The 144,179-nt window shown below is 38.8% G+C and overlaps 3 protein-coding genes across 3 annotated transcripts; 2 read left to right on the forward strand and 1 right to left on the reverse strand.

Moving 5' to 3' along the window:
• The first annotated feature begins 275 nt into the window (after positions 1 to 275).
• Positions 276 to 8,895, forward strand: LOC120870291 (prolactin). Its single transcript, XM_040249909.1, has 5 exons — positions 276 to 451; positions 3,179 to 3,360; positions 5,607 to 5,714; positions 7,744 to 7,923; positions 8,557 to 8,895. The coding sequence occupies exons 1-5, from the start codon at positions 424 to 426 to the stop codon at positions 8,746 to 8,748; spliced, it is 690 nt and encodes a 229-aa protein (XP_040105843.1). The 5' UTR covers positions 276 to 423; the 3' UTR covers positions 8,749 to 8,895.
• Positions 8,896 to 51,495: 42,600 nt separating this feature from the next.
• Positions 51,496 to 55,639, reverse strand: LOC120870251 (chorionic somatomammotropin hormone-like). The gene is made up of 4 exons (XM_040249880.1): positions 55,391 to 55,639; positions 54,709 to 54,816; positions 52,494 to 52,673; positions 51,496 to 51,881 (listed from the first exon to the last, which is right to left on the reverse strand). The coding sequence occupies exons 1-4, from the start codon at positions 55,637 to 55,639 to the stop codon at positions 51,687 to 51,689; spliced, it is 732 nt and encodes a 243-aa protein (XP_040105814.1). The 3' UTR covers positions 51,496 to 51,686.
• Positions 55,640 to 60,343: 4,704 nt separating this feature from the next.
• LOC120870252 (chorionic somatomammotropin hormone 1-like) lies at positions 60,344 to 116,678 on the forward strand. The gene is made up of 8 exons (XM_040249881.1): positions 60,344 to 60,361; positions 78,210 to 78,359; positions 83,499 to 83,585; positions 105,318 to 105,380; positions 106,976 to 107,159; positions 111,941 to 112,044; positions 114,070 to 114,249; positions 116,517 to 116,678. The coding sequence occupies exons 1-8, from the start codon at positions 60,344 to 60,346 to the stop codon at positions 116,676 to 116,678; spliced, it is 948 nt and encodes a 315-aa protein (XP_040105815.1).
• Positions 116,679 to 144,179: the final 27,501 nt, after the last annotated feature.

The following is a 144,179-nucleotide window of genomic DNA, read 5'->3' on the forward strand; positions in this document are numbered from 1 at the left end:
ATGCATGAGACACCTAAATGAAAGATAATGCTATATTCAAGAAACTGCAGAGAAATAAAGGTAAATGTTACAATAAATGACTGCTATAATTTTATAGTTCCTCTAACTCAAACTAGTCTCCAGATCTCACCATCATTATCTCTCTCATTTCCTTTCAGTCTAATTAATCAAAATCCTTCCTACATGTTCATTTCTGGTCAGCATGTCTTCCTGAATATGAATAAGAAATAGAATACCATTCAATGTTTGAAATTATGGGGGTAATCTCAATGATGGAAATAAATGACTGGCAAAAGGGAAGGGAATGCCTGATTAAATATATTCATGAAGATATCAAAGCCTTATAAAGCCAACATCTGGGGAAGAGAAAGCTATAGGACGAGAGCTTCCTGGTGAAGTGTGTTTCTTGAAATCATCACCACCATGGACAGCAAAGGTTCACCGCAGAAAGGTATGTACAGCAGCTTGTGGAGTTGTTGGGTTTTTTCGATGTTCCAATGGGGGTATTAATTTGAAATTTGAGGACATATTCGCTTAGGTTTCAGGATTACAGAGTTTAGAAGAACTAACTAATCCTGCTCTAGAAGTCAATTGTATAGGAGCACAATAGGACAGTGGTTCTTGAATGGAGGAATGTCTTCCAGAGACTTTGGTTAATGTCTGGAGATGGTTTTGGTTGTCTTAATATGGGGCAGGGGTGCTACTGGTACCCAGGGGGCAGAGATCAGAGATGTTGCTGAACATACTACAATGCACAAGTTAGCCCCCAGAACAAGTACTTATCCAGCTCAGGGTGCCAATCATGTCAAAGTTGACAAACCTTAGACCAGAATAAGACCAAAAGTGTCTTTGAGTCCAATTTATCACAACTCCAGAAGGTAGAAACAAACATTTTCTAGCTACCAGGATTCGTATGCGGTGTGGCTAAGATGCATCAGTCTGATGAAACTTTTAACTCTGAAGCTATAATACAGTCAGTGACAGCAGCGTTGTCTCCTACAATACTTTGTTGACTGGGTTTAATCCAAATGATATCTTAGAAGAAAACACAGGCTAGTAACAATAATCGCCTTTACTTTCTTGGTTGACATTTGCTAGAAAAATAAATTGCAGATAACAAATGAGAACTTACTGTATAGCATGAACAAATCTACGCAGTGCTCTCTGGTGACCTAAATGGGAACGAAATCCAAAAAAGAGGGTATATATTTATACGTATAGCTAATTCACTTTGCTATACAGCAGAAACTAGCATAATATTCTAAAGCAATTATATCCTGATAAAAATTAATTTAACAAAAGAAATTGTAAGACAAAGAAATTAATTACAAAATTTATTTTATGAAACAACAAAAACATTTCTTTTTTATTTCATCTTAGGCTGTGGAAAAAATCCTTCAGATGATAAAGGTTCAGATAAATGTAGTCAGAGTTAAAGAATATCTATCCAGTTATGAATTTCCTAGAACCAATATTCTAATTTCTCTATCTGTAAAGTACTTTTTATTTATACTTGTAGATAAAACATTTAATCAGCTGTGTTACATGACTGTAAAGTACCTAAAATAATCTCTTTGGAAATATATCTTTGAAAAATTAAAAGACTGTTACATGAATTATCTCACAATATTGATATTTTTATTTTGCAACTAAAAGGTTGTTCATTCTATACTACATTCTATACTAAATAGTCTTTTAGGTATTTTCAGGTGTTGAGGGTTAGGTGTTTTTTCACCCTAAATCTTTAGCCCTTGCCTCGTTTTGTCTTGGACACTTCCAATTACATTTATTCAAGATTCCAGAGGAAAGGAGTTTTTTGGTAAACACATTTCTATATTCTTTATTTTATTTGGAGCAATTTGAACTTAAACATGATTTAAATCATTGTCTTTTTCCTTTTGAAAGTGTAAGTTATTGATATGTTAGTGGTTCATATCAGTCCATCTGCTGAGATAGTAAATTGGTGACTACATTGTCTCTGCTAATTGTAAAGGACTTTAAAAATGAATGTTTTATAGACAGAGCAGAATGAGTGGATAAAATCATCTTTCTAGGGTCACTGCTGTCATGCAAAAACAAAATGTTTTTCTCTACTGGTAATGGCAATGATCGCTGTAAGCACAGGGTCATCACAGCTACTGATGTCCCTGTTACACACATGCAAACCAAGAGCCCAGCTGCCTGTGTGTTGTGACATGAGGAAGTGAAAAGGTGACAGTGTGGTCCCCAGTCACCTCCATCTGCTAATTATGCGGCTTGGGGGAAAATCACTTGCCCTAAGTCATTGTTTATTAATAAAATCTGATGATAATAATAGAGATCATTGGAAAGAGCCCTGATGCTGCGAAAGATTGAAGGCAATATAAGAAGTGGGCGGGAGAGGATGAGATGGTTAAATAGCATCACTGACTGAACAGACATGAATCTGAGCAAACTCCAGGATATAATGAATGAAGGGGAGCCTAGAGTGCTGCAGTCTATGGGGTGACAAAGAGACTGGGACTTAGCTATGCACAACAACAATAAGGCCAAGGCTATCTCAGAGGATTATCACGAAACACAAATTTTACACATTTTTAAAAGCTTTTAGCAAAGTATCAAGGAAATGGATGGGGTTATTAAGTTGAGCTAGCAGATCCAAGATGCAGTATCCTTTTTCTCTGAGAATTCTCTTTGTATTCAATAATAGGGCTCAGGCAGTCGTGTGTTTTTTCTTACCCACTGTGATGGTAAACCATATAGATCAACTGTGCTGTTTTTGCCATTTCAGTGTCTAAAATGCAAGCATTAGTCAGTGTACAGTGAAAAAATTACAAACTCCTACAAGCTGTTGAGAATCTGCAGAGAATCCCGAGACATTAAACTATTGTAGGAGAATGACTTAAACACTCTGACTCACATTAATTTAAATTCCAAATGTTTGCAGAACAGAGGAGCACTTCTGGGAGCAATACAAAAATGCAAGGAGTAACCTACTTCTGCAACTATGTATCTGTACAAATATCATCATCCATCTAAATTTACACAGTGGAAGGTGTTGCTTCCCCACCCCAGCTGCTATAGCACAAAATTCTGCTCAGGGCAACAGGGAGAGATGAGGCCTCCCTGGACAGGATGGCTTTTGCTAACCTTGGGCTAATATGTCATCTCAGAGCGGCTCTTGTTTTTATTTATGCAGGGTCCCGCCTGCTCCTGCTGCTGGTGGTGTCAAATCTACTCTTGTGTCAGGGTGTGGTCTCCACCCCCGTCTGTCCCAATGGGCCTGGCAACTGCCAGGTGTCCCTTCGAGACCTGTTTGACCGGGCAATCATGCTGTCCCACTACATCCATAACCTCTCCTCGGAAATGTTCAACGAATTTGTAAGTACTGTATTTCTTGCTTATTTCCAGAAGGAACCTTTGCGTAAGTGACTGATACTATCCTTTAAACAAGAAGGCTGCATCAGCCAAACTTCAAAGAATACACTTTCTAGGTCAAATAAGATATTAGCTCATAAGATGTGGTAACTGAAGAAAAGATGTTTCATGAAATCTCAATGATTCTTGAAGAGTGACATACCTGTTTCAATTTGCTTTTATTTGTTAAGTTTCCAAAATAAATTTAAAGCACCTGTATTTGTCAGCTTGCTATTCTCATAGCAGAATACCATAGACTCAGTGGAATAAACAACAGAACTTTATTTCCTCGCACTTCTGGGGCCTGGAAGTCCCGGATCAGGGTACCAGCAAGGTCAGTTTCTGCTAAGGGCTCTGCCTACCCAGGTCCGCTTCTCCCTGTGTCCTTGCAGGGTTGGGGGCGGGGAAGAGAAACAGAGGAAAGGCAGAGAGACAACAGAGAAAACTCTCTGGTGTTTCTCTTCATAAAGACTCTAAACGTATTGGATCAGTCTTCCACCCTACGAGCTCATTTGACTTTAATTAATCTTCATAATCTTCTGGGCTTCCCTTGTGGCTCAGCTGGTAAAGAATCTGCCTGCAATGTGGGAGACCTTTGTTCGATCCCTGGGTTGGGAAGATGCCCTGGAGTAAGGGAAAGGTTACCCACTCCAGTATTCTGGTCTGGAGAATTCCATGGACTGTATAGTCCATGAACTCGCAAAGAGTGGGACACAAATGAACGATTTTCACTTTCATTGTCAATCTTCATAAGGGCTTCCTAGGTGGCGCTCGTGGGGGAGAACCCTCCTGCCAATGCAGGAGACATAAAAGACGCAGGTGCGATCCCTGGGTCAGGAAGATGCCCTGGAGGAGGACATGACAACCCACTCCAGTATTCTTGCCTGGAGAATCTCCGTGGACAGAGGAGCCTAGAGGGCTATAGTCCACAGGGTTGCAAACAGTGGTACACAACCGAAGCGACGTAGCTTGCACACAGTCTTCATAAAGGCCCTTTTCCAAACACAGTACTTTGGAGATTTTTGCTTCAACACATGAATTTGGGGGAGACACATTCAGTTCATAACAGTACCCAACATAAAGCACTCTTAGGTGGGGCTGGGAAAAAGAAGCATCTAGATTTTCTGGTCCTTCAGTGTCCCTCTGGGCATTCTTCACCCAGCACACAGTACATAGCCAATAAATGGGAACTGCACTTCGGTGAACTGGGTGGATGGGACATATTAGACAGAGCTGAATTCCTGTAATGAAAACAAATAATGATAGCTTTTTAAATGCTACAAATTACTATTCTAAGATATGCAATATATGGGTTTATGACTACAATAGAATGCTTGGTTTATAATTGGAAACAAAATTATTCTCTTTCTGATGAAATTACTTTGAAAGTTGTATACTCTTTTATGTCACTCAAGGAGCCCACAGTAGAGCAGAGAACTGATAAAAAATGGTGCTCAATGTTTCTATTACATTCATATAGTTCTTTTTATTCACTAGTTTCCCTTTCATCTTCCATTTTTGACTGTCATCTTTTTTTCCAGATCTTTGAAGTAATCTCTTTAAATGTTCACAACTTTTGCTAAAGATTAGGTTTTCTTTATCAACGTGTTAGCTAGTTATTTCTACTCTCCTTCTCAGTCCATTGTTTACTATTTTCAAAAATTTTATGCCATGTTTTTCTGACTTACCATTTTCTCATCATCAACGACCCTGTATTCTGCATCTGTGAAGCATACTAAGCTATAGGTTTGTGGATTCAGATTAGTCAAACAAAAGTTATAATTATATATCTTCTTTTAAGGGAGTATATTGGTTCCAACCCAAAGTAAACAAGAGATTAAATGTCTATATAGGTATCATACATATGCACTATATTTGGTTCAAGTACTAAAAAAAGATGATACTTAATAAAGCAGTTACTATTTCATATTTGAGTTATTTTTAGTGTTTGCTATCCAAATAGTAACTATGAGAAGGATGAAATGAAACAAGGGGAAAAAAAGAAGGAAAGAGGTTGGAATTTAGATGACAAGCAACTGTTTTCAGAGAAAATGGAAAGAAAAAAGTAGGAAAAAGAATTACTTTCAATTTTTATGTGACCCTCATTAAAAAAATTATTCATCTATCAAACGTGTTAATATTCTGCTAAAGGTTCATTTATTGAATGCCCAAACAACCCTAACGAATTGAATTTGCTTGATTGCTTCCAGGATAAACGGTATGCCCAGGGCAAAGGGTTCATTACCATGGCCCTCAACAGCTGCCATACCTCCTCCCTTCCTACCCCTGAAGACAAAGAACAAGCCCAACAGACCCACGTGAGTCTTTTATCTGGGTTTTCACCAGAACAAGTGAGACGGTGCACTGATGTTACCTGGCTTCAGGTTATTAGAGGTAATGGTAACTGGACATGCAGAGAAAGGTGAAGAAACAGTAAATAATCAAAGAGAAATTGCATTATGCAGTTGATGAAATATGAGTAAAATAAAGGGATGACTATAAAGATCTGTAACAGCAAAATAATAACAGATCTATAAATTGTCCATGCAGACAACATAAGTTCAACCAATGCACTAGATCCAAGGTTGCAGCCATTATACTGTATGAAAACATGAAATAAATGGAATGTCCATATGGATTTAAAAAATTCATGATTATGTAAGAAACACAACCCCAGTTTTGAGTATTCCCTGATACTAGTGACTCCTACATGGGAGTCACTCCTACACTGCACCACTTGAGCCACCAATTCTGCCTTTCAAGGCTCACCTGATTCTTCTACTTCTCCGACACTTACTTCATTCTTGATTGACTCCTCTATTACCTCTTGTTTATAATTATGTCTCCCCCCAAAACGGGTCCTAAAAAATATTATGTTTTGCTTCTCATGGCTGTGATGATTGCCTTTGTTCTGATGACCACACCATCTACTGATAAGCCTCAATCATGTATCTCAGATCCAAATTCTTATCATTATAATCACTCCTTTCTGATTCCCTGAGCTAACCACAGTGCTAACATTATTTAAAATATTTCGACATGCATCTCCCCTAAAGTACAATCTGTTTTCTTGCTACAGCTTTGTTAGTGATACCAGGATTTTTTCCATCTGCTAATCTCCTTAATAACGAGGATGATAAAATGAAGGAAGAAGGTCAAGAAGGAAAAGGAGGAGGACTTTTAAAATGAGTTTAAAATAAATTTAAAATTTATTGAGAGCTATTACCTTGCCATACAATTTACAAAGTGCTTTGTTTTCATTACTATGTTTAATCTTCACGAAAATTCCTGCAGCACAATGACCATTATTACACTTCCTGTAATATGGAAACCGAGACTCAGAAAAATAGTGGAATTTGCACCAGTCACACAGGTAGTAAGCAGTGATTCTGGGTTTATTCCAACTCAGAGCTCTCAGTCTTCATCTTTAAGCTACAACGCCCCCAGGAAAACTATGCTGCCACTCACCCTAGAGTCTGAATTTCATTTCAGCTCCCTTACTCTCACATCCCATCATGTTTCTATTACAATGCCTGTTTGATTCTTCTCTGCTGTTCATTTCCTGTACCATTAAAGTAGTTCATGGCCATCAAGAAATCAAGCCTTTTAATTAGAGATGCTCAGCCCCTGGGAGTTTCATGTCCAGTCCTGGTAGTAGTGACTACCAGTAGGGGGCAAAACCCTCCATTGTGAATCCCACTGATGCTGTTAATAAAGACAACACTGCCATTTTCTGCCTAGACACATGTCAACAAAATAGACTGCTCTGATATCAGCTTGGGGGCTGTTGGGATGGATTGAGGAAAGTGTGGCTAGGAATGTCACATCTTCTTTATTGCCTCTTTGTTCTAATATTATAAAAGGAACTACCAATCAAAAACTAAAAATACATTAATGAATACTTCAATTCATTCATATGAATGAATCACTGGGTGAAAATGAGGTGGGCACAGGTGGATTCCGTCTTTCCTGGGTCAGGTACTCCAGGCACATACTGAGTTCCAACAAAATACTTATATTTCTCTCCCCAGACAAGCAAAGCATTCAAATGCAAAAGAACTCACTGAGTGGATGGTAGAATTTCAGAGGGAAAAATAAAATTCTTTATGTTATAAATTAGAACTCATCAGAAACATTGGTTACTAAAATAAGCCAGATTTTTAAGTATTTCAGCAAAGTATAAACCGATAGCTTACATTTTATAATTTTGCAAATTTCAAAAAATTTTCAATACATATAGGAAAAACCTGGAGTTTTTTAGGTCAGTCACTCTGAGCAAAGATCATCTGTTACCAAATCCACTGAATTATGCTTATTTTAATGAGATTGTTTCCTGTGGTTGTTTAGCATGAGGTCCTTATGAGCTTGATTCTTGGGTTGCTGCGCTCCTGGAATGACCCTCTGTATCACCTAGTCACAGAGGTGCGGGGTATAAAAGGAGTCCCAGATGCTATCCTATCGAAGGCCATAGAGATTGAGGAAGAAAACAAACGACTTCTGGAAGGCATAGAGATGATATTTGGCCAGGTGAGCAGCCTCATGAAATCTTCCTTGCTATTCTCATGAATGAGAGAGGTGATTTCTTCAATGAGGAATGAGTTTTGAACTATCTCACTGTACAAGAACACAATTCAGACCTTCTTTTTCTAGACTGGTATTATACAAAGCAAGAATCTGTTCATTCATAGTGATAGATTCTATTGTAAGTGAAGTAGAATTCCACAGCAATTTTTGACAGGTATAGTCTTTCTTGAATTGCACAGTTACACCAAAATCTTGCCTCTTCCTGGGTACAGATGGCTGAAATATTTTCAAGGATAAGAGAACTAGAGAATACAATTTGCAAGATAAATGTTTTCTTCAAAATATCCCAAGATATCCTCTACTGAAATTCAGCTTGTATTCTTTCTCTGTTCTCCTCAAACCATAGGGTGAGAGTGAGAAGAAAGAAAAGAGCAAGTCAAAACCAAGCTAATACTTGAGTTCTGCTTTTAGTTTTTATTAATAAATTACTAACAGATATCTGATACACTAACTCCAAAATCCAAGTGTAGAGTCTTTCATGTATCTTCCCCAATTATTAATTTGATAATTAGAAAGAACAAAGATGAGCAAATACTACTAAAACTCATAATAACTCATTATCTTTTGGATGCTTAGGTTATTCCTGGAGCCAAAGAGACTGAGCCCTACCCTGTGTGGTCAGGACTCCCATCCCTGCAAACTAAGGATGAAGATGCACGTCATTCTGCTTTTTATAACTTGCTCCACTGCCTGCGCAGGGATTCAAGCAAGATTGACACTTACCTTAAGCTCCTGAATTGCAGAATCATCTACAACAACAACTGCTAAGCCCACATTCATCCTATCCATTTCTGAGATGGTTCTTAATGATCCATTCCCTGGCAAACTTCTCTGAGCTTTATAGCTTTTTAATGCATGCTTGGCTCTAATGGGTTTCATCTTAAATAAAAACAGACTTTAGAAATGTCAAAATCTTGTCAATGTTTCTTATTTCATTTAATAGACAATCAAATGAAAATCCTTCCTTATGATCAAGAGAAAGAAGTTCTGATTAAAATTTGTCACAAGTAGCAGAAACTGACATTACAAAGACCATTAACAACTTTAGAATCACAGCAAATTATTCTGGGTCAAGTTATTAGAATTAAAGAATTGGATAATCATTCATTGTGTTGGTCATGCTACCAAGATGACTGAATTCTCAGGATTTTTTTACGAAAGTCAGCCAACTTTCGCAGAATTATAACAGACAATGTAAATGCTATGAAACTAGTGTGCTCAAAGAGCATGAGGTTTACTGAACTGTCTAAAGATTGTTATAATGCTGTCTTAGTCCTTTTGGGCTGCTATAACAAAATATCACAGACTTAAAAACATTTAAAAACAATGGAAATGGATTTCCACTGCATGGTCAGGTGGGGCCCTCTTCTGATCACACACTTCTTACTGTATCCTCACATCAGGGAAGGGCTAGAGAACTCCATGTGTCTCTTATACATAAAAGCAGTCATCTCATCCAGGAGGCTCCATCCTTCATCACCTCCATAACTTCATCACCACCCAAAGGCCCCACCTATGAAACACCATCACCATAGGGGTCAGGATTTCAATCTATGAAATTTCTGGGGGACACGAAGGTTAGGACCAGAGCAGATACAAAAGTGAACTGGCTCCATCCTCCTCCAGTGCACTATCCACACTCCACTGCATCCTCATTTCCTGCATCATCTTGCAGCCATTCCATACATTCTATCACTCCAGGTTTAACAAGTCCAGCTCAGTTAAGTGTCAACTCCATCTTGTATTCAGCCTATTTAATGTTGCTCTCTCCCCTACTGAGGCCCTGGGGGACCTACCAGGGAAAGCAGATATGTCCATTACTGCAAGGTTCCTTCTCTCCCTCTCTAGATCTTTATTCTTTGGGCCATGTTGGAAGTAGGCAAGGGGTGATAAAATGGGAAAGTTCTGACATTTCTGATTTATGTGGTGCTGATGTAGCCTTCTCATGGTTAAGAGAGACTGATCTTCAATTCCCCCTGACTGACAAACATCTGTCTTGTGGGGCACCCTTGTGATTTTCCAGGACACTCATAAGTTGTGGATACTCAGCAGCATAGTTTCTTTTTTAACCCGGGGAAATGTTTTAGCACCCACAACTCCCCACTTGCAGTTTTCTCCACAGCCTCTCTGTTTCCCTCACTCTGCAAACACCATCTGGAGAAAATTAATTGGCTTAAGTTCAGCTGCCTACTAGCTGACTCACCAGAAACCCATGTATCATCAACACTCCAAACAACTGAATGGCAAAAATACTGGTGTGCATCTGATCCCCTCTTGGGGTCTCTGGACACACAGAGACAGAGTAGATCAGGAAGTTGGATTCATAAACAAACTGGGAAGTGAAATATCATTCTCTTCTTTTAAACTATCTTTGTCAATTATCAAACATCCCCTATTAGGTCCCTGAATTACGAAACCCTCCAAATAGACTAAGCCTCTATAGAGACTGGAGAGAAGTGACTGGATTAGGGTTGCTCAGCTTGTTCAACTGCTTCCAGATAACCTGCAGTGAGGGCTGAGCTCTCCTGAAGAAGGCAATGATGTTGCTGGGCTGGTTTTGTAGCATAATTTGGGCTTTAGCAAGAATTCCTAGACAACAGACAATGGGAAATATTCCATCCAACATCCTGGTAGAAATGAAATAAAAAGGTAGATGGGAAGGTGGATAAAGATGAAAGAAAGAAGAGAAAAGATAGAATATTAGTGAAAACTTGTGAAGGATAAAATGTTATTAAAACACTATTTGGTAAACTCTCAAATACATATGGGCTTCCCAGGTGGCACTAGCAGTAAAGAACCTGCCTGCCAGTGCAAGAGACATGAGAGACATGGGTTCAGTTACTGGGTTGGAAAGATCCCCTGGAGAAAGGCATAGAAACCCACCCCAGTATTATTGCCTGGTTAATTCCATAGGACAGAGGAGACTGGCAGGCTATATAGTCCATAGGTTCGCAAAGTGTTGGACACAATGCAGACATAAGATTTCAATTTTACACTCTAAGAGCAAATGTCATCTCATTTTTGTTCTCATTCAGTCACTAAGTCATGTCCTACTCTTTGTGATCCCCGATACTGCAGCACATCAGAATCCTCTGTCCTCCGCTATTTCCCAGACTTTGCTCAAATTCATGTCCATTCAGTCATGTCCATGAGATGGTTAGATAGCATTAAGCATCTCATCCTCTGCCACTCTCTTCTTCTTTTGCCTTCAATCTTTCCAAGCATCAGTGCCCTTTTCAATGAATTGGCTCTTTGTATCAGGTGGACAAATTATTGGACTTTCAGCATCAGTCTTTCCAATGAAAATTCAAGGTTGACTTCCTTTAGGATTGACTGGTTTGAACTCCTTGCAGACAACAAGACTCTTGGGAGTCCTCTCCAGTCCTACAATTCACAAGCATCAATTCTTTGGTGCTCAGCTTTCTTTGTGATCCAACTCTCACACCATACTTGACTACTGGAAAAATCATAGCTTTGACTATACAGCGTCTCATATTCTCCTTTTCCTTCTATTTCCTCTTCTCTTTTTCTGAAATTTTCCTCTGTTTAGGAATATTCTTTTGTTGCTACTTACTGAGTGTGATGATTCTACAAGTGAACAAAACTTGTCAACTCTTCAGCTCAGAATTCAAGGCAATTTTCTTCTGTTATACAAAGACACCTTTCACATGTGCAAGAACACTTTCCAGCAAAACCAACCTCTTCCCTCATAGACAGAGTTATTTTTGCCTGTTTTGCTCATGCCTTTAGCTATGATGACCCCAGCCCTACAGAACAAGACAGAATATTCTGCCCCAAAACAATCTGTCTGTCTCTCCGTTGGCTCCAGAATGCATGCAAAAAGTCATTTATTCTAGGATTTTCACCTTTTCTTTTAAAAGGCAGAAGACTATGAAAAAACCTGTATACACTCTCTAAGTTATTTATCGCCTAAAACATCTAATTCAATTGTGTTACCTGCTTAACTTTCTTTCCTTCAATGCCTATATATTTCCAAATAAGGATGTTGTTGTTCAATCACTCAGTCGTGTCCCACTCTTTGTGACTCCATGGACTGAAGCACGCCAGGCTTCCCTGTCCTTCACCATCTCCCAGAACTTGCTCAAACTCATGTCCATTGAGTCAGTGATGCCATTCAACTATTTTGTTCTTTGTTGTTGGATGATATTTATTAGAGGGGAATTTGGCAATAAGGGGGCAATGCAATAGTAGGAAATATATACTCACCACTAGCTCACACACATCATCTCCCATTTGTCTCTTATAAATTTTATTCTAAGCATAATTTAGGACTTTAGATCAACAGAGATGCTGACATTGCAAGGCCTCTCCCTGCTTAACCATGACATATAAACTGAATACTGTCGATTCCAGACAATTTTGAACAGAGTCATATGTGTTCTGTAGAATCAGCAAGGGCTAGATGAAAAGAGAATATTTGGGAAGGATGTAGGTTTAAAAAATATTCTATTTTCCATAAATTGGTTCTCAAATTGTGGAACAACAGAAAATCACATAAACATGCAAATTGCTATATTATATGGAAGAGCAAGGCAAGACTAATAGGTGAAACAAGGTGCTAGAGTGGATTGAAGTACAGCTAGGAGCTATCTGGATATGAGAACAGGATTTTTTTGAGTAACAAACAGTGATAACTTTATGATGGAGTTTTTTTTTTTTCCCTTTTTTAAATTAACTAATTAATTTATTTTTTATTTTACTTTACAATTCTGTATTGGTTTTTGCCATACATTGACATGAATCCACCACAGGTGTACATGCGTTCCCAAACATGAACCCCCCTCCCACCCACCTCCCCACAACATCTCTCTGGGTCATCCCCGTGTACCAGCCCCAAGCATGCCGTATCCTGCATCGGACATAAAATGGCGATTTGATTCTTAAATGATAGTATACATGTTTCAATGCTATTCTCCCAAATCATCTCACCCTCTCCCTCTGAGTCCAAAAGTCCACTATAAGCATCTGTGTCTTTTTTTGCTGTCCTGCATACAGGGTTATCATTTCCATCTTTCTAAATTCCATATATATGTGTTAGTATACTGTATTGGTGTTTTTCTTTCTGGCTTACTTCACTCTGTATAATCGGCTCCAGTTTCATCCATCTCATCAGAACTGATTCAAATGTATTCTTTTTAACGGTTGAGTAATACTCCATTGTGTATATGTACCACTGCTTTCTTATCCATTCATCTGCTGATGGACATCTAGGTTGTTTCCATGTCCTGGCTATTATAAACAGTGCTGCAATGAATATTGGGGTACATGTGTCTCTTTCAATTCTGGTTTCCTCAGTGTGTATGCCCAGCAGTGGGATTGCTGGGTCATAAGGCAGTTCTATTTGCAATTTTTTAAGGAATCTCCACACTGTTCTCCATAGTGGCTGTACTAGTTTGCATTCCCACCAACAGGGTAGGAGGGTTCCCTTTTCTCCACACCCTCTCCAGCATTTATTGCTTGCAGATTTTTGGATCGCAGACATTCTGACTGGTGTGAAGTGGTACCTCATTGTGGTTTTGATTTGCATTTCTCTAATAATGAGTCATGTTGAGCATCTTTTCATGTGTTTGTTAGCCATCTGTATGTCTTCTTTGGAGAAATGTCTATTTAGTTCTTTGGCCCATTTTTTGATTGGGTCGTTTATTTTTCTGGAATTGATCTGCAGGAGTTGCTTGTATATTTTTGAGATTAGTTGTTTGTCACTTGTTTCATTTGCTATTATTTTCTCCCATTCGGAAGGCTGTCTTTTCACTTTGCTTATAGTTTCTTTTGTTGTGCAGAAGCTTTTAATTTTAATGAGATCCCATTTGTTTATTTTTCCTTTTATTTCCAGAATTCTGGGAGGTGGATCACAGAGGATCCTGCTGTGGTTTATGTAGGAGAGTGTTTTGCCTATGTTCTCCTCTAGGAGTTTTATAGTTTCTGGTCTTACATTTAGATCTTTAATCCATTTTGAGTTTATCTTTGTGTGCGGTGTTAGAAAGTGATCTAGTTTCATTCTTTTACAAGTGGTTGACCAGTTTTCCCAGCATCACTTGTTAAAGAGATTGTCTTTACTCCATTGTATATTCTTGCCTCCTTTGTCAAAGATAAGGTGTCCGTATGTGTGTGGATTTATCTCTGGGCTCTCTATTTTGTTCCATTGATCTATATTTCTGTCTTTGTGCCAATATCATACTGTCTTGATGACTGTGGCTTTGTAGTAGACCCTGAAGTCAGGCAAGTTGATTCCTCCAGTTCCATTCTTCTTTCTCAAAATTGCTTAGGCTATTCGAGGTTTTTTGTATTTCCATACAAATCTTGAAATTATTTGTTCTAGTTCTGTGAAAAATATCGCTGGTAGCTTGATAGGGATTGCATTGAATTTGTAAATTGCTTTGGGTAATATACTCATTTTCACTATATTGATTCTTCCGATCCATGAAGATGGTATATTTGTCCATCTGTTAGTGTCCTCTTTGATTTCTTTCATCAGTGTTTTATAGTTTTCTGTATATAGGTCTTTAGTTTCTTTAGGTAGATATATTCCTAAGTATTTTATTCTTTTTGTTGCAATGGTGAATGAAATTGTTTCCTTAATTTCTTTTTCTACTTTCTCATTATTAGTGTATAGGAATGCAAGGGATTTCTGTGTGTTGATTTTATATCCTGAAACTTTACTATATTCATTAATTAGCTCTAGCAATTTTCTGGTAGAGTCTTTAGGGTTTTCTATGTGGAGGATCATGTCATCTGCAAACAGTGAGAGTTTTACTTCTTCTTTTCCAATTTGGATTCCTTTTATTTCTTTTTCTGCTCTGATTGCTGTGGCTAAAACTTCCAGAACTATGTTGAATAGTAGTGGTGAAAGTGGGCACCCTTGTCTTGTTCCTGACTTTAGGGGAAATGCTTTCAATTTTTCACCATTGAGGATAATGTTTGCTGTGGGTTTGTCATATATAGCTTTTATTATATTGAGGTATGTTCTTTCTATTCCTGCTTTCTGGAGAGTTTTTATCATAAATGGATGTTGAATTTTGTCAAAGGCCTTCTCTGCATCTATTGAGATAATGATATGGCTTTTATTTTTCAATTTGTTAATGTGGTGAATTACATTGATTGATTTGCGGATGTTGAAGAATCCTTGCATCCCTGGGATAAAGCCCACTTGGTCATGGTGTACGATCTTTTTAATGTGTTGTTGGATTCTGATTGCTAGAATTTTGTTGAGGATTTTTGCATCTATGTTCATCAGTGATATTGGCCTGTAGTTTTCCTTTTTTGTAGTATCTTTGTCAGGTTTTGGTATTAGGGTGATGGTGGCCTCATAGAATGAGTTTGGAAGTTTACCTTCCTCTGCAATTTTCTGGAAGAGTTTGAGTAGGATAGGTGTTAATTCTTCTCTAAATTTTTGGTAGAATTCAGCTGTGAAACAGTCTGGACCTGGGCTTTTGTTTTCTGGAAGATTTCTGATTTCAGTTTCAATTTCTGTGCTTGTGATGGGTCTGTTAAGATTGCTGATAGTAGTCTCTTATGATCCTTTGTATTTCTGTGTTGTCTGTCGTGATCTCTCCATTTTCGTTTCTAATTTTATTGATTTGATTTTTCTCTCTTTGCTTCTTGATGAGTCTGGCTAATGGTTTGTCAATTTTATTTATCCTTTCAAAGAACAAGCTTTTGGGTTTGTTGATTTTTGCTATGGTCTATTTGTTTCTTTTGCATTTATTTCTGCCCTAATTTTTAAGATTTCTTTCCTTCTGCTAACTCTGTGGTTCTCCAATTCTTCCTTTTCTAGTTGCTTTAGGTGTAGAGTTAGGTTATTTATTTGACTTTTTTTTTCTTGTTTCTTGAGGTATGCCTGTATTGCTATGAACTTTCCTCTTAGCACTGCTTTTATAGTGTCCCACAGGTTTTGGGTTGTTGTGTTTTCATTTTCATTAGTTTCTATGCATATTTTGATTTCTTTTTTGATTTCTTCTGTGATTTGTTGGTTATTCAGAAGTGTGTCATTCAGCCTGCATATGTTGGAATTTTAAATAGTTTTTCTCCTGTAATTGAGATCTAATATTAATGCATTATGGTCAGAAAAGGTGCTTGGAATGATTTTGATTTTTTTGAATTTATCAAGGTTATATTTATGGCCCAGGATGTGATCTATCCTGGAGAAGGTTCCATGAGCACTTGAGAAAAAGGTGAAATTCTTTGTTTTGGGGTGAAATGTCCTATAGATATCAATTAGGTCTAACTGGTCTAATGTATCATTTAAAGTTTGCGTCTCTTTGTTAATTTTCTGCTTAGTTGATCTGTCCATAAGTTTGAGTGGGGTATTAAAGTCTCCCACTATTATTGTGTTGTTGTTAATTTCCCCTTTCATACTTGTTAGCATTTGTCCTACATATTGCGGTGCTCCTATATTGGGTGCATATATATTTATAATTGTTATATCTTCTTCTTGGATTGATCCTTTGATCATTATGTAGTGGCCTTCTTTGTCTCTTTTCACAGCCTTTGTTTTAAAGTCTATTTTATCGGATATGAGTATTGCCACTCCTGCTTTCTTTTAGTCTCTATTTGTGTGGAATATCTTTTTCCAACCCTTCACTTTCAGTCTGTATGTGTCCCTTGTTTTGAGGTGGGTCTCTTGTAAGCAGCATATAGAGGGGTCTTGTTTCTGTATCCATTCAGCCAGTCTTTGCCTTTTGGTTGGGGCATTCAATCCATTTACATTTAAGGTAATTATTGATAAGGATGATCCCATTACCATTTACTTTATTATTTTGGGTTCTGGTTTATACTCCCTTTTTGTGTTTCCTGTCTAGAGAATATCCTTTAGAATTTGTTGGAGAGCTGGTTTGGTGGTGCTGAATTCTCTCAGCTTTTGCTTGTCTGTAAAGCTTTTGATTTATCCTTCATATTTGAATGAGATCCTTGCTGGGTACAGTAATCTTGGCTGTAGGTTATTTTCTTTCATCACTTTAAGTATGTCTTGCCATTCCCTTCTGGCCTGAAGAGTTTCTATTGAGAGATCAGCTGTTATCCTTATGGGAATCCCCTTGTGTGTTATTTGTTGTTTTTCCCTTGTTGCTTTTAATAGTTGTTCTTTGTGTTTGATCTTTGTTAATTTGATTAATATGTGTCTTGGGGTGCTTTGCCTTGGGTTTATCCTATTTGGAACTCTCTGGGTTTCTTGGACTTGGGTGATTGTTTCCTTCCCCATTTTAGGGAAGTTTTCAACTATTATCTCCTCAAGGATTTTCTCATGGTCTTTCTTTTTGTCTTCTTCTTCTGGGACTCCTATAATTCGAATGTTGGAGTGTTTCATATTGTCCTGGAGGTCTCTGAGATTGTCCTCATTTCTTTTAATTCGTTTTTCTTTTTTCCTCTGTGATTCATTTATTTCTACCATTCTATCTTCTATTTCACTAATCCTATCTTCTGCCTCGTTATTCTACTATTTGTTGCCTCCAGAGTGTTTCTGATCTCATTTATTGCATTATTCATTGTATATTGACTCTTTTTTATTCTTCTAGGTCCTTGTTAAACCTTTCTTGCATCTTCTCAATCCTTGTCTCTAGGCTATTTATCTGTGATTCCATTTTGCTTTCAAGATTTTGGATCATTTTCACTATCAATATTCAGAATTCTTTCTCAGGTAGATTCCCTATCTTTTCCTCTTTTGTTTGGTTTGGTGGGCATTTTTCCTGTTCCTTTACCTGCTGAGTATTCCTCTGTCTCTTCATATTGGTTATATTGCTGCATTTGGAATGGCCTTTTTATATTCTGGTAATTTGTGTGCTTCTTCACTGTGGGTGGGGTTGTATCAGTGGCTTGTCAAGGTTTCCTGGTTAGGGAGGCTTGTGTTGGAGGTCTGGTGGGTGGAGCTGGGTTTCTTCTCTCTGGAATGCAGTGGAGTGACCAGTAATGGGTTATGAGATGTCAAAAGTTTTGGAGTAACTTTGAGCTGCCTGTATATTGAAGCTCAGGGGTGTGTTCCTGTGTTGCTGGAGAATTTGCGTGGTATGTCTTGCTCTGGAACTTGTTGGCCCTTGGGGGGAGCTTGGTTTCAGTGTAGGTATGGAGGCATTTGATGAGCTCCTATTGCTTAATGTTCCCTGAATTCAGGAGTTCTCTGATGTTCTCAGGCTTTGGACTTAAGCCTCCTGCTTCTGGTTTTCGGTTTTATTTTTACAGTGGTCCCTAGACTTCTCCATCTATACAGCACCAATGATAAAACATCTAGGTTAAAGATGAAAAGTTTCTCCACATTGAGGGACACCCAGAGAGGTTCATGAGATCAAAAGAGGAGAGAGCAAGCTAGTCAATAGTCACTTCCTTATGTGCACTCCATAGTCTGGACTTCTCAGAGGTATTCACGGAGTTATACAGGGAAGAGGAGAGGGAGGAAGTAGACAGAGGTGGCCAGGAGGGTAAGAGAGAGGAATGAAAAGGAAAGAGACAAATCCAGCCAGTAATCAGTTCCTTAGGTGTTCTCCACCGTCTGGAACACACAGAGATTCACAGAGTTGGATATAGAAGACATGGGGGGAAAAGAGACAGAGGCCACCTGGTGGAGAAAAAGGAGAGTCCAAAGGAGGAGAGAGTGGTCAAGCCAGTAATCTCTCTGTCAGGTAAAATTGGGTAGTGAAGTTTGGGTTTTGAAATGTACAAAATTGACAACAACAACCAAAAAGCAAAGATTAAAAATCTAGAGTAGAGGTTGGATTTTCAAAAATACAATATTAAAGAGAAGAAGCATAAGGAAAAAATAAAAAAAAGAAAAAAAAGAAAAAAAACCCACAAGAATTATTAAAAAACACCACCAACAACCACACAAAGACTATATATGGTGTTTGCCTTAAAAAAGTAGAGTCTTTTTTTTTTTGAAAAGTAATATTAGGTTATAGAAATAAATATTAGAGGAGAAATAGAAGACTTAACTATTAAAAAAAAGTTAGAAAAAAAGAGAAAAAAAATAAGGAATTATTGTAAAAATAGTAAAGATATATCTGGCCCTTCTCTGATGTTGTGGGCCATGTGGGGTCACTTCCAAGGCGGTTCCCTCTGTTTAACTTCTTCTGTTTGCTGGTCTCTTCAGTATCTGAAGTCTGTCCTGACACAGGGGGGTGGTGGTGGACACTTTTTTTTTTTTTTTAGGCTCACTAGTTCAGTCGCACTGTGGGGAGGGGGGGGGATGCTGCAAACAAATAGCACTGTCGTGGGCACACAGTGTCTCAGCCCCGCTGGACCTGTCCCTTCTCATGGCGCACAAACCGCTCTGGCTCTACGGTGCTCAGCCGGGAACCGTCTGAGGCTGGCCCTAGGCTGCGTGCACCTCCCGGGTCTAAGCTGCTCAGGTTCAGTGCTCAGGTAGCCCTCAGAGGCACAGCTTCGGTTGGGACTGCGTTTTGTGCCCTTCCAAGGTCTGAGTAGCTCAGGAGTTAGGCGAGCGCGGTCGCTGCGACTTGTCGCCTTTTCTGTCTCTGCTGCTTAGTTTTCTGGGTGTACTGCTGGCGCTCCTTGTGAGGTGGATGGTGACTGTCCAGCACCCCCAGAAGTCTTAGCAAAGAAGCCTGCCTGAAGTTTGGTAGGTAAAGTCTCTCCGGGGTTGCAATTGCCCCTTTCCAGCCCTTATGGCTCTGGCTGCCTGTCCCCGGCGGGGGATGGTCTGCAGCTGGCTATTTCCATTTCATCCTTTGTTCTGTGCGCAGTGCTGGCGGTGTCTTATGTACGAGCTTTTCGTGTGGTAGCTATCCCCCAGTCTGGTTTGCTAGCCCAAGTTAGATCTCTCTGGTTATGTGTGGGGCTTTCCTGCCCGATTCTTACAAAGCACTGCAGCCTGCGCCTCCCGCCCTGCCCTGCCCCCTGCCCTGCCCCCACTTGCTAGTGGCGGATGCAGGCGTCTGCGCTGCTTTTCCGCTGGGGGAGTTACTGTTGGGCTTGTAATCTGTTGGTTTTAATTATTTATTTATTTTTCCTTCCTGTTATGTTGCCCTCTGTGTTTCCAAGGCTTGCCACAGACTCCGCAGGGAGAGTGTTTCCTGGTGTTTGGAAACCTCTCTTCTTAGAATTCCCTTACGGAGCTCCCTCCCCACCTCCTTTGTCTCTTTTCTCGTCTTTTATATTTTTTCCTACCTGTTTTTGAAGACAATGATCTGCTTTTCTGGTTGCCTGATGTCCTCTGCCTGCATTCAGAGGTTGTTTTGTGGAGTTTGCTCAGCGTTGAAAATCTATGATGGAGTTTTGAAAGGCTGATGGGATATTGATATGCAAAAATAGGAAGACAACACATCTGTCAACTCACTTAGGATCATCTTATGAAGTAAATATTTCATACATCCTGGACCAAGGGAATTGAGATCTTAATGCATATAGCATTTTAAGTTACCAGTGAATAATCAAGCTTAACCAAAACACAATAAATGTTTACTTATTTAACAGATATGTAATGTTTCTCATGATTATTTTCCCAGAATGTGCTATATAGATTACTGTAGGAGTAGTATGGAGAAAATCTTATAAGGATAGTTTATACACTGTGGAGGATCACTTATGACAATTTGGGAAATTTGTGTTTATTCTAAAACACAATAAGAAACCAGGACATTTTAATGCAAGAGAACAGCATGTCCAGAATTAGAAAAGAGAAATCTTAATCTGTATTGAGAAGTTGTGGATGTTGGGGCTTATAGAGAAAAAGAAACAGTCCAGAAACAGCTTGGAATATTATGACACTAAAAGAAAATCAAAGATGGCTATGCCAAGCAAAAAAAAGCAAAGAATATGAAAGATACAGGAAAAGAAATAGGCCTTGACCATACAGGTGGAACAAGGTAGACATAAGAGTCAAAAAGGCATCAAAAAACATGGGACTAGATGAGTAACTAAACGATTGAAAAGTCAGAGAAAAAGAAAGAGATAAATTAAGGTTTTGTCCACAAGCATCATTTTCTTGTATTTCTTTGACTTTGTATCAGAAAACATTAAAAAAAAAAAGTTAAGTTACTGCAGCAAATCACAGAGATAAGTACACTCAAGAGCCTCTGCTAGACTTTATCAAATACCAGAACCAAAGCATCACTACTCAGTGATTACAAGCAGTCAATCTCTGGTCACTTTCAACACTTAAATAAGTCATACATTGTATAGTATAGAGGATGAATGGAAATAAAGTAAAAACGATCCATTCCTTTACAGAGCCAGCCTGAGCCAACTCCTAGACAAAACATAAGTAATGCTTTCCTTAAACATGTGTCCACTTCCTCCAAGAGTTTCTCATTCCTTTTGCCCAAATCCATCCTTGTTTACTATCCTTGCATTTTCTTACTCTCAGCAGAAATGCATGTACACCTGTGGTGGATTCATGTCAATCTATGCCAAAACCAATACAGAATTGTAAAGTAAAAATTAAAAATAAATAAATAAAATAAAATAAAATAAAATAAAATGAAAAAAAAAAAGATGAAGGCATACTACTAAAAGATGGAGTCTAAGCTATGGTAGCATGATAGAGGAGTGTTTCAGCCCACAGAACTTCATTAATGAAAGTGAACTTTTGTAGCCAGTGGTGTTCAAAATAGAATATCAGCAACAATACAAATGACACAGTGATGGAAGAGCACCACAGACCAGTTCTAAGCAACAAAAGCTGATTTTAATGGGAAAATATCAATGACTTCACCACCACCCCCCTTCCCCTGCCACACACACACACTCATAGTTCTACCTTTGTCTCAGAGAAAGATTCCTGGAAGAAGAAGGATAGGAGCTCAAACTCCTTCCAGGAAGCCAACTGGGGAGGCTGAGCCATGGAATTTCAATTTGGGTCTAGCATCCTTTTTATGAGGATATTGTGTCTCCCACCCCTCAAATGGGTGGCCTTGGAAACAGCAGTTACAATTGTGATTTTGACCCTGTATGCAGGACAGCAAAAAAAGACACAGATGTGTATAATGGACTTTTGGACTCAGTGGGAGAGGGAGAGGGTGAGATGACTTGGGAGAATGGTATTGAAACATGTATAATATCATGTAAGAATCGAATTGCCAGTCTATGTCCGATGCAGGATATGGCACGCTTGGGGCTGGTATGCGGGGATGACCCAGAGAGATGTTGTGGGGAGGGGGTGGGAGGGGGGTTCAGGTTTGGGAACGCATGTACACCTGTGGTGGATTCATGTCAATGTATGGCAAAACCAATACAGAATTGTAAAGTAAAATAAAAAATAAATAAATTAAAAAAAATAAATACAGATGTTCTTCTATTTACTGCCTTTAAATTTTATAAATAGGTAATTGTGAGATTTCATATGTAAAACTGCCTTATTCCGAGGATTACTTTACACTGATTAGAAAATAAATGACCCTTAATCAAATTTGGCCAAAACGTTGTCAGCACTTCATTGTAATGACATTCTGCAAATACTCCAAAGCTGTGTTCTTAAACAAGAAAGGCACCACATTCACATCAATATAATGAGTTGAAAAGTGAAAAATTTTAATCAACCAGTTGTACCATTCTTACTAAAAAACCAAAACTAGACTGGATGTGGGGGGTATTTGCTTTGGTTTTATGCTGGTTTATCCTATTGGATTGACAATCACTTGACCATCTAGTTTTACTTTGTGTTGACCATTGTTGATCCAACCAGTCCATTCTGAAGGAGATCAACCCTGGGATTTCTTTGGAAGGAATGATGCTAAAGCTGAAACTCCAGTACTTTGGCCACCTCATGTGAAGAGTTGACTCATTGGAAAAGACTCTGATGCTGGGAGGGATTGGGGGCAGGAGAAGAAGGGGACGACAGAGGATGAGATGGCTGGATGGCATCACTGACTCGATGGACACGAGTCTGAGTGAACTCCGGGTGTTGGTGACAGACAGGGAGGCCTGGCGTGCTGCGATTCATGGGGTCTCAAAGAGTCAGACACGACTGAGCGACTGAACTGAACTGATGTTACTTAATGAGCTTCCCTGGGGGCTCAGGCAGTAAAAGAATCTGCCTGCAATAAAAGAGATCCTGGTTCAATTCTTGGGTCAGGTAGACCCACTGGAAAAGGGAATGGTTACCCATTCCATTATTCTTGCCTGGAGAATCCCATGGACAGAGCCTGGTAGGCTGTAGCCCATGTGGTCACAGTTGGATGCTCCTGAGCAACTAAACGCACATGCTATTTAATATATCATAGTCCCTCAAATTTGTGGATTATATGAGGAAACTTTTCAAATTTTTAATTTAGAGGATGAAGTGGGCTCCCTGTTTCCAGAATTGGAAACCTCCAGCACCAGCAATTACAGCTAGATAAGGTAGGATATAAAATAAACAAACAAAAAAGGACTGACTCATAGCATGAGTGTGTGTTCAGCTTTCTTTTTATTTGCATTTATAATTAATACTTGAGTAAAGTGCTTTGATAGTATTCATGGAGGAGTAAGGTAGGGCAGGATGGGAAGAAAATAGGTCTTGGATAGGTCAAGGAAAAAGGCTCTGGGGCAGGGAGAGTGGGAGGGTTTCATTTTTAGTTGAAATAATTTGCCTTTGTTTCCAATTCCATGGACTCCTTTAGCCATCAGTTCAGTTCAGTTCATTCGCTCAGTCGTGTCGGACTATTTGCGACCCCATGAACCAGAGCACGCCAGGCCTCCCTGTCCATCACCAACTCCTGGAGTTCACTCAGACTCAGGTCCATTGAGTCAGTGATGCCATCCAGCCATGTCATCCTCTGTCGTCCCCTTTTCCTCCTGCCCCAATCCCTCCCAGCATCAGAGTCTTTTCCAATGAGTCAACTCATTGCATGAGGTGGCCAAAGTACTGGAGTTACACTGTTCTCCATAGTGGCTGTACTAGTTTGCATTCCCACCAACAGTGTAAAAGGGTTCCCTTTTCTCCACACCCTCTCCAGCATTTATTGCTTCTACACTTTTGGATTGCAGCCATTCTGAATGGCATGAAATGGTACCTCATTGTGGTTTTGATTTGCATTTCTCTGATAATGAGTAATGCTGAGCATCTTTTCATGTGTTTGTTAGCCATTTGTATGTGTTCTTTGGACACTGTTGGTGGGAATGCAAACTAGTACAGCTACTATGGAGAACAGTGTGGAGATTCCTTAAAAAATTGCAAATAGAACTGCTTTATGACCCAGCAATCCCACTGCTGGGCATACACACCAAGGAAATGAGAATTGAAAGAGACACGTGTACCCCAATGTTCATCGCAGCAGTGTTTATAATAGCCAGGACATGGAAGCAACCTAGATGTCCATCAGCAGACAAATGGATAAGAAAGCTGTGGTACATACACACAATGGAGTATTCAGTTCAGTTCAGTTCAGTCGCTCAGTCATGTCCGACTCTTTGCGACCCCATGAATCGCAGTACATCAGGCCTTGCTGTCCAAAACCAACTCCTGGAGTTCACTCAGACTCATGTCCATTGAATCAGTGATACCATCCAGCCATCTCATCCCCTGATGTCCCTTTCTCCTCCTGCTCCCAATCCCTCCCAGCATCAGAGGCTTTTCCAATGAGTCAACTCTTCGCATGAGGTGGCCAAAGTATTGGAGTTTCAGCTTTAGCATCATTTCTTCCAAAGAACACCCAGGACCGATCTCCTTTAGAATGGACTGGTTGGATCTCCTTGCAGTCCAAGGGACTCTCAAGAGTCTTCTCCAACACCACAGTTCAAAAGCATCAGTTCTTTGGTGTTCAGCTTTCTTCACAGTCCAACTCTCACATCATACATGACCACTGGAAAAACCATAGCCTTGACTAGATGGACCTGGAAAAGGTCAGTTTTCATTCCAATCCCAAAGAAAGGCAATGCCAAAGAATGCTCAAACTACTGCAAATTGCGTTCATCTCACACGCTAGTAAAGTAACGTTTAAAATTCTCCAAGCCAGGCTTCAGCAATACGTGAACCGTGAACTTCCAGATGTTCAAGCTGGTTTTAGAAAAGGCAGAGGAACCAGAGATCAAATTGCCAACATCCGCTGGATCATAGAAAAAGCAAGAGAGTTCCAGAAAAACATCTATTTCTGCTTTATTGACTATGCCAATGCCTTTGACTGTGTGGATCACAAGAAACTGTGGAAAATTCTGAAAGAGAAGGGAATACCAGACCACCTGACCTGCCTCTTGAGAAACCTATATGCAGGTCAGGAAGCAACAGTTAGAACTGGACATGGAACAACAGACTGGTTCCAAATAGGAAAAGGAGTACGCCAAGGTTGTATATTGTCACTCTGCTTCTTTAACTTGTATACAGAGTACATCATGAGAAACCCTGGGCTGGAAGAAGCACAAGCTGGAATCAAGATTCCTGGGAGAAATATCAATGGAGTATTACTCAGCCATTGAAAAGAATACATTTGAACCAGTTCTAATGAGGTGGATGAAACTGGAGCCGATTATACACAGTGAAGTAAGCCATAAAGAAAAACACCAATACAGTATACTAATGCATATATATGGAATTTAGAAAGACGGTAATGATAACCCTGTATGCAAGACAGCAAAAGAGACACAGATGTATAGAACAGTCTGTTGGACTGTGTGGGAGAGGGAGAGGGTGGGATGATTTGGGAGAATGGCATTGAAACATTTATAATATCATGTATGAAACGAATCACCAGTCCAGGTTCGATGCAGGATACAGGATGCTTGGGGCTGGTGCACTGGGATGACCCAGAGGGATGGTACGGGGAGGGACGTGGGAGGGTGTTTCAGGATTGGGAACACGTGTACACCTGTGGTGGACTCATGTTGATGTATGGCAAAACCAATACAATATTGTAAAGTAATTAGCCTCCAATTAAAATAAATAAATTTAAATTAAAGAAAAACACACAAAGTACTGGAGTTTCAGCTTTAGCAGCATTCCTTCCAAAGAACACCCTGGGCTGATCTCCTTTAGAATGGACTGGTTGGATGTCCTTGCAGTCCAAGGGACTCTCAAGAGTCTTCTCCAACACTACAGTTCAAAAGCATCAATTCTTCGGTGCTCACCTTTAACCATAACATAGCATAAATAGAAGATGTGAACTTAAATAATAAATTAATTAAAGAAGGCAGGATGGTTTTGTTTATGCAAATGCCTTGAACAAAGCATGTGTTCCTGTTTAATACTGGATAAGCTCCAATTGATGTCTAGATCCTTGTCAGAATGTTTATTTTTCTTTGGAGGTTTTTTTTTTTTTTTCCAGTGGGTCATTCCGAAGCCATGGCTACAGGTCTGTACTTCAAAGTTACTGTCAGCTTCACTGGAAAACCATTGTGTTACATTTCCCCCAGCCCCATTGGAATGAAGTCTTAGTTTTTTAAAATCACATGGGGCTTGAAAATGATCAATCTTGATACCAAAACAACAGAAAAAACTTGATGAAGAGTTGAAGGAAATTCATCAAAGCAACAACAAAGACAATAAATACTGAAAATATTGGATATTCTGCATTGTATAAGACTTTGGGTGTCATTTAAAGAAACAACAGCAAAAATAACATTTTTTTGCAAGGCAGTTGTGAATGACTGATATGAGTGTGCAAAACCACTGCAAAAGAAGTTTGGAAAATAAAGAATGATATTTTATATTACCTTGTTTATTTTATTCAACTCCATAGGCCTGTAGAAGGTAAAATACATATACCATGAGTTACAAATATGTCAAGACAAAAAATGAATAAACCTGAATGACTGTATCTTACATTTTTATTAGAAAATTTAACCTATAATAAAAGACACATATCATAATGCCACAGATTGCAGAGCAACTCTAAAAGTAGAAAAAAAGAGAGCCTGTAGAAGACAGCAATTTAACTGAAAAAATAAAAGAATTTGTAAAAGTAAACCAAAATAAAGCCTCTGAAATCACTGTAAAGAGATTTGATTTCTCTTTTCAATTTTTAAAACCTATAGACCAATTTTGTCTTTTAGCCTGCACCATACCCCATTGGCTCCCTGGTGGCTCAGAGGTTAAAGCGTCTGCCTGCAATACAGGAGACCTGGGTTTGATCCCTGGGTCTGGAAGATCCCCTGGAGATGGAAATGGCAACCCACTCCAGTATTCTTGCCTGGAGAATCCCATGGACAGAGGAGCCTGGTGGGCTACAGTCCACAGGGTTGCAAAGAGTTGGATGCAACTGAGCGACTTCACTTTCACTTTCATAGACCAATTTTAGTCATCATATGTAAAACTCCCACTCCTTCCCAGGATTTCCTAAGGATTGCTGAAATTGAACCACGAACATATGGGTTTTGGTCCTGTGTCTTCCCGCTTCTGATGATAGGTTTATAAACTAGTATTTGCCGAGCTTTCCAGGTGAATCAGTGGTAAAGAATCCACCTGCTAAGTAGGAGATGCAAGTTCGATCCCTGGGTTGAGAAGATCCCCTGGAGAAAGAAATGGCAACCCACTGCAGTATTCTTGCCTGAAAAATCCCAAGGACAATGGAGCCTGGTGGGCTACAGGCTATGAAGTTGCAAAAAGCTGGACACGACTTAGTGCCTTGACAGCAGCAGTTTAATAAACACCCTAAAACTCAGTACCATAAAACAACAATCACTGGTGTACAATTATATGGGCTATCTCGTGGTTCTATCCCCTCGAGTGGCTTGCTGGAACTGGCTGATATAGGACCACCTTATCACATGTCTTAGGACTTATCTGGGCCTCTAGGAGGCCAGCCCAAGTCTCATCACCTTCAGGCAGATGGATTTCTAGCAGGAAGAAAGGGTAAGCACAATGCACAACCTTTAGCAAGGATCTGTTTGCATCACATTTGCTGCTGTTTGAGGGGCCAAAGCAATCATATGAGTAAGCTCAGTCAGAGTACACAGGCATGCATAGGGAATAAAGCAAGGAGATGTGATTTAAATTTCTCAAATAATATTTGGGGAATTAAATGAGAAAATATATATGGAAGCTTTGAAAAATGCAGGGAACTCCATAATTGTAGAATATTATCATATCGCTAGAGAAATGGCTCTTGTTCTGGATAGCTTTTTCCCTCTAAGTGTAATTATAATTATTATTGTTATTACTATTTTAGTTTTTATATATGTCCCAACAAATTAAGAACAGATTGACACCGGGAATTCCCTAGTGCTCCAGGAATTAGGACTCCACTTTATCACAGTGGAGGGCCCAGGTTCAATCCCTGGTTGGGAAACTAAGATCCTGCAAGCTTCATGGCATGACCAAATGCACACAAACATACAAGTATATGGACCCCAATAGAAAACATTAAAATTTTTCATATATTTTAAAAGCAAAATCACTACTTTTTAAACAAAAATTTTAATGTTTCAGCCAGGTATCTAGGAAGTATTTATTAATTTAGCAGAAAAAATTCTGACATCTTACTTATTCTTTATGGAATTAAGACTTTTACATATTTTGCCTAAATAGCTGGACAATCTAACAAAGCTGATTTTTATATAGTATCTGGATGTTCCATCTACCTAACACTAAAGATTTTGAGTCTGTACTGATTAAATTCTTTTATTTCATTTTTTTAAAAGATAGTACAGCTGCCTGTTTTGTTAATAACTTTGATTATTCTAGATTATGCCTTGAGATATGTCTTTTGCTAAGAATAGTGACTTTTTCCCTACCACACCCAATGTATCTCTTCTTTACTAAATTTACTCCAGCAAAATAAGTTCTAATTTTTAATTTCTTAATATCCTCTGTCCCCAGGAAGTGTAAGCTTTATAGAAAAATTGATACCCTGTCTTAATATGAGGTGTCTACACATGGCTACTATTCATAAAGAGGCAACAGACTGACTGTTCCCAACTACTACCCAGCACTTTATCCAATGCATAGCTTTAAATGTCTTTTTGTTCTCTTTTTTTCCTGTTTCAGCTTTAACCACCTTATTTTTTTTCCATTTTATTCCCCTATTGTGTCATTAGCTGCAAGGTTTCCTAGCAAATAGATTCATTGTAAATTTGAGTCATATTCCATGAGAAAAAATACTTAGAGGTACAAATCAGAATTCTTAAAAGAAACATGGTAATTGGTGTTAAAAAAAAAAAAAAAACAGTTAAAAACTCTTGGGATATGGTTATCCTAAGGCTATATAGTTCTTTAACCACAATATTTACCTTGATGGAAAGTTTTAGTTAAATATTTGGTAGGCCTCACCTGTGGGTATAAAGTTTAATATTTATGAAATACAAACACTCTTACATTGCTGCTAAGTCGCTTCAGTGGTGTCCGACTCTGTGTGACCCCACAGACAGCAGCCAACCATGCTTCACCTTCCCTGAGATTCTCCAGGCAAGAACACTGGAGTGGGTTGCCATTTCCTTCTCCAATGCATGAAAGTGAAAAGTGAAAGTAGTGTCGTTCAGTCGTGTCTGACCCTCAGCGACCCCATCGACTGCAGCCTAACAGACTCCTCCATCCGTGGGATTTTCCAGGCAAAAGTACTGGAGTGGGGTGCCATTGCCTTCTCCAACTCTTACATTACACATATAGAATAACTTCAATACATATGAGTTATAATAAAGGCTAATCCCAGGACAATTAAAAGGCCCAATGTAATCACAATCCTTTCATTTGTTGATGGGGAAAGGTTGAAGGCAGGAGGAGAAGGGGTCGACAGAGAAGGAGATGGTTGAATGGCATCATCAACTCAATGGAAATGAGTTTGAGCAAACTGGTGGAGATGGTGAAGGACAAGGAAGCCTGGTGTGCTGCAGTCCATGGGGTTGGAAAGAGTTGGACACAGCTTAATGACTGAAAAACAACAGCTAGTTCATTGTTGTCATTTAGTCACTAAGTCCTGTCCGATGGTTTTGGGACCCCATGGACTGTAGCTCACTGGGTTCCTCTGTCCATGGCATTTCCCAAGCAAGAATACTGGAGTGGGTTGCCTTTTCCTTCTCCAGGGGATCTTCCCCACTCAGGGTCAAACCCATGTCCCCTGCATTGGCAGGCAGATTCTTTACTACTGGGCACCAGGGAAGCCCACCAGTATCTAATAAACTATGCTTACAATTTTTTTTTGAATCAGTGTAAATTTATAAATGCCAGCAACAGTGAAATTTGGAGAGAAAAAAAAAATATATCTAACACAACTTTTGACTTGCGAATAGTTCCTGTATTTCCCTTCTTTGAAAACAAGTAATACTACTAATCAAAATTCACTTATAACCATGTCATAAACTGAGTAGTGGCAATCTTCTGGTTTAAAGTTTTGATCCTACATGAGAAAATTAGATGCACAAATTATATTGTCAGAGCAATGGTCTGGCATTGCTGGATGTCAGATTTTTTTTAAAAAAATCTAATTTCAGTTGATTCTAATCCAAATGTCCAGTTTCATCTTCCATGCCCACCCAACTCTAAGCAATCTATCTATGAGCCATAAGGAACTTGAGCTCCATCCTCAGACCTGGCACATGACCTCTGACCTGGACACGGCAGTAGAAAGCCCCACTCAGGCCTTCTCCCCTAGACGAAGAGGATGTTTCCTCTCAGGATCTTTGCTTCCATTTTTCTATACCTAAATCAATGAAGCACTGGAATTTTCTGCCTACTAAGCCAGACATTCTCTCCCAAGGCCATATAAGGAGGCTTGTCTCTGGGATATGGTAATGGAGGGTTCACTCCTAAGCTCATGTGTCAGTGTGTCTGCCCAGAGGTCCACTCATAGTCGTGACACAACTACAGGAAGCAAGTGAAGATGTGTAAGTCGCAAGCTAGGGCTCCGTTGCTGCTTTTGCCTGTCCCTCTAAAAGATAGGAAAGAGCTGATGGAAGTCATCATCTTTCCCTAAACCAGTGCTCTTTTAGGTTTAAATGTCTTTCTTTGTATCAGTTCTTCTACACCCCGGAGTCCTGTCCCCCTCCACTCCTGGAGAGCTCCTCCAGATTCAATTTCACTTCCTTTTTGAAAATTTTCATGACTTTTCTGGGCAAATCAGCTCTTCTGTCCTTTTGGTTACTATACTAGGTTTTACTTATACTTATCATAGAAATTAATACAACTGACTAATTATTTATTCACATATTTATCTCCTCATGAAAAATGGGACCAGGAAGACTTAAATTCAAACACTAACCATTCATAAATATTTAATAAAAGTTTGTTGAATAAAATGTGTAAAATATATTATTTATTTATAAATTGATTATCAAGATCATTGCTCATGCCAAAATTCTTTAGGCTACAGCTCAGGATAATGTTAAATTTTTATGAATATAAAGGAATAAAATAATAAACTCAAAATCAGTTCAAATATTTTCCAAATGTGAATAATTTTAAGAATTTCATCTATAAAGACAAATTCTTAAGATAATGCAATCCTTGAAAAAAACTGACAGTTGTACTTGACATTCAAAGGTAACTTTTGAAAAGCAATTGTGTTTATCTTTTTAACCTCTGGCTGCTATTACTTTGGGTGACTTATTTTCTTCTTATGGCTTTGCTGTACACATATGTATTTCCCCTAATTTTATAATATATTGATGATATTTAGCAATAGTTTTAATCTAGGTTCAATGTAATACGGACACTGTCCACTTAAACTTGACATTTGTCTCTGTGTTGCATATATTTTATTTAAGTCGGTATTATTTAAGCTATTAGGAAAATACAGGTATTGGTTCCTCAAGAGGTTTGTGGAAGTACCCCCAATTAAATAAAAGACAGAACAACAACACAAAGGTAACTTTTTGCTATTGATCACAACTGGGACTTCCCTAGTAGTTCAGCTGGTAAAGAATATGCCTGCAATGCAGAAGACCCCGGTACAATTCCTAGGTTGACAAGATATGTTAGACAGGGATAGGCTACCCATTCTAGTATTCCTGGGCCTACCTCATGGCTCATGGCTCAGTGGAGAAGGCAATGGCACCCCACTCCAGTACTCTTGCCCGGAAAATCCCATGGAGGGAGGAGCCTAGTAGGCTGCAGTCTACGGGGTTGCTAGAGTCTGACATGACCAAGCGACTTCACTTTCACTTTTCACTTTCATTCATTGGAAGGAAATGGCAACCCACTCCAGTATTCTTGCCTGGAGAATCCCAGGGATAGGGGAGTCTGGTGGGCTGCTGTCTATGGGGTCACACAGAGTCAGACATGACTGAAGTGACTTAGCAGCAGCAGCATGGCTCAGCTGGTAAAGAATCCGAATGCAATGCAGGAGGCCTGGGTTGGATCCCTGGGTTGGGAAGATCTCCTGGAGAAGGGAACAGCTACCCACTCCAGTATTCTTGCCTGGAGAATACAGACCATGGGGTCAAAAAGAGTCAGAGATGACTGAGCAGCTTTCACATTCATTTTTCACAACTGGGACAATGGGCAGAGGGTTTATCAGTAAAATCTGGGGAGTTTTATTCTGTTTTCCAGGTCAAATGCCTGTCTCATGAATATTACAACCTAGACTCTCTTCCTTTTCTCTCTTCTTGTCAGTAAAATTTCTCAAGTCATCGTGTTATTCAGGGCTATTTGGGCATAGATTCTTAGGTCAATTAATATAGCTGCAATAGGAACATAAAAAACATAGAAATTCATACAATCAAAGTCTCTCTCTCCTTTTTTATTCAAGGTGTATTTTTTAATATAATTGGCATATAGCATCATACAAGTTTTAGATGTACAACACAATGATTTGGTATCTGTATATATTGTAAATAGCAGCTTCCCTGGTGGCTCAGATGGAAAATAATCATCACAGTAAATCTAGGTAACATCCATCATCACACTTCGTTGCGATTTCTTTCTTGTGGTGAGAACTTTTAAGATCTAGTCTCTGCAACTTTCAAGTGTGCAATACACTATTATTTACTATAGTCACCACCACACTTTGTGTTATATCCCCATGGTTTATATATACCTGTAAATGTGTACCTTTTAACCCATTTCACCAATGTTGGCTGCCCACCCAAACCCCACGTCTGGAAACCAACAATCTGTTCTCCGTATTTATGTTTTGTTCATCATGGTTATTGTTTGATTCCACATTTAAGTGTGATCATACAGCATTTGTCTTTCTCTGACTTATTTCATATAGCATAGTGTGCTCAAGATTCATTTATGTTATTGCAAATAGTAAGATTTCTTTATGGTAAGTCCATAACCAATACATAAAATGTACCTTCATAATCCTCATGGATAAACTTGGGGTACCTCCACACCCTGCACACCCTTATAGTGAATAAATAGTTGATAGTGGTATGTGTGTGTTAGTTGATAGGTCATGTGTGACTCCTTGTGACTCCATGGACTGTAGCCCATTAGGCTCCCCCATCCATGGAATTTTCCAGGCAAGAATATAGAAGTCGGTTGCTATTTCCTACTCCAGGGGAATCTTCCTGACCCAGGGAATGAACCCGGGTCTCTTGCATTGCAGGTGGATGCTTTACTATCTGAGCTACTAGGTATAATTGATGTAATTTACTTTTTACTCTTCTTCACTGTCAGTTTGATTAACCACAATTCTGCTTCAGTCCCACCTGGGACCCAAGGTCTAGCACAATAGCAAGCATCATTTGCACCTGGCCTGAGGGAAGGGGCATGAAACAGTTGCTGTACTTTGGTAAAGACTATTACTATAATTGACTCAATGGACATGAGTTTGGGTAGACTCTGGGAGTTGGTGATGAACAGGGAGGCCTTGTGTGTTGCAGTTCATGGGGTCGCAAACAGTCAGACACGACTGAGTGACTGAGCTGAACTGAACTGATTACTATAATGATAAAAGTGGAGCAAAGCAAACAAAATTTTCACTAGTGCAGTATACCAGTTTTTAAATCAAAAGAGAAATGCAATGAATAAATTTTGTGGATTTTGATGCATCACAATTGTTTACTATTTCTTTTCTTGGCAATTTCAGTTGTGACAAAAATACCTTAAGAAATAAGTAGTATATGTATACAAAAATACAAAAAAAAAAAAAAAAGAAAATCTAAGATGCTTTTCAAAATGGAAAGAGAAAAAAGAAAACAGATGAGACTTTTGTCAGATTTTAATCGACAAAGCAAAGAACATTACATTCTCTCTCTTTAGTCACAAAGTCGTGTTCGATTCTTGCGACTCCGTGCACTGTAGCCTTCCAGGATCCTCTGTCCATGGGATTCTCCAGGCAAGAATACTGGAGTGGGTTGCTATTTCCTTCTCCAGGGGATCTTCTCGACCCTAGAATTGAACCAGGCTATCCTGCATTGCAGGCAGATTTTTTTTACCAACTGAGGTATGAGGGAAGCCCATAGCACATTAATAAAACTTCATTAAATCATTAAATATTTAAAATGAACTTTGCACTCTAGCTTATTGAATGGTTCCTTTTTATGTATTTGAAGCCCTAGTATGAAATATATACATAAAGAAATTCTAATGTAAAACCAAACTATTTAATGTATTCCTCTCAATCGAAAATTTCATTTACCTTTCCAAAATTTAAATCACCTCAGAATATTATATCTCAGTTTATATTTCTTTTCTTAATATAAATTTATTTATTTTAATTGGAGGTTAATTACTTTGCAATATTGTATTGGTTTTGCCATATATCAACATGAGTCCACCACTGGTGTACACATGTTCCCCATCCTCAACCCTTCTCCCACCTCCCATACCATCCCTCCGGGTCATCCCAGTTCACCAGCCCCAAGCATCCTGTATCCTGCATCGAACCTGGACTGGTGACTCGTTTCATATATGATATTGTGTATGTTTCAATGCCATTCTCCCAAATCATCCCATCCTTTTCCTCTCCCACAGAGTCCAACAGACTGTTCTATACATCTGGGTCTCTTCTGCTGTCTCACATACAGAGTTATCATTACCATCTTTCTAAATTCCATACATATGCATTAGTATACTGTACTGGTGTTTTTCTTTCTGCTTCACTTCACTCTGTATAATAGGCTCCAGTTTCATCCACCTTGTTAGAACTGAGGGAACCTTCTTACACTGTTGGTGGGAATGCATACTAGTACAGCCACTATGGAGAACAGTGTGGAGATTCCTTAAAAAACTGGAAATAGAACTGACTTATGACCCAGCAATCGCACTACTAGGCATACACACCGAGGAAGCCAGAATTGAAAGAGACACATATACCCCAATGTTCATCGCAGCACTGTTTTTAATAGCCAGGACATGGAGTATTACTCAGTTTATATTTCACTCACATCAGGAAACACATAATAAAACACTGTTACAAATACCCATCACCTACAAAGTGGTTGAGCCTTTAAATATAACTCATTCATTTCACATGTTTCATTTCATTTCACATGTTTCATTTCATTTCACGAATAATGTATGATAATATTGTGCAGTTTACAATGAATGTCAAATTTCTGGCAGCTGAGATAATGAATATTTACCAACTCCATTTTTTACATCACTCACGACCAACTATGTAGACATATATAAGTTGTGTCAGAGTGGAAATAGACACTGAAAAAACTTGCAAACAGAGGAAGCCAAAATAAACAAACAAGAGGGAACAACTCTGGAAGTGACAGGTGCAACAGATTAAAGCCCTGTAGTTAACATTGACTAAGCATTGGAAGGGGCCTTAAATCTTGAGCATAAGTACATACTGGAACGAGGAACTATCTGAAACTGAACTGACCCCACACTGCCCACTACAGCTCCAGAGAAATTCCTGAATATATTTTTACTATTATAGTTTTAGTTTAAAAAAACATTCAAGCTTTTTATTACTCCTTTAATTTTCACTTTTATAACCTACTATAACCTTGCAAGAAAAGACCCTATTTTTTAAAAAAATTTCATACATACATATTTTTTCATTTTTGTGGTTGATTTTGTTTTGTACCTTTAATATTGTATTTTTGAGAGTCTAACTTCTACTTTAGATTATTAATCTTTACTTTTTGGTAATATCATCTTGTACCATTAAAAATCTAATCTTCAGTATCCATTTTCACTTAGGGGTGTGATTACTGACTTGATTGCTCTCTCCCCTTTTGAGTCTCCCTTTTTTCCCCCAGGTCACCTCTATCTCCTCCCTCCCCCTTTTCCTCTCTACTTAACTCTGTGAATCTCTCTGAGTGTTCCGAGCTGTGGAGAACACTTAAGGAACTGATTACTGGATAGATTGGTCTCTCCCCTTTTGACTGCCCCTCATCTCGTCCTGGTCACCTCTAACTCCTTCCTCCCTCTTCTCATCTCCATGTAACTCCATGAACCTCTCTGGGTTTTCCAGACTGTGGAGAGCACATAGGGAATTGATACTGGCTAGATTTCTCTCTCCCCTTTTGACTCCCCCTCTTCTCCTCCTGGTCACCTCTATCTCCCTCCTCCCTCTTTCTTCTCTACATAACTCTGTGAACCTCTCTGACTGTACCTCACTGTGGAGAATCTTTTCACCATTAACCTAGATGTTTTATCATCTGTATGGATGGAGAAGTCTTGAGGCTACTGTAAGGATAAGACTGAAAGCTAGAGGCAGGAAGCTTAAATCCAAAACTTGAGAACACTAGAAAACTCCTGATTCCAGGGAACATTATTTGAAAAGAGCTCATTCAATAGTCTCCAAACCTACACTTAAACCAAGCTCCACCCAAAAGCCAACAAGTTGCAGAGCAAGACACACCACATTAATTCTCCGGCAATGCAGGAACACAACCCTGAGCATTAAAATACAGGTTGCCCAAAGTCATGCCACATCCATAGACACCCCAGAACTCACTACTAGACAATTCACTTCACTCCAGAGAGAAAAGATCTAGCTCCACCCACCAGAACACAGATGCAAGCTTCCCTACCAGGAAACCTTGATAAGCCACTAGTCCAACCCCACCCACAGGGAGCAACCTCCACAATAAAGAGGAACTACAAACTTCCAGCCTACAGAAAGGCCACCTCAAACAAAGCAATCTAAACATAATGAAAAGGCAGAGAAATATTTAGCAGGTAAGTTCAGTTCAGTTCAGTCGCTCAGTCATGTCCGACTCTTTGCAACCCCATGTATCGCAGTACGTCAGGCCTCTCTGTTCATCACCATCTCCCGGAGTTCACTCAGACTCATGACCACTGAGTCCGTGATGCCATCCAGCCATCTCATCCTCGGTTGTCCCTTTCTCCTTCTGCCTCCAATCCCTCCCAGCATCAGAATCTTTTCCAATGAGTCAACTCTTCGCATGAGGTGGCCAAAGTACTGGAGTTTCAGCTTTAGCATCATTCCTTCCAAAGAAATCCCAGGGTTGATCTCCTTCAGAATGGACTGATTGGATCTCCTTGCAGTCCAAGGGACTCTCAAGAGTCTTCTCCAACACCACAGTTCAAAAGCATCAATTCTTCAGCGCTCAGCCTTCTTCACAGTCCAACTCTCACATCCATACATGACCACTGGAAAAACCATAGCCTTGACTAGATGGACATTAGTCGGCAAAGTAATGTCTCTTCTTTTGAATATACTATCTAAATTGGTCATAACTTTTCTTCCAAGGGTAAGCATCTTTTAATTTCATGGCTGCAATCACCATCTGCAGTGATTTGGGAGCCCAGAAAAATAAAGTCTGACACTGTTTCCACTGTTTCCCCATCTATTTCCCATGAAGTGATGGGACCGGATGCCATGACCTTTGTTTTCTGAATGTTGAGCTTTAAGCCAACTTTTTCGCTCTCCTCTTTCACTTTCATCAAGAGGCTTGTTAGTTCCTCTTCACTTTCTGCCATATCAGGTGGTGTCATCTGCATATCTGAGGTTATTGATATTTCTCCTGGCAATCTTGATTCCAGCTTGTGTTTCTTCCAGTCCAGCGTTTCTCATGATGTACTCTGCATAGAAGTTAAATAAGCAGCATGACAATATACAGCCTTGACGTCCTCCTTTTCCTATTTGGAACCAGTCTGTTGTTCCATATCCAGTTCTAACTGTTGCTTCCTGACCTGCATACAGATTCCTCAAGAGGCAGGTTAGGTGGTCTGGTATTCCCATCTCTTTCAGAATTTTCCACAGTTTCTTGTAATCCACAGAGTCAAAGGCATTGGCATAGTCAATAAAGCATAAATAGATGTTTTTCTGGAACTCTCTGGCTTTTTCCATGATCCAGCGGATGTTGGCAATTTGATCTCTGGTTCCTCTGCCTTTTCTAAAACCAGCTTGAATATCAGGGAGTTCACGGTTTCGTATTGCTGAAGCCTGGCTTGGAGAATTTTGAGCATTATTTTACTAGCATGTGAGATGAGTGCAATTGTGCAGTAGTTTGAGCATTCTTTTGCATTGCCTTTCTTTGGAATTGGAATGAAAACTGACAGGAACATGATAAATGCCCATGAAACCAAACAAAAGAGGAGGAGATAGGAAGTCTACCTGAAAAAGAGTTCAGAATAATGATAGTAAAGCTGATCCAAAATCCTGAATACAAACTGGAGTTATAGATAAATAGACTAGAGAAAACAATTGAAAATATGCAAGAAATGTTTAACAAGGACCTAGAAGATATGTCAATCAATAATGAATAATGCAATAAATGAGATCAAAAGCACTCTGGAGGGAACCAGAGGCAGAAGATAGGATAAGTGAGGTGGAAGATAGAATGGTGGAAATAAATGAAGAAGAGAGGAAAAAAGGAAAAAGAATTTAAAGAACTGAGGACAACCTCAGAGACATCTGGGACAATGTTAAAGGTCCCAACATTCGAATCATAGAAGTCCCAGAAGAAACAGACAAAAAGAAAGGGTATGAGAAAATACTTGAGGAGATAATAGTTGAAAACTTCCCACAAATGGGGAAGAAAATAGCCACCCAAGTCCAAGAAACCCAGAGAGTCCCAAACAGATTAAACCCAAGGTGAAACACCCCAAGATACATAATAATCAAACTAATGAAGATCAAGCACAAAGATAAATATTAAAAGCAGCAAGGGAAAAGCAACAAATAACACAAAAAGGAATTCCCATAAGGATACAGCTGATTTTTCAATAAAAACTCTTCAGGCCAGAATGGAATGGCATTACATACTTAACGTGATGAAAGAGGAAAACCTACAACTCAGATTATTATACCTAGCAAGGATCTCATTCAAATATGAAGGAAAAATCAAAAGCTTTACAGACAAGCAAAAGCTGAGAGAATTCAGCAACACCAAACCATCTCTTCAACAAATGCTAAAAATCTTCTCTAGCCAGGAAACACAGAAAAGGGTTATAAACTTAAACCCAAAACAACAAAGTAAATGACAATGGGGTCATACTTATCAATAATTACCTTCAATGTAAATGAGTTGGATGCCCCAACCAAAAGACAAAGACTAGCTGCTGCTGTTGTTGTTGCTAAGTCGCCTCAATCATGTCCGACTCTGTGCGACCCCATAGAAGGCAGCCCACCAGGCTCTGCCGTCCCTGGGATTCTCCAGGCAAGAATACTGGAGTGGGTTGCCATTTCCTTCTCCAACGCATGAAAGTTAAAAGTGAAAGTGAAGTCACTCAGTCGTGTCCAACTCTTCAGGACCCCATGAACTGCAGCCCACCAGGCTCCTCTGTCCATGGGATTTTCCAGGCAAGAATACTGGAGTGGGTTGACATTGCCTACTCCACAAAGACTGACTGAATGGATACAAAAACAAGACCCCCTATATATGCTGTCGACAAGAGATCCACCTCAAAACAAGGGACACATACATACTGAAAGTGAAGGGCTGGAAAAAGATATTTCATGCAAATGGAGACCAAAAGAAAGAAGGACTTGCAATACTCATATCAGATAAAATAGACTTTGAAATAAAGGCTGTGAAAAGAGACAAAGAAGCACAGTACATAATGATCAAAGGATCAACCCAAGAAGAAGATATAACCATTATAAATAGATATGCACCCAACATAGGAGCACCGCAATATGTAAGGGAAATGCTAACAAGTATGAAAGGGGAAATTAACAGCAACACAATACTAGTGGGAGACTTGAATACCCCACTCACACCTATGGATAGATCAGCCAAACACAAAATTAGCAAGGAAACAAACTTTAAATGGTACAATGGACCAGTCAGACCTAACTGATATAGGACATTTCACCCCAAAACAATGAATTTCACCATTTTTTCAAGTGCACACAGAACATTCTCCAGGAGAGATGACATCCAGTGCCATAAATCTAGCCTTGGTAAATTAAAAAAAAAAAAAAAAAGAAATCATTTCAAGCATCTTTTCTGATCATGTAAGTTTGGATGTCAAATACAGGAAAAATTATAAAATACATGGAGGCTAAACAACATGCTTCTGAATAACCAACGAATCACAGAAGAAATAAAGAAAGATAAATGAAAATGTGCATAGAAACAAAGGAAAGTGAAAACACAACAACTGACAACCCCAAACCTATGGGATTCAGTAAAGCAGTGCTAAGGGGAAGGTTCATAGCTTTACAAGGTTACCTCAAGAAACAAGAGAAAAATCAAATAAATGACTTAACTTTATACCTAAAGCAACTAGAAAAAGAAGAAATTAAGAAGCCCAGGTTTAGTAGAAAGAAAGAAATCATAAAAATTAGGGCAGAAATAAGTGCAAAAGAAACAAAGGAGACTATAGCAAGAATAAAAAGTAAAAGCTGGTTTCTTTGAAAAGATAAATAAAATAGACAAACCATTAGCCAGTCTCATCAAGAAAAAAAAGAGAGAAGAATCATATTGACAAAATTAGAAATGACAATGGAAAAATCATGACAACACAGAAATACAAAGTATCCTAAGAGACTACTGTCAACAACTATATGACAATAAAATGGACAACTTGGAAGAAATTGAAGAATTCTTAGAAAAGTATAACCTTTCAAAACTGAACCAGGAAGACATAGAAAATCTTAACAGGCCCGTCACAGGTACAGAAATCAAAACTGTAATAAAAAATCTTCCAACAAACAAAAGCTCAGACCAGATGGCTTCACAGGTGAATTCTACCAAAATTTTAGAGAAAAGCTAAACCTATCCTACTCAATCTCTTCCAGAAAATTGCAGAGGAAGGTAAACTGCCAAACTCATTCTATGAGGCCACCATCACCCTAACACCAAAAGCAGACAAAGATGCCACAGAAAAAGAAAACTACAGGCCAATATCACTGATGAACATAGATTCAAAAGTCCTTAACAAAATTCTAGCAAACAGAATCCAACAACATATCAAAAAGATCATACAATATGACCAAGTGTTCTTTATCCCAGGGATGCAAGCATTCTTCAATATTCACAAATCAGTCAATATGATACAACACATTAACAAATTGAAAGATAAAAATCATATGATTATTTCAATAGATGCAGAGAAAGCCTTTGACAAAATTCAACATCCATTTATGATAAAAAAAAAAACCCTCCAGAAGCAGGCATAGAAGAAACATACCTCAACATAATAAAGCTATACATGACAAACCCACAGCAAACACTATCCTCAATGGTGAAAAATTGAAAGCATTTCCCCTAAAGTCAGCAACAAGACAACGGTGTCCACTCTCACTACTACTATTTAAATAGTTTTGCTAATTTTAGCCACAGCAATCAGAAAAGAAAAAGAAATAAAAGGAATCCAGATCGGAAAAAAAAAAAAGAAGTAAACCTTTCACTGTTTGCAGATGACATGATCCTCTACATAGAAAATCCTAAAGACACCAGCAGAAAATTACTAGAGCCAATCAATGAATATAGTAAAGTTGCAGGATATAAAATTAACATGCAGAAATCCCTTCAATCCTATACACTAACAATGAGAAAACAGAAAGAGAAGGAAACTACTCCATTCACCATTGCAATGTAAAGAATAAAATATTTAAGGAATAAATCTACCAAAAGAGACAAAAGACCTGTATATAGAAAAGTATAAAACACTGATGAAAGAGATCAATGACACAAATAAATAGAGAAATAAATGTTCATGGATTGGAAGAATCAATATAGTGAAAATGACTATACTACCCAAAGCAATCTATAGATTCAATGCAATCCCTATCAAAGTGTCAACAGTAATTTTCATAGAATTAGAACAAATAATTCCACAATTTGTATGGAAATACAACAAACCTTAAATAGCCAAAGAAATCTTGAGAGAGAAGAATGGAAGGAGTAATCAACCTGCGTGACTTCACACTATACTACAAAGCTACAGACATAAGACAGTATACTGGCACAAAGACAGAAATATTGATCAATGGAACAAAATAGAAAGCCCAGATATAAATCCATGCACCTATGGACATCTTATCTTTGACAAAGGAGGCAAGAATATACAGTGGAGAAAAGACAATCTGTTTAACAAGTGGTGCTGGGAAAACTGGTCAATCACTTGCAAAAGAATGAAAGTAGAACACTTTCTAACACTATACACAAAAATAAACTCAAATGGATTAAAGATCTAAATGTAAGAACAGAAACTATAAAACTCCTAGTGGAAAACAGAGGCAAAACACTCTCTGAAGTAAATCATGACAGGATCCTCTATGAGCCACCTCCCAGAAAATGGAAATAAAAGCAAAAATAAACAAATGGGACCCATTTCTATTTATTTTTACTTCACTGTAATTCAATTTATATTTTGTGTATATTTTTTAAATGTCATAATATATTAGAATAGCATTACATATATAATATTTTTACATTATATAGTTTAAGGCACTGACAGTGTGTTGAAAACTGGAAAATAATTTGGAGATTAGTTCTTCAGGAAACAGAAAGTATCAAAATTTGCTGCATAAAATATTACTTAATTTGGGGGAGTTTGCCAAAAACTATTTATGAAACAGAATGATCTCTGTTTCCAAGGTAAACCATTGAATATCACGGTAATCCAAGTCTATGCCCCAACCAGCAACACTGAAGAAGCTGAAGATGAATGGTTCTATGAAGACATACAAGAACTTTTAGAACTAACACCCCCAAAAGATGTCCTTTCCATTATAGGGGACTGGAATGCAAAAGTAGGAAATCAAGAAACACCTAGAGTAACAGGCAAATTTGGCCTTGGAATATGGAATGAAGCAGGGCAAAGGCTAATAGAGTTTTGCCAAGAAAATGCACTCGTCATAGCAAACACCCTCTTCCAACAACACAAGAGAAGACTCTACACATGGACATCACCAGATGGTCAACACCAAAATCAGATTGATTATATTCTTTGCAGCCAAAGATGGAGAAGCTCTATACAGGCAACAAAAACAAGACCAGAAGCTTAATGTGGCTCAGGTCATGAACTCCTTATTGCCAAATTCAGACTTAAATTGAAGAAAATAGGGAAAATCACTAGACCATTCAGGTAGGACTTAAATCAAGTTCCTTATGATTATACAGTGCAAGTGAGAAATAGATTTAATGGACTAGATCTGATAGATAGAGTGCCTGATGAACTATGGAATGAGGTTCATTCCACTGTACAGGAGACAGGGATCAAGACCATCCCCATGGAAAAGAAATGCAAAAAAGCAAAATGGCTGTCTGGGGAGAACTTACAAATAGCTGTGAAAAGAAGAGAAGTGAAAAGCAAAGGAGGAAAGGAAAGATATAAACATCTGAATGCAGAGTTCGAAAAAATAGAAGAGACCAGAAAGCCTTCCTCAGCAATCAATGCAGAGAAATAGAGGAAAACAACAGAATGGGAAAGACTAGAGAGCTCTTCAAGAAAATTAGAGATACCAAGGGAACATTTCATGCAAAGATGGGCTCAATAAAGGACAAAAATATTATGTGCCTAATTGAAGCATAAGCTTTAAGAAGAGGGGGCAAGAATACACAGAAGAACTGTACAAAAAAAAATCTTCATGACCAAGATAATCGCGATTGTGTGATCACTCACCTAGAGCCAGACATCCTGGAATGTGAAGTCAAGTGGGCCTTAGAAAGCATCAGTACGAACAAAGATAGTGGAGGTGATGGAATTCCAGTTGAGCTGATTCAAATCCTGAAAGATGATGCTGTGAAAGTATTGCACTCAATATACCAGCAAATTTGGAAAACTCAGCAGTGGCCACAGGACTGGAAAAAGTCAGTTTTCACTCCAATCCCAAAGAAAGGCAATGGCAAAGAATGCTCAAACTACCGAACAATTGCACTCATCTCACACGCTAGTAAAGTAATGCTCAAAATTCTCCAAGCCAGGCTTCAGCAATACGTGAACCATGAACTTCCAGATGTTCAAGCTGATTTTAGAGAAGGAAGAGGAACCAGAGATCAAATTGCCAACATCCACTGGATCATCAAGAAAGCAAGAGAGTTCCAGAAAAATAAACATTTATTTCTGCTTTATTGCCTATGCCAAAGCCTTTGACTGTGTGGATCACAATGAACTGTAGAAAATTCTTCAAGAGATGGGAATACCAAACCACCTGACCAGCCTCTTGAGAAACCTATATGCAGGTCAGGAAGCAACAGTTAGAACTGAACATGGAACAACAGACTGATTCCAAATAGGAAAAGGAGGACGTCAAGGCTGTATATTGTCACCCTGCTTCTTTAACTTTTATGCAGAGTACATCATGAGAAACGCTGGGCTGCAAGAAGCACATGCTGGAATCAAGATTGCCAGGAGAAATATCAATAACCTCAGATATGCAGATGACACCACCCTTATGGCAGAAAGTGAAGAGGAACTACAAAGCCTCTTGATGAAAGTGAAAGAGGAGAGTGAAAAACTTGGCTTAAAGCTCAGCATTCAGAAAACAAAGATCATGGCATCTGGTCCCATCACTTCATAGTAAATAGATGGGGAAACAGTGGAAACAGCGTCAGACTTTATTTTTCTGGGCTCCAAAATCACTGCAGATGGTGATTGCAGCCATAAAATTAAAAGATGCTTACTCCTTTGAAGGAAATTTATGACCAACCTAGACAGCATATTGAAAATCAGAGACATTCCTTTTCCAACAAAGGTCCATCTTGTCAAGGTTATGATTTTCCCAGTGGTCATGTATGGATGTGAGATTTGGATTGTGAAGAAGGCTGAGCATGGAAGAATTGATGCTTTTGAACTATGGTGTTGGAGAAGACTCTTGAGAGTCCCTTGGACTGCAAGGATATCCAACCAGTCCATTCTAAAGGAGATCAGTCCTGGGTGTTCTTTGGAAGGAATGATGCTAAAGCTGAAACTCCAGTACTTTGGCTACCTCATGTGAAGAGTTGACACATTGGAAAAGGCTCTGATGCTGGGAGGGATTAGTGGTAGAAGCAAAGGGGATGACAGAGGATGAGATGGCTGAATGGCATCACTGACTCAATGGAAATGGGATTGGGTGGACTCCGGGAGATGGTGATGGACAGGGAGGCCTGGCATGCTGGTTTCATGGGGTCACAAAGAATGGGACACGACTGAACAACTGAATTGAACTGAACTGAATTTATGAAATCAGTTCAACTGAAGAGAGGCAGAATGTTCAGAATATTCATGTTTGCATGAGTTTGCATAGAGCCTCAGAGATGGAAACATTTTTGAAGTTGGGCAGAAGACCAGGAGACCTGACTGGACAGGGGAAAACTTGAATCTTGAATGTATGAAAGCATGTTTGCCACCCTCAGGTTCTAATTTTTTTTTTTAATCACCTCCCTTTCTTCACCTTTATTCCCTAAGCCCCATCCTTTACTTTGGTATTTCTTTTCCGATAGTACAGATCACCTGTTAACATACCATATAATATACTTGGATTCATGTTTATTGCAGATTATCTGTCTTTTCCGAGCTAAATATATGGTCTATGAGGACAAGGGTCTGCCAGCTTTGTTTACTGATGTAAACTAAGCACCTATAAGAGTTTCTGAGTCAAGGAGGAATTAAGTCAATGATCAATTGGTTAAATGACCAATAGCAGAGCACTGGGAAGGCCTATAGGTTTCAGAATTTTGTGGTTTTGAATAGCTATTGAAAATAAGCTGTTCTGCAATTACTGTCACAGGCTAAGACACTTTTCTGTTTCCTTTATCAGCATAAACATAGACTACATTTGAAGATAAGGTTTTAGACCCAACATGCTAGCTGAAATGTACATTTGAAAAAAAATTAGAGTAGTTGATTCGTTTTCTTTATCCAATATATAATTATATCCCTTTTCAAAAACGTTTCCTTACATAGGTGTGTGTACATATATGTTTATATATATAAATAAAATTCAATCTAGGCAAAGCTATGGTTTTCCAATAGTCATGTATGGATGTGAGAGTTGGACTATAAAGAAAGCTGAGCACTGAGGAGTTGATGCTTTCGATCTCTGTGTTGGAGAGACTCTAGAGAGTCTGTTGGACTGCAAAGAGATCAAACCAGTCAATCCTAAAGGAAGTAAGTCCTGAATTTTCATCAGAAGGACCGATACTGAATATTCATTGGAAGGACTGATGCTGAAGGTGGAAGCTCCATAACTTTGGCAACTTGATGCAAAGAACTGACTCACTGGAAAAGACCCTGGTGCTAGAAAAGTATGAAGACAGGAGGAGAAGAGGATGGCAGAGGATGAGATGCTGGATAGCATCACCAACTTGATGGACATGAATTTGAGTAAGCTCCTGGAGTTGATGATGGACAGGGAAGCCTGCTGTGCTTCAGTCGATGAAATCGAAACAGAACTGACTGAAATGAACTGAACTGAACCTGTGCCTAAGTGTTATGTATAAAACGTAATGACTATATGATCATTATGCATATGTAACATTGACATATAATGCTATTTTAGTTTCAGGTATAATTATACATATATAATATTGACCTATTTTGGTTTCAGGTGTACAACTTAATTATTTGATATGTGTATATATTGCAATATATACATCCTTGTGGCTCAGATGGTAAAGAGTCCAGTTGCAATGCAGGAGACCCTTGTTCAATCCCTGGATCAGGAAGATCCCCTGGAGAAGGAAATGGCAACCTATTCCAGTATTCTTGCCTGGAGAATTTCAAGGACAGAGGAGCCTGGTGGGCTACAGTCAAGGTGTAGCAAAAAGTGGGACATGACTGAGTGAGTTTCACTTACACTTATATATTGAAAAATGATCACTGCAATAAGTCTGGTGAACATCCATCACTAGAAATAGTTACAATTTTCTTCTTATGATGAGAGCTTTTATAATCTCTTAGCACAAATAGGCCATAAGTATATTCCCTTTTTGACTTAGTGCAGTTAAATGAGACAAGTGGCTCTGAGTCTTAGAATCAAAGAATCATGTTGAAACAGTTGAGCTGAATAAAACTTCTTAGTGCCAATTCATACAGAAATTTCTTGAAAAATCCACCCCTGATTAGGCCCACCTGGCTCCCATCACACATGGTTTCGTGTGCAGGTAGAGATCGGTGTTTAAGGCTTGTGCTATCTTTTCAACTTGTCCATGCATTTCTTTCTCAACATCTTTCATTGCCTCATCTGTCTCCTGTCTTCACTATCCAAATAAGTTATAATTATAACACAGGAAGTCTAAGTAGCTAGAGTCACAATTATATCCCTGCGGGCATTTTGGAAAGAGGCTGTGAAGGAGTCTTTCTAGTATGAGAGTTTTCCTTTCAGGGGATTAGAAATCTTTTCCGTTTGAAGAGTTCATCAATACGAATATTATCCCAGGAGTGAACACTTTTTAATTATTTGATTAGTGATTAGCTGACCATATTCTAAGAGTAAGGGAGTGAAGGAATAGTAAACAAGGGAGGGTTCAGGCAAAAGGAATGAGAAACTCTTGGAGGAAGTAGACACATTATTAAGGAGAGCATAACCTCCATTTTGTTTACATTTAAGGTTTTGTCTAGGCTGGCTCTGTAAAGGTATGGGTTGTTCCCATTTTATTTCCATTCATCCTCTATGCTTTACAATGTTTATCTTATTTAAGTGTTGAAAGTGATTAGTGACTTGCTGTTTGTTATCACTGGGTAGTTGTGCTTTGGTTCAGGTATTTGATAGGGTCTAGCAGAGGCTCTTGAAGAAAGCAACCCATCTCAGTACTCTTGCATGGAAAATCCCATGGGCAGAGGAGCCTGGTGGGCTGCAGTTCACGGGGTCACTAAGAGTCAGACATGACTGAGCGACTTCACTTTCACTTTTCACTTTCATGCATTCGAGAAGGAAATGGCAACCACTCCAGTGTTCTTGCCTGGAAAATCTCAAGGATGGGGGAGCCTGGTGGGCTGCCATCTATGGGGTCGCACAGAGTCGGACACGACTGAAGCAACTTAGCAGCAGCAGCAGCAGCAGAGGCTCTTAAAGTACGTATTTCTATGATTTGCTGCAGAAACTTAACTTTTTAAAAATTATTATTTCTGGTACTAAATCGAAGAAATACAGGAAAATAGAGTTCAGATGCTTTTGGATAAAACCTTCATTTATCTCCTCCCTTCTCTCTGACTTTTCAGTCATCTATTTACTCAACTAGTCCCATATTCTTGGATGACTTTTTTTGACTCTTATGTCTGCCTCATTCCTTGCATGTGGTCAAGGTCTACTTCATTTCCTGTATCTCTCACATCCTTTGCTTCTTTTCACTTGGCAGAGCCCTCTTTGATTTCACTTGGCAGAGCCCTCTTTGATTAGTGTCATAATATTTCCAGCTCTTTTGGGTTTGCTTCTTTTTTTCTATCAACCCCAACAGCCACAACTCCTCAATCCAGGTTAAGGTTTCTCTTTTCTAATTTTGGACATACTGTTCTCTTGCACTAAAATTTCCTCATTTCCTGTTGCTTTGTAGAATAAACACAAACTCTCCAAATTGACACAAACGATTCTCCATTCTAATCCTACAATAATATATACAACATATCACTGGAGCATAATCATGAGAGATACAGCATGTCTGTTAAAAAATGAGCATTTCTTGTTTTTTTTTTTTTGTCAGACTTGATTATTCACTGATACCTTATAATGCTATATGTATTAATATCTCAGTTGCCTTGATCTAGGATGTCAGAGATCCTTACGTCATAAGATGATCCTAAATGAATTGACAGATATACTGTCTTCCTATTTTTGCACATCAATATCTCATCAACCATTAGCCATCCATTTGCATCACTCCTATTACATACTCAGATGGCTCTTAGCTTTACTTCAATCAACTGTAGCACTTTGTTGGCATCACCTCTTATCCTTACTTTACTCTACTATTTAAAATAGTAATTTGTGTGTTTATATCACCCTCTCTTCTCCACCACTAGAGAGACTACTTCTGGAAAATAGATATTTTTTTAAACCTCAGTTTAAGTCCTCACTGTATCCAGGATGTGATTTACTAATCTATAAGGTAAGTGAACTTCAAAGGTACTTCATTTGTTTGTTTCCATTCGGTAACCACTGCTACTATTCTTGATACCAGGGCCATTTCTTCACATGTAATCTTACATGGAAATATGTAAAAGAGGGAAAAATCAATGCATTCTGGATGGCAAGGGACTGATTGTTAAATCCTGTCAAAATATCCCTTCTTTGGCTTTTCCTGACTGACTCTATAGAATATCTATGGCTCTCTTCAATATTGTCTGAAATCTACAGTATTCAGTTTATATGTTACAGTCAAGCAAGGAGAGAGCTTTCAATGTCACCACCACTGTTGTTGATCTAAAATCCTAAATTTATGCTTGAAATAAATTTATAAGAGACAAATACATGAAGATGTGTGTGGTCTATTGGTGAGTGTATGTTTTCTCCAATTGCATTGTCCCTCTTATTGCCAAATTTCCCCTCTAATAAATACCATCCTCTCTGCTGGAAATATCTAGACACTGAAGGAAAGACAGTTAAGCAAGTAACACAATAGAATTAGATGTTTTTGGCAGTAAATGACTTAGAAAGTACATTCAGGATTTTTCATGGTCTTTTGCCTTTTGAAAGAAGAAAGTGAAAATACACGAAAGCTGACACTTTATATGCATGAAGGAGCCAAAGGAGGGATTGATAGGTTGGTTTGTGGCAGAGTATTCTGTCATGTTCTGAAAGGTTTTGGTCATCCCAGATAGAGGCAGGGGCAGGACTCAGGCAAGAATAACCTTGGCTATGAGGTTGGTTTTGCTGGACAGTGTTCCTGTATGTGGGTGAAAGTTGTCTTTGCATAACAGAAGAAAAGTTGCCTGGATTCTGCCCTGAAGAGTTGCCAGGCTTTGTTCATCTCTAGAACTATGGCAATTAGTAGCAACAAAAGAATACTCCTAATATAAAGGACAATTTCAGAAAAAGAGAGGTAAGAAGATAAAATGGAAATAAAAGGGAATATGAGATATTTGCTTTTAGGACATTAAAAAAAAGCATATATATTTGGGTCCTTCAAAATAAAGTGTTCTAACGTCAATTTCATCCTTCACTACCCAAGTCCTTAATTCACTTTCCCTTTGCTGCTTTTCCTTCCTTCTGTCTTTCTCTTCCTTCTTTCTTATTCATCCCCCTTTCCCTTCTACCCCTTTCCCCCCCATTTTCTGTTTACTAGGAATTACTGTTAAAGCCCTAAGATGCTAAACCATCCCAGCAACATCACTGAATCTTAGAGGAGCCAGTCAAGAGATTGGCCTTCATACCAGGTTGTTTGGAGGCAACTGAATAAGCAGAGCAACCCTAATCCAATCACATTGCTTTAGTCTCAGTAGAGGCTCAGTCTGTTTGGATGATTTTATAATTTTGGGGACCTATTAGGGCATATGTGTAAGGCCAAATAATTAATGACAAGGATAGTTACTCTAAAAGTAAGAGAGAATGGGATCTCACTTCTCAGATAAATGTGTTTATGAATCCAGCTTTCTTATCTACTTGGTTTCTATGTGATCAATTGGACAATTGTCCAGACTCCCTAGGTGGAGGACAATTAACATTTAACTAACTAAGCTAGACTTGTTAAATCCAGAGTGATAGAATGTATGGAATTTTTGCAAGATGATGCAGGAAATGAGGATGCAGTGGAGTGTGAGTGAAGACAGCCACTGGAGGAGGATGAGCCGGTTCACCTTCGTGTCTGCTCTGGTCTTAACCTTTGTGTCCCCCAGAAATTTCATAGGTTGAAATCCTGACTCCCATGGTGATGGTGTTTCATAGGTGGAGCCTTTGGGAGGTGATGAAGTTATAGAGGTGATGAAGGATGGAGCCTCCTGGATGAGACAACTGCTTTTATATATAAGAGACACATGGAGTTTCTCTAGCCCTTTCCCTGATGTGAGGATATAGTAAGAAGTGTGAGACGGAAAGAGGGCCTTATCTGATCACACTGTGAAAATCCATTTCTATTGTTTATAATTCTATGATATTTTGTTACAGCAGCCCAGAAGGACTAAGATAGCATCCTAACAATTTTTAGGCAGTTCAGTAAACCTCATGCTATTTAGGTAGCCACGTGCAAAGCACTTATATTGTCTGTTGTAATACTGTGACAATATAAGAATAGGCTGACAGTTTGTGGCTTGCTTTCATAAAGAATTCCCAGAATTCAGTCTTCTTGGTAGCATGACCAGCACAATGAGTAATTATCTAATTCTTTGATTCTTATAACTTGACCCAGAATAGTTTTGTGTGATTCTTTAGTAAGCTCTTGAATGGTCTTAGTCATGTCAGTTCAAGCTATTTGTGACCAATTTTAATAGGAAATTCTTACACTCAGAGGTAGGGATGGATTTTCTTTTGATTTTTTATTAAATGAGATAAAGACATTGACAAATTTGCTTCTTAGATTTTGACATCTCTACAAAATCTGTGCTTATTTTGTTTCAGATAAGACCCAAATATGCATTAAATAGCTATAAAACTCAAAGAAGCTTTTGATGGGATGGATCATCACTAACCATCTCAGGACTGGCTGGGTTAATTCTATACTTGGCATGAGGCCAATCGGCACTTGAGTATCTGGAGGTAGGTGCTAATTTTATTTGAATCCCTTTGTAGGCAGTAGAACATTCTATAAAAAGCAGTTTGGCGCACACTCTCATCCTGCGCCTTCAGGGAGGACTGTTCTGACCACACTGGATAGGCCGCGTTCTTCTTCTCCTCCTCTCCAGGATGAACCTAAGCACCCAAAAGATAATGAATTTTATGAGTTTTATTAGTATTTGCTCTTCTTTGTTCCTTCTTATTATCAAATTAAGATTGGGGAAGACTTATGAAACTCTCTAGACATGGATTTGGAGCCAGTGTATGGAAAATCTATTAGCAATCTAAAATCAAGAAGCAGAACTCAAGTATGAGTTTGGTTTTGACTTTATCTTTCCTTCTTTTCCACTCTCATCCTTTGCTTTGAAGAGGACAAAGAAAGAATATGAGCAGACGTTCAGTAGCAGATCGCCTGGGTTGCTTTCTTACAAATTCCATGCTCCAGTTCTCTTACCCATGAAAATATGTCAACCACATGTGCCCAGCAAGAGGCTAGCTTTTGGTGGAATTGTGTGTCATGCAAGGAATGCTGCACCTGTCAAAAATTGTAGCTGAATTCTAATTCACTTACAACAGAATCTAGCATTATGAATGATTAGGCTCTTGCTTTATATAACAGCAATTAGAATATAGAAGGCCTGAATCTTGTCCTTACAAAGTGAGATGTTTCAAAACTCATTCCTCAATTCAGAGGTCATCTTTTTTCTTTCATAAGGAAAGCAAAGAAGGCTTTAGGAGATGGCTCACCCTTGCTTGTATCACTTCCACACCTTCTAGAAGTACTTTGGTCTTTTCTTTAATCTCTTCAGCCCCTGCCAAGATAGCAGGTGAGGCTCCTTTCAAGTTCGGCAGCTCTGTGGTTGCATGATGCAGAGGTTCATCCCACGAGTGGAGCAAATTGATAAGCAAGCTAAACAGGACTTTGTCCTAAACAACCACAGGAAACAATCTCATTAAAATAAACAAAATTCAGTGGGCTTGGTAACATGTGATTTTTGCTCAGAGAGGCTGAGCATATAAAAACAAACCCTTTATTATTCCTCTGTGTATACAAAAAAATTTAAAGATGTTAAGGATATAAAATTATAAAATGTATATTATTAGTTTATGCTTTGCTGAAATTCTTTAAAAAAACTGTCACTCAAATCATCCTTTTGATGAATTTTAATTTAGAACATGAAATATTTTCTTTTGCCCTCTGAAATTAGACCATATGCTCAGTGAGTTCTTTTATATTTGAATGCTTTGCTTGTCCAGGGAGAGAAATCTAAATATTTTGTTGGAACTCAATATGTACCTAGAGTACCTGACCCAGGAACTGTGGATCCTACCCATGCCCACATCATGTTCACCCAATGATTCATTTTTATTAATGTATCAAATCATTCATTAATGTATTCATTTTCTGATTGGTAGTTTTATGATATTTGAACAAAGAGATAATGAAGAAGACATGAAATTCTTAAACACATTTTCCTCAATCCATACCAACACCAGTCCCATTTGCTATCAGAGCAGTCTTTCTATGGACATGTGTAGGGGCAGAAAATGGCACAGTATTATCTTTAGTAACAGCATCAGTGGGATTCACAATGGAGGGTCCCCTCCACTCAGTCCACTACTACAAGGATTGGACGTGAAACTCCCAGGGGCTGAATATCTCTAATTAAAAGTCTTGATTTCTTTATGGGCATGAAATACTTTAGTGATATAGGAAATGAAGAGCAGAGAAGAGACAAGTAGACATTGCAATAGAAATATAATGGGAGACTAAGGAGCTGTAGTTAAATACAGAGTCTAGGGTGAGAGCAGCATAGTTTTCAAGGGGGCTTTGTAGCTTAAAGATGAAGAGTGAGAGCTCAGAGTTGGATGAAACCTAGACTCACTGCTTATTACCTGTGTGATGGGTGCAAATCCCTTAACTTTTCTGAGCCTTGGTTTCTTCATCTCAGGAAGTGTAATAACAGTCACTGTGCTACAGGATTTTTTTGTGAGGATTTAGCATAGTAATGAACACAGAGCACTTTATAAATTGTATGGAAGTGTAACAGCCCTCAGTAAATTTTAAATTTATTTTAAATTCATTAAAAACATCCTTCTTCTCCTTGACCTTCTTCCTTCATTTTATCATCTCCATTATTAAGATGCTGAGCAGATGGGAAGAATGTTGATATTATTAACAAAGTTTTATAAGAGAAGAGATTGTATTTAAGAGAAGACGTATGTGAAAATATTTTAAATAATGTTAGGATTGTGGTTAACGTGGGAATCAGAAAGGAATAATTAAAATGAAAAAAAGTTTGAGTTGGGATAAATGATTGAGGCTTGATTTGTAGGCTGTGTTTTCATCAGAACAGAGACAATTGTTGCAACCATAAGAAGCAAAACATGATATTTTATAGGACATTTGGGGAGGAGACTCATAATTAAGAATAAAAGTGACCGAGGAATCATTGAGAATGATAATGAAGTAGGTTTCAGAGAAGCAGAAGAATCAGGAGAGCCTTGAAAGTCAGAGGTAATGTCTCAAATGGTGCAGTGTAGGAGTGACTCGTATGTAGGCATCACTGGTCACAGGGAATACTCAAAACTGTGGTTGTTATTTCTTATATATCCATGAATTCGGCCAATCTTATATTTTACGCATAGAATTTTCATTCAACCCATGCTTTCATACAGTATAACAGCTGCAATCCTGGGCCTAATGCATTGGTTAAACTAAGGTTATCTGCATGGGAATTGATAGATCTGTTTTTTTTTTTTTTTTGCTACTAAGATCTTTAGTCATCACTTGAATCTATTCATACATTATCAACTGCATAATGTAATCTCTCTCTGATTGCTTAGTATTCCTCCACATTTCTCTGCATGTGCAGTTACTATTACTCTAATAATCTAAAGCCTAGTAACACAAGTGCACTGTCTCAGATGCTCTAGTGAAAAACTCAGATAAAATCCTCACCTCTGTATTTAAAGCTTTTGCTTTGTTATCAGGGGTGGCGAGGGATGCAGTGTGGCAGTTGCTGACCATCTTGGAAGTGGAGCTTATGCCCTGGCCATACTGTTGATCCTGGGAGTGATCAAGCACATTAAATTCCTTATGGTTATTTTGGCACTCAATAAATGAATTCATTACCAGAATATTAACACAGCTGATAGATGTATAATTTTTTTAATGAGGGTTACATAACAATTGAACGTCATTCTTTTTCCTATATTTTCCCATTATTGCTATAAACAATTGTTTTTCACCTAATTTTTCTAAACTTGAAACTCTTCCCTTCTTTGCTCTTCCCAGGTTTAATTTCATCCTTTCCAGTTAATATTAGGACAGGAAATGCTAAAATTACTACAAATAGAAACATGAGCACAATTTTTTATCAGTGTCTGCTCTACAGTGGGCTACAAAACCAATACAATATTGTAAAGTAATTAACCTCCAATTAAAATAAATAAATTTATATAAAAAAGAGAATAATTGGTTCCAATTCTAAACCAATCCTTCTATTGTACTTCTAAACCTATTCATTGCCAATCTTAGAACAATGTTTGAAATGATGCAGCCTTTTTGTTTAAAGGATAAAATAGCCCACTCACTTTCACCAAGGCTTCTTATGGAAATAAGCAAGAAGTACAGTACTTACAAATTTTTCGAACATTTCCCTGGCGATCCTAGAGTTGTAGTTAGCCACCACTGTTGCTCTGTCAAACAGGCTTTGAAGGGGAATCCGGCACGGGCCAGGTTGGTTTCTACAGTATGGTGGCTTGTTCTCCTGACCCTGGCACAAGATTAGATTTGACACCACCAGCAGCAGGAGCAGGTGGGATCCTGCATAAATAAGAACATGAACCACTCTGAGATGATGTATTAGCCTGAGGTTAGCAAAAGCCATCCTGTCCAGGGAAGCCTAATCTCTCCCTGTTGCCCTGAGCAGAATTTGATCCAATGAACCAACTCACTGGAAAAGACCCTGATGGTAGGGAAGATTGAGGGCAGGAGGAGATTGGGGCAACAGAGAATGAGATGGTTGGATGGCATTACCAACATAATGGACAAGAGTTTGAGCAAACTCCAGGAGATAGTGAAGTACAGGGAAGCCTGGCATACTGCAGTCCATGGGCTTGCAGAGAGTTGGACATGACTTAGGGACAGAAAAAGAAGAACATTAGAATTTTTAAGGTTTTTTCTTCTCTTAGTCGTATAATGCCATGGTATCTAAGAATAAAATGGTTATTTAAAATTAAGTGATGAAAGTAAAAGAAGTGACTCTCAAAAAGCAGAATTAAGTTGGAGAATTGTGGGACTATATCTCTGAACATCTAAGCTTATTGGGACAAGCAAGGAGAATAATAGTTCATATAACACAGGTATATTTGTGTACGGATATTTCTGTGTGTATATGCATGTGTTATGCATAAAGACAAATATGCATCTAATTCCTACATGGAACTTTGTGCTTTTTCAAAATTAAACTATATAGGAGACAATAAGTATAACTGTGGTTGTTCCAATAGTCATGTATGGATGTGAGAAATGGACCATAAAGAAAGCTGAGTACCAAAGAATTGATGCATTTGAACTGTGGTGTTGGAGAAGACTTTTGAAGAGTTCCTTGGACTGCAAGGAGATCAAACCTGTCAATCCTAAAGGAAATCAGTCCTGAATATTCATTGGAAGGACTGTTGCTGAAGCTGAAGCTCCAATACTGTGGCCACTTGATGCAAAGAACTGAGTCATTGGAAAAGACCCTGATGCTGGACAGATTGAAGGCAGGTAGAGAAGGGGACAACAGAGGATGAGATGGCTGGATGGTCTCACCGAATCAATAGACATGAGTTTGAGCAAGCTTTAGGAGTTGGTGATGGACAGGGAAGCCTGGCACGCTGCAGTTTATGCGGTTGCAAAGAGTTAGACACAACTGAGAGACTGAACTGAACTGAACTGAAGAATAGCAGAATATCATAAATCTGAATGTAATTGATCATTTATTGGAAGACAGCTAACTATATGGATTTTTTTCTGTCAAAATATAATTTGGTGATCATATAACAGATCTAAATATCCAGTATATGACTGGAGAGGATCTCAGTGTGTTATGCACACTGTAAACTGAAGGAATCAATTATCAGTGGATAACTATGCATTAACCTTGTAGTTTAATGAGCAAAATAAACTGATAAACACTTTTGTCCTTTTCTCAGTGTTCAGTTCACTTCAGTTCAGTTGCTCAGTCATGTCTGACTCTTTGCGACCCCATGAACTGCAGCATGCCAGGCATCCCTGTCCATTACCAACTCCCAGGGGTGCACCCAAACTCATATCCATTGAGTTGGTGATGCCATCCAACCATCTCATTCTCTGTCATCCCCTTCTCCTCCTGCCCTCAATCTCTCCCAGCATCAGGATCTTTAAGTGAATCAGCATCAGGTGGCCAAAGTATTGCAGTTTCAGCTTCAACATCAGTCCTTCCAGTGAACACCCAGGATGGGTCTCCTTCATGATGGACTGCTTGGATCTCCTTGCAGTCCAAGGGACTCTCAAGAGTCTTCTCTGACATCACAGTTCAAAAAGCATAAATTCTTTGGCGCTCAGCTTTCTTTATAGTCCAACTCTCACATCCATACATGACCACTGGAAAAACCATAACCTTGACTAGACAGAACTTTGTTAGCAAAGTAATGTCTCTGCTTTTTAATATGCTGTCATAACTTTCCTTCCAAGGAGTCAACGTCTTTTAATTTCATGGCTGCACTCACTATCTGCAGTGATTTTGGAGCCCCCCCCCCCCAAATAAAGTCAGCCACTGTTTCCCAGCAAGCTATACTCTCTGCCTATAACCATTTTAGGTGATATTGTGCCCAACCATTGAAATTGAGGCTCTTCCCAGAAATGCATAGATATGAGCCCTGCTCCAGAGTTTGTGTTCTTGATGCTGGTGTCTTCTGTTCTCTGGTCCACTAAGTTCCAGGTTTTCTCTCCTGAGCATCATCTGGTTCTCCTGTTTACACAAGTATTTGTACTTTGGTTTTCCTATCAGTTCTCTTGTTCTTTTAATCAGACTACCCAACCTCTTGATGGTTCATTTTTCAGACCCTTTTCTTCTTTGTTTTTCCTGATGCTTGTTAATGTATTTGCTGTCATATATTCCTGAAATTCAGTATCTACAGCTGTCCTACCATATCCTCTTGCTGTCTAAATTTTGGCTTTTAGCATCACCATATTTTTCTGAACTTCATTTTCCTTTTGGTCCAGTTTCTGGTATTCAAATTAATCTGGATTTTCACATCTGGCTGTTCTTGGTGCCTCAAACAACTATGAGACATTAGCTTTCTCTCTATGCAATACTGCCCTTTATTTTGATACCATTGCAGACTTTCTATAATTTCACTTCCTGCCTCATATTTTGTCTTTTTCTAGCTGCTGTAACTTCAGTACTATGTGTCTTTACATTGGTATTAATACTTAAAATAAATTCTTAACCTGATGTAGCAGATAATTAATAGGAATACAATCAAAATAGTAATAATAAATCCCCCCAAATTAATATCCATAATGCTCCCACTTTTAAAAGATATTCTACTCAAATATTATTGAGATCCCCTAACTCATGTTTCATTACTAACTGGTTCAATTTTGAGATAGAATATAGAGAACAATGGAGTGGTAAACACTGACAATTAATTACCTTGCCCTTTATATCATTCAGTTCAGTTCAGTTCAGTCACTCAGTCGTGTCCAACTCTTTGTGACCCCCACCAATTGCAGCACGCCAGGCCTCCCTGTCCATCACCAACTCCCAGAGTTCACCCAAACTCATGTCCATCGAGTCAGTGGTGCCATTCAGCCATCTCATCCTCTGTCATCCCCTTCTCCTCCTGCCCCCAATCCCTCCTAGCATCAGAGTCTTTTCCAATGAGTCAACACTTCACGTGAGGTAGTCAAAGTACTGGAGTTTCAGCTTTAGCATCAGTCCTTCCAAACAACACCCAGAACTGATCTCCTTTAGAATGGACTGGTTGGATCTCCTTGCAGTCCAAGGGACTCTCAAGAGTCTTCTCCAACACCACAGTTCGAAAGCATCAATTCTTTGGCGCTCAGCTTCACAGTCCAACTCTCACATCCATACGTGACCACTGGAAAACGATAGCCTTGACTAGACGGACCTTTGTTGGCAAAGTAATGTCTCTGCTTTTCAATATGCTATTTAGGTTGGTCATAACTTTCCTTCCAAGAAGTAAGTGTCTTTTAATTTCATGGCTAAAGTCACCATCTGCAGTGATTTTGGAGCCCCCCAAAATAAAATCTGACACTGTTTCCACTATTTCCCCATCTATTTCCCATGAAGTGATGGGACCGGATGCCATGATCTTAGTTTTCTGAATGTTGAGCTTTAAGCCAACTTTTTCACTCTCCTCTTTCACTTTCATCAAGAGGCTTTTGAGTTACCTTTCACTTTCTGCCATAAGGGTGGTGTCATCTCCATATCTGAGGTTATTGATATTTCTCCCAGCAATCTTGATTCCAGCCTGTGCTTCTGATTAGTAACTGTGTAAATGTTGGTCTTTGTACAGTAGCACAAAAACTAGCACATATTAGAGCTATTCCTAGCACATATTAGAGCTCCTTGTGGGTGATTGCTTTTGATGAAGGATGTGAACTGAGAACTATAATTGCCAAAAAGATGAGTGGACATGAAAGGAAGCAATGCAAGGAAGACATAGGCTTTTGTTGTTCTGGTAGGAAAATCTTGCTGTGTCTCTCATCTACATTCTAATCTCCAGATTTAACCAAACCCTTATTCTTCCTTTGATTTTTTAAAAACTTGGGTTATTTACGTTTGTTTGCTCTTTGGTTGTATGAATCTGATATATTTTTGGATATTAAGACCTTATCAAATATGTGATTTGCAAATATTTCCTTTCATTCTATAGGTTGCCATTTGATTTGTTGATGGGTTCCTTTGCTGTTCAGAAGCCTCTAAGTTTGATGTGGTCTCAATTGTTTATTTTTGCAGTTGCTACCTTTGCTTTTTGTGTGAAACAAAAAAAAAATATTGCAAAGACATATGTCAAGGAGATTCTCTCAAATGTTTTCTTCTAGGAGTTTTATGGTTTAAGGTCTTATGTTAAATTTTAAATCCATTTTTGGTACAATTTAATTTTTTTGCATACAACTATCCTGTTTTCCCATTACCACTTATTGAAACCATCCTTTCCCATTGGATATACTTGGTTACTTTGTCATATATTAATTGACAATACATGGATGTGTGCTTCTTTCAGGATTCTCTGTACTGGCCTGTTGACCTGTGTATATGTTTTTATGCAAATGCCATTCTGTTTTGATTACTTTATATATTTATACTTTTCTTTATTTCTCTTTCAGATAGTTTGCTGTTGGTGTATGGATAGGCAACTGAGTTTTGTATATTGGAATACAGTAAACAAAATATATGCTACAGCTTTATGGAATAGACATTTTTCCCCCAAATAAGACATACAGATGGCCAAGAGGTATATGACAAGATGCTCAACATCATAATTACCAGGAAAATGCAAATCAAAAGCACAAGCGATATCACCCCATACCTGTTAGAATGGCCATTAGCAAAAAGGTAAGAAAATAACATGTGTTGATGAGGGTATGGAAAAATAGTAGGTCTTGTGCACTGTTGCTGGGAGTGTGAATTGGTGCAACTCCCATGGAAAGCAACTGTACAGATTCCTCAAGCAATGTAAAAGAGTAATGTTATATGATATATTAATCCTACTTCTGGCTTACCTCAAAGCTCAAAGCTTACCTCAAAGACCCAGGTTTGATTCCTGGGTTGGTAAGGTTCCCTGGAGAAGGAAGTGGCAACCCACTCCAGTATTCTTGCCTGGAGAATCCCATGGACAGAGGAGCCTGGCAGGCTACAGTCCATGATGTCACAAGAATTAGACACAACTTAATGACTAAAATGAAACCACAATCCTACTTCTGGATATATATTCAAAGGAAATGAAATCATTATCTTAAAGAGATATTTGTACTCCCATGTCCATTAAGCATTATTCACAGTAGCCAAGATAGAGGAACAATCTCAATATTGTCAACAGGTGAACAGATTAAAATAATATGATATGATATATATGTGTGTGTGTATGAATATTATTTAGCCATTTAAAAAAGGGAGAAATTATACCATTTGTGGCAAATGGATAAAACTGAAGAGCCTGATGCTAAGTAAAATAAGTCAGAGAAAGAGAAATACCATATGATCTCAATTATTTGGAATCTAAAAAATATTGGAACTCAGAAACAGAACAGGATAGTGATTGCCAAGAGTTGGAGGGTGCAGAAAATAAGGAGAGATTTCTAAAAGGTTACACATTCTCATTTAATAAGGTCTGAGGCTCTAATGTAGAGCGTGGTGACTATAAGGGATAAGATTGTGCTGTATAATTGAAATTGCCTAAGATAATGGAGCTTATATATATTCTTTAGAAAAAAATAAACAGTAAACCTGTGAGGTGATGGCTTTGTTACTGAACTCAATAGAAAAGGAAAATATTTTCTAAAACATATATACATTGGGGTCAACAAGATGGTGGAGGAGTAGGTGGACATGGAGTACATCTTTCTCCATGGATGCATCTAGAATTCATGTACAGAGTTTTCCTGGAAGCTCAGTGGTAAATAATCAGCCTGCCAATGTAGGAAGCACGAGTTCAATTCTTGATCTGGAGATCTCCCATGTCACAGAGCAACAGTCCCATGCACCACAATTATTGAGCCTGTGCTTTAGAGCCTAGGAACTGCAAGTACTGAGCCCACATATCACAACTACTGAAGCCTGTGTACTTAACAGCCCATTCTCTGTAACAAGAAAAGCCACCACAATGAGAAGCCCCGTATGCTGCACCTAGAGACTGTCCCCCACTCTCTGCACCTAGAGAAAAGTCTAGGAAAACATGAGCTGCATTAATTTGTGTTGCAGGATGGGAGAGTCGAGGGATACTGGGGAAATGAGAAATTAACACATTTTCAATAGGTTTCCCATATTTTTCTTCATTTGCTTCTTCTTGCCCCCCTTCTCTACAGGATGGTGTTAAAAAAAGAAATTAATGCACATTTAAGTACCTCTAGAGATGTATCAGGAGTTCCTGACCACTGGAAAGGAAATCATAGATTCATGCAAAACTCACTGGGATGAAGGGAAGAAGGAGGAGGGAAAGCAAGCAGAACCAATTTGCACCACAGGGTCAGGGAGCTGAAGCAGGGGAGAGTTCTCAGCATTCAGGGCAATTGGTTGCGCAGAAGGGAGGCATTTGAGGCCTTTGGAGAGTGAAGTAGCTGATCTGTGACAGTCCAGATGGAGTGGAACCACACAGATAATCCATGCCATAGCCTTATATACCTCGAACAAGGTTGCAAATCCATTGGTGCTCACGGTGGCTGGATGCTGGAGCCATGGCGATCGGAGAGAAATCCTAGGATGAGGACAGCTGCTGATGGAGAGATGGCCCAACAAGACAGATTGGAGATCTGCAGTGGGGAATGCCTAAGGAGGCAAACTTGGCAACCATAGAAATAGGCTGCTACTGATTACTCACACCCTGGGGGTGGAGCTATCTCTGCTTCTCTTTTACCGTATTCTTCTCTTATCAATGCTGGTGCCTGCATATGAGCAATAGGGAAAGATCACAGTGATGATGGCCTTCAAGTGACCAGTGCGCTGAGCAATAGAAAATTGCAGTATATCTATACACCCTATGCGGGCATGCTAAGTTGTTTCAGGCGTATTCAACTCTTTGAGAGCCTATGGACTGTAGCAACGAGGCTCCTCTGTCCAGGAGGATTTGCCAGATAACAATACTGGAATGGGTTGCCATGCCCTCCTCCAGGGGGTCTTCCCTACTCAGGGATCAAACTGGTGTTTCTTACCTCTCCTGCACTGACAGGTGGGTTCTTTACCACCAGTACCACCTGGGAAGCTGATATATAGGCTACCCTACCTATCCTATTCTCTTACTATCTAAATTTTGACTTGTAGTGTTAAAATTTAATATCTAAATATATGTGTGTTAACGTTTATTACAGAAAGATCACACTCTTCCTCAGTGGTAGTGGTGGTCTATGTCTATGGTTAAAGAACTAGGACAGGCTTCCTCTGCCCTGGGATGGATTTCCTGTACCCTCCCCTTCAGGGAGGTCAGTGGGTGGCCAACTCCATCTATGTATACCTTGTGTGTGGGTTTGCTGCAATTCTGCAGCATCCTCACAAAGAATTTTGTCTTAGCCACTGGAGATGCAAACTGTGTAGTGTCTCAAGACTTCACTCAGTCCCAGTGGGTTTTATCAGGAAGGTGCAATCCTTAAGAATAAAAACATACTGCCTAGAAAAGAATACAAACTCATAGTCTTTATCATCTTCATAAATTAAGTGATAAATCTCACCAAACTCATTGAGATATATTCTCAAGTAAATTTTGTATTGGCTGCAAAGTTGTAAAGCTGGAGCATTCATAATCTGGAGGAGTCCACACAGGCTCTTTCCACATCAAGACAATATCTTGTCACATTCTTTTCCAGTTGCATTGATGGGCCACAGTGTTTGCACACAATGAAAGAGCTCAAAAATAAGGGATTTAACCCAGAAAAAAAAATTCAACTCTCTTGCTTGTGAGAAGCAAGAAATTTCTTTTCACTCTGAAAATACCTTTTTTTTTTTAGTTTCTACTGTACTGTGCACTAGGCAGTATAATGTTATATGCACTGCCACATTTATATTTTTATAAATGTATGTCACAACCATACATGGCAGGGATAAATATCATTATTTTGGAGGTAGAGAACTTTCTTTTTTGCTTTCCATACACTTCTTACATATTAGATTTTGATGTAAATTTTAATCATTATTTTTTCTAAATCTTTTAGTGAGCTGTCCTTTTCTTTCCAGACCTTCCATCACAAACTGCTCTGTCCATCTCCTGGAAGAGCCCCAGTCCCCTAATATCCCTGGGATCCCCTTTAGTTCTGTCTAATACTGGCTCTGTTCTTCAGCCAGACTTTGCTTTAAAAATGCAATTATAGTTGTGTTTCTGCTCCTGAAACACTTGGATGACTGACTCTTGTCTTTAGAAGAAAGTCTACTTTCTTTCTTACTCTTCTTGGGTCTCTCCTAGATCTTGCCCTTGTCTGGGCTTCAGCTTCACTCCTAGCCTGTCTTCTCTCTTCTCTCTCCAGTCCAGCTACACCAGACCTTACCTGTTCCCTGAAAACACCATCATCCTCCACCGCCTTCCCTCTCTTGTTTTCCTTTGCATAGAATGCTTCTTCCTATCATTTCCTCAGCTTCCTCCCATGTATCTTTTAGATTTTTAGCTTCTGCATCAGTTCCTTGGACAGTGATTCCTAACTGTCAGACTAGGAGCCAAGTTCCAAGTTACCCTTCTCTGTGCTTTCACAATGTCAATCCTTCCTGTTTCAACATTTCTTCCAGATTGCTGTTTCATGTTCAAATATCTATATTTTCTGCTAGAATATAAACTTACTGAAATCAGTGGCCTCGCCTGTCCTGTTTATCTAAGTATGTTCATCCTGTAACGAAGAATCTTGTGCTGATGAATCATTCAGTAAACAGTTGTCAAATACAAAAAGAATTAAAAAAAAACACAGAAAATCAGAGAGGTTGAATCTCCTGCCCTGAGTCATGCAAGTTATACCTCTGGCCACACCTGGATTAGAACCCATGTGTGTTCATCAAGAGAGTTCAGCTTTCCCTCCATTTTACTGCTACCTTGGGGAAGGGCTGGTATGACTCAAAAGGTTCATTCTTGCTTTTTCCTCTTTTCTGCCCCAGGAATAGTATTTTGGATTCAGTTTTAGATAATAGAAGGTTCCAAATTCCTTTTGATAATAGAACATATACTTTAAAGTAGTAGTTTGAAAATTATAGGTGACTGCTTAGTGATATATCTGCATGTTTTGAAAATTTATATAATCTAGAACGTTCTTGTGAAATCTATCATAAACTAATTCAATTTTGATCTTGAATTTAGTGCTAAAATGTAAAGTTATCTTTTTATCATCTTCTAATCTTCCTTAAGTTTTCCCCGAGAGGTGTCTTTTAAATCATATTACTTGGGGATTACGTATGCAATGCCAAAAGTATAGAGATAAGTTGCTGCCATATAGCTGTATCTGTTTTTGTCAATAAGGGGAGAAATTCATTTGTTGGCAAGCTTTTCGCATGTGGAAGGTGAATCTAGTTTCTGATTGTCAGTGATTATTTAATCTATGAAGTTTAATAATTTCCAGTCCAAACAGTGGTGAGTATTGGAAATGCAAACCTTGGCTCTGGTTTTGTTTAGGTTATTTCTGTTGATATTTGTAAACACCTTTTGAGTTGTTAGCAATTTACAAAGATTACAGATTGCCTGAAACCAAAGATGATGAGGGATGTACACACATCCCTTCATTTCTCCTTCTAGACTTTTTCAGGCATCTCTAATGAAATGAGAGTTTATTGAAGACACAGAAACAAAGATCTATGATTGGCTTATTGTGGGTGAGTAGGTATTTAAGTTTGCTTTAAAATTTCAGGAGTCATTGAGTTTTGGTATGTGTTGCCTGGTGCTTACCTGCTTCTATTTGGTGCCAGTTTTACTCTGGACAGAGATTTGGGGACTGCAAGACCTTTTGGAATTCCATGAACCTCGCTTTCTTATTGGTGAAAGTTTGAAAAACAGCAGCTGTGGAGATCTTCTTTCCAACACAACTGGAATATTAGTGGAATTTATTTTTCTTGTTACCTGCATCCACTTTGTAACTCTGCATGGACACTTTATGATTTCCAAATTAATTTAGGCACCCACAATGTACAGTGTGTGGTGTTTATTGTGTAAGGGTAGCAGTGACAATCTTTGAAGTTTGTTGTTTGATAGTGAGTATTCAGCCCTGGGCCACTTCTCTTCGCTTATTAAACTGACCAGTTACAATTGCATTTGCAAACATAAGTGAGTTCAGAGGTTTCTTCAATCTCTCACTAACTCTTAAGAAAGAATTTTTTTTTAGATACTGACTGTATAACTAGACATTTGAGAAATACTACAATGTTTTAAATGAATTATGAATCCAGAAGAAGATTTTCTGTTGAAGTTCACCTGAAAGATGAACTTGATTTTGACTATCAGCAATGGAATATTAAACCTTTGAGGTACTCAATGAGATTCTCTAAGACAGAATAACTGTGTAAGACTTTTTTTCTTTCATTAATTTATATCTTTTGCAATTTTAGTACTAGGAGGAATATTCTTCAGGGGGGAAAAGCCACTGGAAGTGACAATTTCACTATGCAATCAAGAATTCACTTATTTTCAATTAAATACAAATGCTGCATGCAATGCTGTTTATAGCGACTTGGCATGTTTCATAATTCAGTTCTTAAAATGTATAACTATTAAAAAAAACAGGGAAATTTCTAAACTGTGAATGCCAGTTGTCTGGAACAAATACCCACTGTGTTTCTACTGCATCAGGTTTGTTAATATTCTTAATTTGTTCAGTGGACAAATGATGTTACTCATAAGAATTATTGGATGTGTGCACCCTGTAATAGACAACATTGTTTGAGCCAAATCTGCCCTTTGAGGAAATCTGACAGTAGAGACAGAACAAAGGGTGTGTGTGAGTTGATCAAGAAAAGGATAATCGGAGCTATGAAGTTATTCATTGATCGTCGTTTATGACAGCCACTTAACCAGTTTTTCTCAGTATACTTTCCTGTAGATATGGAAATGAAAATTTTTCATGCTACCACATATGGGGCAACTCTATACTGTTTCCTACTTGAAACAGAAGATCCACAATTCTTGAGCAGGAGTGGCAAGAAAACTCACCACTAGATTCTTGATTATTATTTAGGCTTTAATTATGTAGCATATTTTCTGCCATCACTGTATAAGTGCCTCACGTGATGCAAATTTCTTTTGAAGGCAGATTCTTATCAAGAAATCATTCATTTCTACATAAACACTTTTAGATGACAGATCAGTGCTTCTGATGGTACCACAAGCAGTACTTTTACCAAATCCTAACAGTTAGCTTATATTTCATTATAAATGGGAAAGTGCCTTGAAGTTTCCCAAACCATTCCATGTCATGATAATTGATAAAAAGCAACATCAATTTGGGATAACTGAGAACAGCCTTTGGATGGCTAAACACTGAGAAAATACTGTGACTGGGATCATCTTATATTAAAGACATTTTTGTCTATATCACTCATGCTATAACACAGGAGGTAATTTATAATGTTTAAGTATATGCTGCAAACACCTTTTTGGATAGAACATTGCAATATTTAGTCCATGGGATACAAATAAGTGAAACACATATTCTACCCTAAAAGGCCCTGTAGTCTTCTTGGGAAAACACCACATATAATGAAAACAAAAGCAAAAACAAAAACAACCCTTCATAGAATGTATTCTTAACAATCAGATGATTTTAGATTTGAAAGAGACTTTATGATCTTTGTTTATAACTTTATTGATTTGTTTTTGTCTGTGCTATGTCTTCGTTGCTGCTTGGGCTTCTCTCTAGTTGTGGTGAGTAGGGGCTACTCTTGGTTGCAGAGTGCAGGCTTCTCATGAAAGTGGTTTCTCTTGTTGTGGAGCAGGTTCTAGGCTCATGGGCTTCAGTAGTTGCAGTTGCAGGGCTCTAGAACAATGGCTCAACAGTTGTGGCACAAGGGCTTATAGTTGCTCCTTGCCACATAGGATCTTCCCAGACCAGGGATCAAACCTGTGTCTCCTGCATCAGCGGCAGATTCTTTACCACTGAGCCACAAGGGAGCTCTGTGATCTTTCAAATCAAGGTCCTCTGCAATGTCTTTCATGGAACACTGGCACATATGAACTTTTACACAAATTATTCCCACTTAGTTAACTCCTGTAGGAATGTCTTTTTCTCCTCTAAAACATAAATATCGGTGCCAACGCCTGGCTGAATAGTGACCCCAGGGCTGGGGGCCCTCTGCAACTGGCCCCTTGCAGCTCCCTCCAAGTGAGTTAACATTCAGCAGAGACTGTTTTGTTGGTCTTCCTACCTGTTTGTCCATGGTGCTTGCTATTATAATTATGTAATGTAATGATCCTAATGACATGTGGATAATAACAATCTGCTTGCATTGTAGAAGACCCCAGTTTGATACCTGGGTCAGGAAGATCCACTGGAGAAGGGATAGGCTCCCTTCACTCCAGTGTTATTGGGCTTCCCTTATGGCTCGGGTGGTAAAGAATCTGTCTGCAATGTGGGAGATCTGGGTGTGATTACTGGGTTGGGAAGATCCCCTGGGGAAGGGAAAGGCTACCCACTCTAATATTCTGGCCTGGAGAATTCCATGGACTGTATAGTCCATGGGGTCACAAACAGTCAGGCACGACTGAGCTGGTGATGTTGTTGGAGATGCACAGGGAAGTTGGTGATGGACAAGGAAGACTGTCATGCTGCAGTTCATGGGGTTGCAAAGAGTCAAACATGATTGAGTGACTGAACTGAAATGAATGACATGTGAGTGTGATGGGAACAATTTCAATAAAAACAAAAAATGAAAAATATTGATAAGACCCTTGAGTTTAAAAACATTACTATAACACTGATGAAAGAAATCAAAGAGGACACTAATAGATGGAGAAATATACCATGTTCATGGATCAGAAGAATCAATATAGTGAAAATGAGTATACTACCCAAAGCAATCTACAAATTCAATGCAATCCCTATCAAGCTACCGGCGATATTTTTCACAGAACTAGAACAAATAATTTCAAGATTTGTATGGAAATACAAAAAACTTCAAATAGCCAAAGCAATCTTGAGAAAGAAGAATGGAACTGGAGGAATCAACCTGCCTGACTTCAGGCTCTACTACAAAGCCACAGTCATCAAGACAGTATGGTACTGGCACAAAGACAGAAATATAGATCAATGGAACAAAATAGAAAGCCCAGAGATAAATCCACACACATACGGACACCTTATCTTTGACAAAGGAGGCAAGAATATACAATGGAGTAAAGACAATCTCTTTAACAAGTGGTGCTGGGAAAACTGGTCAACCACTTGTAAAAGAATGAAACTAGATCACTTTCTAACACCATACACAAAAATAAACTCAAAGTGGATTAAAGATCTAAATGTAAGACCAGAAACTATAAAACTCCTAGAGGAGAACATAGGCAAAACACTCTCCGACATAAATCACAGCAGGATCCTCTATGATTCACCCCCCAGAATTCTGGAAATAATAGTAAAAATAAACAAATGGGATCTCATTAAAATTAAAAGCTTCTGCACAACAAAGGAAAATATAAGCAAGGTGAAAAGACAGCCTTCTGAATGGGAGAAAATAATAGCAAATGAAGCAAGCGACAAACAACTAATCTCAAAAATATACAAGCAACTTATGCAGCTCAATTCCAGAAAAATAAATGACCCAATCAAAAAATGGGCCAAAGAACTAAATAGACATTTCTCCAAAGAAGACATATGGATGGCTAACAAACACATGAAAAGATGCTCAACATCACTCATTATTAGAGAAATGCAAATCAAAACCACAATGAGGTACCACTTCACACCAGTCAGAATGTCTGCGATCCAAAAGTCTGCAAGCAATAAATGCTGGAGAGGGTGTGGAGAAAAGGGAACCCTCCTACACTGTTGGTGGGAATGCAAACTAGTACAGCCACTATGGAGAACAGTGTGGAGATTCCTTAAAAAATTGCAAATAGAACTGCCTTATGACCCAACAATCCCACGGCTGGGCATACACACAGAGGAAACCAGAATTGAAAGAGACACATGTACCCCAATGTTTATCGCAGCACTGTTTATAATAGCCAGGACATGGAAGCAATCTAGATGTCCATCCACAGATGAATGGATAAGAAAGCTGTGGTACATATACACAATGGAATATTACTCAGCCATTAAAAGGAATACATTTGAATCAGTTCTAATGAGGTGGATGAAACTGGAGCCTATTATACAGAGTGAAGTAAGCCAGAAAGAAAAAACACCAATACAGTATACTAACACATATATATGGAATTTAGAAAGATGGCAATGATGACCCTGTATGCGAGACAGCAGAAGAGACACAGATGTGTAGAGTGGACTTTTGGACTCTGAGGGAGAGGGAGAGGGTGGGATGATTTGGGAGAATGGCATTGAAACATGTATACTATCATGTAAGAAACGAATTGCCAGTCTATGTCCGATGCAGGATACAGGATGCTTGGGGCTGGTGCATGGGGATGACCCAGAGAGATGTTATGGGGAAGGAGGTGGGAGGGGGGTTCATGTTTGGGAATGCATGTACACCCGTGGTGGATTCATGTCAATGTATGGCAAAACCAATACAGTACTGTAAAGTAAAATAAAGTAAAAATAAAAATTTAAATTAAAAAAATAAATGAAAAATAAAAACATTACTATCCAATTAGGAATGATTTATGACATGTAAACAGAAAAAAAATTAAAGCTTAGCATCTGTACTCATTTTTTCCCCAGTGTTTATGTACTATTTTATTTTACAAAATTGAATGTAGTAATTATAGATGATGTGTGATAATTTTGACTTTTGAACAAAAAGAGGAGCGGGTTGGAAACTACTAAATGGGTCTAACCAAAAGAGGCCATGGCCACATAGAATTGACACATCAGAAAATAAATATTATCTAAAGGACTTTTTCATTTAACAACAACAACAAAAAACTACTGGTGCAATCCTTTGGTTAAGGAGGATTCTACTGCTAACCATAGCACCCTCTGGGATAATCAGAATGTTTTTTCGCATAGTTCAGCATCTGATAACTTCTGCAGCAAACTATTATGCTCTGAGACATTTCTTCTCTCAAAAGATTCTGTTGCTTTCTCTGCAAGCGAACCCAAGAGTATCAAGATTAAGAAAAGGCAGGTTTAAAACAAGCTGTTGGGTGCTCTGTTTCTTCAGTCATGTTTGACTCCTCGACCCGATGGACTGTAACCCACCAGGCTTCTATGTTCATGGGATTTCCCAAGCACGAATACTGGTGTGGGTTGCCATTTCCTTCTCCAGGGGATCTTACCAACTTAGGGACTGAAGCTGTGTCTCCTTCATTGGCAGGCAGATTCTTTACCAACTAGCCCCCTGGGAAATCCAGTTTTAGTGTAGTACATGCCAACAAATGAGTGAGCGCTGTCTTCCATTCTTGTTTGGCCACGTTTAAGCAACCCAAAAGTATATTTACAAGATGTGGTCTTCCTATAGGTATATTCAAATCCATATGGTAATATTCTGAATATTACATTCATATCAAAGAAAGTAATTATGTATCGAATTTTGTTTTTCTTACAGAGGCAAATTCCTATACCTCACTGTAAGAAATGTTTTTCTAAGGGAAATTGAAGACTTAGATATGTCTATTTTTAAAATTAATTTACTTATATTAATTGGAGGCTAATTGCTTTACAATACTGTAGTGGTTTTTGCCATGCATTGAAATGAATCAGCCATGGATGTACATGTGTCCCCAACCCTGAAACCCCCTCCCAACTCCCTCCCCATCACATCCCTCAGGGTTGTCCCAGTGCACTGGCTTTGAGTGTCCTGTTTCATGCACCGAATTTGGACTGGTGATCTATTTCACACATGGTAATATACGTGTTTCAATGCTATTCTCTTAAATCATTCCACCCTCGCCTTCTCCTACAGAGTCCAAAAGTCTGTTCTTACTATCTGTGTCTTTTTTGCTTTCTGATTTATAGGGTCATCATTACCATCTTTCCAAATGCCATATATATGCGTTAGTATACTGTATTAGTGTTTTTCTTTCTGACTTATACTTCACTCTGTATAGTATGCTCCAGTTTCATCCATCACATTAGAACTGATTCAAATATTTTATTTTTAATAGCTGAGTAATATTACATTGTGCATATGTACCACAGCTTTCTTATCCATTCATTTCCCAATGGATATCTAGGTTGCTTCCATGTCCTAGCTATTGTAAACAGTGGTGTGATGAACATTGGGATACACTTGTCTCTTTCAATTCTGGTTTCCTCACTGTGTACGCCCAGCAGTGGGATTGCTGGGTTGTCAGTTCAGTTCAGTTGCTCAGTCCTGTCTGACTCTTTGTGACCCCATGGACTGCAGCATGCCAGGCCTCCCTGTCCATCACCAACTCCCAGAGAGTACTCAAACTCATGTCCATTGAGTCAGATGCCATCCAACCATCACATCCTCTGTTGGGTTATATGGCATTTCTATTTCCAGTTTTTAAAGGGATTTCCATACTATTCTCCTTAGTGGCTGTACTAGTTTGCATTCCCACCAACAGTGTAAGAGGGTTGTCTTTTCTCTGCACCCTTTCCAACATTTATTGTTTGTAGGCTTTTTGATAGCAGCCATTCTAACCAGCATGAGATGGTACCTCATTGTGGTTTTGGTTTGCATTTCTCTGATAATAAGTGATGTTGAGCATCTTTTCATGTGTTTGTTAGCCATCTGTATGTCTTTTTGGAGAAATGTCTGTTTAGTTCTTTGGCCCATTTTTTGATTGGGTCGTTTATTTTTCTGGTATTGAGCTGCATGAACTGCTTGTGTGTTTTTGAGATTAATTCTTTGTCAGTTGCTTCATTTGCTATTATTTTCTCCCGTTCTGAAGGCTTTCCTTTCACCTTGCTTATAGTTTCCTTTGCTGTGCAAAAGTTTTAAAGATTAATTAGGTCCCATTTGTTTATTTTTGCTTTTATATCCAATACTCTGGGATATAAGTCATCAAGGATCCTGCTGTGATTTACGTAGGGGAGTGTTTTGCCTATGTTTTCTTCTAGGAGTTTTATAGTTTCTGGTCTTACATTTAGATCTTTAATCTATTTCTAGTTTATCTTTGTGTATGTTGTTAGAAAGTGTTCTAGTTTCATTCTTTTACAGGTGGTTGACCGGTTTTCCCAGCACCATTTGTAAAGAGATTGTCTTTTCTCTATTGTATATTCTTGCTCCCTTTGTCAAAGATAGGTGTCCATAGGTGTGTGGATTTAACTCTGGGCTTTCCATTTTGTTCCATTGATCTATATTTCTATCTTTGTGCCAGTACCATACTGTCTTGAAGACTGTATCTTTGTAGTATAATCTGAAGTCAGGCAGGTTGATCCTCCCACTCCATTCTTCTTTCTCAAGATTGCTTTGGCTATTTGAGGTTTGTTGTGTTTCCATACAAATTGTGAAATTATTTGTTCTAGTTCTATGAAAATCACTGTTGATACCTTGATAGGGATTGCATTGAATCTATAGATTGCTTTGGGTAGTATACTCATCTTCACTATATTGATGCTTCTGATCCATAAATATGGTCTATTTCTCCATTTATTTGTGTCATCTTTGATTTCTTTCATCAGTGTTCTATAGCTCTATATATAGGTCTTGGTTTCTTTAGGTAGATTTATTCCTAAGTATTTTACTCTTTTTATTGCAATGGTGAATGGAATTGTTTCCTTAATTTCTTTTTCTGTTTTCTCATTGTTAGTGTATAGGATTGCAAGATATTTATGTGTTAATTTTATACCTGTAAATTTACTATATTCATTGATTAGCTCTAGTAGTTTTCTGGTGGTGTCTTTAGGATTTTCTATGTAGAGGATCATGTCATCTGCAAACTGTGAGAGTTTTACTTCTTTTCCAGTCTAGATTCTTTTTATTTCTTTTTCTTCTCTGATTGCTGTGGCTAAAACTAACAAAACTATGTTGAATAGTATTGGTGAAAGTGGACACCCTTATCTTGTTGCTGACTTTAGGGGAAATGCTTTCAATTTTTCACCATTGAGGATAATATTTGCTGTTTGTTTATCATATATGGCTTTTATTATGTTGAGGTATGTTCCTTCTATGCCTGCTTTCTGGAGGGATTTTATCATAAATGGATGTTGAATTTTGTCAAAGGCTTTCTCTGCATCTATTAAGATAATCATATGGTTTTTATCTTTCAATTTGTTAGTGTGGTGTATCATATTGATTGATTTGCAAATATTGAATCCTTGCATCCCTGGGATAAGGCCCACTTGTTCATGATGTATAATCATTTTGATATGTTGTTGGATTCTGTTTGCTAGAATTTTGTTGAGGATTTTTGCATCTATGTTCATCAGTGATATTGGCCTGTAGTTTTTTTTTTTTTCCTGTGGCACCTTTGTCTGCTTTTGGTATTAAGGTGATGGTGACCTCATAGAATGAGTTTGGCGGTTTACCTTCCTCTGCAATTTTCTGGAAGAGTTCGAGTAGGATTGGTGTTAGCTCTTCTCTAAATTTTTGGTAGAATTCACCTGTGGAGCCGTCTGGTCCTGGGCTTTTCTTTGTTGGAAGATTTTTTATGACAGTTTCAATTTCTGCACTTGTGATGAGTCTGTTAAGATTTTCTGTTTATTCCTGGTTCAGTTTTGAAAGGTTATACTTTTCAAAAAATTCATCCATTTCTTCCAAGTTGGCCATTATATTATCATATAGTTACTGATAGTAGTCTCTTATGATCCTTTGTATTTCTGTGTTGTCTGTTGTGATTTCTCCATTTTCATTTCTAGTTTTGTTGATTTGATCCTTCTCCCGTTTTTTTTTTTTTTTTTTTCCCCTAGGTGAGTCTGGCTAGTGGTTGTCTATTTTGTTTATCTTCTCAAAGAACCAGCTTTTAGTTTTGTCTATTTTTGCTATAGACTCCTTTGTTTCTTTTTCATTTATTTCTGCCCTAATTTTTATGATTTCTTTCCTTTTATTAGCTTTGGGGTTCTTCATTTCTTCTTTTTCTAGTTACTTTAGGTATAAAGTTAGGTCATTTATTTTATTTTTCTCTTGTTTCTTGTGGTAAGCTTGTATTGCTATGAAGCTTCCCCTTAGCACTGCTTTTACTTAATTCCATATAGGTTTTGGGTTGTATGTTTTCATTTTCATTTGTTTCTATGTATATTTTGATTTCTTCTGTGATTTGCTGGTTATTCAGAAGCATGTTTTTTAGCCTCCATGTGTTTGTATTTTAATAGATTTTCTTTTCCCCCATGGCAACCCACTCCAGTATTCTTACCTGGAAAATCCCATGGATGGAGAAGCCTGGTAGGCAACAGTCCAGGGGGTTGCAAAGAGTTGGGGAAAACTGAGTGACTTCACTTTCATTTTTTAATGATATCTAATCTTACTGCAATGTGATCAGAAAAGATGCTTGAAATGATTTCAATTTTTTTGAATTTATGAAGGCTATATTTATGGCTCAGGATGTGATCTATCCTGGAGAATGTTCCATGTGCACTTGAGAAATTGATGAAATTTATTGTTTTGGGGTGAAATGTCCTATTGGTATCAATTAGGTCTAGCTGGTCTATTGTATCATTTAAAGTTTGTGTTTCCTTGCTAATTTTGTGTTTGGTTGATCTATCCATAGATGTGAGTGGGGTATTAAAGTCTCCCACTAGTATTGTGTTGCTGTTAATTTCCCCTTTCATACTTGTTAGCATTTCCCTACGTATTGCAGTGCTATGTTGGGTGCATATCTATTTATAATGGTTATACCTTCTTTTTGGGTTGATCCTTTGATCATTATGTACCGTGCTTCTTTGTCTCTTTTCATGGCCTTTATTTGAAAGTCTATTTTATCTGATATGAGTATTGTTAGTTCTTCTTTCTTTTAGTCTCCATTTGCATGAAATATCTTTTTCCAGCCCTTCACTTTCAGTCTGTATGTGTCCCTTGTTTTGAGGTGGATCTCTTGTCAACAGCATATATAGGGGTCTTGTTTTTGTATCCATTCAGTCAGTCTTTGTCTTTTGGTTGGAGTATTCAATCCATTTACATTTAAGGTAATTATTGATAAGTATGATCCTGTTGTCATTTACTTTGTTGTTTTGGGTTCAAGTTTATACACCCTTTCTGTGTTTCCTGTCTAGAGAAGATCCTTTAGCATTTGTTGAAGAGCTGGTTTGGTGTTGCTGAATTCTCTCAGCTTTTGCTTGTCTGTAAAGCTTTTGATTTCTCCTTTGTATTTGAATGAGATCCTTGCTGGGTATAGTAATCTGGATTGTAGGTTTTCCTCTTTCATCACTTTAAGTATGCAATGCCATTCAGTTCTGGCCTGAAGAGTTTCTATTGAAAGATCAGCTGTTATCCTTATGGGGATTCCTTTTTGTGTTATTTGTTGCTTTTCCCTTGTTGCTTTCAATATTTTCTTTCTGTGTTTGATTTTCATTAGTTTGATTACTATGTATCTTGGGGTGTTTCACCTTGGGTTTAATCTGTTTGGGACTCTCTGGGTTTCTTGGACTTGGGTGGCTATTTCCTTTCCCATTTTAGGGAAGTTTTCAACTATTATCTCCTCAGGTATTTTCTCATGCCCTTTCTTTTTTGTCTATTTCTTCTGGGATTCTTATGATCCAAATGTTGGGACATTTAACATTGTCCCAGATGTCTCTGAGGTTGTCCTCAGTTCTTTAAATTTTTTTTCCTTTTTTCCTCTCTTCTTCATTTATTTCCACCTTTCTATCTTTCACCTCACTTATCCTATCTTCTGCCTCCATCATTCTACTGTTGGTTCCCTCCAGAGTCCTTTTGATCTCATTTATTGCATTATTCATTATTGATTGACTCTTTTTTATTTCTTCTAGGTCCTTGTTAAACATTTCTTGCATATTCTCAATTGTTTTCTCTAGTCTATTTATCTATAACTCCAGTTTGTTTTTAGGATTTTGGATCAACTTTACTATCATTTTTCTGAATTCTTTTTCAGGTAGACTTCCTGTCTCTTCCTCTTTTGTTTGGTTTGGTGGGCATTTATCATGTTCCTTTACCTGCTAAATATTCCTCTGCTTTTTCATTTTGTTTAGATCACTGTGTTTGGGGTGGCCTTTCTGTAGGCTGGAAGTTTGTAGTTCCTCTTTATTGTGGAGGTTGCTCCCTTTGGGTGGGGTTAGACTAGTAGCTTTCAGGTTTCCTGGTTAAAGAAGCTTGCATCTGTGTTCTGGTTGGTAGAGCTGGATCTCTCCTCTCTGGAGTGCAATGAAGTGCCCAGTAGTGGGTTTTGGGATGTCTATGGGTGTGGCATGACTTTGGGCAGCCTATATTTTAATGCTCAGGGCTGTGTTCCTGCATTTCTGGAGAATTAATGTGGCGTGTCTTGCTCTGCAACTTGTTGGGTTTTGGGTGGAGCTTGGTTTTAGTGTAGGTTTGGAGACTTTTGGATGAGCTCTTTTCAAATAGTGTTTCCTGAAACAGGATTTTTCTTGTGTTCTCAAGTTTTGGATTTAAGCCTCCTGCCTCTGGCTTTCAATCTTATTCTTACAGTAGCCTCAAGACTTCTCCAACCATACAGCACAGATGATAAAACATATAGGTTAATGGTGAAAAGATTCTCCACAGTAAGGGACACCCAGAGAGGTTCACAGATATACACAAAGAAGAGAAGAGGGAGGGGGGAGATAGAGGTGACCAGGAGGAGAAGAGGGGGAGTCAAAAAGGGAGAGACCAATCTAGCCAGTAATCAGTTCCCTACGTGTTCTCCACAGCCCAGAACTTGCAGAGAAATTCACAGAGTCAAGTAGAGAAGAAAAGGGGGAGGGAGGAGATAGAGTTGCCCTGAGAGAGAAAAAGGAGAGTCAAAAGGGAGAGAGCAATCAAGTTAGTAATTACACACCTACATGAAAATGGATACTGAAGATTAGATTCTTAAAGGTACAAGATTTATAACAAAACCAAAAAGCAAAGATTAAAATTCTAGAGTAGATGTTAGACTCTAAAAAATACAATATTAATAATACAAAGCAAAACGAATCACAAAAATTATAAAAATATTATATATGAAATTTGCTTTAAAAATAAGGTCTTTTTTGGCAAGGCAATAGTAGGTTATAAAAATGAAAATTAAAAGAGTAATAAAGTGTTTAAAAATCAAAAAAATAAAAAATGATAATAGTAAAAATATATCTAGGAATATCTCTGGAGATATTGTGGGCAGTGTGGGGTCAGTTCAGTTTGAGATTGTTCTTTGTCCCAGCTTGTACTTCTTCTCAAGGTCTATAGGCCCCTTCCAATGCTTAGTCAATGTTAACTACAGGGTTTTAATCTGTTGTACCTGTCGCTTCCAGAACATTTCCCTCTTCTTTCTTTATTTTGGCTTCCTTTGTTTGCAAGTCTCTTCTGTGTCTAATTTTTCCCCTGACTCAAGCAGGCAAAGGTGATCATTTATTTTGGCTTACTTGTTCAGTTGTATTGTAGGGAGGGAGGAACACTGCAAACAAATATAACTTGTTTGTGTGGAGAGTGTTCGCAGTGTGTGGACCACACTGGGTTTGCCCCAGCTCATAGTGGCATGTGCTTTCTCTGTCTACACTGCTCAGGCTCCAGGTTCCTCTTCAAGGGTACTGTCTAAAGTGGGCCCTGTGTTTTTTGCCCTTCCTAGGTCCTAGCAGCTCAGGTGACCTGGTGCTTGGCGAGCACACTGTCCCAGGTGCGCTGTGTGTTTTCATCACCTCCCCGGTCCCAGTTGCTTGGTGTCCTGAGTGTGCAGCTAGAGTTGTGTCCTGGGTGTGCCGCTGGAGCACCATCTCAGGTGTGCCGTGTGTCTCTGCTGGGGAACTGATCTCAGGCTACAGCCATCCTGGAAGATGTCAGCCATCCAGGATCCCAGGGAGATGTGGTTAGCAAATGGGAGCCTGCTCACGGTTTGGTGGAGGATGCTGTTCCTGGGGCTGAGGTTGCTCCTTGCCTTCCAGCTCTGGCTGTCACATACCTGCCTCTCTGCCTCAGGTGGCAGGGTTGGGGTGGGGTGGGGGAGGAGGGGCCGGTCCACAGCAAGCTGGCTTTACTCTGGTATTCACTCAATCCTTTGTTCTGTGAGCCAGCCAGGCTATGACTTAGGTTAGAGCCTTTCGCAGGAAAAAGTTCTCTTTTTTTTCTCTCTGGCTATTCCACAATTTGGTTTGCTATCTCATGTTAGCTCCTTCAGATTGTCCTCAGGGCATTCAGGCCCAGTGCTTACCCTAACCATGCAAGCTGCACCTCCCTGTCCTGCCTCCTCTTGCTGGTAGCAGACATGAGCATCGGGGCAACTTCTCTGCTGGGAGTTGCTATTAGGTGTGTATTCTGTGTGTGTGTGTGTTTCTCCCAGTTATGTTGCCCTCTGAGATTCCAAAACTCCCCACAGACCCGCTAGTGAGAGGGTTTCCTGTTGTTTGGAAACTTCTCCTCTTTCACTACTCCCTCCCCAGGTTGGGTCTCCATCCCTAATTCTTTTGTCTCTCTTTTTTTTTTTTTTTTTTTTATATTTTGTCCTACCTCCTTTTGAAGAGAATCGGTTGCCTTTCTGGGTGCCTGATATTCTGCCAATGTTCAAAAGTTGTTTTGTGGAAGTTGCTCAGCATTCAGATGATCTTTTGATGAATTTGTGGGAGAGAAAGTGGTCTCCGCATCCTACTCCTCTGCCATCTTGGGGCTGTCCCCCCGAATTAACTTAAAAGCTTTTGCACAACAAAGGAAACTATAAGGAAGGTAAAAGGACAGCTTTCAGAACGGGAGAAAGTAATAGCAAACAAAGCAACTGACAGAGAATTAATCTCAAAAACATACAAGCAGCTCATGCGGCTCAATATCAGAAAAATAAATGACACAATCACAAAATGGGCCAAAGAACTAAATAGACATTTCTACAAAGAAGACATACAGATGGCTAACAAACACATAAAAAGAAGCTTAACATCACTCATTATCAGAGAAATGCAAATCAAAACCATAATGAGGTACCATCTCATGCTGGTCAGAATGGCTGCTATCAAAAAGTCTACAAACAATAAATGCTGGAGAGAGTGCAGAGAAAAGGGAACTGTCTTACACTATTCGTGGGAATGCCAACTAGTCCAGCCACTATGGAGAACAGTGTGGAGATTCCTTAAAAAACTGGAAACAGAACTGCCGTACAACCCAGTAATCCCACTGCTGGTCATACACACCAAGGAAACCAGAAGTGAAAAAAACACGTTACCCCAATGGTCATTGCAGCATTGTTTACAATAGCTAGGACATGAAAGCAACCTAGATGTCCATTGGGAGATTAATGGATAAGAAAGCTGTGGTACATATACACAATGGAATATTACTCAACTGTTAAAAAAACTCATTTGAATCAGTTCTGATGAGGTGGATGAAACTGGAGCATGTTATACAGAATGAGGTAATTCAGGAAAAAAACACCAATATAGTATATTAATGCATATATATGGAATTTAGAAAGATGGTAATGATGACACTATATGAGAGAGAGAAAAAGAGACACAGATAGAAAAAACAGACTTTTGAACTCTGTGGGAGAAGGTGAGGGTGGGATGATTTGAGAGAATAGCATTGAAACATGTATATTACCATATGTGAAATAGATCACCAGTTCAAGTTTGATGCATGAAACAGGGCACTCAAAGCCAGTGCACTGGGACAATCCTGAGGGATGGGATGAGGAGGGAGTTGGGAGGGGGTTTCAGGGTGGGGGATACCTGTACATCCATGGCTGATTCATGTCAAGGTATGGCAAAAAAAAAATTACAATATTGTAAAGTAATTAGCCTCCAATTAAAATAAATAAATAAATTTTAAAAATAAATAGAAGTAGAAAGGCTAATATTTTCTTCCCCAGGGGATAAGGACACTTATTTTTATGGCCGCTGGATGAATGGATTCTGAATGTACACACATAATTATCCCACAGTTATTTAACTATCATAATAAAGAAATTTCTTTTACATATAACTTCAATCAAAGCTCTCAGAATACCACAAAGGGCCAAGAATAAAATTATATGTGAATAAATTTTCATATGCATATATAAAATTTTGTAAGCTCAGTTAAGTAATCATCATTAGTTCTTTTACTGTTCTATCAATTCATCTACTGCTACATAATCCAAACTCTACAATAGATTTCTTTTTTACAAAGGTTTAAATCTCAACTCATAATAAAAGCAGAACAATGGCCTAGAAGAATAAATATAATGTTGTGTGGATATCATTATACATATCCACTTGCAAGGAAAATTAATGAAAAAATACAGAAGACTTACAATTTGCTGAAAGAGAAAGTGTACTCAGTCAGAGCTGAATATACATGTCACCTAGAATAAATACTTTCTCAGCTTCCCATGACTTCTAAAGAAAGGGACTCCATGACTTTCATCTCCAGCCTGCTGTGGACTCCTTTCCACTTTCCTCCTCAACTTTCCTCCACGAAATCTCTTTCCTAGGTTATAAAACACACCTTGGGCTTCTGGTTCAGACAAGATGGTCTTGATCTCTTTGTGCCGACTCCTCTGTTTGTTCTGGAAATAAGAAGAGACCACTAAAGGAGGCCATTTATAGTTGGCAAGAGGAAAGTGAACTAGTTTAGGGCCTGAAGACTGGAAGAGCCTCTTGATGAAAATGAAAGAGGAGAGTGAAAAAGTTGGCTTAAAACTCAACATTCAGAAAACTAAGATAATGGCATCTGGTGACATCACTTCATGGTAAATAGATGGGGAAACAGTGGAAAGAGTGACAGATTTTATTTTATTGGGCTCCAAAATCACTGCAGATGCTGACTGCAGCCCTGAAATTAAAAGACACTTGTTCCTTGGAAGAAAAAGTTATGACCAACCTAGACAGTATATTAAGAAGCAGAGGCATTACTTTGCCAACAAAAGTCAGTCTTTTTCCAGTAGTCATGTATGGACATGAGAGTTGGAGTATAAAGAAAGTTGAGTGCCGAAGAATTGATGCTTTTGAACTGTGGTGTTAGAGAAGACTCTTGAGAGTTCCTTGGACTACATGGAGATCCAACCAGTCCATCCTAAAGGTAATCAGTCCTGAATATTCATTGGAAGGACTGATGCTGAAGCTGAAACTCCAATACTTTGGCTACCAGATGCGAAGAACTGACTCATTGGAAAAGACCCTGATGCTGGGAAAGATTGAAGGCAGGAGGAGAAGGGGATGACAGAGGATGAGATGTTTGGATGGCATCATGGACTCAACGGACATGAGTTTGAGTAAACTCCAGGAGTTGGTGATGGACAGGGAGGCCTGGAGGGCTGCAGTTCATGGGGCCACAAAGAGTTGGACATGACTAAACAACTGAATTGAACTGAACTGAACTGGAAGAGCCAGACAGCAGCACCTAACAGAAGAAGGCAACACAGATCCAACACTTCTGATCTCCAACCTACCATCAGAAGGCAACCTGAGTCAGGCCATTCCTCCCCAGGAATAAATGTGAAGGAATACCGGTGGTCATTTAGTTCCTAAGTCATGTCTGACTTTTTGTGACACCATGTACTGTAGCCCACCAGCTTCCTCTGTCCATGGGATTCTCCAGGCAAGAATACTGGAGTGGGTTCTCATGCCCTCCTCCAGGGAATCTTCCCCACTCAGGGATCAAAGCCTCATCTCTTACACTTCCTCATTGACAGGCGGGTTGTTAACCACTAGCACCATTTGGGAAGCTTGACTTAAGCAACAACATATCATTAATCACCTAGCCTACAAATAGTCTAAATATACTGATCAAAAGAGTTGTCAAAGTGAATTAAACAAACAAACAAACATGAAACACTATATGTTCTTTCAAAGAAACTCAATGTGCTGTGTGCTGTGCTTAGCTGTTCAGCCATGTCTGACTCTTTGCAACCTCATAGACTGTAGCCTGCCAGACTCCTGTATCCAAGTAGATTCTCCAGGTAAGTATATTGAAGTGGATTGCCATGCCCTCCGGAGGCTCTTCCCAATACAGGGATCAAACCCAGGTCTTCACATTGCAGGTGGGTTCTTTATGGTCTGAGACACCAGGGAAGCCCAAGAAACTCATTAATGGCAAGGATATGCAGAAAATAAAAGGGTAAAAAATATGTATATGATAAAGTAGACTTTAGAGCAAAGAAAATTTCTGAAGACAAAGGAATACAAGCGTATTATATAAGGATAAAAGAATCAATCCAGCAGGAATACATAGAAATCCTAAATATGTATACACCAATAAACACAGACTTAAAATATTTGAAGCAAAAATAGATAATCTGAATAGTTCTATAACATTTAAAGACATTGGAAATGTAATATAAAACTTTTGAAAAAGAAATCAGTCCATGATAGTTTGACCAGAGAATTCTAACAAATATTTTAAAAATTAAGATCAATTTGACATAATCTCTTCAAGAAAATGAAAGAGTAGGAAACCATTTCCAACTAATTTGATGGGGTCAGTAATGCCCTATACCCAAATCAGACAAAGGCAGTACAAAAAAGGGAAATTTCAGACTAACATCTCTCATAAATTTGGAATTAAAATCTTTACTCTCACACATACAAATGAGCCAAATGAATCCAACAATGTATGACAACATCTCTTGATAGTTTCTGGTCCCTTTGTGAGTCTGGTCATATTACCTATCTCTTCAATGGGTTTATGTGAATCAAGGGTACAGTTAGTTAGGGTCCCAGTAATAATATCATACCAGAAATACAGTGACAAATGCTCTAACTAGGTAAAATCAGAAACTAACTTCTCCCACTAAAGATAATCATACCCAGTCATTCTAAAAGTCTAGCAAAAATTACTACAACTAGATTAAGATAAAGAAAGCATTTCTACCAAGAAGTGGTGGGTGTGTTTGATATTCTTTATATGCCCCTCAGGAACCCTGTTGATCATTTTCTATTATTTTATGAACCTTTAGAGGCTGAGAAGACCAGACTTTATCCCTTTAGCTCTCCTGGCCTCTGACTTCTACTTGAGTTTGGCCGGTGGTGAACAAAGGAGATTGGTGAGTCAGTGGAGAAAGAGACTAGTGGATTGATTGTTTCCAGACTCCTTTCCTGCTGGGAGGTGACCAAGTTTCTCCACTGAAGGCCAGATCTCTGGTCAGAGACCCTCAAGTTTATCTGCAGGTATGTACAAGTCTCTCTAGAGACTGCAATATCCATTTTCTTTCTTTGCCCTGTGGGCCTGAAAGTGTTCATGTATCCTGTTCTTGCCTGTCTCAAAGAGTTTTGCTATTCCTTTTAAGCTGTTCTTAACCATGATACAACTTCCAAATCCTTAAAGTTTATTATCTGTTAGTCGCTCAGGCATGTCTGACTTTTATGACCCCCATGGACTGTAGCCTGCTAGGCTACTCTGTCCAAAGGATTTTTCAGAGAAAGTTTACTGGAGCAGATAGCCATTCCCTTCTGTAGGGATCTTTCCTGACCCAGGCGTGCAACCAAGGTCTCCCACATTGCAGGGAAACTCTTTATTGTCTGAGCCACCAGGGAAGCCAGTTCTCCTTATTTTCCTTACTTGTGTAAATCATCTTTATTTCTGACAATGATAGGGGTGGCTTTAGATCTGCTAGTTAAAGATGATCCCTCAAAGATCTATCACTAAACCGCTTACAATAGGAGGGGGACATCATTCTTCCTGACTCCAAAATCATAAGCACAAGAACATGTCACAGGTCATGTAAAAATAAGTGCTGAGAAATCAATGATTTAAGAATGAATTTGGTAGAAGTGCACAAACTTTAAGCTGTAAGATGATGAATAAGGTCTGAGGATCTAGTGTGTAACCTGGTGACTATGGTTTGTAAAGTGTTATTGACATTTGTGGGGCTTCCCAGGTGATGTTAGTGCTAAAGACCCCTCCTGCCAGTGCAGGATGCATAAGAGACATGCATTGAACCCCTGGGTCAGGAAGACTCCTGGAGGAAGGTGTGGCAACCCACTCTAGTATTCTTTCCTGGAGAATCCCCATGGACAGAGGAGCCTGGCAGGCTATATAGTCCATGGGGTCACAAAGAATTGGACATGACTGAAGTCACTTAACACATATGTAAGAGAGTAAAACTTAAAAGTCCTCACCAAAAAGATCTTGAAAGATAAATATGTGAGGTGATATTAATAGATATGTTAATTAAATCAGTGAGGGAATCCATTAATCATGTATACCTATTTAGATTGTTATGTATATTTTAAATATCTTGCCATTTTATCTGGAAATTATATTTTTTAAAAAGTGAAAAAAAGAGAAAAATTTCAATGCTTTAAAATACAATTTTGTAGATATTTCAGCCATTACTCTTGGCTTGTAAAACGATTTTTTTTTTTTTTAAATTCCAGACAATAACCAGTGGGATTCACTGGATATTCAGAAAAGGAAGAAACTTTGGAAATTATCTAGACAATCTTCCCATATTAAGAATATATAAGTAAATCCAAGATTGATTAAGTCACTTATCTAAACTTATAAAACTTGATGCAAAAGTAGCAATAGAAACCACATTTCCTAAGTTTAAGTGAATCTTAACCGAATTACCTGGCAAATGGAAATATCTCCTATGCTCTGCAAAACTTGATTCTTATCTCTTTCACAGATCTGATCATATTCCACCTTGTATTCACTGTCCAGTTTGCATAAGTTTTACCAAGTAAATTAAATTCTTTGAAGGTTCAATCCTGGCATGTCTGTTCTTTCACTCTATATTCTCACATATGGCTAAAGTTCTTTATCAATGCCATTTCTTCTCCCTGGAAGACCCTCTCTCTTTTACCTCATGACTTCCCTGACATCTTTCAGATCTCAGTAAAAACCACTTCCCTAAAGCAGCCATTCCTGACTCTGAGACAGCTCAGGTCTCCTTGTTATGTGGACATATGGCATTCTGTGCTTTTCCCTCTCGACACGTGTCCCAATTGTGGTGCAACATTTAACTTTGAAGTTTAACTCTTTCTGTTTTTCTATTAAAATTTAAGTCCTAATTCACAAAGTCCACATGTGTGCTCTTCCCTGCTGTCCATTCTTTGCATCCAGCAGGTCTTGCTTGGGTGTTCATTCAATGAAGCACTTTTATTCGTGCAGAGTAAAATTCCAATGAATTATTGATGCGGCTCTCACAGCATACAGTGAACTAAAACCACTGAGGTCTTTCCCCCCCCATCCAAACCCTTATATCCTGATTATTTGGACATAGTTATAGAACTAGAAGTGTGGGGGTTTCCCTTGTGGCTCAGCTGGTAAAAAATCCGCCTGCAATGTGGGAGGCCTGGGTTTGACCACTGGGTTGGGAAGATTCCCTGGAGAGGGGAAAGGCTACCCACTCCAGTATTCTGGCCTGGAGAATTCCATGGACTGTATAGTCCATGGGGTCACAAAGAGTTGGACATGACTGAACGACTTTCACTTTCACAGAACTGTGGATGCATTTGTTTTTAATCGTCACCTTATTAGATAGAAACCACTCGATTTGCAGTCTATTATTCCATATACACTAGCCCTCGCAATTTCATGTCCTAAGATAATGTGATAATCAAGTCACTGACAAAAGGCTGAATAGGACAGAACTAGAGACAGTGCTCTGAACCTACCACTTGTCTACTTTTTACCATAGGATTCTTATAATTCATCACAGGAGTTCAGTTTCTTAGCTGTACTCTCTGATAGTGACAGATAAAAATACTCTAAGGGTAGTCTACAGATCAAATATTCTTACATGGTACACCAACACCTACTCTCTCTTCGAAGGTACAAAAGAAATTCACCTCCTTGATGAATTGTTGCCTACTTTTCTTAGACGAAAGTACCATCTTCCTCCTTATGGCTTCCTAATTTCACTCTCACCATTTTTATCTCATTGACCACAGTCTGACTTATATTACAGTTAATTATCTGAACAACACCAATTCCCATTCCTTTAATTCAGTTCCCTTGGGGCTACAAAGGCTATGCCAATTGCCCTGAAGTTATTATTTATTGAGTATCAACCATGCCAGAAAATGGTATTTTTCACGGACCAGCTTATTTGTTCTTTTTGAGGTAAATATTATAATTAAAAGCAAATACCCAGCCTCTGGTATTTTGGATAAAATGACAACTGAACAAAATCTTAACTGCTATTCCAGATAAAAGTTCGCTTTTTTTTTTTGTTTGTTTGTTTTAATATTTCCTTTCAAATAGAGCTTGAGCTTGCATTCTTGATAGCTTTCAGTTGAATAGAAATGGGACTGATATGTTAACTGGAACAAAACAAAACAAAACAAAACACTGTTGCAGGAAACAAAAGTAGACAAACCACACATCTTCTGTAAAGATCCATTTTATTGGGAGCTGGCGGCTCAGACAGTAAAGAGTCCGCCTGTAATGCAGGAGACCTGGGTTCGACCCCTGGGTCAGAAAGATCCCTGAAAGAGGGCAAGACAGCATACTCCAGTATTCTTGCCTAGAGAATCCCCATGGACAGAAAGCCTGGTGGGCTGCAGTCCAGGGTTCATAAAGAGCTGAGCACAACTGAGCAACTAAGCACAGCAAACTTCTTCAAGGTGACATACTGACATTTAGAAACAGTTTCCCTCAATAGCATGCTTAACTATAACTCCTGCTTTTCATCATAAGACCAAAGATAAAAGTAGTATTTCATAACAATCAAGTAATTATTTCTGTCAAGGAATTTTTCTTAAAGCTAAGCCAGAGAAGTGCACTGTGAGATAGAGCCAATAATGAGGACTATAGGAGATCCAACCAGGGAAGAGGCACAAAAAATAATTTTTTTTGGAGGGGAAAAGGAAAAATACCTCAGTTTGGGATCATGTTGTATAGAGAAATTTGCATAATTTTTAGAAATGTAAAGGTTTTTCTACTCTAATTTCCTTGCTTAGTTGACAAAACCAAGGCCTAGAGAAGTGAAGATAAGTTTTCTAAGTAAAAGAGCAGTTATGTTAGGACTCTGATTAGAGCCCAGTGACAGGCCTTAGGGTCCAGTTGCTTCATCTTAAGTCTGAAAGGCTGGAGATCTGGGGACCAGTTAGTGGTGCAGTCTTAAGGCTGAATTGCTTTTATTTGGGGAAACCTCAAGCTTTGCTCCTAAGGTCCTCAACTGATTGCATATAATCTACCCACATATAGAAGGTAATTTATATTATTCACAATCTATTGGTTTAAATGTTAATTACCTCTAAGAAAATATCTTCCTAGGTGAGCATGTCAAAAAACTACAATTTGAAAGAAATGTACAATTCTATGGAGTATGTTACCATGTGTATTTGGAATTGAACATCTATGCTACCTGTTCCACATTCATGTCCTGGGAAGGGAAAAGAAGATTGACACTTTTTACCCTCATTTATTCCTGTCCAGTGTTTTAGTGCATGCAGGCTGCTATTACAAAATGCCAGAGGCTGGGCAGTTTATAAACCACGTTATTTATCACAGTTCTGGAGGCTAGAAGTCCAAGATCAGGGTGCCAGCATGGCTGAGTGAGTGAGGGCCTCTTCCAGGACATATCCCGAAATGGAAGGGATGAACAAGAATTTCAGGCTTCTTTCACAAGAGCCCTAATCCCATTCATGTGGGCTCTACTAGCCTCATGTGGGTTCTGCACTTATGACCTAATAATTTTTCAATGTCCCACCTCCTAAAATCATCACTTTGGGGATTAGGTTTTCAACATATGAATTTTGGGAGAACACAAGCATTTCGACCATAGCACCCAATGAGGAGACTGACTTGTCTAAGGTAACCCAATGCTTCATCCATACTGAATGCTCTTGGTGCTGATAGGAAGCCAAGGACTAAGAAAGCTGAATAAGGACCAGCAGCCCCAGGTGGAGGGTCTGAGATGGCAAACTCCTTGATGGATTTCACAACAATATATGAGTACCTCTAGGGTCTTCCTTGGTTATCATTTATTGAGTAATCTACCACTCCAATGTTCCTACTTGAAATATGAGTTATTTACTGAGTTCATAGACAAAGTACCAATTGACCAGCATAGATGTTCAATTCCAAGACCATTTTTGGGTTCCATAACCAGCTAGGAATTCAAGAACTCACTGAAAGCTATTATAGCTATGGCTATGGTTTATTGCAGATCTTTGATTTATTTTTAATTTTTAGTGCAGTGTAATTGATTTACAAAGCCATAAATGTCAATTTTTTTTGAACAGTGAATAAGTTATACATATACATGTATCCATTCTTTTTTAGATTCTCTTCCAATGTAGGTCATTACAGATCATTGAGCAGATTATCCTTTTCTATACAGTAGGTCCTTATTAATTATCTATCTTGTATTTAGTAGTGTGTATATGTCAATCCCAATATCACAATTTATCCTTCCACTCTTCCCCCTGGAACCATAAGATTATTTTCTACATCATGACTCTCTTTCTATTTGTAGGTAAGTTCATTTGTACCATCCTTTAATATTCCATATATAAGCAATATCATATGTATTTGTCTTTCTCTGTCTGATTTAGTTCAGTTGGTATGAGAATATCCAGGTCCATCCATATTGCTTCTCATAGCATTATTTTGTTCCTTCTTATGGCTGAGTAATATTACATTGTATATGTGCACTACATTTTGTTTATCCATCTCTTGATGTACATTTAGGTTGCTTTCATGTTCTGGTTATTGTAAACAGTGCTGTAATGGACACTGCTGTGCTTAGTTGCTAAGTCATGTCCACTCTTTGCTACCCAATGGATTGTAGCCTGCCAGGCTCCTCTGTTCACAGGGATTCACCAGGCAAGAATATTGGAGTGGGTTACCATCCCCTCTTCCAGGGGATCATCCCAACCCAAGGATTGAACCTCAGTCTCCCGCATTGCAGGCAGGTTCTTTACCGTTTGAGCCACTGGGAAGCCCTGGTGAAGCAACGAACACTGAGGTGCATATATATTTTCAAAGTATGATTTTCTCCTGGTATATACTCAGGGGATTGCAGCTTTTTAAAAGATACAGATTAAAAGCTGCCAAGGAAAAAGGCATATAGGGCAGAGTCAAAGAAAGTGTGGAACATGGAGCTTTTGGTTGCCTCTTCCCAGGGCCTCACGGGCACCCTTATCTTCCCAGCACTGATGTGTCAGCACTGAGCACTTGCAGACATGGGAGCTCACTCCAGGCTCCATGTCTGGAGTTTTTACTGGGGCTCCATTGCCTAGATATAATTGACTGTCCATATAGCTGATCTCAGCCTCAAACTTCTTTAGAGGTGCAGCTGATATTGCATGACCAAAACCCCCATCCTAAATCACAGCATTCTTGTGGCCCAAAGTTTTTACTCTAAATCCCATTGTTTATATACCTATCAGTTCAGTTCAGTCGCTCAGTAGTGTCTGACTCTTTGCGACCCCATGAACCACAGCACACCAGGCCTCCCTGTCCATCACCAACTCCTGGAGTTTACCCAAACTCATGTCCATTGAGTCGGTAATGCCACCCAACCATCTCATCCTCTGTCCTCCCCTTCTCCTGCCCTCAATTTTTCCCAGCATCAGGGTCTTTTCAAATGAGTCAGCTCTTTGCATTAGGTATCCAAAGTATTGGAATTTCAGCTTCAACATCAGTCCTTCCAATGAATATTCAGGACTGATCTCCTTTAGGATGGACTGGTTGGATCTCCTTGCAGTCCAAGGGATTCTCAAGAGTCTTCTCAACACCAGAGTTCAAAAGCATCAATTCTTTGGTGCTCAGCTTTTTTTATAGTCCAACTCTCACATCCACACATGACTACTGTAAAAACCATAGCCTCAACTAGACTGACCCTTGTTGACAAAGTAATGTCTCTGGTTTTTAATATGCTGTCTAGGTGGTCATAACTTTCCTTCCAAGGAATAAGCGTGTTTTAATTTCATGGCTACAATCACCATTTGCACTAGTGATTTTGCAGCCCCCCAAAATAAAGTCAGCCACTGAAGCAGTGTCAGAGCGGCAGCGGCTGCGTGGTGCCTGAGAGGCTGAGAGGAGCTACCTCTTGTCCAAGATCTGGGGCGGCGGCTGAGAGCCGCAATCCCACATCCAACATAAGAAGCAGCAGCTGCACCTTGCTGGAGCAGCCGTGAAGAGATACCCCACGTCCAAGGTAAGAGAAACCCAAGTAAGACGGTAGGTGCTGAGAGAGGGTATCAGAGGGCAGATACACTGAAACCACAATCAGAGACAACTAGCCATTCTGATCACACGGACCACAGCTCATCTAACTCAATGAAACTAAGCCATGCCGTGTGGGGCCCCCCAGGATGTACTGGTCATGGTGGAGAGGTCTGACAGAATGTGGTCCACTGGAGAAGGGAATGGCAAACCACTTCAGTATTCTTGCCTTGAGAACCCCATGAACAGTACACACCTATCAGGCTGGCCCAAGACCCTCACATGAACAATAGCACTTTTCTCAGTGTCAACCTTTGATATCTTTAGTCACCCTTTCTCAGAGAAAATCACCTAAGGGTTGAGAGAGGAGCTCCCAGGAAACAAGGGCAAAGTGCAGCCTTCTCTTTGGATGAGGCTGAGCTCTTCACTACACAGCCAGGTGGCTGGATTTGCCTGAGGAGGCTCCTTAATTGTAACCCCACAATAAGAAAATGTGAAGGGACAAACATTGGTTAAGCATTCATCTTCTTCTGGACTTTCTTGAAAGATTTTTCTTGCTTATCTTCATTAATTCTTATGCAACTCCATGAGGTGGACACTAGTTTGAATAGCATTATGGAGAGAAGTAAATTAAGGCTGGCCTGAAGATTCAGAGCTAGTGAGTGGTGGAGTGGGAGTATGTACGAGTGCTACAGGACTCCAAGGTTCATATTAAAGCCACTATGTGGCAAAGATCCCAACATTTCTTTTTCTAGTATTTTTATTTATTTGGATGTGTGTGTCTTAATTGTAGCACATCTGGATCTTTCACCTCTGTGGTGGCATGTGGGATCTAGATCTGCGAGCAGGGATTGAACCCCAGGCCTCCTGGATTGGGAACACAGAGTCTTAACCATTGGACCACTGAGAAAGTGCCAACACCATTTCCATTTGGAGTAAATGTTCACATGCAAGTGCACAGCCAAAGAAGTTTGTTGAATTATTATTGTCTAGTCCTGCCATTCTGTTCCACAATGTATATTAATTAAGAAAGTAACAACATGAAACTCTTCTTGCTATCCATTTAACAGAAATAAATATAAGACGGAAAGACATGAACTTACCATAAGCTCGTGGTGCCATGATCAAGGAAGGCTTTAGGCAACTGGAACATTTCAATAAATCTTTTTGTCTGGTATGCCAGAAATTTGTACACCCTTGTATATCACACAATAATAAATTTCCAGATAGTGAATGGGATGCCTTTCTTTATAAAACAGGGCCAGAACAATTCTGAAATGGGAGGTGGGAAAGAAGATCCATATTTAAACCTTCAAATACAAATGCTTTCTCAGAAACAAAAATTTAGAAAATAAAACATATGAATGTTGAGAGTTTGAAAATTGTTTCCCTTAAAACTCTCCCCATGAGCATATGCCATGGAAAACTTCGTGTACCACAGAATACCCTAGTTAGGTAACACAGTCTGACTGATCCAGTATTTTAATGCTTTTCTTAATTTTGGGTGAAGCTTTCATGAACTTCTCACGTGACCAATGGTGTCAATAATTGATAAATCAATTGGAAAGGGGTTCCTGAAAATGGAGTGGATAGATGAGAAATGTAATCTGAAGTCTAAGTGAAGGGAGTTTGATACACAATGGGAGAAAGGATATTAACTTTTTTGAGGAATGGTGGTTGGTGAGATGTGGTCCTGCAGGTTCTATGTGAAGGAGCCCACTCCCTGCATCAGCTGAGGACAGGGAAAAGGATGGAGTCTAAGCTCTGGTGGCAAGACAGAGTGTTTCAGTCCACAGCCCTTTATTATAGACAGAGCGAGCTCTCTGTAGGCAACAGTATCCAAAATAGGATATTAGCAATAGCAATACAAATGACCAAGCGATGGAGGAGCAGCACACACCTGTTCTAAGCAACCCAAAAGATTCTTGGTGCGAAAATATTGATGGCTTCCCCACCCCTTACTTCTTAGTTCTACTTTTGTCTGAGAGAAAAGTTCCTCCAAGAAGAAGGATAGGAGTTCACACTCCTTCCAGGAAGCCAATTGGGAAGCCTAAGCCATGGAATTACCTTTTGGATCTAGAGTCACTTTTATAATCATACTGTGTCTCCCATCCCTCAGATAGGTGGCCTAGGAAACAGCAGTTACAATCGCGATTTTAAAGAAATATTAAATATAGATGTTCTTTTCTTGTACTGCCTGTAAATCTTAGAAACAGGTAATTGTGAAATTGTTTTTCAAAGATGGGACAGCTGCCTGCTTTTTTAATTACCTTGATCATTTTAGAATATGCCCTGAGGTTAAAATGTCTTTTGCTTAGAAAAGTGACTTTTTCCCTACCACATGCAATGTATCATCTTCTTCACTAAGTTTCTTTTAGCAAAATAAGTTCTCATTTTTGATTTTTTAATACCCACTGTGCCCAGAAAGTAGAAGCTTTATGGAAAAATGAGTACCCTGTCTTAATATAAAGTGTCCCCATATGGCTACTGTTCTTAAAGACCCAATTGGCCATTCTCTCCTACCACCCAGAACTTCATTCAGTGCACATTTTTACATTTATTTGTGGTTATCTTCTTTTTCTCCAGTTTCACCTTTAACCACCTAATTTTTGTTTTCATTTTATTCCATTACTGTGTCATTAGCCACAGAATTTCTTAGCAAAGATAGTAGATTCAGGATGAATTTGAGTCATGTTCTATGATAAAGAATACTACTTTGAGATATAAATCAGAATCATTTAAAAAATGGTAATTGGTTAAAAAAGTTGGAATATGGTTATCCTAAGGCTATACAACACTTTAATCACAGCATTTGTCTTGATGACAGGTGAGTTAGGTATTTGATAAGCCTCACATGTTTTATTTTCTTGGGCTCCATAATGACTTCAGATGATGACTGCAGCCATGAAATTAAAAGATGCTTGCTCCTTGGAAGAATAGCTATGAAAAAACTAGACAGCATATTAAAAAGCAGAGACATCACTTTGCCAGAAAAATGACTGTATATTCAAACCTTTAGTTTTTCCAGTAGTCATGTATGGATGTGTGTGTTGTATCATGAGGAAGCCTGAGCACAGAAGAACTGATGTCATCGAACAGTGGTGTTGGAGAAGATTCCTGAGAGTCCCTTGGATTACAAGGAGATGAAACGTGCCAATCTTAAAGGAAATCAACCCTGAAAATTCAAAGGACTAATGCTGAAGGTCCAATACTTTGGCCACCTGATGCAAAGAGCCAACTCATTGTAAAGGACCCTAATGCTGGGAAAGATTGAGGGCAGGAGGAGAAGGGGCAACAGAGAATAAGATGGTTGACTGGCATCACCAACTCGATGGACACGTTTGAGCAAACTCCAGGAGATGATCATGAAGGATAGGGAAGCCTGGTGTGCTGCAGTTCATGGGGTCACAAATATCAGGTATGACTTATGACTTAGTGAGTGAACAACAAGAAGAGCAAGGTCTCACGTGTGGATATGAAGTTTAATATTTATGAAATATAGGCAGTCACATTACACATATAGAATAATTTCAGTACATGTGACATGTAATAAAAGCTAATCACAGCACAATTGAAAGGCCCAATGTAATCACAATTCTTTGATTTGTTGATACTTCTGGTTTCTAGTTGTTGGTGGTGTTTAGTTGCTAAGTCATGTCTGAAGTTTTTAGGACCTCATGGGCTGTAGCCTGTCAGGCTTCTCTGTCCATGGGATTTTCTAGAAATTAATACTGGATTAGGTTGCCATTTCCTTCTATAGGGGATCTTACCTATAGAACCCAGTGCTCTCTCCCAAGGTCATGTGATGAGGCTTGTCTCCAGGACTGACAGGAGTGGAGGGTTCACTCCTAGGCTCATGAGTCCATGTGTCTGCCCAGAAGTCCACTCATAGGAAGGACACAGCTACAGGGAGCAAGTGAGACCTGAGAGTCACAGGCTAGTGATCTTTTGCTGTTTTTGCCTGGGCCTCCCAAAGATAGGAGAGAGTCTACAGAATTCATCATCTTTCCCCAAACCTGCAGCACTCTTCAGATTTTAAATGTCTTTCTTTTTATAATCTCTTCTCCAATCTGGAGTCCCATCCCTTTCTACTCCTGGGGAGCTCCTCCAAATCTTATTTCACTTCCTTTTTGGAAATTCTTGTGACTTTTCCAGACAAATCAGCTGTTCTCTCCTTTGTGTTATATGATAAGTTTACTTACATTCACCAAAGAAACGAATACAACTGTACAAATTATTTATTTATGTATTTATCTCTTTCTCTTGAAAAATGTGGGACCGGCAAGATTAAATTCAAACACTAACCCTTCATAATATTTAATAAATATAAATTTAATAAATGTATGTTGAACAAATGCTCAAAATACATTTTTTATTTATGAATTGGTTATTTGTAATTTGGCACGGTCATTTCTCATGCTGAAATGCCTTAAACTATGTTTCAGGATATTATTAAGTTTTCATTAATGTAAAGGAGTAAAGTCAGTCAGTCAGTCAGTTCAGTCGCTCAGTCATGTCTGACTCTTTGTGACCCCATGAATTGCAGCATGCTAGGCCTCCCTGTCCATGACCAACTCCTGGAGTTCACCCAAATTCACATCCATGGAGTCGGTGATGCCATCCAGCCATCTCAACCTCTGTTGTCCCCTTCTCTGCCTGCCCCCAATTCCTCCCAGCATCAGAGTCTTTTCCAATGAGTCAACTCTTTGCATGAGGTAGCCAACATACTGGAGTTTCAGCTTTAGCATCATTCCTTCCAAAGAACACCCAGGGCTGATCTCCTTTAGAATGGACTGGTTGGATCTCCTTGCAGTCCCAGGGACTCTCAAGAGTCTTCTCCAACACCACAGTTCAAAAGCATCAATTCTTCAGTGCTCAGCCTTCACAGTCCAACTCTCACATTCATACATGACCACTGGAAAAACCATAGCCTTGACTAGACGGACCTTTATTGGCAAAGTAATGTCTCTGCTTTTGAATATGCTATCTAGGTTGGTCATAACTTTTCTTCCAAGGAGTAAGCGTCTTTTAATTTCATGGCTGCAGTCACTATCTGCAGTGATTTTGGAGCCCAAAATCACACTCACTGGGGTGTAGAAGTCTGACACTGTTTCCACTGTTTCCCCATCTATTTCTATGAAGTGATGGGACCAGATGCCATGATCTTCGTTTTCTGAATGTTGAGCTTTAAGCCAACTTTTTCACTCTCCTCTTTCACTTTCACCAAGAGGCTTTTTAGCTCCTCTTCACTTTCTGCCATAAGGGTGGTGTCATCTGCATATCTGAGGTTATTGATATTTCTCCCAGCCATCTTGATTCCAGCTTGTGCTTCTTCCAGCCCAGCATTTCTTACAATGTACTCTGCATATTAGTTAAGTAAGCAAGGTGACAATATACAGCCTTGATGTTCTCCTTTTCCTATTTGGAACCAGTCTGTTGTTCCATGTCCAGTTCTAACTGTTGCTTCCTGACCTGCATATAGGTTTCTCAAGAGGCAGGCCAGGTGGTCTGGTATTCCTATCTCTTTCAGAATTTTCCACAGTTTATTGTGATCCACACAGTCAAAGGCTTTGGCATAGGCAATAAGGCAGAAATAGATGTTTTTCTGGAACTTTCTTGCTTTTTTGATGATCCAACAGATGTTGGCAATTTGATCTCTGGTTCCTCTGCCTTTTCTAAAATCAGCTTGAACATCAGGAAGTTCACAGTTCACATATTGCTGAAGCCTGGCTTGGAGAATTTTCAGCATTACTTTACTAGTGTGTGAGATGAGTGCAGTTATGCGGTAGTGAGCATTCTTTGGCATTGCCTTTCTTTGGGATTGGAATGAAAAGTGACCTTTTCCACTGCTGTGGCCACTGCTGAGCCTTCCACATTTTCTGGCATATTGAGTGCAGCAGCTAAGGCCAGGGGCGGTGGCTGGGAGGAGCTACCCCAGGTCCAAGGAATAAAGTAGTAAACTCAAAATCAGTTAAATATTTTACAAACATGAATAATTTCAAAACCTCATCTATAAATACCATTTCCTAAGATAAAGGAATCCTGGAAAAATATTAAGAGTTATTATACTTAACATTCAAGGTAATTTTAACTATTGATCCCCACTGTGGCAAAGGGCAGAGGGTTTATTTGGGAAGTCAGGGAAACTTATTTTCTGTTATCTAGGGTCAAATGCCTATTGAATAAATACTACAACCTAGACTCTCTTTCTTTCCCCTCCTATGTCAAGAAAATTTCAGAAGTCATCAAGCTATTCTGGGGTACATCTTCATAGATTTTTATGTCACTTAATACAGGTGAAATAGGAATCTGAAGGACCATACAAAAACATATGGTCAAAGTCTTCCTCTACTTTTTTTTCCTAGATGTAGGTTATTTTTTTATGACACATGACATCATACACATTTTAGACATGCAACACAATGGTTTGATACTCGTGTATATTGCAAAATTATCACCACTGTGATTCTAGTGTTAATTTACTATTGTGATCCACCATCACACACAGTTTCAATTTTTTTCTTGTGGTGAGAACTTTAAGCTTTTCTTTCTTAGCAACTTTCAAGTATACAATACATTATTATTAACTATAGTCACCATGCTTTGTATTATATCTCCGTGACTTATTTGTAATGGGAAATCTGTATCCACTCCACCCAATCTGGCTCCCCAACCAGAACTCTGCCTCTGGAAACCACCTTATGAAGTCTATGCATAAAGAAATTCTAATGTAAAACCAAACTATTTAATGTATTCCTCTCAACAGAAAATTTCATTTCATAATGATATGAAGGAAAGTACATAATTGCCTTATTTGGTAAAAATACAATATATTACCATATTACTACATGGATTTGTACACATCTTAAGGTAACCACATCTCTTATGTGGTTATTGGTTTTTGATTCCTCATTTAAGTGAGATCATATAGCATTTGTCTTTATCTGACTTATTTTGCACAGCATAATGCCCTCAAGGTTCATTCATGCTATCACAGAGAGCAAGATTTCTTCATGGTAAGTCCATAAATAATACATTAAGAGTACGTGCATAATCCTGAGGATAATGTTGGTTAGCTGCATACCCCACTCACCCTCACGGTGAACAAATTGTTGATAATGGTATAATTCGTGTAATTTAGTCTTTAATTGTTGCCTGTCTGCTTGCTTGACACCATTTAGCTACCTGGCCCCCTGGACCTGAGTCCCAGTGTCCAGTGCAATAGCAGGCATCATTTGCACCTGGCCTGCGAGGTGGGACATGGAACAGTTGTTATACTTTGGCAAAAACCATTACGATTATATAAAAATAAAACTGGAGTGAAGCAAATACAATTTTTACTAGAGAAACTGTATAGTATATCAGTTTGTAAATCAAAAGAGCAATGCAGTGAGTAAATTTTGTGGATTTTAATGCTTCACCATTGCTTACTATTTCTTTCCTTGGCCATTTCAGTTCATGTGAAAAAAAATCATTTTAAGAAATGAGTATTTATCACTTTGTATAAAAATAAAAAACAAATATATCCAAGATGCTATCCAAAGTGGAAAAAAATATGAGACACTAATAAAACTTAATTAAATCATTCATATTTAAAATGAATTTCTCACTCTAGCTTATTTAATGGTTCCCGCTTATGTAGTTGCAGCTCTATTATGAAGTCTATACATAAAGAAATTCTAATGTAAAACCAAACTATTTAATGTATTCCTCTCAACAGAAAATTTCATTTCATAATGATATGAAGGAAAGTACATAATTGCCTTATTTGGTAAAAATACAATATATTACCATATTACTACATGGATTTGTACACATCTTAAGGTAACCACATCTCTTATATTATACTAAGTACATTAAAATTAAAAAAAAAAACAATAACAATCATAAGTAACCAATCACATCACAAAATACACAAGGATATTCCTTGGTTGCTTTACCTTGACCAAATAAAAGTAGACGACTGAGCATTTTCTCATTTCTTGGCATTTTCCCTTGTGGCTCAGCTGGTAAGGAACCTGCCTGCAATGTGGGAGACCTTGGCTCAATCACTGGGTTGGGAAGATCCCCTGGAGAAGGGAATAGCTACCTACTCTAGTATTCTGGCCTGGAGAATACAGTCCAGGTGTCACAAAGAGTCGGAGATGAATGAGCAGGTTTAACTTTAACTTTTCACCACCTGGACAAGGGCAGAGGGTTTATCAGTAGGATCTCAGGAGTCTTATTTTCTCCTTTCTAAGGTCAAAGGCCTGTTGCATGAATATTACAGCCTAGACTCTCTACCTTTTAACTCTTCCTGTCAGTGAAGTTTGTCAAGTCATCACATTATTCAGGGGTATGTGGGCATAGATTCTTAGGTCAATTAATATAGGTGAAATAGGAGTGTAAGGAACATAGAAATGCAGATGATCAAAGTCTCTCCTTCCTTTTTTTCCAAGATGTATTTTTTAAATTGAGATATGAATTTAATTTACTATAGCATCATACAAGTTTTAGATGTAAAACACAATGATTTGGTATTTGTTTATACTGAAAATAGGGGCTTCCCTGGAGGCTCAGATGGAAAATGATCACCACAGTAAATCTAGTTAACATCCATCATCACATTATGATTTCTTTCGTGTGGTGAGAACTTTTAAGATCTACTCTCTTTGCAACTTTCAAGTGTGTGATACACTATTAGTAACTAGAGTCACCATGCTGTGTGTTATATCCCCATAACTTATATGTAACTGTACATTTGTACCTTTTAACCCACTTCACCCATGTTGGCTGCCCACCCAAACCCCGCATCTGGAATCTATTCTCTGTATTTATGTTTTGTTCATCATGGTTATTTTTGATTCCACATTTAAGTGTGATCATACAGCATTTGTCTTTCTCTGACTTATTTCATATAGCATAATGCGCTCAAGATTCATTCATGTTATTGCAAATAGCAAGATTTCTTTATGGTTAGTCCATAACCAATACATTAAAAGTATCTGCATAATCCTGATGTATAAACCTGGGGCACCTCCACACCTTAGAAACCCTTATAGTGAATAAATTGTTGATAGTGGTATGTGTGTGTTAGTTGCTCAGTCGTGTGTGACTCCTTGCGACTCCATGTACTGTAGCCCATCAGGCTCCTCCATCTATGGAATTCTCCAGGCAAGAATACTGAAGTGGGTTGCTATTTCCTTCTCCAAGGGATCTTCCTGATCCAGGGATTGAACTCACATCTCCTGCAATGCAGGCGGATGCTTTACCATTTGAGCTACTAGGTATAATTCATGTAATTTACTCTTCGCTCTTCTTCACTGTGTTTAATTAACCATAATTTTGCTTCAGTCCCACCTGAGACCCAAGGTCTAGCACAATAGCAAGCATCATTTGCACCTGGCCTGAGATGGGACATGAAATAGTTGCTGTACTTTGGCAAAATCTATTACTAGAACCATAAAACTGGAGCAAAACAAACAGAATATTCACAAAAGAGTGTATCAGTTTTTAAATCAAAAGAGCAGTGCAATGAATAAATTTTGTGGATTTTGATTCTTCACAATTGTTTGCTATTTCTTTTCTTGGCATTTTCAGTTGTGAAAAAATATTTTAAGAAATAAATATTATCTCTTTACAAAAAAAAAATCAAATATATCCAAGATGCTTTTCAAAATGGAAAGAAAAAAAGGAAACAGGTGAGACTCTTGTCAATTTTTAATCAGCAAAGCAAAGAGTATTACACTCTCTTTCTTTCATCCTTAAGTTGTGTCCGACTCTTGCAACCCCATGGACTATAGCCTACCAGACTCCTCTGTCCATGGGATTCTCCAGGCAAGAATACTGGAGTGGGTTGCCATTTACTTCTCTAGGGGATCTTCTCAACCCAGGAATTGAACCTGGGTCTCCTGCATTGCAGGCAGATTCTTTACCAACTGAGCTATGAGGGAACCCCATATCACACTAATAAAACTTAATTAAATTATTAAATATTTAAAATGAATTTATAACTCGTTTATTGAATGTTTCCTTTTTATGTATTTGAAGCCCTATTATGAAGCCTATACATAAAGTAATTCCAATGTGAAACCAAACTATTTAATGTGTTCATCTCAATTGAAAATTTCATTTATCCTTCCAAAATTTAAATAATCTCAGAACACTATATCTCAGTTTATATTTCCCTCACATCAGGAAACACATAATAAAACTGTTACAAATACATCACCTACAAAGTGGTTGAACCTTTAAATATAACTCATTCATTTCACATTTCATTTCATTTCACTAATGACGTATAATAATATTGTTCAATTTACAATGAATGTCAAATTGCTGGTAGATCAGATAATGGATATTTACTAACTCCATTTTTATATCACTCCCAACCAACTATATAGAGTTATGTAAGTCTTCAATATCCTTCAGAAAAACATTTCTTACAGTGAGACATAGGAATTTGCCTTTGTAAGAAAGACAGAATTTGATACATAATTACTTTCTTTGATGAAAATGCAATATTCAGATTATTACCACATGGATTTGAATACACCCATAGGAAAACCACATCTCCTATATTATACTACATATATTAAAATCCACCAAAATAATAAATAATCCAACACATTAAAAAAATAAACTCTTGGGTTGCTTAACTGTGTTACCAAACAAGAATGGAGGACTGAGTGCTCGCTCGTTTGTTGGCACATACTCCACTAAAATTGGGTTTCCCAGGGGTCTAGGTGGTAAAGAATCTACCTGCCAATGCAGGAGATGAGGCTTCTGTCCTTAGGTTGGCAAGATCCCCTGGAGAAGAAAATGGCAACCCACTCCTGTATTTGTGCCTGGGAAATCCCATGGACAGAGAAGCCTGGTGAGTTACAGTCCATGGGGTCACAGAAGAGTCAAGACATGATTTAGGAATGGAGCATGCACGCACTGCACTAAAACTAGTATTATTCAGCTTTAGCAGGAAAAAAGAATTATTACACTTGCTGGACCCATAGTCTAGAAAACCATGATCTTTTCTCCCTTTGAAACTCTCAAACACCCTTAGAATTGCAGAAAGGCTTTAGAATCCTTAGTCTTGAGCACAAACCCAAACATTCTACTTTAGAGCCACTGACCTCAGTTCTCTTTCATCTGACTATCATCTCTCACCATCCAGTTTGGTGCCTGAATTGAACACTGGGATCAGTTTACAATCATCCAAGTTTGCCCTTGTCCCTGACATCTTTTCAGCATCTCCACGTGGCCTCCCAGGACTAGTCCCTCGCTTGAGCCTGCCTGACCCTCCATGCTGGCACTGCAAGCAGCCTCTCATCTGAATCTGGCTTTGCTCTTCTCCAGCTTGTATTATATTATGTTGGCCAAAAAGCTCTAATTTTTTTTTTTCTGTACGATCTTATGAAAAATCCAGATTACCTTTCCTGTCAATCCAATATTTTAAGCCACTTGAAAGCTTATTATAGAATCTGCCTGTAATGCAGGGGATGCAGGAAATGCAGGTAAGATCCCTGGATTGGGAAGATCCCTAGAGAAGGAAATGGCGACCCACTGGAGTATTTTTGCCTGGAGAATCCCATGGACAGAGCAGCCTGGTGGGCTAGAGTCCATACGGTCAAAAAGAGTCGAACATGACTGAAGAAACAGAGCACGCAACAGCTTGTTTTAAACCTGCCTTTTCTTAATTTTCTCGGTACACTCCTGGGTTCTCTTGCAGAGAAAGCAACAGAAACCTTTGAGAGCAGAAGAAATGTCTCAGAGAATAACAGTCTGCAGCAGAAGTTATCAGATCCTGGACTATGCAAACAAACATTCTGATTATCCAAGAGAAAGCTATAGTCAGTGATAGAATCCTCTTTAACCAAAGGAATGGCAACAGGAGTTTTTTTGTTAAATGGAAAATTCCTTCAGACATATTTATTTTCTGATGGGTCTCTTCATATGTGGCCATGGCCTCTTTTGGTTATGCCCATTTAGTAGAGTGGGCATAGTCTTTTTGTTCAAAAGTCAAAATTATTACACATCATCTATAATTACTACATTCAATTTTTTAAAATAAAATATACAAAAACAATAAAAAAAGAATGCAGACGCTTACGCTTAAACAATGTTGGCTATCATTCCTAATTGGATAGTAACATCTTATTTTATTTTGGGGGGAATTTCATTTTATTTTATTTTTTTTTACATAAGACTCAAGAGTCTCACCAAAATTTTTTATTTTTGTTTTTATTGAAATAGCTCCCATCACACTCACATGTCATTCAGTTCAGTACAGTGGCTCCATCATGTCTGACTCTTTGTGTCCCCATGGACTATACAGTCCATGGAATTCTCTAGTCCAGAACCCAGAGTAGTCCCTGCTCACCACAACTGGAGAGAAGCTCATGCAGCAATGAAGATATAGCACAGCCAAAAATAAGTAAATAATGCTATATAAAAAACAAAGATCAAAAGACTCTTTCAAATCTAAAATCATCTGTGATCGTTAAGAATATATTTTATTAAGTTTTTTTTTCTTCCTCATCGTCTATGCTGTATTCTCAAGAAGATTACAGAGCCTTTTAGCATAGAATATATGTGTTTCACTTATTTGTATCCCATGGACTAAATATTGCAATGTTCTATCCAAAAAGGTGTTTGCAGCATATACTTAAACATTATAAATTACCTCCTGTGTTATAGCATGAGTGATATAGACAAAAATGTCTTTAATATAAGATGATCCCAGTCACAGCATTTTCTCAGTGTCTAGCCATCCAAAGGCTGTTCTCAGTTATCCCAAATTGATGTTGCTTTTTATCAATTATCATGACATGGAACGGTTTGGGAAACTTCAAGGCACTTTCCCTTTATAATGAAATATAAGCTAACTGTTAGGATTTGGTAAAAGTACTGCTTGTGGTATCATCGGAAGCACCGATCTGTCACCTAAAAGTGTTTAGGTAGAAATGAATGATTTTTTGATAAGCATCTGCCTGAGTTCAAAAGAAATTTGCAACACGTGAGGCACTTACACAGCGATGGCAGAAAATATGCTACATAATTAAAGCCTAAATAATAATCAAGAATCTAGTGGTGAGTTTTCTTGCCACTCCTGCTCAAGAATTGTGGATCTTCTGTTTCAAGTAGGAAACAGTATAGAGTTGCCCCATATGTGGTAGCATGAAAAATTTTCATTTCCATATCTACAGGAAAGTATACTGAGAAAAACTGGTTAAGTGGCTGTCATAAAAGACGATCAATGAATAACTTCATAGCTCCAATTATCCTTTTCTTTCTTTCTCTCCTTTTTTTTTTTTTGATCAACTCACACACACCCTTTGTTCTGTCTCTTCACTGTCAGATTTCCACAAAGGGCAGATTTGGTTCAAACACAATGTTGTCTATTACAGGGAACGCACATCCGATAATTCTTACAAGTAACATCAGTAGATATTACTAGTCGATGCAGTAGAAACACAGTGAATATTTGTTCCAGGCAGGTGGCATTCACAGTTTAGAATTTTCCCTGGTTTTTCAAAAAATTTTACTTTGTAAGAACCGAATTATGAAACATACCAAGAGTCTCTGTAAAGAGCATTGCATGCAGCATTTTTCATTTAATTGAAAATAGGCTAACTCTTGATCGCTTAGTGAAATTGTCACTTCCAGTGGCTTTTCCCCCCTGAAGAATATTCCTCCTAGTTCTAAAACTGGAAAAGATATAAATTAATGAAAGAAAAAAGTCTTATACAGTTATTTTGTCTTAGAGGATTTCATTGAATACCTCAAAAGTTTAATATTACATTGCTGATAGTCAAAATCAAGTTCATCTTCCAGGTGAACTTCAACAGAAAATCTTCTTCTGCTTTTATGAGTCATTTAAAACATTGCAGCATTTCTCAAATGTCTAGTTATACAGCCAGTACCTAAAAAAAAAAAAAAAAAAAAAAAAAACTTTCTTAGGAGTTAGTGAGAGATTGAAGAAACCTCTGAACTCACTCATGTTTACAAATGCAATCATAACTAGTCAGTTTGAAAATCAAAGAGAAGTGGCCCAGGGGTGAATAGTCACTATCAAACAACAAAACTTCAAAGATTGTCACTGCTACCCTTATACAATAAACACCACGCATTGCACATCATGGGTGCCTAAATTAATTTGGAAATCAAAAAGTGTCCATTCAAAGTTACCAAATGGATGCAGGTAAAAGAAAAATAAATTCCACTAATATTATTATAATATTTGTATGGAAAATCTTTTAAAATGGGAGCATTTATGGATATTAATTTTGGGGGATGTATTATTACTATTTTGATTTTATTCCTTTTAATTATCTGCTACATCAGGTTAGGAATTTATTTTAAATATTAATACCAACATAAGGACACATAATATTGAATTTACAGCAGCTAGAAAAAAACAAAGATAAAATATGAGGCAGGAAGTGAAATTATAGAAAGTCCACAATGGTATCAAATTAAGGGGCAGTATTGCATAGAGAGAAAGCTAACTTCTCAAAGTTGCTTGAGGTGCCAAGAACAGCCATATGTGAGAATCCAGCTTAATTTGAATACTAGAAACTGGACCAAGAGGAAAATGAAGTTCATAAAAATATGGTGATGCTAAAAGCCAAAATTTAGACAGCAAGAGGTAGGGCAGCTGTAGATACTGAAATTCAAGAATAGAGGTAGATATGAAAGCAAATACACTAACAAGCATCAAGAAAACAAAGCACAAAAGGGTGTAAGAAATAAATCATCAAGAGGCTGGGTAGCCTGATCAAAAGAACAGGAGAATCAATAGGAAAACCAAAGTGCAAACACTTGTGTAAACAGGAGAACCAGATGATGCTCAGGAGAGAAGGCCTGGGACTTAGTGAACCAGAGAATAGTAGACACCAGCATCAGGAACAAGAACTCTGGAGCAAGGTTCATATCTATGCTTTTCCGGAAACAGCTCCAGTTTCAATGCTTGGGCACTATAGCATCTAAAATTGTTCCAGGTAGAGATTATAGCTTGCTATTATACTGAGAAAAGGACAGTAGTGTTTATCAGTTTATTTTCCTCATTAAAGTACAAGGTTAATGCGTAGTTATCCATTGATAATTGATTCCTTCAGTTTACAGCATGGATGACTCATTGAGACCCTCTTCAGTCATATATTGGATATTTAGATATGTTATAAGATCACCAAATTATATCTTAACCCAAATAACTCATATAGTTATCCATCTACCAATAAATGATAAATTACATTCGAATTTATGATATTCTGCTATCCTTCAGGTCAGTTCAGTCTCTCAGTTATGTCCAACTCTTTGTGACCACATGGACTACAGCAAGCCAGGCTTTCATTTCAATCATCAACTTCAGCATCACCAGCTCAGTCATGTCCAACTCTTTGTGACCCCATGGTCTATATAGTCCATGGAATTCTCCAGGCTAGAACACTGGAGTGGGTAGCTTTTCCCTTTTCCAGGGGATATTCCCAACCCAGGCATCAAACCCAGGTCTCTACCGCATTGTAGACCCACAAGGTTGGGTGATATGACATGAGGAAGCGAAAAGATGACATTATGGTGCCCAGTCACCTCCATCTGCTAATAACGAGACTTAGGAAAATCACTTGCCCACTCTAAGTCTTATTGTTTCATTAGTATAATTTGGTAATAATAATGAATGTTAAGGCTATCTCACAGGATCATTGTAAAGCACAAATTTTACAAAATTTTGGAAACTTTTAGCAAAGTATCAAGGAAATCCATGGGGTTATTAAGGTGGGTTAGCAGATTCAAGTGACAGTATCCTTTTCTCTTAGTATTCTCTTTGCATTTAAGAATAGCAATCAAGCAGTCAAATGGTTACTCTTCCCCAGCGTGATGGAAAACCACACAGATCAACTGTACTATTCTTGCCATTTCAGTGTCTAAAATGCAAGCATTAGTCAATGTAGACTGAAAAAGTTACAAACTCCTAGAGAAGTTCGCTGCTGAGAGTCTTCAGAAAGTCCCAGGACATTCGACTATCTTTAGAAAATGACCTAAACACTCTGGTTCAGAATTAACTTAAGCTCCAAATGTTTGCAGAGCAAAGGAGCACTTCTGGGAGCAGTACAAAAATGCAGGGAGAAACCTACTTCTACAACTATATCTGTGCAAATATCATCCATTTAAATTTACACAGTGGAAGATGTTACTTCTTCCTCACCCCAGCTGCTACATCACCAAATCCTGCTCAGGGCAACAGGGAGAGATGAGGCTTCCCTGGACAGGATGGCTTTTGCTAACCTCAGGCTAATACATCATTTCAGAGTGGCTCTTGTTTTTATTTATGCAGAGTCCTGCCTGCTCCTGCTGCTGGTGGTGTCAAATCTACTATTGTGCCAGGGTGTGGTCTCTGCACCCCTCTGTCAAAACCCATTTGGCAAGTGCCAGATGCCCCTTCAAAACCTGTTTGACACAGCAACCATGACGGCTAACTACAACTATAGGCTTGCCTGGGAAATGTTCAGTGAATTTCTAAGTACTGTACTTCTTGCTTATTTCCATAAGGAACCTTGGTGAAAGTGACTGGGCTATTTTAGCCTTTAAACAAGAAGGATGCATCAGCCAAACTTCAAATAACACATTTTCAAGTCAAACAAGGCATCAGCTCATAAGATGTATAAACCAAAAAAAGGATCAGTTTCATGAAATCTCAAAGATTCTTAAAAATGAAATATCTAATTCAATTTCTTTTCATTAATTTTAATTTTTAAATTTCCAAAATAAATTTAAAGCATCTGTATTTGTCATCTTGAAGGTGTGTGTTAGTCACTTAGTTATGTCCTACTCTTTGTGACCCCACGAACTGTACATTCCAGGCAAGAATACTCCAGTGGCTTACCATGCTCTTATCCAGGGGATCTTCCCATCCCAGGGATCAAACCCATGTCTCTTGCATTGCAGGCAGACTGTTTACCAACTGAGCTACCAGGGAAGCTTGGAGTTCCTTAAAAGAATACCATAGGATCAATGGATTAAACAACATAAATATATTTCCTCACAGTTCTGGGGGCTAGGAAGTCCCAGATCAGGGTGCCAGCAAGGTCATGTTCTGGTAAGAACTCTCTCTTCCCAGGCTGGCTTCTCCCTGTGTCCTCACAGGATGAGGGGGTGGAGAAGAGAGACAGAGACAGAGACACAGACGAAAGAGAAATCGCTCTGGTGTTTCTCCTCATAAAGACACTAATCCTACATGATCAGTGTCCCACCCTATGAGCTCATTTAACCTTAACCAAACAGTATGAAAACAGTATAACAGGCAAAATGATAGGATACTGAAAGAGGAACTCCCCAGGTCACTAGGTGCCCAATATGCTACTAGAGATTAGTGGAGAAGTAACTCCAGAAAGAATGAAGGGATGGAGCCAAAGCAAAAACAATACAAAGTTGTGGAGGTGACGGGTGATAGAAGCAAGGTCTGATGCTATAAAGAGCAATATTGCATAGGAACCTGGAATGTTAGGTCCATTAATCAAGGCAAACTGGAAGAAGTCAAACAGGAGATGGCAAGAGTGAACGTCGACATTCTAAGAATCAGCGAACTAAAATGGACTGGAATGGGTGAATTTAATTCAGATGACCATTATATCTAATACTGCAGCAGGAATCCGTTAGAAGAAACGGAGTAGCCATCATGGTCAACAAAAGAGTCTGAAATGCAGTACTTGGATGCAATCTCAAAGACGACAAAATGATGTCTGTTTATTTCCAAGGCAAACCATTCAATATCACAGTAATCCAAGCCTATGCCCTAACCAGTAACACTGAAGAACCTAGAGTTGAACAGTTCTATGAAGACATACAAGACCTTTGAGAACTAACACCCCCAAAAGATGTCCTTTTCATTATAGGGGACTGGAATGCAAAAGTAGGAAGTCAAAAAACACCTGGGGTAACAGGCAAATTTGGCCTTGGAATGCGGAATGAAGCAGGACAAATGCTAATAGAGTTTTGCCAAGAGAACGCACGGGTCATAGCAAACACCCGCTTCCAACAACACAAGAGAAGACTCTACAAATGAACATCACCAGATGGTCAACATTGAAGTCAGACTGATAATATTCTCTGCAGCCAAAGATGGAGAAGCTCTATATAGTTAACAAAAACAAGTGCAGGAGCTGACTGTGGTTCAGATCGTGAACTCCTTATTGCCAAATTCAGACTTCAAGAAAGTAGGGAAAACCACTAGACCATTCAGGTATGACCTAAATCAAATCCCTTATGACTATATAGTGGATGTGAGAAATAGATTTAAGGGACTAGATCTGATAGAGTGCCTGATGAACTATGGACGGAGGTTTGACACATTGTACAGGAGACAGGGATCAAGACCATCCCCATGGAAAAGAAATGCAAAAAAGCAAAATGGCTGTCTGGGGAGACCTTACAAATAGCTGTGAAAAGAAGAGAAGTGAAAAGCAAAGGAAAAAAGGAAAGATATAAGCATCTGAATGCAGAGTTCCAAAGAATAGCAAGAAGATATAAGAAAGCCTTCCTCAGCAATCAGTGAAAAGAAATAGAGGAAAAGAACAGAATGGGAAAGCCTAGAGATCTCTTCAAGAAAATTAGATATACCAAGGGAACATTTCATGCAAAGATGGGCTCGATAAAGGACAGAAATGGTATGGACATAACAGAAGCAGAAGATATTAAGAAGAGGGGTAAGAATACATGGAAGAACTGTACAAAAAATATCTTCATGACCAAGATAATCACGATGGTGTAATCACTCTCCTAGAGCCAGACATCCTGGAATGTGAAGTCAAGTGGGCCTTAGAAAGCATCACTATGAACAAAGCTAGTGGAGGTGATGGAATTCTAGTTGAGCTGTTTCAAATCCTGAAAGATGATGCTGTGAAAGTGCTGCACTCAATATGCCAGCAAATTTGGAAAACTCAGCAGTGGCCACAGGACTCGAAAAGGTCAGTTTTCATTCCAATCCCAAAGAAAGGCAATGCCAAAGAATGCTCAAACTACCACACAATTGCACTCATCTCACACGCTACTAAAGTAATGCTCAAAATTCTCCAAACCAGTCTTCAGCAATACATGAACTATGAACTTCCAGATGTTCAACCTGGTTTTAGAAAAGGCAGAGGAACCAGAAATCAAATTGCCAACATTTGCTGGATCATGGAAAAAGCAAGAGAGTTCCAGAAAAACATCTATTTCTGCCTTATTGCCTATGCCAAAGCCTTTGACTGTGTGGATCACAATAAACTGTGGAAAATTCTAAAAGAGATGGGAATACCAGACCACCTGACCTGCCTCTTGAGAAACCTATATGCAGGTCAGGAAGCAATAGTTAGAACTGGACATGGAACAACAGACTGGTTCCACATAGGAAAAGGAGTACGTCAAGGCTGTATATTGTCACCCTGCTCATTTAACCTATACGCTGAGTACATCATGAGAAACGCTGGGCTGCAAGAAGCACAAGCTGGAATCAAGATTGCCAGGAGAAACATCAATATCCTCAGATATGCAGATGACACCACCCTTATGGCAGAAAGTGAAGAGGAACTACAAAGCCTCTTGATGAAAGTGAAAGAGGAGAGTGAAAAAGTTGGCTTAAAGCTCAACATACAGAAAGCTAAGATCATGGCATCTGGTCCCATCACTTCATGGGAAATAGATGGAGAAACAGTGTCAAACTATTTTTTTGGGCTCCAAAATCACTGCAGATGGTGACTGCAGCCATGAAATTAAAAGACACTTACTCCTTGGAAGGAAATTTATGACCAACCTAGATAGCATATTGAAAAGCAGAGACATTACTTTGCCAACAAAGGTCTGTTTAGTCAAGGCTATGGTTTTTCCAGTGGTCATGTATGGATGTGAGTGTTGGACTGTGAAGAAAGCTGAGTGCTGAAGAATTGACGCTTTTGAACTGTGGTGTTGGAGAAGACTCTTGAGAGTCCCTGGGACTGCAAGGAGATTCAACCAGTCCATTCTAACAGAGATCAGCCCTGGTTGTTCTTTGGAAGGAATGATGCTAAAGCTGAAACTCCAGTACTTTGGCCACCTCATGCAAAGAGTTGACTCATTGGGAAAGACTGATGCTGGGAGGGATTGGGGGCAGGAGAAGGGGATGACAGGGGATGAGATCACTGGATGGCATTACCAACTCGATGGACTTGAGTTTGAGTGAACTCTGGGAGTTGGTGATGGACAGGGAAGCTTGGAGTGGGGTGATTCATAGGGTGGCAAAGAGTCACACATGACTGAGTGACTGAACTGAACTAACCTGAACCTCAATTAATCTTCATAAAGGCCCTTTTCCAAACACAGTACATACTGAATCCTTATCATGAAAACAAATGATAGTTTTTTAAACGCTGCTAAACATTTTTCTAAGATTGGCAATGAATAGGTTTGAGTACAAGAAGGATTGGCTTAGAATTGGAACCAATCATTCTTTTTCTGATGAAAGTATGTAAGTTGTATGTTAGCTGTCTTAGGTTACTCAAGGAGCCCACTGTAGAGCAGACACTGATAACAAATTTTTGCTCCATGTTTCTATTAAATTCATGTAGTTCTCTTTACTCAGTAGTTTTTCTGTCATCCTCCATTTTGACTGCTGTTTTTTTTTTCCCCAAACTTCCAAGTAATCTCCTTAAATGTTCACAACTTCCTCTAAAGATTAGTTTTTCCCTATCCATGTGTTAGCTGGGTTTTGCTGTTCTTATTCTAAGTCCATTGCTTAATATTTCCTAGAATTTTATGCCATGTTTTCTAAATTAACATTTTGTCATCATCTACAACATTGTATTCTGCATCAATGGTGAACACTAAGCTATGGGTGTGTAGATTCAGAGATTAATAAGAGAAAAGTTATAATTTTAAAACTCCTATTAAGGGAGTATATTGGTTCCAACCCACAGTAAATAAGAGACTAAATGGCTACATCTAGGTATATATGCACTATATTTGGTTAAAATACTAAAAAAAATGATACTTAATAAAACATTGAATATTTGATATTTGTAATTTTAGTATTTGTTGTCCCAGTATTAACTGTGGAAAGAACGAAATTAAGCAAGGGAAGAGCAAAGGAGGGAAGAGTTTCAAGTTTAGAAAAGTTAGATGAAAAACAATTGTTTATAGAGATAATGGGAAGAAATAGGAAAAAGAATGATGTTCAATTTTTATGTAACCCTCATTAAAAATTATATAACTATCAGCTGTGTAAGATTCTGAGTTCGTTTATTGAATGCCAAAATAACCCTAAGGAATTGAATGTTCTTGATCACTCCCAAGATAAACAGTTTGGCCAGGGCAAAAATTTCATTTCCAAGGTCCTCAACAGATGCCACACCAAATCCATCATTACCCCTGATAACAAAGAAGCTGAATATACACAGGTGAGGATTTTATCTGGGTTTTTCACCTGAGCCAGCTGAGACAGTGCACTCGTGTTACTAGGCTTTAGATTATTAGAGTAATGGTAACTGCACATGCAGAGAAATGTGGAGGAATACTAAGCAATCAAAGAAAAATTACCTTATACTGTTGATATGTATGAATAGAATCAAGTGATGACTAAAGATCTGTATAGCAAAATAAATAACAGATCTATAAATTCCCATTCAGATAACCTTAGTTTAACCAATGCATTAGGCCCAGGATGGCAGCTTTTATACTGTATGGAAGCATGGGCTGAACGGAAATTCTATGTGTAAAATATAAGGTTGTAGAATTCATGGATATATAAGAAATACAACCACAATTTTGAGTATTCCCTGTGACCAGTGACACCTACGTGAAAGTCACTCGTACACTGCACCATTTGAGACATTGCTTCTGACTTTTAAGGCTCTCCTGATTCTTCTGCTTCTCTGAAACCTACTTCATTATCATTCTCAATGACTCCTCTGTCACTTTTATTCTTAATTATGAGTCTCCGCCCCAAATGTCCTATAAAATATTACGTTTTGCTCTTCATGGTTGCAACAATTGTCTCTGTTCTGATGAAAACACAGTCTACAAATCAAGCCTCAATCATTTATCCCAGCCTCAACTGTTTTTCATTATAATTGCTCCTTTCTGATTCCCATATTAACCACAATCCTATCATTATTTAAAATATTTTCACATGCATCTCCTCTTAAATGCAATCTCTTCTCTTACTAAAACTTTGTTAATAATATCAACATTATTTCTATCTGCTCAGCATCTAAATAATGGAGATGATAAAATGAAGGAAGAAGGTCAAGGAGAAGGAGGAGGAGGATTTTTTTTTAATGAATTTAAAATAAACTTAAACTTTATTGAGAGCTATTACGTTGCCACTTACAAAGTGCTTAGTGTTCATTGCTATGTTTAATCCTCACAAAAAATCCTGTAGCACAACGACTGTTATTACAGATTCTCAGATGAGGAAACCAAGGCTCAGAAAATTTATGAGATTTGCACCCATCACACAGGTAATAAGCAGTGAGTCTAGGTTTCATCCAATTCAGAGATCTCACTCTTCATCTTTTACAAAGCCCCTTGAAAACTATGCTTCTCTCACCCTAGTGTCTGAATTTCATTATAGTTCCTCAGTCTCCCATTATGTTTCTACTGCAATGTCTATTCAATTCCTCTCTGCTCTTATTTCCTGTACCACTGAAGTATTTCATGGCCATCAACAAAGCAAGCCCTTTAATTAGAGATGCTCAGCCCCTGGGAGTTTCATGCCCAATCCTGGTAGTAGTGAACTAGGGGGAAAACCCTCCATTGTAAATCCCACTGATGCTGTTACTAAAGACAACACTGTGCCATTTTCTGCCCCTACACATGTAAACAGAAAAGACTGCTCTGATAGCAAATGGGACTGGTGTTGGTATGGATTGAGGAAAATGTGTTTAACAATTTCATGTCTTCATTATATCTTTGTTCAAATATCATAAAACAAACTACCAATCAGAAAATGAATACATTAATGAAGGATTTGATTCACTAATACAAATGAATCATTGGGTGAAAATGATGTGGGCATGGGTAGAATCCATGTTTCCTGGGCCAGGTACTCTAGGCACATATTGAGTTCCAACAAAATATTTAGATTTCTCTCCCTGGACAAGCAAAGCATTCAAATATAGAAGAACTCACAGAACAGATGGTAGAATTTCAAAGGGAAAAAGAAAATATTTCAAGTTATAAATTAGAACTCATCAAAAGGATTATTTAAGTGTCAGGTTTTTAAAAAAAAATCAGCAAAGTATAAACTAATAGCATATATTTTATAATTTTACATCTATACTACCTTTACAATTTTTTCACATATTCATAGGAATAATAAAGGGTTTTAAAAATTTGCTCAGCCTATCTGAGCAAAGATCACATATTACCAAACCCACTGAATTTTATTTTTTTTAATGAGATTGTTTCCTGTGGTTGCTTAGGATGAAATCCTTATTAGGTTGGTACTCAGCTTGCTGCTCTCCTGGGATGAACCTTTGCATCACCTAGTCACAGAACTGCAGGGCATGAAAGATACCTCACCTGATCCCTTGTCAAAGGCCGCAGAGATTGAGGAAAAGACCAAAGTACTTCTAGAAGGTGCAGAGCAGATACAAAAAAAGGTGAGCCATCTCCTGAAGGCTTCTTGCTTTTTTCCAAATGAAAGAGATGACCTCCGTATTGAGGAATGAGTTTTGAAACATCTCACTTTATAAGGACAAAATTCAGGCCTTCTATAGTCTAATCCCTGTTACATTAAGCGAGAGCCTAACCATTTATAATTATTGATTCTATTGTAAGTGAATTAGAATTCAACTACAGTTTTTAAAAATTTATTTATTTTAATTGGAGGCTAATTACTTTACAATATTGTATTGGTTTTGCCATACATTGACATGAATCTGCCATGGGTGTACATGTGTTCCTCATCTTGAACAACCCTCTGACCTCCCTCTCCACTCTATCCCTCTGGGTCATCCCAGTGCACCAGCCCCAAGCATCTTGTATCATGCATCAATCCTGGACTGGCGATCCCTTTCACATATGATAATATACATGTTTCAATGCCATTCTCCCAAATTATCCCGCCCTCGCCCTCTCCCACAGAGTCCAAAAGACTGTTCTGTACATCTGTGTCTCTTTTGCTGTCTCGCATACAGGGTTATCGTTACCATCTTTCTAAATTCCACATATATGTGTTATTATACTGTATTGGTGTCTTTCTTTCTGGCTTACTTCACTCTGTATAATAGGTTCCAGTTTCATCCACCTCATTAGAACTGATTCAAATGTATTCTTTCTAATGACTGAGTAATACTCCATTGTGTATACGTACCAGAGCTTTCTTATCCATTCATCTGCTGATGGGCATCTAGGTTGGTTCCATGTCCTGGCTATTATAAACAATGCTGTCATGAACATTGGGGTACACGTGTCTCTTTCAATTTTGGTTTCCTCGGTGTGTATGCCCAGCAGTGGGATTGCTGGGTCATATGGCAGTTCTAATTTTTGTGACTTTGTTTTTTTCTTTAATATTGTATTTTTGAGAATCCAACCTCTACTCTAGATTTTTAATATTTGCTTTTTGGTGTTTGTAATCAATTTTGTACCTTTAAGAACCCAATCTTCAGTACTCATTTTTAACTGGGAGCGAGATTATTGGCTTGACTGCTCTCTCCCCCATTGGACTCTCCTTTTTCTCCACCAGATCACCTCTATCTCCTCCCTCCCCCTTTGCTTCTCTACCCAACTCTGTGAATCTCTTTGTGTGTTCCAGACTGTGGAGAATACTTAGGGAACTGATTACTGGCTGGATCTGTCTCTTTCCTTTTGATTCCCCCCTTTATCCTCCTGGCCACCTCTGTCTCCTTCCTCCTTTTTCTCTTCTCTGTGTAACTCCATGAACATCTCTGAGGGATCCAGACTGTGGAGAGCACATAAGGAAGTGATTACTGGCTAGCTTGCTCTCTCCTCTTTTGATTCCCCCTCTTCTCCTCCTGGTCACCTCTATCTCCCTCCTCCCTCTCCTCTTCTCCATGTAATTCTGTGAACCTCTCTGGGCATCCCTTACTGTGGAGAAACTTTTCATCTTTAACCTAGATATTTTATTATTGGTGCTGTATAGATGGAGAAGTCTTGAGGCTACTATAAGAATAAGACTGAAAACCAGAGGCAGGAGGCTTAAGTCCAAATCCTGAGAACACCAGAGAATTCCTGACTCCAGGGAACATTAATTGATAGGAGCTCATCAAACGCCTCCATACCTACACTGAAATCACCACCCAAGGGCCAACAATTTCCAGAGCAAGACATACCATGCAAATTCTCCAGCAACACAGGAATATAGCTCTGAGCTTCAATGTACAGGCTGTCCAAAGTCACACCAAACCCACTGACATCTCAACTCATTACTGGCCACTTCATTGCACTCCAGAGAGAAGAAATCCAGCTCCACCAACCAGAACACCAACTACTATTTTTGACAGGTACAGCATTCCCTGCATTTCACACAATCACACCAAAAGGTAGCCTCCTGCTGGGCACATGTGGTTGAAATACTTTCATGGGTAAGAGAACTGGAGAATAGAATTTGCAAGATCAATGTTTTCTTCAAAGTAATCCAGGTCAACTGCTACTGAACTTCTGCTGGTATTCTCTCTTTGTCCTCTTCAAACCAAAGGATGAGAAAAGAGAAAGTCAAAACCAAACTCATGCTTGAGTTCTTGCTTCTTGATTTTAGATTGCTAATAGATTTCCAAAACACTGGCTCCAAATCCATGTCTAGAGAGTTTCATAAGTCTTCCCCAATCTTAATTTGATAATAAGAAGGAACAAAGAAGAGAAAATACTAATAAAACTCATAATAATTCATTATCTTTTGGGTACTTAGATTCATCCTGAAGACCAGGAGAAGGAGACCTCCTATCCAGTGTGGTTAGAAATCTCCTCCCTGACAGCCGGCGACGAAGATGTGTGCCAAACTGCTTTTTATAAAATGTTCCACTGCTTGCATAGGGATACAATTAAGATTGACATTATCTCTAGATGCTGAAGTGCCAAATTATCCCTTACTAAGCCCACAACTATCCCAGCCAATCCTGATATGGTTAGTGACGATCCATCCTGTTGCAAGCTTCTTTGAGTTTTATAGCTTTTAAATGCATGTTTGGGTGTAATAGATGTCATCTGAAACAAAATAAACAGACTCTGTAGAGATGTCAAAATCTAAGAAGGAAATTTGTCAATGTTTTTACCTTCATTTAATAGAAAATCAAAAGAAGGAACTGACTTGCCAAAGACCATTAAAGAGCTTACTTAAGAATCACATGAAATTATTCTTTGTCAAGTTATAAGAATCAATGAGTTAGATAATTATTCATTGTGCTGGTCCAGCAACCAAGAAGACTGAATTCTGAGAATTCTTTATGAAAGCAAGCCACAAACTGTCAGCCGATTCTTATATTGTCACAATGTTACAACAGACAGTATAAGTGTTTTGCATGAGGTTTACTGAACTGCCTAAAAATTGTTAGGATGCTGTCTTAGTCCTGGGATGCTGTAACAAAATATCATAGAATTATAAACAATAGAAATGGATTTTCAGTGTGATCAGATACGGCCCTCTTCCGGTCACACACTTCTGATTGTATTCTTACGTCGAGAAAGGGCTAGAGAACTCTATGTATCTCTTATATATAAAAGCAGTCATCTCATCCAGGAAGCTCCATCCTTCATCACCTCCATAGCTTCGTCACCTCCCAAAGGACCCACCTATGAAACACGGTCACCATGGGTGTCAGGATTTCAACATAAGAAATTTCTGGGTGGCACAAAGATTGAGACAGAAGAAGGTACAAACATAAACGGGCTCTATCCTCCTCCAGTGACTGTCTTCACCCACACTCCACTGCATCCTCATTTCCTACATCATCTTGCAAAAATTCCATACATTCTATCACTCTGGGTTTTACAAGTCCAGCTGAGTTAAGAGTCAACTGTCCCCCACCTGGGCCCTCTGGACAATTTTCCAACTGGTCACATACACATTGAGTAGATCAGAAAGCTGGATTTAAAAACACATTTATCTGAGAAGTGAGATACCATTCTCTCTTCCTTTTAGAGTAACTATCCTTGTCATTAATTATTTGGCCTTACAAACGTGCCCTAGTAGGTCCCTGAATTATAAAATCCTCCAAATAGACTAAGTCCCTTTTGAGACTGGAAAAATTTGACGGGATTCAGGTTGCTCAGCTTATTCAACTGCCTCCAGACAACCTGGGATGAGGGCGAATCTCTTGACTGGCTCTCCTAAGTCAGTGATGTTGCTGGGCTGGTTTTGCAGCATCTTTAGGGCTTTAGCAATAATGCCTAGTAATTAGAAAATGGGAAATCAAAAGGAAGGGAGAGGGGGATGAAGAAGAAAGAAGGAAGAGAAAGAAGGAAGGAAAAGCAGCAAAGGGAAAGTGAGTCTAGGACTTGGGTAGTGATGGATGAAATGCTGTTAGAACACTTTATTTTTAAGGAGATATATATACTTTTTTAGTATCCTATAAGCAAATATCTCAGGTTCCCTTTTATTTCCATTTTGTTTTCTCTCCTATTTTTTTTTCTGAAGTTGTCCTTTATATCAGGAATATTCTTTGTCGCTACAAATTGAGTCACCATAGTTCTAGAGATGAACAAAACTTGGCACCTTTTCAGGACAGAATCCAGCCAAATTATCTTCTTTTAGGCAAAGACACCTTTAACCCACATACAAGAACACTGTCCAGCAAAACCAACCTCTTCCCTCATAGGCAGGGTTATTCTGGCCTGAGTCCTGCCCCTGCCTCTACCTGGGATGACCCAAACCTTTCAGAACATGACAGAATACTCTGCCCTAAAGCAATCTATCAATCCTTCCTTTGGCTCCTTCATGTATGTAAAGTGTCAGCTTTCTTGTATTTTCACTTTCTTCTTTCAAAAGGTAAAAGACCATGAAAAAATCCTGTAAGCACTTTCTAAGTCATTTACTGCCAGAAACATCTAATTCTATTGTGTTACTCACTCAACTTTCTTTCCTTCAATGTCTAGATAGTTCCAGCAGAGAGGATGGTGTTTATTAGAGGCGAAATTTGGCAATAAGGGGGGACAATGCAATTGGAGGAAACATACGACACACACCAATATACCACACACATTTTCAGGTATTTGTCTCTTATAAAATTTATTTCAAGCATAAATTTAGGACTTTAGATCAACAACAGAGGTGTAGACACTGAAAGCTCTCTCCTTACTTGACTGTGACATATAAACTGAATACTGTGGATTTCAGACAATATTGAACAGAGCCATATATGTTCTATAGAGTCATCCAGGAACAGCCAAAGAGGGGATATTTTAACAAGATTTAACAATCAGTCCCTTGCCATCCAGAATGCATTGATTTTTCCCTCTTTTACATATTTCTATGTAAGATTACATTTGAAGAAATGGCCCTGCTATATCAAGAATAGCAGTGGTAGTTGTTTCCATTACTGAATGGAAACAAACCAATGAAGTACCTTTGAAGTTCACTGATCTTATAGATTAGTAAATCACATCTTGGATACAATGAGGACTTAAACTGAGTTTTTTTTTTTAATTCCTCTTTCCCAGAAGTAGAGTCTCAAGATGTGGAGAAGGTGAGGGTGATATAAACACAGAAATTATTGTATTATATAGTAGAGTAAGGATAAGAGGTGATGCCAACAAGGTGCTATAGTAGATTGAAATACAGATAGAAGCAATCTGAGTTTGACATAGGAATGACATAACTGGAATGGTTTCATGATGGAGTTTTGAATGGTTGATGGGATATTGATGTGCAAAAGTAGGAAGATAATATATTTGTCAATTCATTTAAGATCATCTTATGAAGTAAGTATCTCTGACATCCTAGATCAAGGCAACTGAGATATTAATACATATAGCATTATAAGGTATCAGTGAATAATCAAGTCTGACAAAAAAACAAGAAATGTTCATTTTAAACAGAAATGTTGCATCTCTCATGATTAAGCTCCCATGATATGCTATATATATGATTGTAGGGTCAGAGTGGAGAAATACTTGTTTGGATTTTTTTATGCATTAGGGAGAATTATTTATGCCAATTTGGAGAGTTTGTCTTTATTCTACAAAGCAATAAGAACATAAGAAATTTTAGTGCAAGAGAGCAATATGTCCAGAATTAGAAAGAGAAACATTAACCTGGATTGAGGAATTGTGGCTGTTGGGGCTGGTAGAGAAAAAGAAGCAGACCCAAAAGAGCTGGGAACATTATGACACTAAAAGTCAAAGAGGGCTCTGCCAAGTGAACAGACGCAAAGGATGTGAGAGATACAGGAAATGAAATAGACCTTGACCACATGCAAGGAATGAGGCAGACAGAAGAGTCAGAAAAGGCATTCAACAATATGGGACTAGTTGGTCAATAAATGACTGAAAAGTCAGAGAGAAGGGGGGAGATAAATTAAGGTTTTATCCAAAAGGATCTGAACTCTATTTTCTGGTATTTCATTGACTTAGTACCAGAAATCACCAAAAAATGTGTCGTTTGCAGCAAATGATAGAAATAAGTACTCTAAGGAACCTCTGCTAGACCCTATGGAATACCAGAACCAAACCACGACTACCCAGTGATAACAAGGAGTAAGTCACTAGTCACTTTCAACACTTAAATAAGACATACATTGTAAAGCATAGAGGATGAATGAAAATAAAATGGAAACAACCCATACCTTTACAGAGTCAGCCTAGACAAAACCTAAAGCTAAACAAAATAGAAGTTATGCTCTCCTTAATCATGTGTTCACTTCCTCCAAGAGTGTCTCATTCCTTTTGCCTGAATCCTCCCTTGTTTACTATCCCTTCATTGCCCTACTCTCAGCAGATGATCAATAATCATTAATTAAATAAATAATTTAAAAATGTTCACTCTTGAGATATTTGCATTGATGGATTCTTCAAACTGAAAAGCTTTCTAATCCCCTGAAAGTAAAACTCTCATACTGGAAGGACTACTTTCCAGCGTCTTTCCAAAATGCCCAGTTGTGACTGGGCAGCAGTTGCGACTCTAGCTATTTAGATATTTTCTGTTATAATTATAACCTATTTGGATAGTGAAGACAGGAGATGGATGAGGCAATGAAAGATGCTGAGAAAGACAAGCATGGACAAGTGAAAAAGAGAGCATAAGCCTTAAACACAGATCTCTGCCTGCACACCATATTGTGTGTGATGGGAGCCAGGTGGGCCTAATAAGGGGTGGTTTTTTCAAGAAAGCTCTATATGAATTGAAACTGAGAAGTTTTATTCAGCTCAACTGTTTCTCTCTTTTTTTTTAATTTTTATTTATTTATTTTTTATTTTTTATTTTACTTTACAATTCTGTATTGGATTTACCATACATTGACATGGATCCACCACAGGTGTACATGTGTTCCCAAACATGAACCCCCCCCCAACCCCCTCCCCACAACATCTCTCTGGGTCATCCCCGTGTACCAGCCCCAAGCATGCCATATCATGCATCGGACATAGACTGGCGATTCGATTCTTACATGATATTATACATGTTTCAATGCCATTCTCCCAAATCATCTCACCCTCTCCCTCTCCCTCTGAGTCCAAATGTCCTCTATACACATCTGTGTCTTTTTTGCTGTCCTGCATACAGGGTCATCATTGCCATCTTTCTAAATTCCATATATATGTGTTAGTATACTGTATTGGTGTTTTTCTTTCTGGCTTACTTCACTCTGTATAATCGGCTCCAGTTTCATCCATCTCATCAGAACTGATTCAAATGTATTCTTTTTAACGGCTGAGTAATACTCCATTGTGTATATGTATCACAGCTTTCTTATCCATTCATTTACTGATGGACATCTAGGTTGTTTCCATGTCCTGGCTATTATAAACAGTGCTGCGATGAACATTGGGGTACATGTGTCTCTTTCAATTCTGGTTTTCTCAGTGTGTATGCCCAGCAGTGGGATTGTTGGGTCATAAGGCAGTTCTTGTCTCATTTGACTGCACTAAGTCAAAAAGGGAATATATTTATTGCCTGTTTGAGCACTGCTAAGTGATCTTAGCACTCTTAGCACTGCTAAGCGATCAATGCAAAGAAATAGAGGAAAACAACAGAATGGGAAAGACTAGAGATGTCTTCAAGAAAATTAGAGATACCAAGGGAACATTTCATGCAAAGATGGGCTCGATAAAAGACAGAAATGGTATGGACCTAACAGAAGCAGAAGATATTAAGAAGAGAGGGCAAGAATATGCAGAAGAACTGTACAAAAAAGATCTTCACAACCCAGATAATTGCGATGGTGTGATCACTCACCTAGAGCCAGACATCCTGGAATGTGAAGTCAAGTGGGCCTTAGAAAGCATCACTATGAACAAAGCTAGTGGAGGTGATGGAATTCCAGTTGAGCTGTTTCAAACCCTGAAAGATGATGCTGGGAAAGTACTGCACTCAATATGCCAGCAAATTTGGAAAACTCAGCAGTGGCCACAGGACTGGAAAAGGTCAGTTTTCATCCAATCCCAAAGAAAGGCAGTGCCAAAGAATGCTCAAACTACCACACAATTGCACTCATCTCACATGCTAGTAAAGTAATGCTCAAAATTCTCCAAGCCAGGCTTCAGTAATATGGGAACTGTGACCTTCCAGATGATATTCAAGCTGGTTTTAGAAAAGGCAGAGGAACCAGAGATTAAATTGCCAATATTGGCTGGATCATTGAAAAAGCCAGAGAGTTCCAGAAAAACATCTATTTCTGCTTTATTGCCTATGCCAAAGCCTTTGACTGTGTGGATTACAATAAACTGGAAAATTCTGAAAGAGATGGAAATACCAGACCACCTGACCTGCCTCTTGAGAAACCTATATGCAGGTCAGGAAGCACCAGTTAGAACTGGACATGGAACTATAGACTGGTTCCAAATAGGAAAAGGAGTACGTCAAGGCTGTATATTCTCACCCTGCTATTTTAACTTCTATGCAGAGTACATCATGAGAAACGCTGGGCTGCAAGAAGCACAGGTGGAATCAAGATTGCTAGGAGAAATATCAATTACCTCAGATATGTAGATGACACCATCCTTATGGCAGAAAGTGAAGAGGAACTACAAAGCCTCTTGATGAAAGTGAAAGAGAAGAGTGAAAAAGTTGGCTTAAAGCTCAACATTCAGAAAACGAAGATCATGGCATCCGGTCCCATCACTTCATGGGAAATAGATGGGGAAACAGTGGAAACAGTGTCAGACTTTAATTTTTGGGCTCCAAAATCACTGCAGATGGTGATTGCAGCCACAAAATTAAAAGATGCTTACTCCTTGGAAGGAAAGTTATGACCAACTTAGATAGCATATTGAAAACCAGAGACATTACTTTGCCAACAAAGGTCCATATAGTCAAGGTTATGGTTTTTCCAGTAGTCATGTATGGATATAAGAGTTGGACTGTGAAGAAAGCTGAGCACTGAAGAATTGATACTTTTGAACTGTGGTGTTGGAGAAGACTCTTGAGAGTCCCTTGCAGAGTCCGTGCAAGGAGATCCAACCAGTCTATTCTAACAGAGATCAGTCCTGGGATTTCTTTGTAAGCAATGATACTAAAGCTGAAACTTCACTACTTTGGCCACCTCATGGGAAGAGTTGACTCATTGGAAAAGACTGATGCTGGGAGGGATTGGGGGAAGAAGGAGAAGGGGATGACAGAGGATGAGATGGCGGATGGTATCTCTGACTTGATGGACATGAATTTGAGTGAACTCTGGGAATTGGTGATGGAGAGGGAGGCCTGGCATGCTGCGATTCATGGGGTCGCAAAGAATCGGACATGACTGAGCAACTGAACTGAACTGAAGAGATCTTAAAAGTTCTCAAGGCAAGAAGAAAATTGTAACTATTTCTAGTGATGGATGTTCACCAGACTTATTTTGGTGATCATTTTGCAATATATATCAAATAATTACGGTGTACACCTGAAACCAAAATAACATTAATGTCAATATTTTCTATGTATAATGATACCTGAAACTAAAATAGCATTATATGTCAATGTGACCTATGTATAATGATCATATAATCATTATGTTATATACATAACACATATGCCTACCTTCAGTTAAGTTCAGTCACTCAGTTTAGTTCAGTTCAGTTGCTCAGTCGTGTCCGACTCTTTGCAACCCATGAATCGCAGCACCCCAGGCCTCAGTGTCCATCACCATCTCCTGGAGTTCACTCAGACTCACGTCCATCGAGTCCATGTTGCCATCCAGCCATCTCATCCTCGGTCGTCCCCTTCTCGTCCTGCCCCCAATCCCTCCCAGCATCAGGTCTTTACCAGTCACTCTACTCTTAGCGTGAGGTGGCCAAAGTAATGGAGCTTCAGCTTTGGCATCATTGCTTCCAAAGAAATCCCAGGGTTGATCTCCTTCAGAAAGGACAGGTTGGATCTCCTTGCAGTCCAAGGGACTCTCAAGAGTCTTTTCCAACACCACAGTTCAAAAGCATCAATTCTGTGGCGCTCAGCCTTCTTCACAGTCCAACTCTCACATCCATACATGACCACAGGAAAAACCATAGCCTTAACTAGACAGACCTTAGTCGGCAAAGTAACGTCTCTGCTTTTGAATATACTATCTAGGTTGGTCATAACTTTTCTTCCGAGGAGTAAGCGTCTTTTAATATCATGGCTGCAGTCACCATCTGCAGTGAAATTGGAGCCCAGAAAAATAAAGTCTGACACTGTTTCTACTGTTTCTCCATCTATTTCCCATCAAGTGATGGGACTGGATGCCATGATCTTCGTTTTCTGAATGTTGAGCTTTAAGCCAACTTTTTCGCTCTCCATTTCACTTTCATCAAGAGGCTTTTCAGCTCCTCTTCACTTTCTGCCATAAGGGTGGTGTCATTTGCATATCTGAGGATATTGATATTTCTCCCAGCAATCTTGATTCCACCTGTGCTTCTTGCAGCCCAGCGTTTCTCATGATGTACTCTGCATAGAAGTTAAAATAGCAGGGTAACAATATACAGCCTTGACATACTCCTTTTCCTATTTGGAACCAGTCTGTTGTTCCATGTCCAGTTCTAAATGTTGCTTCCTGACCTGCATACAGATTTCTCAAGAGGCAGGTTAGGTGGTCTGGTATTCCCATCTCTTTCAGAATTTTCCACAGTTTATTGTAATCCACACAGTCAAAGGCTTTGGCATAGTCAATAAAGCAGAAATAGATGTTTTTCTGGAACTCTCTGACTTTTTTGATGATCCACCAGATGCTGGCAATTTGATCTCTGGTTCCTCTGCCTTTTCTAAAACCAGCTTGAACATCAGGGAGTTCACGGTTCACATATTGCTGAAGTCTGGCTTGGAGAATTTGAGCGTTACTTCACTAGCGTGTGAGATGAGTGCAATTATGGGGTAGTATGAGCGTTCTTTGGCATTGCCTTTCTTTAGGATTGGAATGAAAACTGACTTTTTCCAGTCCTGTGGCCACTGCTGAGTTTTCCACATTTGCTGGCATATTGAGTGCAGTACTTTTCCAGCATCATCTTTCAGGATTTGAAACAGCTCAACTGGAATTCCACCACCTCCACTAGCTTTGTTCGTAGTGATGCTTTCCAAGGCCCACCTGACTTCACTTTCCAAGATGTCTGGCTCTAGATTAGTGATCACATCATCATGATTATCTGGGTTGTGAAGATCTTTTTTGTACAGTTCTTCCATGTATTCTTGCCACCTCTTAATATCTTCTGCTTCTGTTAGGTCCATACCATTTCTGTCCATTATCAAGCCCATCTTTGCATGAAATGTTCCCTTGGTATCTCTAATTTTCTTGAAGAGATCTCTAGTCTTTCCCACTCTGTTGTTTTCCTCTATTTCTTTTCATTGATCACTGAAGAAGGCTTTCTTATCTCTTCTTGCTATTCTTTGGAACTCTGCATTCAGATGCTTATATCTTTCCTTTTCTCCTTTGCTTTTCATATCTCTTCTCTTCACAGCTATTTGTATGGCCACCACAGACAGCCATTTTGCTTTTGTGCATTTCTGTTCCATGGGGATGGTCTTGATCCCTGTCTCCTATACAATGTCACGAACCTCATTCCATAGTTCATCAGGCACTCTGTCTCTCAGATCTAGGCCCTTAAATCTATTTCTCACTTCCACTGTATAATCATAAGGGATTTGATTTAGGTCATACCTGAATGGTTTAGTGGTTTTCTCTACTTTCTTCAATTTGAGTCTGAATTTAGTAATAAGGAGTTCATGATCTGAGCCACAGTCAGCTTCTGATCTTGTTTTTGTTGCCTGTATAGAGCTTCTCCATCTTTGGCTGCAAAGAATATAATCAATCTGATTTTGGTGTTGACCATCTGGTGATGTCCATGTGTAGAGTCTTCTCTTGTGTTGTTGGAAGAGGTGTTTGCTATGACCATGCATTTTCTTGGCAAAACTCTATTAGTCTTTGCCCTGCTTCATTCTGCATTCCAAGGCCAAATTTGCCTGTTACTCCAGGTGTTTCTTGACTTCCTACTTTTGCATTCCAGTCCCTTATAATGAAAAGGATATCTTTTTTGGGTGTTAGTTCTAAAAGGTCTTGTAGGTCTTCATAAGACCGTTCAACTTCAGTTTCCTCAGTGTTACTTTTGGGGGCATAGATTTGGATAACTGTGATATTGAATGGTTTGCCTTGGAGATGAACAGAGATCATTCTGTCTTTTCTGAGATTGCATCCAAGTACTGCTTTTCAGACTCTTTTATTGACCATGATGGCTACTCCATTTCTCCTAAGGCATTTCTGCCCATAGTAGTAGATATAATGGTCATCTGAGTTAAATTCACCCATTCCAGGCCATTTTAATTTGCTGATTCCTATAATGTCAATGTTCACTGTTGCCATTTCTTGTTTGACCACTTCCAATTTGCCTTGATTCATGGACCTGACATTCCAGGTTCCTATGCAATATTGCTCTTTACAGCATCAGATCTTGCTTCTATCACCAGTCACAACCACAGCTGGGTATAGTTTTTGCTTTGGCTCCATCCCTTCATTCTTTCTGGAGTTATTTCTCCACTGATCTCCAGTAGCATATTGGGCACCTACTGACCTGGGGAGTTCCACTTTTGGTATCCTATCATTTTGCCTTTTCATACTGTTCATGGGGTTCTCAAGGCAAGAATACTGAAGTGGCTTGCCATTCCCTTCTCCATTGGACCACATTCTGTCAGACCTCTCCACCATGACTCGCCCGTCTTGGGTTGCCCCACAGGCATAGCTTGGTTTCACTGAGTTAGACCAGGCTGTGGTCCTAGTGTGATTAGATTGACTAGATTTCTGTGAGTATGGTTTCAGTGTGTCTGCCCTCTGATGCCCTCTTGCAACACCTACCATCTTACTTGGGTTTCTCTTGGGCGTGGGGTATCTCTTCACGGCTGCTCCAGCAAAGCACAGCTGCTGCTCCTTGCCTTGAACGAGGGGTATCTCCTTACCACTGCAGTTCCTGACCTTCAATGTGGGATAGCTCCTCTAGGCTCACCCAGTCATATCCAACTCTTTGAGACCCCATGGACTGCAGTACATCAGGCTTTCCTGTCCTCCACCATCTCCTGGAGCTTGTTCAAATTCAAGTGCCTCGAGTCAGTGATGTCATCCAACCATCTCATCCTCTGCCATTTCCTTCTCCTCCTGCCTTCAGTCTTTCCCAGCATCAGTGTTTTTTCCAATGAGTCATTTCTTTGCATCATTTGGTTAAAGTATTGGAGCTTCAGGCTCAGCAGCAGTCCTTTCAATGAATATTTAAAGCTGATTTCCTTTATCATCGACTGGTTTGATCTCCTTGCAGTCCAAGGGACTCTCAAGAGTCTCCTTCAAGACCGAAGTTTAAAAGCATCAGTTCCTCAATGCTCAGTTTCCTTATGGTCCAGCTCTCATATCCATACATGATTACTTGAAAAACCATATCTTTGACTAGATTGAATTTTATTTATATATATATAAACATATATGTACACACACCTATGTAAGGGAAAAGTTTTTGAAATGGAGTATAATTTCTTTGGATAAAGAAAACAAATCAGCTAGTATAATTTTTTTTTAAATGTACATTTTAGCTATCATGTTAGGTCTAAACCTTATCTTCAAATGTAGTTAATGTTTATGCTGATAAGGACATGGAAACAACCTAGATGTCCATCAGCAGATGAATGGATAAGAAAGCAGTGGTACATATATACAATGGAGTATTACTCAGCCATTAAAAAGAATACATTTGAATCAGTTCTAATGAGATGGATGAAACTGGAGCCGATTATACAGAGTGAAGTAAGCCAGAAAGAAAAACACCAATACAGTATACTAACACATATATATGGAATTTAGAAACATGGTAACGATAATCCTGTATGTGAGACAGCAAAAGAGACACAGATGTATAGCACAGACTTTTGGACTCTGAGGGAGAAGAAGAGGGTGGGATGATTTGGGAGAATGGCACTGAAACATGTATACTATCATGTAAGAAATGAATTGCCAGTCTATGTTCGATACAGGATACAGGATGCTTGGGGCTGATGCACGGGGATGATCCAGAGAGATGATATGGGTGGGAGGTGGGAGGGGGGTTCAGGATTGGGAACTCATGGACACCCGTGGCTGATTCATGTCAATGTATGGCAAAACCAATAAGGTATTGTAAAGTAAAATAAAGTAAAAATAAAAATTAAAAAATATAAATAAATAAATAAATAAAAAGCTCATGCTGTATGCCCAAATTAAACAAACAAACAAAAAGAAACAGAAATGTGTCTTAACCTTGTAACAGTAATTGCAGAACAGCTTATTTAAAATAGCTATTCAAAAGCACAAAATTTTAAAATCTATAGGCCTGCCCGGTGCTCTGCTGTTGGTCATTTAACCAACTGATCATTGACTTAATTCCTCCTTGACTCAGAAACTCTTATAGGTGCTTAGTTTACATCAGTAAACAAAGCTGGCAGACACTTGTCCTCATGGAACTGATATTCTAGCTGCGGGAAGACAGATAATCTGCAATAAACATGAATCCAAGTACATTATATGGTATGTTAACAGGTGATCTGTACTATGGGAAAAGAAATAGTAAAGCAGAGGATGGGGATTAGGGAATAAAGGTGAAAAGAGAGGTGATTTAAAGAAAAACAACTTAAACCACACTGAGGGGAGCAAACATGCTTTCTTGCATTCAAGACTCAAGTTTTCCCGTGTCCAGTCAGGTCTCTTGGTCTTCTTCCCAACTTCAAAATATTTTCATCTTTGAGGCTCTATGCAAACTCATGCAAACATGGATGCTCTGAACATTCTGCCTCTCTTCAGTTGACTTGGTTTCATAAAAAATTTTTGGTAAACTCTCCCAAATTAAGTAACATTTTATGCAACAAATTTTGATAATTTTCTGATTCCTGAAGAACTAATCTCCAAATTATTTTCCATTTTTCAACACACTGTCAGTAGCTTAATAATATTATGTAAAATATTTTATATGCATTGCTATTTTAATATATTATGGCATTTTAAAATATGTACAAAATATCAATTAAATGACAGTGAAATAAAAATAAATAGAAAAAAATAGAAATGGAAATGCTAACATTTTCTTCCCCAGGGATGAAGACACTCATTTCTATTGCCACTGGACTAATGAATTCAGAATGTACACACATAATTATCCCACAGATATTTAAATATCATAATAAAGTAATTTCTTTTACATATAGCTTCAATCAAAGTTCTCAGAATGCCACAAAGGGCCGAGAATACAATTATATGTGAATAACTCTCTTCATATGCATATATAAAATTTTGTGAGCTCAATTAAGTAATCATCTTTAGTTCTTTTATTATTCCATCAATTCATCTACTGGTAAATAATGCAAACTATACAATAGATTTCTTTTTTTCAAGGGTCTAAATCTCAAGTCATAATAAAAGCAGAGCAATGGCCTAGAAGAATAAAGAAAATGTCATATGGATATCATTGTACATATCCATTTGTAAGGGAAATTAATGAAAACATACAGAAGCCTTACAGTTTGCTGAAACAGAAAGTGTACTCACTCGGAGTTGAATATACATATCACCTAGAAAAAATACTTTCTCAGCTTCTGATGACTTCTAAAGAAAGGGACTCCATGACTTTCATCTCCAGCCTACTGTGGACTCCTTCCACTTTCCTCCTCAACTTCCCTCCATGAAATCTCTTCCCTCGGTTATAAAACACACCTTGGGCTTCTGGTTCAGACAAGATGGCCTTGATCTCTTTGTGCCCACTCCTCTGTTTGTTCTGGAAATAAGAAGAGACCACTAAGGGAGACCTTGTATATTTGACAAGAAGGTGAACTAGATTAGGGCCTGAAGAATGGAAGAGCAACACAGCAGCACCTAAGAGAAGACAACCCAGGCCCAGCATTCCTGACCTCCAACCTAGCCTCATAAGGCAGCCTGAGAAGTGTTGTTCCTCCCAAGGAATAAATGTGAAGGAACACCAGGTGGTACTGTAGTTGCTAAGCTGTGCCTGATTCTTTGTGACCCCGTGGACTGTAGCCCACCAGTTTCCTCTGTCCATGGAATTCTCCACGCAAGAATATTGAAGTGGGGTCCCATGCCCTCCTCCAGGGGATATCCCCAACTGAGGGATCAAACCCAGGTCTTTGCATTGCATGGCAGATTTCTTACCATCTGAGCCACCAGGAAAGCCCAAGAAACTCATTAATTGCAAGGATATTTGGAAAATAAAAGGATAAAAAATATGTTAAAATCAGATAAAGTAGACTTTAGAACAAAGAAAATTTCTAACAACAAAGGAATACAAGGACATTACATAAGGAAAAAGAATCAATCCAGCAGGAATACATAATAATCCTAAATATATATGCACCAAAGAATATAATCTCAAAATACTTGAAGCCAAATTATATACATCTTCTGAATAGTCCTATAACATTTAAAAAGATAGAAAATGTAATTTTGAAAAAGGAATCATCAATCCATGACAGTTTGACCAGAGAATTATAACAAATATTTTATTTTATTTAATTTATTTTTTTTTAAATTTATTTATTTATTTATTTTTAATTTTTACTTTACAATTCTGTATTGGTTTTGGAATAGATTGACATGAATCCACCACAGGTGTACATGCGTTCCCAAACATGAACCCCCCTCCCACCCCCCTCCCCACAACATCTCTCTGGGTCATCCCCGCGCGTCAGCCCCAAGCGTGTCATATCCTGCATCAGACATAGACTGGCATTTCGATTCTTACATGATATTATACATGTTTCAATGCCATTCTCCCAAATCATCACACCCTCTCCCTCTCCCTCTGAGTCCAAAAGTCCGCTATACACATCCGTGTCTTTTTCGCTGTCCTGCATACAGGGTCATCATTGCCATCTTCCTAAATTCCATATATATGTGTTAGTATACTGTATTGGTGTTTTTCTTTCTGGCTCACTTCACTCTGTATAATCGGCTCCAGTTTCATCCATCTCATCAGAACTGATTCAAATGTATTCTTTTTAATGGCTGAGTAATACTCCATTGTGTATATGTACCACAGCTTTCTTATTCATTCAACTACTGATGGACATCTAGGTTGTTTCCATGTCCTGGCTATTATAAACAGTGCTGCAATGAACATTGGGGTACATGTGTCTCTTTCAATTCTGGTTTCCTCTGTGTGTATGCCCAACAGTGGGATTGCTGGGTCATAAGGCATAAATTAAGAATCATTTGACATAATCTCCTCAAGAAAATAAAAGTAGGAAAACATTCCCAACTAATTTGATGGGGCCAGTATTGCTCTATACCAAAATCAGACAAAGACAGTACAAAAAGGGCAAATTTCAGACTAACGTCCCTTACAAATTTGGAATTAAATGTTTCAGTCTCACACATACAAATCAGCCAAGTGAATCCAACAATGTATAAAACCATCTCTTGATAGTTTCTGGTCCTTTCCTAACTCTGGTGACATTACCTATCTCTTCAAAAGGTTTAAGTGAATCAAGGATACAGTCAGTTAGGGTCCCAGTAATAATATTATCATACCAGAGACAGTGACAAATGCTCAAGTCTAGGTCAAATCAGAAACTGACTTCTCCCATTAAAGTTAATCATACCAGTCATCCTAAATGTCTAGCAAAAATAACTACAACTAGATTCATAAGATAAAGAAAACATATCTACTACATAGAAGTGATGGGTGTGTTTGATATTCTTTATACGCCCATAGGGAACCCTGTTAATCATTTTCTATTATGTTATGAACCTTCTAAGGCTGAGAAGACCAGACTTTATCCCTCTAGCTCTCCTGGCCTCTGACTTCTACTTGAGTAAGAGAAAGAGATTAGTGGATTGATTCTTTCCTGACTCCTTTCCTGCTGGGAAGTGGCCAAGTTTCTTCATGAAGCCCAGAGTTTTGGTCAAAGGCCCTCAAGTTTATCTGCAGGTATGTACAAGTCTCTCTAGAAACTGCAATATCCACTTTCTTCCTTTGCCCTGTGAGCCTAAAATGTTCATGTATGTATCCATGTTCTTGCTTGTCTCAAAGAGTTTTGCTATTCTTTTAAGTTGTCCTTAACTCTGATATCACTTCCAAATACTTAAAGTTCATTGTGTGTTAGTTGCTCAGGCATGTCTGACTTTTTGTGACCCCCATGGACTGTAGCCTGCCAGACTACTCTGTCCAAAGGATTCTTTAGACAAGAATATTGAAGTGGGTAGCCATTCCCTTCTGCAGGGATCTTTCCTGACCAAGGGTCCAACCCAGGTCTCCCACATTGCAGGCAGAGATTCTCTACCATCTGAGCCACCAGGGAAGCCAGTTTTCTTTATTTTCCTTACCTGTGTAAATCATCTTGATTTCTGACAATGATAGGGATGGCTATGGAGCTGTTAGATAAAGATGATCCCTCAAAGAACTATCAGTAAACTGTTTACAACAGGACAGGGACATATTTCTTCCTGACTCCAAAATCATAAATACAAAACATGTCACATGTCATGTAAAAATAAGCCCTTAAAAATCAATGATTTAAGTATGAATTTGGTAAGAGTGCACAAACTTTAAGCTGTAAGATGATGAATAAGGTCTGAGGATCTAATGTACAATATGGTGACTATGATTTGTAATGTGTTATTGAGATTTGTGGGGCTTCCCAGGTGGTGTTAGTGGTAACGAACCCTCCTGCCAGTGCAGGATGTATAAGAGACACGGGTTCAATGCCTGAATCTGGATAATCCCTTGGAGGAGGGCATGGCAACCTACTCTAGTAATCTTTCCTGGAGAATCGCCATGGACAGAGGAGCCTGGCAGACTATATAATCCATGGGGTCATAAAGAGTTGTACATGACTGAAGTGACACATTTAAGAGAGTAAAACTTAAAAGTTCTTACCAAAAAAGATCTTTAAAAGGTAAATATATGAAGTGATATTAATAGATATGTTAATAAAATAAATGAGGGAATCCTTTAATAATGTACACTTATTTAAATTGTCATGTATACTTTAAATATCTTGTCATTTTTTCTGGAAATTATATTTCAAAGAAACTGAAAAAAGAAAAAAAGCAATAATTTTAATGCTTTTTAATATAAGTTTGTAGATATTTCAGCTATTACACTTGGCATGTAAAAGACTTTTAAAATCCCAGATATTTACCACTGGGCATTCAGAAAAGGAAGAAACCTTGGAAATTATCAAAACAATCCTCCCACATTAAAGATATATTAGTAAATCCAAGAATGTTTAAATCACATATCTAAACCTATAAAACCCGATGCAAAAGTAGCAATAGAAACCAATTTTCCTAAGTTTAACTGAATCTTTACCTAATTATCAGCAAATGGAAATATCTCCTATGCTCTGCAAAACTTGATTCTTATCTCTTTCACAGAACTGATAATATTCCACCTTGTATTCACTGGCCAGTTTGCATAAGTTTTACCAAGTACATTAAATTCCTTAAAGGTTCAAGCCTGGCCTCTCTGTTCTCACTCTACAATCTCAGATGTGGCTAAAACTCTTTATAAATGCCATTTCTTCTCCCTGGAAGACCCTCTCTCTTTTACCTGATTACCTCCTCAGCATCTTTGAGATCTCAGTAAAAACCACTTCCCCAAGGCTGTATGTTGTCACCCTGCTTATTTAACTTCTATGCAGAGTACATCATGAGAAATGCTGGACTGGGAAGAAACACAAGCTGGAATCAAGATTGTGGGAGAAATACCAATCACCTCAGATATGCAGATGACACCACTCTTATGGCAGAAAGTGAAAAGGAGCTAGAAAGCCTCTTGATGAAAGTAAAAGAGGAGAGTGAAAAAGTTGGCTTAAAGCTCAACATTCAGAAAACGAAGATCATGGCATCTGGTCCCATCACTCCATGGGAAATAGATGGGGAAACAGTGGAACCAGTGTCAGACTTTATTTTCTGGGGCTCCAAAATCACTGCAGATGGTGACTGCAGCCATGAAATTAAAAGAGGCTTACTCCTTGGAAGAAAAGTACCACCTTCCTCCTTATGGCTTCCTAATTTCATTCTCACCATTTTTATCTCACTGACCACATTCTGACTTATATTATAGTTAATTATCTGAACAACACCAATTCCCACTCCTTTAATTCAGTTCCCTTGGGGCTACAAAGGCTATGCCAACTTAGCTGAAGTTACTGTTTACTGAATATCAACCATGGCAGAAACTGGCCAGCCATTTGTTCTTTCTGAGGTAAATATTATAATTAAAAGCAAATACCCAGCCTCTGGTATTTTGGATAAATTGACAACAGGACAAAACTTTAACTGCTATTCCAGATAAAAGTTCCTTTTGTGTTAACTTTGTTCTTTTAGAGAGCCTCATTCTAGATAGCGTTCAGGTAAACAGAAACAGGACAGACTGATAATTAAAAGAAAAAAAAAAACACTGTTGCAGAATACAAAAGTAGACAAATCATGCATCTTCTGTATAATTCAAGACCCATTTTATTGGGAGCTGACAGCTCGGACAGTAAAGAGTCTGCCTGAAGTAAAGGAGAACTGGGTTCCATCCCTGGTCAGGAAGATCCTTGGAAGAGGGCATGTCAAACCACTCCAGTATTCTTGCCTAAAGAATCCCCATGGACAGAGGAGCTTGGCAGGCTGCAGTCCCAGGGGTCGTCAGTCCATGGGGTTGTAAAGTGTTGGACACGACTCAGCAACTACGCACAGCAAACTTCTCAACGTGACATATTGACATTTAGAAACAGTTTCTCTCACTAGTGTGCTTAACTACAACTCCTGCTTTTCAGTGGAAGATCAAAGATAAAAGTAATATTTCATAACAGTCAAGTAATTATTTCTATCAAGGATTTTTCATTAAAGCTAAGCTAGAGAAATACACTGTGGGATAGAGCAGATAATAAGTATAAGAGATCCAAACAGGGAAGCTGCACAACCAATCGATACTTTTCTTTTCGGAAAAAAAGAATAAAACCTCAGTTTGGAATCATGTTTTATACAGATATTTGTATAATCTTTGGAAATGTAAAGGATTTTCTACTCTAATTTTCCTTTTCCAGTTGAGGAAACCAAGCCCTAGAGAAGTGAAGATAAGTTTTCAAGTCAAAGAGCAGTTATATTAGGATTCTGATGAGAGCCCAGTGACGGGCCTTAGGGCCCAGTTGCTTCATCTTTAGGCTGATAGGCTGGAGATTGGGGTACCAGTAATGGTGCTGTCTTCAGGCTGAATTGCTTTGATTTTGGGACGCCTCTATCTATGCTCTGAAGGCCCTCAACTGATTGCATAAAATCCACAGGCTATTGGTTTAAATGTTAATTACCTCTAAGAAAATATCTTCCCAGGTGAGCATGTCAAAGAACTACAATGGGAAAGAAGTGTACAATTCTATGCAGTATGTTACCATGTGCCAGTTTATTAGGAATTGTATATCTATGCTACCTGTTCCACATTCATGACCGTGGAAGGGAAAACAAGATTGACTTTTTTTTTTTTTTCCATTTAATCATGTCCAGTGTTTTAGTGTATGCAGGCTGCTGTTACAGAATGCCAGAGGCTGGATGGTTTATAAACCACATTATTTGTCACAGTTATGGAGGGTAAAAGTCCAAGATCAGGGTGCCAGCTTGGTTGAGTGAGTGAGGGCCTCTCTCAGGACATAGCTCTAAATAGAAGGGATGAGCAAGTATTTCAGGCCTCTTTCACAAGAGCCCTAATCCCATTCATGTGGGCTCTGCCTCATGACCTAATCATTTTCCAGTGGCCCCCCTTCCTAAAATCATCACTTTGGGGATTAGATTTTCAACATATGAATTTTGGGAGAACACAAGAAGTCAGACCATGGCACCCAATGAGGAGACTGACTTGTCTAAGGTAACTCAATGCCTCATCCATATTGAATGCTCTGTGGTGCTGATAAGAAGCCAAGGACTAAGGAAGCTGAATAAGGACCAGCAGCCCCATGTGGAAGATCTGAGATGGCAAACTCCTTGATGGATTTCACAACAGTATATGAGTATCTCCAGGGTCTTCCTTGTTTATCAGTCATTGAGCAACCCACACCCCCTGCTATTCATGTTCCTATTTGAAATATGAGTTAATTACTGAGTTCTTAGACAAAGCACCAGTTGACCAACATGGAAACATCACAGCTATGGATATGAAGAAAAAGGCCTTAGAAAGATACAAATTTTGGAGTGGAATGTCCTCAAGCTTTATTCACTTTAGACAGCAATTACAATTTTGGGGATTTCCCAAGACCATTCTTGGGTTCCATAATCAGCTAGGATTCTAAGAGCTCACTGAAAGCTGTTATGCATGTGGTTAGGGTTTATTCCAGATCATTGATTTATTTTTAATTCATTTTTTATTCTGGTGCAATATAATTGATATACAATGCTATAAATGTCAGTTTTCTGTTGAACAAAGCTAGTAAAGTAATGCTCAAAATTCTCCAAGCCAGGCTTCTGCAGTTCGTGAACTGTGAACTTCCAGATGTCCAAGCTGGTTTTAGAAAAGGCACAGGAACCAGACATCAAATAGCCAACATCTGCTGGATCATCGAAAAAGCCAGAGAGCTTCAGAAAAACATCTATTTCTGCTTTATTGACTATGCCATAGCCTTTGACTGTGTGAATCACAATAAACTGTGGAAAATTCTGAAAGAGATGGGAATACCAGACCACTTGACCGGCCTCTTGAGAAAACTGTATGCAGGTCAGGAAGCACCAGTTAGAACTGGACATGGAACAACAGACTGGTGTCAAATAGGAAAAGGAAGATGTCAAGGCTGTATATTGTCACCTTGCTTATTTAACTTATATGCAGAGTATATCATGAGAAACACTGGGCTGGAAGAAGCACAAGCTGGAATCAAGATTGCTGGGAGAAATATCAATAACCTCAGATATGTAGATGACACCACCCTTATGGCAGAAAGTGAAGAGGAACTACAAAGCCTCTTGATGAAAGTGAAAGAGGACAGTGAAAAAGTTGGCTTAAAGCTCAACATTCAGAAAACGAAGATCATGGCATCTGGTCCCATCACTTCATGGCAAATAGATGGGGAAACAGTGGAAACAGGGTCAGACTTTATTTTTGGGGGCTCCAAAATCACTGCAGATGGTGATTGCAGCCATGAACTTAAAAGATGCTTACTCCTTGGAAGGAAAGTTATGACCAACCTAGATAGCGTATTGAAAAGCAGAGACATTACTTTGCCAACAAAGGTCCATCTAGTCAAGGCTATAGTTTTTCTAGTGGTCATGTATGGATGTGAGAGTTGGACTGTGAAGAAAGCTGAGTTTTGAAGAACTGATGCTTTTGAACTGTGGTGTTGGAGAAGACTCTTGAGAGTCCCTTGGACTGCAAGGAGATCCAACCAGTCCATTCTAACAGAGATCAGCCCTGGGTGTTCTTTGGAAGGACTGATGCTAAAGCTGAAACTCCAATACTTTGGCCATCTCATGCAAAGAGTTGACTCATTGGAAAAAACTTTGATGCTGGGAGGGATTGGGGGCAGGACAAGAAGGGCACGGCAGAGGATGAGAATGTATCACTGACTCGATGGACATGAGTTTGAGTGAAATCTGGGAGTTGGTGATGGACAGGGAGGCCTGGCGTGCTGTGATTCATGGGGTCGCAAGAGTTGGACATGAGTAAGTGACTGAACTGAACTGAACTGATAAGTACATTCACTTATTTAGGTTCTTTTCTCATGTAGGTCATTACAGCAAAGTGAATAGAGTTTCCTGTTCTATACGGTAGATCCTTATTAGTTATCTATCTTATATATATTAGTGTATACATGTCAATCCCAATTTCACAATTTATCCCTCCCCTCTTCCACTTGGAACAATAGGATTATTTTCTACATTGTGACTCTCTTCCTGTTTGTAAATCAGTTCATTTATACCATTTTTTAATATTCCACATATCAGTGATATCATATGCATTTGTTTTTCTCTTTTTGACTTACTTCACTTGGTATGACAATATCCAGGTCCATCCATATTGCTTCTGATAGCATTATTTTGTTCCTTCTTATGGCTGTGTAACATTACTTGTATATCTGCACTACATCTTCTTTGTCCATTTCTCTGTTGATGGACATTTAGGTTGCTTCCATGTTCTGGCTATGGTAAACAATGCTGCAATGAACACTGCTGTGCTCAGTCGTTCAGTTGTGTCCAACTCTTTGCGACCCTGTGGTTTGCAGCATACCAGGCACCTCTGTCCATGGGGATTGTCCCTGTGGAAAATAATAGGTAAGAAGATTGGAATGGGTTGCCATACCCTCCTCCAGGGGATCTTCCCAATTCAGGGATCGAACTCAGGTCTCCCGCATTGCAGGAAGATTCTTTACCATCTGAGCCACCAGGGAGCTCCCAGGAAACAAGGGCAAAGTGCAGACTTCCCTTTGGATGAGGCTCAGACCTTCACTACACAGCCAGGTAGCTGGATTTGTCTGAGGAGGCTCCTTAATTGTAACCCCACAATAAGAAAATGTGAAGGGACAAATATTGGTCAAGCATTTATCTTCTTCTGGTCTTTGTCTGAGATGTTTTTCTTGCATATCTTCATTAATTCTTATGAAACTCCATGATGTGGACTCTAGTATGAATGGCATTATGGAGGGAAGTAAATTAAGGCTGGCCTAAAGATTCATCTCCAAGGCAAGGCAAACCATTCAATATCACAGTTATTCAAGTCTATACCCCAACCAGCAACAAAGAAGAAGCTGAAGTTGAACAGTTTTATGAATACCTACAAGACCTTTTAGAACTAACACCCAAAAAAGATGTCCTTTTCATTACAGGGGACTGGAATGCAAAAGTAGGAAGTCAAGAAACACTTGGAGTAACAGGCAAATTTGGCCTTGGAATAAGGTATGAACCAGGGCAAAGACTAACAGAGTTTCGCCAAGAAAATGCACTGGTCATAACAAACACCCTCTTCCAACAACACAAGAGAAGACTCTACACATGGACATCACCAGATGGTCAACAGCAAAATCAGATTCATTATATTCTTTGCAGCCAAAGATGGAGAAGCTCTATAAAGTCAACAAAAACAAGACCAGGTGCTGACTGTGGCTCAGATCATGAACTCCTTATTACTAAATTCAGACTCAAATTGAAGAAAGTATGGAAAACCACTAGACCATTCAGGTATGACCTAAATCAAATCCCTTATGATTATACAGTGGAAGTGAGAAATAGATTTAAGGGCCTAGATCTGAGAGACAGAGTGCCTGATGAACTATGGAATGAGGTACGTGACATTGTACAGGAGACAGGGATCAAGACCATACCCATGGAACAGAAATGCACAAAAGCAAAATGGCTGTCTGGGGAGGCCTTACAAATAGCTGTGAAAAGAAGAGAAGTGAAAAGCAAAGGAGAAAAGGAAAGATATAAGCATCTGAATGCAGAGTTCCAAGGAATAGTAAGAAGAGATAAGAAAGCCTTCCTCAGCGATCAATGCAAAGAAATAGAGGGAAACAACAGAATGGGAAAGACTAGAGATCTCTTCAAGAAAATTAGAGATACCAAGGGAACATTTCATGCAAAGATGGGCTCGATAAAGGACAGAAATGGTATGGATCTAACAGAAGCAGAAGATATTAAGAAGAGGTGGCAAGAATACATGGAATTACTGTACAAAAAAGATCTTCACGACCCAGATAATCATGATGATGTGATCACTAATCTAGAGCCAGACATTTTGGAAAGTGAAGTCAGGTGGGCCTTGGAAAGCATCATTACGAACAAAGCTAGTGGAGGTGATGGAATTCCAATTGAGCTATTTCAAATCCTGAAAGATGATGCTGTGAAAGTGCGCACTCAATATGCCAGCAAATGTGGAAAACTCAGCAGTGGCCACAGGACTGGAAAAAGTCAGTTTTCATTCCAATCCCAAAGAAAGGCAATGCCAAACAATGCTCAAACTACCTCACAATTGCACTCATCTCACATGCTAGTAAAGTAATGCTCAAAATTCTCCAAGCTAGGCTTCAGCAATATGTGTACCGTAAACTCCCTGATGTTCAAGCTGGTTTTAGAAAAGGCAGAGGAACCAGAGATCAAATTGCCAACATCCACTGGATCATGGAAAAAGCAAGAGAGTTCCAGAAAAACATCTATTTCTGCTTTATTGACTATGCCAATGCCTTTGACTGTGTGGATCACAATAAACTGTGGAAAATTCTTAAAATGATGGGAATACCAGACCACTTGACCTGCCTCTTGAGAAATCTGTATGCAGGTCAGAAAGCAACATTTAGAACTGGACATGGAACAACAGACTGGTTCCAAATAGGAAAAGGAGTGCGTCAAGGCTGTATATTGTCACCCTGTTTATTTAACTTCTATGCAGAGTACATCATGAGAAACGCTGGACTGGAAGAAACACAAGCTGGAATCAAGATTGCTGGGAGAAATATCAATAACCTCAGATATGCAGATGACACCACCCTTATGGCAGAAAGTGAAGAGGAGCTAAAAAGCCTCTTGATGAAAGTGAAAGTGGAGAGTGAAAAAGTTGGCTTAAAGCTCAACATTCAGAAAATGAAGATCATGGCATCGTGTCCCATCACTTCATGGGAAATAGATCGGGAAACAGTGGAAACAGGGTCAGACTATTTTTGGGGGCTCCAAAGTCACTGCAGATGGTGACTGCAGCCATGAAATTAAAAGACGCTTACTCCTTGGAAGAAAAGTTATGACCAACGTAGATAGCATATTGAAAAGCAGAGACATTACTTTGCCGACTAAGGTCCATTTAGTCAAGGCTATGGTTTTCCTAGTGGTCATGTATGGATATGAGAGTTGGACTATGAAGAAGGCTGAGCACCGAAGAATTTATGCTTTTGAACTGTGGTGTTGGAGAAGACTCTTGAGAGTCCCTTGGACTGCAACAAGGTCCAACCAGTCCATTCTGAAGGAGATTAGCCCTGGGATTTCTTTGGAAGGAATGATGCTAAAGCTGAAACTCCAGTACTTTGGCCACCTCATGCGAAGAGTTGACTCATTGGAAAAGACTCTGATGCTGGGAGGGATTGGGGGCAGAGGAGAAGGGGACCACCGAGAATGAGATGGCTGGATGGCATCACTGACTCGATGGACGTGAGTCTGAGTGAACTCCGGGAGATGGTGATGAACAGGGAGGCCTGGCGTGCTGTGATTCATGGGTTTGCAAAGAGTTGGACATGACTGAGCGACTGAACTGAACTGAACTGAACTGAACTGAAAGATTCAGAGCTTGTGAGTGGTGGAGTGGGAGTATGTACAAGGGCTACAAGACTCCAAGGTTCATACTTAAAGGCACTATGTGGTGAAGATCCGAACATTTCTTTTTTAGCATTTTTATTTAATTGGTTGCAAAGTGTTTTAATTATAGCACATCAGGGTCTTCTACCTCTTTCATGGCATGTGGGAATTAGATCCATGAGCAGGGACTGGACCCCAGGCCCCCTGCATTAGGAGCATGGATCCTTAAACACTGGACAATGGGGAAAGTTCCAATACCTTTTCCATTTGGAAGAAATGTTCACATGCAAGTGCATATTAAAAGAGAATTGTTGAATCAATATTGTCCAGTCCTGTCATTCTGTTCCACAGTATATATGAATTAATATGGTTACAACATTAACTCTTCTTGCTATCCATCTAAAAGAAATAAACAAAAGACAGAAAGATGTGAAGACTTACCATAAGCGCATGATGCCATGATCAAAGAAGGCTTAGGCTACAGGAAGATTTCAAATGGTCTTTTTGTCTGGCATCCCCAAAATCTGTATACCCTGGGACATCACACAATAATAAGATTCCAGGTAGTGAAAGGCATGCCTTTCTTTAACAAAGAGGGCCAGGGCAATTCTGAAATAAGGGTGGGAAAGAAGACCAGTATTTAAGCCTTCAGATACAAATGCTTTCTCAGAGAGAAAAATTTAGAAAAGAATTCATATGAATGTAGAGAGTCTGAAAATTGCTTCTTTTAAAACTCTCTCCATGAGCATATGACATGGAAAACTTCATGTACCCCAGAATACCCTGGTTAGGTAAAACAGTCTGATTGGGCCAGTATTTTAATGATTTTCTTAATTTTGGGTGAAGCTTTCATGAACTTCCCATGTGCCCAATGATGTTGATAATTGATAAATCAATTGGAATGTGGTTCCTGAAAATGGAGTGGACAGATGAGAAATGTAATCTGAAGTCTAAGTGAAGGGAGTTTGATACACAGAGGGAGAAAGGAATTTTAACTTTTCTGAGGAATGGTGGTTGGTGAGATGTGGTCCTCCAGGTTCTATGTGAAGGAGCCCACTCCCTGCATCAACTGAGGACAGGGAAAAGGATGGAGTCTAAGCTCTGGTGGCAAGACAGAAGTGTTTCAGCCCACAGCCCTTCATTATAGACAGAGCGAGCTCTCTGTAGGCAAAGGTATCCAAAAGCTATCCAGCAACAGCAATACAAATGACCCAGCGGTGGAGGAGCAACACAGACCTGTTCTAAGCAACCCAAGGGGTTCTTAGTGTGAAAATATCAACGGCCTCCCCACCGCTTACTTCTTAGTTCTACTTTTGTCTGAGAGAAAAGTTTCTCCAAGAAGGATAGAAGGTTACTCTGCTCCCAGGAAGCCAATTGGGGAGTCCAAGCCATGGAATTACCATTTGTATCTTTTATAACAACTGTTTCTCCCACCTCTCAAGTGGGTGGCCTTGGAAACAGCAATTACAATTGTGAGTTTAAAGAAATATTAAATACAGATGTTCTTCTCTTGTACTGTCTATAAATTTTAGAAACAGGTGATTGTGAAATTGTTTTTAAAAGATGGGACAGCTGCCTGCTTTTTAATTACCTTGATTATTCTAGAATATGCCCTGAGGTTAAAATGTCTTTCGCTGAGAAAAGTGACCTTGTCCCTACCACACCCAATGTGTCATCTTATTCACTAAATTTCTTGTAGCAATGTAAGTTTTAATTTTTAATTTTTTAATATCTATGTCCCAAGGAAGAGTCGCAAAGAGTCAGACATGACTAAGTGACTGAACTGCACTGAACTGAACTGACTATCCACTGTCCCCAGAAAGTAAAAGCTTTATGGAAAAATGAGTACCCTGTCTTAATATAAAGTGTCCCTGTATGGCTACTGTTCTTAAAGACTCAAATGGCCATTTTTCCTATCACCCACAACTTTATTCAGTGCATATTTTACATTTATTTATGGTTCTCTTCTTTTTCTCCGATGTCAGGTTTAATCACCTAATTTTTGTTTTAAATTTGTTCCCCTATTGTGACATTGGCCACAGGATTTTTTAGTGAACATAGTAGATTTAATGCAAATTTGTGTCATGCTCTATTATAAAGAATAAAACTTTGAGATATAAATCAGAATCATTAAAGAAACATGGTAATTTGTTAAAAAAGTCAAAATGTGGTTATTCAAAGGCTATATAATTCTTTAACCACATTTATCTTGATGAAAAGTTTGAGTTAGGTATTTGATAGGCCTTACATGTTTTATTTTCTTGGGACAATCATCAGTGCAGATGATGGCTGCAGCCATGAAATTAAAAACTGCATGCTCCTTGGAAGAAAAGCTATGAGAAAACTAGACAGCATATTAAAAAGCAGAGGCATAATTTTGCCAAAAGAATGACTGTATATTCAAAGGTATGGTTTTTTCAGTAGTCATGTACAGATATGAGTGTTGTACCATAAAGTAGTCTGCACACTGAAGTACTGATGTTTTCGAATAGTGGTGCTGGAAGTACTCTTAAGAGTCCTTTGGATTAAAGGAGATGAAATCAGTCAATTCTGCGGGGATGACCCAGAGAGATGTTGTGGGGAGGGGGGTGGGAGGGGGGTTCATGTTTGGGAACGCATGGATGGATTCATGTTAATCTATGCCAAAACCAATACAGAATTGTAAAGTAAAAATTAAAAATAAATAAATAAATTTAAAAAAAAATAAA

The sequence above is a fragment of the Oryx dammah genome, unplaced genomic scaffold (genome assembly GCF_014754425.2).
Source record: "Oryx dammah isolate SB20612 unplaced genomic scaffold, SCBI_Odam_1.1 HiC_scaffold_11, whole genome shotgun sequence".
NCBI lineage: Eukaryota > Metazoa > Chordata > Mammalia > Artiodactyla > Bovidae > Oryx > Oryx dammah.

Excerpts from the sequence above, each read along its gene's own strand:
- LOC120870252 (XM_040249881.1), top strand. Across the intron at positions 112,045-114,069 it reads AAGAAGCTGAATATACACAG|GATGAAATCCTTATTAGGTT; the intron begins GTGAGGATTTTA and ends GTGGTTGCTTAG. Across the intron at positions 114,250-116,516 it reads CAGAGCAGATACAAAAAAAG|ATTCATCCTGAAGACCAGGA; the intron begins GTGAGCCATCTC and ends TTGGGTACTTAG.
- LOC120870251 (XM_040249880.1), bottom strand. The coding sequence starts at position 55,639 with ATGGCTTTTGCTAACCTCAGGCTAATACATCATCTCAGAGTGGTTCAT. Across the intron at positions 54,817-55,390 it reads GGGAAATGTTCGAAAAATTT|GATCAACAGTATGGCCAGGG; the intron begins GTAAGTACTGTA and ends GATCACTCCCAG. Across the intron at positions 51,882-52,493 it reads TGGAAGTGATACAAGCAAGG|GTTCATCCTGGAGAGGAGGA; the intron begins GTGAGCCATCTC and ends TTGGGTGCTTAG.
- LOC120870291 (XM_040249909.1), top strand. The coding sequence starts at position 424 with ATGGACAGCAAAGGTTCACCGCAGAAAG. Across the intron at positions 452-3,178 it reads CAAAGGTTCACCGCAGAAAG|GGTCCCGCCTGCTCCTGCTG; the intron begins GTATGTACAGCA and ends TTATTTATGCAG. Across the intron at positions 7,924-8,556 it reads TAGAGATGATATTTGGCCAG|GTTATTCCTGGAGCCAAAGA; the intron begins GTGAGCAGCCTC and ends TTGGATGCTTAG.